The 140,580-nt window shown below is 50.7% G+C and overlaps 3 protein-coding genes across 9 annotated transcripts; 2 read left to right on the forward strand and 1 right to left on the reverse strand.

The window, feature by feature from the left end:
• The first annotated feature begins 5,664 nt into the window (after window positions 1–5,664).
• ZXDC (ZXD family zinc finger C) lies at window positions 5,665–43,358 on the forward strand. Of its 2 annotated transcripts, XM_033210926.1 has the most exons (11): window positions 5,665–6,684; window positions 9,256–9,408; window positions 9,511–9,589; window positions 10,837–10,967; window positions 15,495–15,665; window positions 19,279–19,964; window positions 21,052–21,114; window positions 21,758–21,842; window positions 39,042–39,223; window positions 41,233–41,328; window positions 42,500–43,358. In XM_033210926.1, exons 1-11 carry the CDS (start codon window positions 5,778–5,780, stop codon window positions 42,584–42,586), a joined length of 2,640 nt encoding a protein of 879 aa, XP_033066817.1. In that variant the 5' UTR covers window positions 5,665–5,777; the 3' UTR covers window positions 42,587–43,358. The 2 variants fall into 2 exon arrangements, with proteins under 2 accessions (XP_033066817.1, XP_033066818.1); XM_033210927.1 differs by lacking the exon at window positions 21,052–21,114.
• A 1,043-nt stretch (window positions 43,359–44,401) lies between these two features.
• On the reverse strand, window positions 44,402–88,108 carry CFAP100 (cilia and flagella associated protein 100). 4 transcript variants are annotated; one of them, XM_033210930.1, is made up of 18 exons: window positions 88,028–88,084; window positions 87,568–87,583; window positions 86,949–87,056; window positions 75,001–75,081; window positions 67,826–67,920; window positions 64,439–64,631; window positions 62,449–62,516; window positions 62,200–62,363; window positions 61,807–61,887; window positions 61,144–61,325; window positions 60,941–60,982; window positions 60,736–60,862; window positions 57,575–57,626; window positions 57,307–57,458; window positions 47,717–47,852; window positions 46,534–46,739; window positions 45,267–45,360; window positions 44,402–44,658 (listed from the first exon to the last, which is right to left on the reverse strand). In XM_033210930.1, the coding sequence occupies exons 3-18, from the start codon at window positions 86,995–86,997 to the stop codon at window positions 44,545–44,547; spliced, it is 1,836 nt and encodes a 611-aa protein (XP_033066821.1). In that variant the 5' UTR covers window positions 86,998–87,056; window positions 87,568–87,583; window positions 88,028–88,084; the 3' UTR covers window positions 44,402–44,544. The 4 variants fall into 4 exon arrangements, with proteins under 4 accessions (XP_033066821.1, XP_033066819.1, XP_033066820.1 ...); XM_033210928.1 differs by having other exon boundaries at window positions 87,568–87,672; window positions 88,028–88,068; XM_033210929.1 differs by lacking the exon at window positions 87,568–87,583 and having other exon boundaries at window positions 88,028–88,108.
• Window positions 88,109–124,162: 36,054 nt separating this feature from the next.
• Window positions 124,163–138,955, forward strand: KLF15 (Kruppel like factor 15). 3 transcript variants are annotated; one of them, XM_033210933.1, is made up of 3 exons: window positions 124,163–124,400; window positions 128,657–129,763; window positions 137,712–138,955. In XM_033210933.1, exons 2-3 carry the CDS (start codon window positions 128,682–128,684, stop codon window positions 137,878–137,880), a joined length of 1,251 nt encoding a protein of 416 aa, XP_033066824.1. In that variant the 5' UTR covers window positions 124,163–124,400; window positions 128,657–128,681; the 3' UTR covers window positions 137,881–138,955. The 3 variants fall into 3 exon arrangements, with proteins under 3 accessions (XP_033066824.1, XP_033066825.1, XP_033066826.1); XM_033210934.1 differs by having other exon boundaries at window positions 124,163–124,561; window positions 137,712–138,142; XM_033210935.1 differs by lacking the exon at window positions 124,163–124,400 and adding an exon at window positions 127,048–127,586 and having other exon boundaries at window positions 137,712–138,142.
• Window positions 138,956–140,580: the final 1,625 nt, after the last annotated feature.

Consider the following 140,580-nt stretch of genomic DNA (forward strand, 5'->3'; position numbering starts at 1 on the left):
AGAGAAAGAGAGAAAGACAGAGAGAGATAGAGAGAGAGATAAGACAGACTGTGTAGGGATGCATCATCTGTCCCCACATCTCCATGGAAGACCCTGCTGCATGGATCTGTGTGCACATCTTAAGAGCAGGCCGCAGGGCCCTGGCATCACCCTTTCCCCATCCAGCAGCTTCCCTCTTGAAGGACAGGCAGGGCTCTGGTGGCTTCCAGCCACACCCCAGGCCCCCTCTGGGCTCCATACCAAGCCATGCCAGGGAGCAAGCTACTTCCCTGGGCCCCTGCATGCCAACCTGCTGTCGGCTGCTGCAAAGAGAAGGGACAGCTGACTCCCACGGGGCTCACAGCGGAATTGGTGTAGCTGGCCACAGCTGCAGTCGCCATAGACGGAACAGTGTGGCTTCTGATGTGCCTAGTACCATCTTGTTTTTCAGAAGGCAAGGATGTATAGTCCAGTTAGAAATGTTTTCATCAAAATGATTAAAAGAGAAACCAACTGGCCATGATGAGTGTAGGGTTCAGTTGCCTTAACAGTTGGTGGTGAGAAAGGCTCAGTCCCTGTAGTGCAGCATTAGGGTCCTCTCCCTGGGCAGCCCCTGCTCCCTGCAAACCCAGGGTCCCTGGGAACTGTATGCTTTCCTTGCTGGCAAGCCCAGGTCAGGGAGGGAGGGCCCGGCTGAGTGGTGCACTCTCCCGTTCCAGTTTTCCCAGAGTAGACAACCACCCAGGGGCCTGTGGGCCGGACTTGATCTGCAGTTATGTTTTATTTTATTTTATTTTATTTTTTTGAGACGGAGTCTCGCTCTGTCGCCCAGGTTGGAGTGCAGTGGCCGGATCTCAGCTCACTGCAAGCTCCGCCTCCCGGGTTCACGCCATTCTCCTGCCTCAGCCTCCCGAGTAGCTGGGACTACAGGCGCCCGCCACCTCGCCTGGCTAGTTTTTTGTATTTTTTAGTAGAGACGGGGTTTCACCATGTTAGCCAGGATGGTCTCGATCTCCTGACCTCGTGATCCGCCCGTCTCGGCCTCCCAAAGTGCTGGGATATGTTTTATTTTTATATTTTTTAGAAACTGGGTCTTGTTCTGTCACCCAGGCTGGAGTGCAGTGATGCAATCATAGCCCATTGTAGCCTTGAACTCCTAGGCTGAAGCGATCCTCCTGCCTCAGCCTCCCACGTAGCTGGGACCACAGGAACACAGCACCACACTCAGACTGCAGTTGTGTTTTGTTTGGTCTGTCCTGTTTTAAAAAAACTTGATTTTGTCACCAATGTTTACAAATTGGGAGAAATCCAGAGCTTATTTTTTGAAAATCAAGATGTAAGGTGACACCATGCTCTCACTACCTCTGTGGCAGTGATCTGCTGGGGGCCCCTCTGGGCTGACCTAGCTCTCTACACTTGGCCACAGTCCCTTCCAATCCCTACAGACCCCACGGTGAGACGGAGTGTGCGTGCTGTTTGTCCCTTGGCATGAGCTTCTATGTTTCCTGTGCCCATCTGTCTCCCACATTTGTGTGACTTGTATGACCTCTGCTGGGATTTGAACTTGTGACCTTTGACAAAGAGATGCTCTTTTGCTCCCCATGAACCCCATCCCCACTCCCATCAAAATTTGGGAATCATGGACACTTCTGTTAGCAATCTCAAGATCCACGTGATGCCTCTTAGCCCAAAAGAGGTGCTGGACATCCAGCGATACCTGGGTTGGTGGGATTTCTCCCCAGACACAAATAAATCTGAGCGTGCATGCGTGTGTCATCTGTGTCCCTTCCCCTGGCTTCTCCAAAATCCTTTCCACACAGCCTGGAGAGTGCAGGTCTGAGTGGCCGAGACACAAGCTCTGTGGTCCTTGTAATTTGGGGGACTCCTTTGAGACTACCAAGTTCAAGTCTCTCTGCCTGAGTCCTACTGAATGACAACATTGAGCTGACTCGAGCCCACCTGGTGAAGTGGTGCGTCTGACCCTCGCCAGGAGTCCTGTTGCTCCTTTCAGGGTGTCTCAGGAGAGGGCATTAGAAACAACCGAGTATCAGATTTGAGCTTTGGTTGGGTGGGGGAGTCTTAGGAAGCGGGGATTTGCTCTGGATTGGCTCTTACCAGAAATCGCGTCAACACCATGACTAGGTTTCTGACTAAATCCTATATATAGAGAGGGGGGCACACAGACAGACAGGCTGTCAGGGTTACAAAAGCAGCAGTCGCTCACATTAGCTGAGAGAGGGGGTGCTGGGTGTCTTGTAAATGACACAGCAACTGTGACATTTACCTGGGTGGAGACACATCATGACGTGGCCTTGCTTTGTCTCATGTCATTGTGTCTCAGTGACCTTGGCCTAGGCTGGTTTTCTGCGTGATGGTTCAAGTCTTACAGAACAGAGTGGCCCAGCTTTAGCACCCGACCAGTTTCTGGATGGCAGGGGCTGCCCTTTTTCTTTCTCAGTCCTCTTCATTTTACAGATGAGGAAACTGAGGCACAGAGAAGTTGTGATAGTTTAAAGATGGCTGCAAATTATTTCCAGCACCTCCCATTGAGAGGTGGAGTACAAATTCCCCTTGCCTGGGTCTGCAGTGTCTTATGACTTACTTTGATCACGAGAATGTGGCATAATCAATGCTGTGCAACTTCTGGGTCTGGGTCCTAAGAGAGGGCTGCTGGAGTTCTAGCAACATACCCTCCGAGAGGCCAGCTGCCATGCTGGGGTGCCTGGCGAGCTGTGTGAAAGACCAGGACAGCAGCAGCCTCCAGACCCTGCCTTACAGCAGTGACGGACCTGGTGGCGGTCTGCACTGTCCAGTGTGGTAACTGCAGGCTGTACACAGTGTGTTCAGTATTTGACACAGTATTTGACACAGAGAGGAACTGAACTCTAAAATTTGGTTTTTTAATCCATGTAAATCAAATTTGATTATATTTAATATAAATGTACAGTAAGGAATCTCTTAATGAGCACTTAATGAATACTTTCTGAGAAATGCATTAATAGACAATTCCATCATCGTATGCATGTCATAGAGTATCCTTTCACAAACCTAGATGGCACAGCCTACTACATACCTAGGCTACGTGGGATAGCCTACTGCTCCTAGACTATACACCTGCACAGCATGGTACCATGCTAAATATGCCAGGTAACTGTAACACAACAGTAAGTGTTGTGTCTCTAAACATAGATAAATATAGAAAAGGTACAGTAAAAATAAGCTATTAACATAAAATATAAAGAAATGGTACACCCGTATAGGGCACTTACCATGAAAGGAGCTTGTAGGACTGGGAAGTGCACTGAGTGAGTCAGTGAGTGAGTGGTGAGTGAATGTGAAGGCCTCGGGCATGACTGCACTACTGTAGACTTTATAGACACCGGACACTTAGGCTACACTAAATTTATTTAAAAATATTTCTTTTTCTTCAGGTTGGGCATGATGGCATATGCCTGTAGTCCAGTTAATTGGGAGACTGACCTGGAAGGACTGCTTGAGGCCAATTGGAGGCTGAGTTATGACTGCACCTGTGAAGAGCCACCACACTTCAGCCTCAGCAACATAGGGATGGACTTGCTGGCTCATGTGGAGATGATGTTTAGCTTTCTGCAGAACTCCCAAACTGTTTTCCACACTGCACCATTATACATTCCCACCAGCAATATGTGAGGGTTCCAATTTTTCTATATCCTGTTTTTTAAAAAATTACCGCTATTTTGGTAGGTGTGAAGTTGTATCTCACTGTGTTTTGATTTGCATTTCCCTAATGATTCATGATGTTGAGTCTCTTTATTTGCTTATTGGCTGTTTGTATTATCTTCTTTGGAGAAATATGTCTATTCAAACCTTTGCCTTTTAAAAAAGTGGACTGTTTGTCTTCTTGTTAAGAGTTCTTTATATATTCCAGATAGTAGATCCTTATCAGATACACGATTTGCACACTCTTCTCCCATTCTGAGTTGTCTTTTCACTGTTTTATTGGTGTCCTTTTACCTGAGTAAGTTTTTAATTTTGATGAAGTCCAAGTTATCTATTTTTCTTTCTTTTGCTTTCAATATTATATTAAGAAACTATTCCCTAATACAGGGTCACATAGATTTACACCTATTTTTCTTCAAATAGTTTTATGCTTTACATGTAGGCTTTTGTTCTATTTTGAGTTAATTTTTGCCTCTGATGAGAGATACAGGTCCAAATTGGTTCTTTTGCATGTGGAGATCCAGTTGTCCCAGTGCCGCCATTGTTGAAATGACTATTCTTTCCTCCACTGAATGGTCTAGGAACAATATGCCTTCGGCATAAACTGATATATATAATGGATGTATCCTATTCTTTTTAATATTATAATTTGTGTTACTTCTAAAAAATACTCTTAATAATAAAGCATTCATGTATTTAATAAATATGCATCAAGAGTCTTTCTGGGCACACACCGTGAATAGGACACAGTTCCTGGGCTCCAGCAGACTACATTCCAGAGGGGGAGAGACAGTGAAGGAGCAGGGAAGGAACACACAAAACAACGGGTGATGAGAGCTCTAAGAGCAAACAGATCAGACAGAGGTGGGAATACGGGACTGGGTAAACATGTGCTTTGGATCAGAAGGGCCGCAGAGTCCTCCCGGAGGAATCAGAATCAGCTGCGCCAAGTCTCTGAGGCTGGAAGCAGCTTGGCCTGCTGGATGAACTGGGAAAAAGAGGTGGGGTGCGGGGGAAGGGTGGGGGGCAGCGGGAGAGTGGCGGGAAGGGAGGGAAACAGGTCGGGGAGGGTAGACTAGCAAGGCCATACGCGCCTTCGGGATGGGGGTGAACATAATTTGATGTGCAATTTTTAGATCATAAAACCGTGCCCCGTGGATTGGAGCGAGTGGAGCGGAGGGAGACCGATGACCAGCTAGTAGTTATTTTTCAAGTACCCAGGAATGAAGTGCGGGTTTGGATCTGAGTGGTGGTGAGGTTGAAGTGGAGGAGTCCAGATTGAATGTGGAGGTGCACGGTGAGGTGGGAGAGGGCGAGGAACGGAAACAGTAAGTAATTCAGCTGTTGCAGAGTGAGGTTTTGTCAAGTTTAGTAGGAAATACAGTTGGAAATACAGACAGGGGCCCTACCTATCAGGGAGGCCCCGTGTGCCCAGCAAGGACCTGGGCCAAAGCAAACGAGGTCTGTGCGCCAGCGGCGGCGGGCGGGCTTGCACTTAAGTGAGCTGGGGTAGGCATCCAGCCTGTTGGACAGGTTCGAATCCTGAATCTGCCGGCTGCCAACTGTGTGTGTGACTCAAGCTCTCCGTGCCTGTTTCCTCACCCCTGGGTGACCGCGCACGCTTATTCAGCTCAGACAGGCACAGCCCCTGGGACGCGGTCAGTGCTTACGAGAGGCTGCTTGTTAAGTGCCTGAAATATTAATATGACTCGAAGTCAGACAAGCCTCGACTTCTAAGCCAGCGGGAACGAGAGCGAAGCGCTTAGCTTTCGGAGCCTCATCCAGTCCCCGGCGGTCCCGCGCCCCGCCCTCCGCCCTCTTCAGTGCCGGCGCTCCGCCCCCCGACCCCGCGCCCCGCCCTAGTCGGTCCCGGCGCCCCGCCCCGCCTCTGGCGCCCCCGCAGCCCCGCCCCGCCCCACGTCACGTCGGCCCAGCAGGCCTCGCGCATCGCCCGGCAGCGTCCGCGCACGCGCGGTTCCGAGCCGGACTCTACGCCGGGTCTTGGCGCGGATCGCGTCCCGGGGCGGTGCACGCACACCTGGGCGGGGCGCGGCCCGCGCTGCGTCCGAAGCGGCTCCGACGCCGTCGCTGGGCCCAAGATGGACCTCCCGGCGCTGCTCCCCGCCCCGACCGCGCGCGGAGGGCAACATGGCGGTGGCCCCGGCCCGCTCCGCCGAGCCCCAGCGCCGCTCGGCCCGAGCCCCGCGCGCCGCCGTCTGCTATTGGTGCGGGGCCCCGAAGATGGCGGGCCCGGGGCGCGGCCCGGGGAGGCCTCCGGGCCGAGCCCTCCGCCCGTCGAGGACGACAGCGACGGCGACTCGTTCTTGGTGCTGCTGGAAGTGCCGCACGGCGCCGCCGCCGCCGAGGCTGCTGGATCACAGGAGGCCGAGCCTGGCTCCCGTGCCAACCCGGCTAGCCGCCCGGAGCAGGGCCCCAGCGGCCCGGCCGCCGCCCCCGGCCCTGGCGTAGCCCCGGCGGGCGCCGTCACCATCAGCAGCCAGGATCTGCTGGTGCGCCTCGACCGTGGCGTTCTCGCGCTGTCTGCGCCGCCCGGCCCCGCAAGCGCGGGCCCCGCCGCGCCCCGTCGCGCGCCCCAGGCCTCCGGCCCCAGCACGCCCAGCTACCGCTGCCCCGAGCCGCAGTGCGCGCTGGCCTTCGCCAAAAAGCACCAGCTCAAGGTGCACCTGCTCACGCACGGCGGCGGTCAGGGCCGGCGGCCCTTCAAGTGCCCGCTGGAGGGCTGCGGCTGGGCCTTCACAACGTCCTACAAGCTCAAGCGGCACCTGCAGTCGCACGACAAGCTGCGGCCCTTCGGCTGTCCGGTGGGCGGCTGTGGCAAGAAGTTCACTACGGTCTATAACCTCAAGGCGCACATGAAGGGCCACGAGCAGGAGAGCCTGTTCAAGTGCGAGGTGTGCGCCGAGCGCTTCCCCACGCACGCCAAGCTCAGCTCCCACCAGCGCAGCCACTTCGAGCCCGAGCGCCCTTACAAGTGTGACTTTCCCGGTAACCGCGCGCTCGGGGGCGGGCGGGCTGCGCGGTGTTGCAGGCAGGCCCGGGGTGCCACGTCCGCCCCACAGAGGGGCCTGCCAGACCTTAGCAAGCCGGGAACGCAGGCTCTTCGGGATTTGTGTTCTAGCTCCTTCCATGTCATTCGATTTGAGATCTTGGCCCTGCCTTGCCGCAGGGATTTCGATGGCAGGTAGCGCAGATCACCACAGCTGCGCTTCCCAAAGGTGGCGGCAACAGATATCCTTAACCTGCTTGCGCTTGATGAAAGCGGCAGCGCATCTTCACAGAGTGGCACGGAGCTGTGTGTCAGGTCTTTATTTTCCTCAGTCTCGTCATTTATTTACGGGGTGCACACTCCATGCTGGAGGAGCAGAGATGAATGTGGCCAGATTCAGGACCTTAACACGCTGGGAGGATAGCCACAGGTGTGCGCACATCCTGGCTTTTTTGCCTTTTATACTTTTATTTCCGTTGAACCTCACAGTTTTGTGAAGTTTTAAAAAGTAGCCGTCTGTGAAGGTTAAAAACTCAACTCATTTTACACATGAAGAAACAGAGGCCGAGCCTCGTGGATAAAGTCCACTGCTGGTGGCCGGCGCGGTGGCTCACGCCTGTAATCCCAGCACGTTGGGAGGCCGAGGAGGGCAGATCACAAGGTCAGGAGATCGAGACCATCCTGGCTAACACGGTGAAACCCCGTCTCTATTAAACGTACAAAAAATTAGCCAGGCGTGGTGGCAGCCGCCTGTAGTCCCAGCTACTCGGGAGGCTGAGGCAGGAGAATGGCATGAACCCCAGAGACGAAGCTTGCAGTGAGCCTAGATCGTGCCACTGCACTCCAGTCTGGGCGACAGAGCGAGACTCCGTCTCAAAAACAAAAACAAAAAAAGTCCACTGCTGGTTATTTCTCCGCTGTCTCCACTGTGTGGACCTGCAGTTGTAGGGAATGTAGGACTCCAACACAGTTAATTCTTCACCAGGATGGGCAGCTTTCCCTGCTTTCACAGAGACAGGGTTCCTCCAGAAGGGCAAGAGAGGATTCCTGCCTGGAAAGGCAGAAGAATGGGGTCGGCTGGATGGCAGAGCCCAGGTGGGGATTGTGGGCTGTGGTGAGGGCCCAGGAGGAAGGACCAGTCATTCAAACCGAAACTGGAATGTGTGCCTAGCGTGCCCTTAACCTGTATATGCACACGGCTCTCCTTATAATGTTTTCAAACAAGAATTTTGAAAGGATGAGATGATAATTATGAACGGGTTTTATTATTTTTTCTCTCGCATATGCCCGTGGACTGTCTTGCGCATTCCTCTTCAGAGAGAATGTGGCTTGAGGCCACTAGCCCAAAGCCTTTTTTAGTCATACATTCTTGGGAATCTGATGGTGGCTGTAGACCCTCTCCCTGCTAAAAGTTTCATTCTGTGTATGATGCTAGGAAGGTTAGGGATCCTGCCTGCTTCCAGGCATGAGGTCCCTTCAGGGTTTCGTGTTGGCTGATCCATGAGGCTTCTTGTGTTGAGATGAGATTAGATGCTTAAAAGCAGGAGCAGTACCAGTGAAGCATCATCAAAGGGCCCAGACCTGAATTTCCTGAGGGCCTGAGCCAGGGAGTGGGAATGATGAGGGTCTCTAGCAGGTGAGATTGCAAAGGGAGAACCAAATGGTGTAATTATCTATGGGGTTGTGGGGGGTTCTTCGGGGCATTTGGGGACCAGATTGAGGCCAAAGATCAGCATTTCCTGGTTAGATGTTGCTGCGGAAAGTAGGGTTCCTTGGGTTGATACTTTTGGACAGTGCTATGCCATGTACATCTGTGTGGCAGTTCACAGGCATGATGGTATCTTGTTAAAGTCTCCAAGAAGAGCTGCGGCAAAGACCCCTGTTAAACATCCTGCAGCCTCATATTTTCCACCCTGTTGGAGCCCTGAATGTTTCTGTTGGAGGAGAAGCATTGCTGTGGAATTGTTAAGGCTTGGCTGCTTTGGCCGAGGGTTAGGATGGAGGTGAAGATTACAAAGCAGAGAACCTAAGGAAATGGCAAAAGGAAAAAGAAGCCAAATAGCAAGGGACAGGGCTGGCAATTAGAGGGTGTCAGGGAGGAAATTTGGATGTGTAGAGGATGCAGCATCACCCTCAAGGGGTGAAAAATCCTGGCCAGTAGAATGATTTGTAACCTTTCAAAGATCAACCCTGCCAGACAAAATCTTGTTCCTTAGTATTTGATTTCTCTCATGGGGTTCTTAGGTCTCAGCCTATGTTCAGGATCAGTGCTCTGGGACTGGCCAGTAGATGGCTTTGAACGGAGGACTTTCTCTTTATCAGCTGTTCCATCTCCAAGTCGTGTTGCAGCAGGTGGCCAGCGTGTGCCTATTGGCTGCCATTAGCTGCCTTCTTGTGGTGATCACAAAGCCAACAAGCATTAATGGTCATCCCTTTTTAGAGAGTGCTTCTGAGTCATGTTTTTCCTTGTCTGCTTCGGGGTGAACAGTGTCCAGTGGGTGTGACTAGCATTAGCTATGTTGTATAATTTTTGCCACGCTTTGAGCAGGGTTTTTGTTTTCCTTGTTCAGGCTGTGAGAAGACATTTATCACAGTGAGTGCCCTGTTTTCCCATAACCGAGCCCACTTCAGGGAACAAGAGCTCTTTTCCTGCTCCTTTCCTGGGTGCAGCAAGCAGTATGATAAAGCCTGTCGGCTGAAAATTCACCTGCGGAGCCATACAGGTAATGAGCTAGGGAACGCAAAGCATTTGGACCCAAGATTTGTCTTCATTGTAGCTGTTGGAGTTGTAAATTTTATGCTGTGTAATTTTTTTCTTTCATAAGGTGAAAGACCATTTATTTGTGACTCTGACAGTTGTGGCTGGACCTTCACCAGCATGTCCAAACTTCTAAGGCACAGAAGGTAATCCTTACATTTTGGTTTGTGTTATCAGCTTTGAAAATGAGTGATTTGTCAGCAGCAGAAACTAACAAATGAAATATCTGTAGACATTTTTTAAGTTGTAAAAATAGCTCAGTGTTGATAATTTGGAAAATTCAGAAAATGTAAAAAGAAAATTGCTGAGAATCTCATCACCTGAAAACACTTTTTTCTGTGTATAATTTTTTTTTTTTTTTTTTTTGAGATGGAGTCTCGCTCTATCGCCCAGGCTGGAGTGCAGTGGCACGATCTCGGCTCACTGCAAGCTCCGCCTCCCGGGTTCACGCCATTCTCCTGCCTCAGCCTCCTGAGTAGCTGGGACTACAGGCGCCCGCCACCACGCCTGGCCAATTTTTTTTTGTATTTTTAGTAGAGACGGAGTTTCACAGTGTTAGCCAGGTTGGTCTCGATCTCCTGACCTCGTGATCCGCCCACCTTGGCCTCCCAAACTGCTGGGATTACAGGTGTGAGCCACTGCACCCGGCCCTGTGTATACTTTAAAAAAAAAAAAAAAAACTCAATTGGCATACTCTGTTCTTTAAAAAAGAAAAATTCCAGTTTTGTTTAACTTAACATCGTAGAATAAGCTTTCTTCATGTAATTACAAGTTTTCATGGTGGTAATGACAACCCTGGAGACTGTCCAGGTGATGCTCAGCACTTTAACTGTGTGTTTTCTATCTTCCCAACAACCTCAAAGCTAATGTTCTTATTCTCCCTGTTTTACAGTGAGACTCGGAGAGATTCGATGGTTTTTCTGTGCTTGCACAACTGGGCTCTGAGGATTTAATATAAAAATATCACTTAGGAAAAGACAGTCTTTACAAGTTGGCTTAAGAGAGTCTTTTAGCATTGCAGCTGATGCTCTGTGCACATTTCTCATGGCCCTCTGTCGCTCGGAAAGCTTGTTGATCATGAGGGTTTCTAAACAATAGAAACACCTTCATCCATACATTTGAGACTCCAGTGTTCTTAAATTGAAATAGCATTAATTGTTCAATGTGTGTCTCTGGGGTCTGCTTAGTCATTAAGGTAGAATTTTTAACTATGGGGTAGCTAAATTGCAAATCTTCTCATATGGATTAAAGACAGAGTAAAGATTTTCTGAAATGTACTGATGATTTTTGTAAATGTAAAGTTTGTATTTTGGTATATTTTGTAGAATTTTAAACAAAGAATCACGGTGAGTTGTGTGAGGAATCCCAGCTCCTTTATTTTTCTGTCTGGCAGGAAACATGATGATGACCGGAGGTTTACCTGCCCTGTCGAAGGCTGTGGGAAATCATTCACGAGAGCAGAGCATCTGAAAGGCCACAGCATAACCCACCTAGGCACAAAGCCATTCGAGTGTCCTGTGGAAGGTAGATTTTAAAACATTGCTTTGAGCAGTAAACTAAGTACCAGGCCAACATTTATCTTGTTAAGTTTCCATTGTTTGAAGGTAAATGTTAGCTGCTTAAAGGCTGACTCAATATAAGTTGCGGCATTATGTTTAGTTACCTCATTGAGTTAATTGTACTATTTTGGGAGTAGTGACTTGAGAATCAGACACGGTTTGACTCACGGCCCTGATCCTCACTAGATCTGTGGCTCTAGTTAAGTTACCTGTTTAATTTGGTGGTCGTGAGGATTAGGTGAAACGTGGAAAATGCCTGTTTATCCATCTGGCATGGAGCTCGGACTCAGTAAATGGTAGGTACTTTTGAGATCACGTTTGAATGGTCACTCCAATCATTTTGTAATTGTATAGCAATAAAGCTAGACTGATTTTTTTTGTTTGTTTTGATTTTTGAGACAGAGTCTTGCTTTGTTGCCCAGGCTGTAGTGCAATGGCGCAATCTTGGCTCATTGCAACCTCTGCTTCCCAGGTTTAAGTGATTCTCATGCCTCAGCCTCCTGAGTAGCTAGGACTACAGGCGTGCGCCACCACGCTTGGCTGATTTTTATGTTTTTAGTAGAGACAGGGTTTCACCATGTTGGCCAGGCTGGTCTCAAACTCCTGACCTCAAGTGATCCACCCACTTTGGCCTCCCAAAGTGCTGGGATTACAGGTGTGAGCCACCGCACCCAACCTGACTTTTTAAAAGGGATGGTAGAGAGGTTTCTTCCTTTAAAACACTGAAGGCTTAGTTCATTTGCCAGAAATTGGCTGCGTGACCTGTACGTGCTGGCCCTACTCTAGTTCTGCTGGTGCACTGGGAGGCAGTGAGCCAGGGCATGTTGGGTGGTCATGGATTCAAAGTCGAGCTCTACCGCTCCCTAAAGTGGTGACCTCAGGCAAGCTGCTTCTCTGGGCCTTGGTTTCCTTATCTGGAAGAGAGAATATTAAAGACCCGTTTAAAGCTGAGACTAGCTCTTAGAACATAGTGAACAAATATACAAGTGAACGTATGTACAGTTCCTCCTTCCGTCAGGGTTTCAGCTGGAGGTGCAGACAGGGGAACAGGTAACACGTAGGGTGCTGCAGGGACACAGAGGGTTTCCCCAGACTGCTCTTCGGGGTGAGAATGGCCTCACAGTCAGCTGAAGAAGGGGAAAGAGCACCAGACACGTGCGTGTGGGTGTTGGGGGTGAAATGGCCTGGGAGAGCCTCTCAGGGCCAGGAGTGGCAGGCTTGAGTGCTTGGGTGAGCGTATGATGTGATCATGTTTGAGTTGTGGCTCAGTCTGACTTCAGGAAGGAAAGCAGCCAAGGGTATGGGGAGGTGGGATGGCCTGGATGGGGGTGTTAATGGTGGGAAAAGAGAAAGGGGCATCGATGGCAGAGGTGGGAGTTAGAAGTCACAATATACGGTGATAGATTTGGATTTTAGTTGAGGTCAGTGTCTCAGCTGAGTGGATTTGGAGGAAACAGAGTTTGGTTTGGACATGTTGTGTTTTTGGTACCTTTGTGCATCTAATGCGCAAAGGGCAGGGGATGTGCCGCTGGCGCTGGGGAGAGTAGACCAGGCAGGGAGCGAAACAGACAGCACCCAAGTCGTCATTTAAGCCACAAAAGTGGATGAAATTCTCAAGGAAGAGTATAAATGGAGGAGAGGCAGGGTAGTGTAGTTGATCAAAAACTTGAATTCTGGAGTCACACTGCCTGGATTCGAGTCCCAAGTCTGCCATGTAAGTAGCTCTGGGACCTTGGACAAACACTTGAAGCTCTTTGTGCCTCTTCCTCATCTGTAGTGAATAAAACCTCCCAGCGTTGTTGGCGAAGGCTGGATTGGTTAGTAAGTTTAGAGCATATGGAAAACATCAGTATATATGTCAGTTTAGTGTTGTTATGATAGCTGTTAGATTTTCTTAAAAAGGACCTAGGACAGAGCCCTGGGGCTGCCCCTGATTCCAGTAGAGTGGCTGGGACAGGTACTGGCAGGACCAGCAAGAGCACAGAGGGGGTGGTGCTGAGGTGAGAGGGGATGTGTGGAAGTAGGGGTCACCTTGAGTGCTAGGGTGAGCCAGGACCAGGGAAGACATGCCTCAGTGCCACATGCTGGTTCGTCTTGGTGTGTTGATGGATGAGGTTCCGTGGGGTCACTCAGGCAGAGTCCTGCTCTGATGCCCTGAGAGGTGGCCTGAGTGGGAGACGGAGATGGTTTGTGCTGACACTTCCACCAGAGGTGACTGGGGAAAGGGGAAAGGTGGGTGTTGGCTGTGGAGGATGGGGCATTTATTTCTGTAGAACTCTGTTTCTTCCAGCAAGTCTAGGTATTCTGCTGGGAGAGAAAGGGGGCATTCCCCATGTGGTGTGTGGGCAGCATGTGGAGATGGAGTTGGAGCTAGTGGGAGGAGTCCAGAACCTCTCCTCAGCTGGACTGAGAGTTGATCATTCTTGGGGTTGGGCAATAGTTGGGACTGATGACACCATTTTTTCCACTTTGGTAGATGTTTGAACTGTTGTATAATAAAAAGTAAAAGGCAAAACTACCTTTTTTTGGTAACAGGAGGAGGAGGAAAGGACAGGGCCACAGATCAGAAGTCTGTCTGAGGACAGGCACTGGGTGGCATCATGGCAGCCTCGGGGCTGTGTTTGCTGGGGCCTGTGTCTCGTGTGTTGCTGAGCCTCGTGCTTGCCTGGCTATCTACATGAGTGCCTCACTGTCCTCTGAATGCAGTTTGCAGACAGGTCTATCAGTAATGGCTGCTTCTGCCTCTCTCTGGTTGCAGCTTGGATTTGTAAAGAATGGACACAGATCTCAATATATGGGCAGAATTTGGAAAAGCCAGCAGTTAGTACACATGGAGAAATGATTACATTCCTGGTTGTCACAGGAAATACAAACCAAAATGAAATATATTTTTGCCTATGGAATTAGCAAATACTTTAAAAAATGGAAACCCAGTGCTGGCAAGAGCATGCAAGGGTCCTGTTGTAGCGTGGCCCTGCCATTGGGAAGGCATTTGACAGAAGATGTGCTTAGAGCCTCTGCTCTGTGACCTGTCTCTAGAAATCTGTGCTCAGGACCCCCAGCTGGGAAAGGGGGTTCCAGTGTACCCTGTGTACCATGGTGAGCAGGGCAAGCCTGGGCTGTCGGACCATCTCCTGTGTTTCCCAGATGGTCTTTGATGAGCCTGACCTGGAAATGAGTTTGCAGCTGTATTAGAAAATGAAAAATGTAGTTGAAAACTACATTCACAGGCAGCCAAGGCCCTTACTCATCTGGGCGTATCCTATCTTCATAGCCTCTTTCCTTAAAATATCCCTCCTCCAGGTGCTGGGCTCCAGCAGTACCGCCCCACCGTCCTGAAAAGGTGCCGCGAGTGCGTCGTGGCTCGCTCCACTTGCTTAGGTCCGTGCAGAGGCTCTGTAGGCAGGTATGGCTTTATTGGGCCCTCAGCACCCCTGAGAAGCAGGTGTCATTCCCGTTTCACAGAACAGAAAAAGGAGATCCGCAAAGGATAAATAATTTGTCTAAGGCCACACTACTGGTAAGAGGTTGAACTGGAACCCAGGCTGGGGTGCCTGCACTGCTGCCCTTCATGCCCCCATACCTTGGCTGGGCAGCTTCTGCGGCAGGAGCGCCATCTGCTTTGCTGCACAGTGGCGCAGTCACCTCAAATGCTGCATACTCCTGAGACTGCTTTTCTGCCTTCTCGGGAGTGGTGCGGTTTCCTCTGCTGCTCGCATGCTTCAGTGTTGGCACTGACTTACTGCCCTTTATTGAAGCAGCTGGCTATTCTACTTGCCCCTGCCGGGTCACAGGCCTCTGGCCGCCAAGAGCTCCACATCTTCTCTCTGCACCTGTATGGGGCAGAGCGCCAGCGTAGTGGAAAGCCAGGGCACGGAGGGGAGGTGACTATAACTTTGAATGTGTCTTGTTTTTCCTCTGATGCCTGTGTGCAGATCAGAGTCATAAGTGGATTGGGAGTGTAAGCAAGGAGATGCCAGCTCTGGGCTCCAGGACACCCGCTCAGTCTCCCTGGGCATCCAGTGTCTCAGTGGGAAAGGGAAAGGACTGACTTTGGTGATCTGTCGAGATAGTTTCCAGCTCTAAATGTCATCCTAGGATTACATTTTTTATGGTAATAGCTTAATCGAGATGACTAGAATAAATTGTTTGCAACTGAATTTAATTTAAGCAGTTAATACTTAATTCGACTTAATCTTCCCAACATCTCCATGTAGTGGGTGAAGAAACAGGCACAGAGGTTGCTTAGACATAGCTGAGGTAGGACTTCAAATCTCCCTACGTGTTTCACTGTATCTCTTGCTTTTTAAAAAGTTTGCTTTTGACTTGAATTGCTTGTGATGGTACTCCTAGAGATACTTGGTTTCTGTCCTTGCCAGTAGCCAGGGTGCAAAATACAGGTCTGGTGGTTCTGATCTGATGAGGAAGTGTCACTTGTTCCTGGTTCCTTGGTGATCCTCAGGTTTCACACTCATTACTCTTTTTGTTCCAGGATGTTGCGCAAGGTTCTCCGCTCGTAGCAGTCTGTACATTCACTCTAAGAAACACATGCAGGATGTGGGTGCTCCGAAAAGCCGTTGCCCGGTCTCTACCTGCAACAGACTCTTCACCTCCAAGCACAGCATGAAGGCGCACATGGTCAGACAGCACAGCCGGCGCCAAGGTCTGCACTTTCCATGGCCCCCGTGGGGAGCTGCTTCCTTGCAAGAAACGGGAATAGTGCCAGTGCCCTCTGTTCCTTCTTCACCTCTTGGAAGGCATCGGGCAGTGGGGTTGTGGCCATGGCTGCCAAGCCAAGTGGCCTCTTTTGCACTCTCTCTGCCACTTTCTTGCTTTTGACCCTCTAATCCCTCCCTTGTCTTTTGTTTTTTGAGACATGGTCCCTCTGTCACCCAGGCTGGAGTGCAGTGGTGTGATCATGGCTCACTGGAACCTCAGGGTCCTGCTCAAGTGATCCTCCCACCTCAGTCTCCAGAGTAGCTGAGCCCACAGGCATGCACCACCATGCCCAGCTAATTTTTGCATTTTTTGTAGAGACGGGGTTTTACTGTGTTGCTCAGGCTGGTTTTGAACTGTTGGGCTCAAGCAGTCTGTCCACCTCAGCCTCCCAAAGTGCTGGAATTACAGGCATGAGCCACCATGCCTGGCCCCTCCGGTGTCTTTGAAATGCTTTCCTGGAAGAATCTTTCACTTTGTTGACTTTCCCTAGTGTATGTCCCCTAAGCCTGTGTCTCTCACTGGGACTTTTGTCCTGAATTCTGAACCTGCCCCTCCTGCGTTTCCGTCTGCCTCAGCTCTTCTCTCTCCAAGTAACAAACGCCAGGGCAGAGTTGTGTTTCAGGAGTGAACTGGGAGCAGTGAGGGCTGGAGAGGGCAGGGTTAGAGAGGAAAGTGACGGTGGCCCGGTGACCTGTGAGGGGAATGCTGAGTATGTGAGTGCCTGGTCATTGGGCAGCTTTGCAGCATGGGACTAGGAAGCCTATCCCACTAGGCCTTCTCCACAGTCCAGGATGCAGAAGTGCCTGGCAGCTGTGGGGGCGGCCCCTCTGAGGAGCATGCGCATGTGCCCTGCTCTCTGGGGCCTGGTGCGGTTATCGCTCCTCACTGGGCCTGGCTGATGGCATGCTAGCTAGCCCTAGAGTTACTTCTGCTGCTCAGTCCGTGGAAGCTGTGTGTGTCACCAACTGGGTCCTCCTGTGGACTGTGTGACCAGCAGCACCACAGCAGAGCACTGGCCTTGGGGCGCCGCTGTGTCACAGCTGCCGCATTGGCAGGGGACAGGCCTCCATGCCTCGCACAGAGTTTGATGAGGGGTTGGGCTCAGGACAGGTCTGTGGCCTTTGCTTTCTTGTGATCCTATTTGGAAGTGGTCATGAAGCCCCTCCTTGGGATCTTGGACACTGATCTTTCACAGTTATAGCAGTTGCCATTCAGCTTTATATTTAAATAAATTACCCTTCTTGCTTCAGTAGTGTCTTGAGGACAGGGAGTGTGTGTGCCACCTGATTCCTGTTGGAGGGTGTCATCTTTGCTCACAGAGGCCCACATGACCAGGGCCCCTTTCTCTGATGGCTCTGTGAGACTACATCACTCAGGCCTCTCCCCTGTTCGGCCGTTCCCTCCCATGGCACACTTCCCCTTTCCTGACCTGGCCAATTCAGAAGTCAGCAGAAGCCCAGTGTTATACCAGATGCACTTTCCTTAAACTCTAGTGGGATGTGAGACCCTCTTCTGTAGCAGCTTGTGTATCCCAGGCTTGAATTTCTTGTGCGACAATGACTTATTTGTGTGTCATCCCCCTGCCAGCTGTCAGGGGTAGAAGACCAGGTGTCACCATTTCTCCTAGTGAAAAACAGGCACTAGAACACCCGGTTACTGTGGGATTATGTCATGCCCTCAGTGGGTTGTTTCAGTCCCCCTAACGGTGGTCCTGGGAGTGGGGTCCTCACTGGTGAAACCAAGATAGAAAGGACTTGCCAGGGTCACACCCGCAAGAAGGGCTGGGGCTGGGCTTTGAACTGTGGTGATCATGACTGTTTTGCCACTTGCTCTGCTAACTAATGTTTATTTAGTGATTGTGTTAATATCTGGCCCTTGTACATGTCTGGTCTCTCTAGTAGTAAATGTTTATAGAATTAGTAAAGTGCTAAATAAGGAAATTTATTAATAAATGGGTATCATTTGCACTGAGATTATTCATAGTCTCTTCACAGGGAGCTGAATCCTCAAGAGAGTCAAGGGAGTTTTTAGAAAGTTTTGAAAAACTGACATAGTTTTCCATTTTTAATTTCTCCAAAGGATCACTACCATTTTCTTTCAAAATGCTTCATTGGTACTAAGGGATATTTATTGAAGAAGTGATGCTATATTGATGCTTTTTTTTAAGCTTTGAAGTAACATGACAACTAAAGACGATACATTCTGATTTTGATTTTCTTTTTGTCTAGAATAGATTTTTGTAGATTTGCATTATTAAAAATAAAAAATATAATAGACACTCTGGCCAGGTGTTCACAGCCTGCAGGTATGAGTTTGGGGTCAGTAACAGCTGCCGTGGGAGAAATAGAATCAGAGAACTGAGAGCAGGTTTTCCTCTGGGCCAGGCGCTGGCACAGTCAGGAAGCTGCTGGGGACAGTCCTCAGGAAAGGGTGACATCAAGTCCTTATTTGGCTCTTTTGCCCAAATTAATTATGCTCCCATTTTACCGTTTGCTTGATGCTTGAAGCATCCTGTGATTTGGTATAACTGACATGTACTTGTATACAAACCCAAAACTTGCCTGTGCATTGAGATTTTTTGGAAGTCATTCTTCTCCCAAAGGTATGCTGATTATTTAAATTTCATAGTTGAATAACAAATAATCAAATATTTAAAGAGTATTATGACCAAAAATTAAGACTCCAGATGAAGAAGGGCCTGTTGGAATCATTACATGCTGCATCAGGGCTGGGCACTGTGCTGGGAGCTGAGGGGACAGTGGTGGTCAGACGGCTCTCCGCCCTCAGAAGGCTTACAGTCCTGGTGGGGAAATGTGAGGCTGGAAATGCAGTGGTAGGGAGGCTCTGGGAGGGAAAGCCCATCAGGAACAGCTCTGTCTAGGGGCCCCCAGATGCCTGGAGGTCCTGTGCATCTGCCTAGAGCTGAAGCTTCAGGTCTGGCCTGGCTTTGCCAGGCAGCCAGTTTCATTTTGTTTACCCCATATGGCTCCAGTCGGTTTTGGGGTGGCAGCTAGTTGTGGAGTGGAGCACAGAGTTTGGCAAGCATGAGCTGACAAGCTGATTTCAAAAATATCCTCAGAGCACAGGCCAGCTAGCAACTGGCAGCTGAGGATGATGTGCCGTGAAAAGGTTCAGTCCTCTTGGGCAGCTCCCGTGGCACCGGGAGGGGAGAGAGCGCAGGCTTTGAAGCCAGAAAGACATGGATGCAAGTCTTACTTTGCTTCTTGCTGTTACCAGTTGGCCTGACCTTAGGAAATGTTATTTAATCTCTCTCCAATTGTTCGCACTGGAGAAAGCCCTGTCAGCCTGAGGATCCAAGATGCATATGTAAAGTGTCTGATGTCAGCCAGCATCCGTTCCTGTCCCTTCCTGGGGTGTGTGTCAGGTGCCCCGAGAGACTGGCCGTGGGACTCTGTCATGATAACCAAGCTTCAGGGTCTGGGAAGAGGACAGTCAGTGCTTCCTTGGGGCATCACTTGGTAACATCATGGGCATAAACAAAAGTACTCAGTCTTCAAGGCCATAAAGTAACCGGAGTGTATTCCTTTTTTTTTCAGATCTCTTACCTCAACTAGAAGCTCCGAGTTCTCTTACTCCCAGCAGTGAACTCAGCAGCCCAGGCCAAAGCGAGCTCACTAACATGGATCTTGCTGCGCTCTTCTCTGACACACCTGCCAATGCTAGTGGTTCTGCAGGTGGGTCAGACGAGGCTCTGAACTCCGGAATCCTGACTATTGACGTCACTTCTGTGAGCTCGTCTCTGGGAGGGAACCTCCCTGCTAGTAATAGCTCCCTAGGGCCAATGGAACCCCTGGTCCTGGTGGCCCACAGTGATATTTCCCCGAGCCTGGACAGCCCTCTGGTTCTCGGGACAGCAGCCACGGTTCTGCAGCAGGGCAGCTTCAGTGTGGATGACGTGCAGACTGTGAGTGCAGGAGCATTAGGCTGTCTGGTGGCTCTGCCCATGAAGAACTTGAGTGACGACCCACTGGCTTTGACCTCCAGTAGTAACTTAGCAGCACACATCACCACACCGACCTCTTCAAGTACCCCCCAAGAAAATGCCAGTGTCCCGGAACTGCTGGCTCCAATCAAGGTGGAGCCGGACTCGCCTTCTCGCCCAGGAGCAGCTGGGCAGCAGGAAGGAAGCCATGGGCTGCCCCAGTCCACGTTGTCCAGCCCAGCAGAGCGGCACGGTGCCCAGGACACAGAGCTCAGTGCAGGCACCGGCAACTTCTATTTGGTATGAAGCAATCTATTCAGTCATCACCATATAGGTCACTTCTCTCATACTCAGTCTTGAGGATATTCTGGATTAATCCTTTCTATGCAGACATTTCTGGTTTACAAAAGGACGCAGCCCTGGACTACAAGTCTGGAACTGACAAGTTCTTATGACCTTGACAAATCACCTTAACCCATCTGAGCCTTAAATTCTCATTTATTTCCTACATAAGATTTGGCTAAATGCTTTCTGAGGTCCTTTGGAGTCCTGTGGCTCCGTGGTAATGTGCTCCTTTCTTTGAAAATTGGGGGTTTTGTAATGTTGAGATACTTTGCCTGTATGCTTCTCAGCTCATGACCAGCCCTAGAAGAGGAGTCAAGACATAAGCCACCTTCAGAGGTTCAATGGAAACTTTAAAACCATACCAAACTCTTTTTAGAACTAGAATTAACGAGAAAAGAAAAGAAAAAAAGGGAGGGATTTATGAGCCTTGGTTCTTGGAGGATTATAAGAGTACTCCAATTTTGAGGCTGGACAGTTAATATACTTTATATCAATTATACATTTAATATAATTTAATTTAAAATAATTTAAAGATTATTGGGAGATAGTCTGACTTTCCTGACTCAGATGGGAATGATCAGATAGGGTTTTTTTTTTTGTGGCACAGGCTAAATTTGATGGTGACATTTATATTGTTCAGAGTGTTACATCTTATTTTACCACAACTTTTAAAAAATGTTAAATCTTTTGAAGTAGGATCAGTTGTGAAGCACATAGTAACTGAGGCTCCATGGAGCCAGCTTTCATTTCTTTCAGTGGGAGAGGACGGTCTCTGTCTCTGCATTTCTGGTGTCTTGCTTGTCGGTGGCAGAGCCATGCTTGCCAGCCTTTTCTTAGCCATAGCAGTTGCTAAGTGTACAGGTGACTGGGCAGGGATGGGAGGTGGCCACAGTTAGAGACAAGTGTGCAGTCAGTCCCTGGTGCAAGGACTGTGTGCCTCAGTGCCTTGGGAAATGGAAGCTCCCTGGTGCAGCTGTAGTGTGGGTGGAGGTGGAGAAGCCAGCAAGACCTCGGTCCTAACCCATGTTCGTTTTCTTGCTAGCTGTGTGGCGTTGGGCTACCTCGCTTCTCTGAGTACAAATGGTGTGTGGTGAATGGGTCCCAGGTATGCTATGAGCTTTGAGGGCTGCTCTTTTTTCTCTTCGTAGTGATAAGTGTAAACTGTCTTTCTTTGGAAACGTTCACAGACTTCCAACAGCTGAAGTCCTCTGAGTACTGTCTGGCACCCTCAGGAAAGTTCCTGAATTCAGTACCATCATTATTGTTTTTGCGTAAGAATTTGAGTGTAGCCCCTGCCACCAGAGCGGCCTCTGCAGTGGGTCTGTAAGGTGGGACCTGCCCCGGGCCTGCCGTACACGTGTGTGGCACAGTGTGAAAAGTGTCGCGGAGTGCTGTGGTAAGGTGACCCTGGGTCACCCAGGCAAGGCTCAGTGTTTGTTTCAGAAAGCAGAGAAGTGTGTAATTGATTTAAAAAGTTTCTGTGTAAAATATTTTACTATGTTTTAGACTTTGGAGGAATAAACTTTGCTTCTCTGGATAAGAAAGTCACATACATTGTTCCAGCTCCAAGTTTGTTCGGCCCTCGCCACAAGTGGACGTAGCATTTGGCCCTTTGTGGCCTTGTTGGCGACTCTGGTTATGGGAGCTCGGATATGTCCCAGAAGCAGGCTTATGGCACTTCTCTAGCTCCCTTGCTACCCTTCCTTTGTGTCTAGATAAGTGACTGACACGCTTTTCTTTGGTCTCAGGAGAGTGGGGGCTCAGCAAGAACTGATTACCGAGCCATTCAACTAGCCAAGGAAAAAAAGCAGAGAGGAGCGGGGAGCAATGCAGGTGAGGCCATGTGTGCTGCAGCCCTGATGAGCGAGGGCCTGAGAGTTCTCTGTCACTATTACTGGCAGAAGAAACACAGCAGGTGTTTCTGTGCTCTTGGTTTTACTTTTCTGTTCAGAATACCCTTTTTATCAACTCCTTAGTTTTATTTGAACTTAAGGGAAAAACTTAGTAACAAAATTCCCAGCATCAGTATGAACCTATTTTATTTGCCTAAACAAGCTTTGTGAAAGTTAAGGGTTCAAACACCAGTGTCAGTTACCTGGAAGGCTACTAAGGTAAATAAGCAAAGCAGGCCAGGTGTCAGGAAAGCAGAGATGGTGCCTGGTGCTGAATGGCCTTGGGGCCTGATCTTGGCATGGCAGAGACCTGGGCACTGCCACTGTCCCCAGGTACATGTACATGGAGCCAAACTGTGTGTCCTGTGGCATTGTCAGAGTTTTGTTGAAATCTTATTTGAAAATGTTAGCAACTTATTTGTATTTTTAAAGACCAAACAAGAGCTGGTAACCTATGTGGCCTCAAGCATCTGTCCTTCCTGAAAATGGAATAGTAGGATGTAGTGCTTAATGGAAACTGCTAAATCTTTTTCTAAAAAGTAACAGTGGATTTTTAAAATGTATTTTTTTTGTGTATTTCATTTGTCTTTTGTATTTATCTAAAAGGGTTGATACGATTTTATATCTTGCTCTCTATTCCTAATAGTATGATGACTTCTTATTTAAAATAAATAACAATTGCCGATTTTCTGTTAATCAGTTTTCTTCAAGCCAGTGTTTCCCTATAATGTTGTATGCATCGGTGTGGATTGTGACTTAGGAAGAGACACCTCCACGGTTCACAAAGTACCAGAATGGAACTTGCAGAGATAATAGAAGGAAGTGTGGTGGTGAAATTTGTAGAAAGAGTTGACCATAGACCAAGTAAAGTTCATGAAGGAAAGCGGATGCCTTTATTGAACCTGATAGATAATCTTGAAGGAAAAAGAGACAAACATTCAAGTATATATAACACGTGTCCTATTTATTACATTGCTTTGGAGTACTATCTATAAAGGAGATTTGATGTTTTCATTACTGTTTTTGTAAATATTTCAGCATTATCTTTAAAAAGTTAAGGACATTGGCCAGGTGCGGTGGCTCATACCTGTAATCCCAGCACTTTGGGAGGCTGAGGCGGGTGGATCACCTGAGGTCAGGAGTTCGAGACCAGTCTGGCCAACATGGTGAAACACTGTCTCTACTAAAAACACAAAAAAATTAGCCGGGAGTGGTGGCACATGTCTGTAATCCTAGCTACTTGGGAGGCTGAGGCAGAAGAATCGCTCAAACCTGGGAGGTGGAGGTGGCAGTGAGCCGAGATTGTGCCACTGCACTCCAGCCTGGGTGACAGAAAACGAGACTCCATTTCCAAAAAAAAAAAAAAAAGTAAGGACATTCAAAAAACTTTTAGCCACCTACTGTTGCCAATTCTTTAAAAATTAACAGTATTTTCTTAATGTCAGTATCTAACAAATATTCAGATTTTCAGTTGTCCCAGATGCCTCAAATGTTTTGTGTAACTGTTTGTTGGAATCAGAATCCAGTGGGGTTCATATGTCACTACTGGTTGATACATCATCTCTTGACTCTGTTTGACAGCTGTAGGGTTCTCTGCTATCTGTTGCCTGGTTTTTGTTGAAGGAACTGATTGTTCTTTCGAGTGTGCCAGTCTGGACCTTAATGATCACATCATTGTTTTAACATGTTCCTTCCTTTTTTTTCTTTTCCTGTAAATTAGTAGTTATGTCTAGTGGTTAGATCTGGTTGGTTGATAAAACTCTGCTGCAGGTGGGGGTGGGTTCTCGCTGGAGGCCCCCAGCCTCTGGTGGGTTGTCTGTCTGTACTGCTGGCGACCATTGTGACCAGATACTGGATCCACTCCTTCCTTAGGGGTTACTCTAAACGGTGGCACTCTAAATCTATCATTTCTTTCTTTCTTATAGCTGGGACATGTCTATAAAGAGCAGCTTCTCATTTTTTTACCGTGCGGTGCAGTTAATGATGTTAGAATCTGTTTGAGTTTCTTAGCATCCTACAGTGATGGTCAGAGTATTTTAATGCACTCATTGGTTTAAATACTTCATAGACTTCTAAGGGAAATTGAAACCTGGTACCTGCTAGGTCTCCTTGTGTGAGTGCAGCAGGAGAATGTCATCGTGAGGGTGAGGCTGCTGCCACTGCCACCCGCATCCTTGAAAAGCCCCTCCAGGTGCCTCAGCCAGTGGAGGAAGGCCACTGTCTCTTTTCCAAAACCTGCAGGGCACCGTTGTCTTCCTGCGCCCATGTGTCTGCTGTGGTTTTAGACCCCTGTCCCCCCTCAGCGGGGATGCCTTTGCCCGCTTCCCCTCAAAACAGCATCCTGCATACTCATGCTGCATTTATCACAGCTGAGAGCCCCCTGTGGCCGCAGTCCTGGAAGCTGAACGGCAGACTTGATGTGGATATGACCAGGCTCCCCCAGTGCCTTTCCCTGTTGCAGGCCGCATGTGCATTTAATTGTCACCCCTCCCCATCTCCTCTGGTCTGGGTGAGGGCCTTGGCCCTCCCTTGTCATGGTGTTTTCAAAGAGGGTGGGCCTATCACTTTGGACTGTCCTCCCTGTGGGCCTGACTGATATCTTCTGGAGATGAGACCTGGGCTGGGGTTGCTAGAGACGGGGGCGAGGTGCCCTCCCCACACATCCTCCCTGGGCTATGCTGTCTACGTGGCAGGTATGTAAACCTGGATCCCTGGTTAGGGTGGTAGCTGCTAGGTTTCTTCACCATCAACTTCCTGTTTTTCCTTTTGTAAGTAACTATCTTGCAGTGGATGCTTTGAGACTGTGTGTGGAGCTTGGGGGTCCCTCGGATCATCTTCACTTCTGATACCAACTGCAAGCTTGGGGGTCCTCAAGACCACCCTTAGGTAATTCTCTAGAAGGACTCACGGAGCCAACTGATGGCTGTTGTACTGACAGCTAACGCTTATTGCAGCAAAAAGACACAAATTAAAGCCAGCTGAGGGAAAAGGGGCCTAGGCAGGGCTCATGAGAGTTCCTAGTGTGACACTTCAAGTGTCCTCCCATGGAAGTGTGAACAGTGCCAACTTCTCCCAGCACGTGACAGCACACACAGGTGCCATTGCCCCCCAAAGAAGCCCACCTGAGACTCGCTGTCTGGAGTTTTGTTGGGTCTCAGTTGTGTGGACTTGCTGGCCTTAGTCTCCAGCCCTCCAGAGGCTGAGCGGGCGCTATGTGCCCAAGGCCTCCACCATGGGTTAGCACAGACTGTGGAAGTGGTCCAGGGCGCCCAGTTAGACAGACATTCCTACCAGACAGGGCATTCCAAGGGCCTAGAGATCTCCCAGGAGCCAGGGCCAGAGGCCAGGCCTCTCTGGGCAGGGTTAACCCTTTGCCTTGCAGTGCAAGTGCCCTGTTTCTCTTTAAGCTTTCCTCTCACGTAACACTCAGCGGGGGCTTTTGCCTGTGGGGTTCTAATGGTGATTTTCCATTTCCCTTATTTTTGTATACTTATTAGTTGGAATTTTGTAAGGAAGAGCTGTCTCTTCTCCCTCATTTACTTATTCGGTATGGATTCAATGATACTGATTTGCGATCTCCGCTCACTGCAAGCTCTGCCTCCCGGGTTTACACCATTCTGCCTCAGACTCCCGAGTAGCTGGGACTACAGGCGCACGCTGCTACGCCTGGCTAATTTTTTTTGTATTTTTAGTAGAGACGGAGTTTCATCGTATTAGCCAGGACGGTCTCGATCTCCTGACCTTGTGATCTGCCCGCCTTGGCCTCCCAAAGTGCTGGGATTACAGGCATGAGCCACTGTGCCCGGCCTCAACGGTATTGATTCTTTAGGCTGTAGTCAATATTGGATTATGATTAATATTATCACCATTTATTTTGTTGCTCCAGTTGTTCCAGCTGTGGACAATCCTTCAGTTGGAGTCTTGTGCCCCATCAGCATTCTCCATTCTAGCTTTTTGTTTTGAGCACTTCCTTCCTTCCTAGCACCAGCAGGCTCTTGTATTATTCCTGTCCCTGCCCTGGAATCAACTCCTCCTCCAGAGAGCCCTGGTTTCTTTTGTTAGAGGGTGGTATTTAGAATGCAGACACCAGATGTACTTACTGTTACTGGGGTGTTGTTACACTATGGTTTCAGTGATCAGTGCTAGTGTTTATGTATGTTAACCCACGCTGTGCTTTGGATTCAGGCTATTTCAAATTTTAGATAATATGGTACATATATTATGTATTAATACCACTAGTTACTACATTGGTACTTTTCAGCAAAATATATCTAAGTGGGGTCAAATAAGACTGTAAATAGCTTTACATCAGTTCAGGTCAGTTATGTTGCTAAATTACTTTTGGCATTAAGTTCAGGGGAAAAAAATGGGGTTTGGGACTTTTGGGGTTTCAAGATTTGTGATTGAGAGACTGTGGACCTGTAATAAGTCCAAGAACGAGCAGTTTCTGTGTAATAGGACTGTTAATGGAATCAGGTCATTTAGAAACAGTCAAGACTCCGCTGTTGTGAATGTGGTTAGGAGCCAGTGCACACGTCAGTTCTTAGGAAACGTGCAGTCTGAGCAATAGCATCTGAAATTCAAGACTGTTCCTATTGTGTTGCTGTTGAGTGTAGAAAATAAAATGTGCCAATTTCTTTATCTCGAGTATTGAGATTCTCCCCTTAGAATAAAACAAGAATTTTTCTCTCAGTGTAAAACTGTCAAGTTTTATTCTTGAAATGAATAGCAAAGTTAAGCTTTAAAAAAAGCATAAACAGCTTCAGAACTATAAATGAGTATGTATACCTCTCTGCTGTCTAAGGGGCAGAGAAGGGAAAGAAGGTGTGGTGCTTGTCAGAGGAGACAGCAGCAAGACACATGGTGACAGAAAACCAAGGGTATCCTGTGTCACAGTGAAATGTAATGAGGGCAACTCTCCTGCCAAGAGACAAAGATTGAATACATCGGAAGCACACTCTCTGCTGTGTGTTGTCTAGGAGAGGTGCACCCTGTATGGAAATATTTGGGAAGGTTAAGATTAAGACAGGGTAAAGTAAAACAAAGGCAAATCACAAAGCAAGGGCTAATGTTAATATGAAAAGTGTAGAATTCAAGGAAAAAGCATGGGAACAAAGAAGGTTTTCCTCTTTTTGGTTGCTGTTCATGTGTAGCCTACAACAGAACTATAAGACCCACAGACGTTTATATGAATATTTATTGGAAAACATATACTATCAATATAATGTAAAAGCCGATAGAAATCTAGGATAATTGAATGTATAAAAACTAGCAGTTTGAAAGTGATTAGTTCATTATTTGCTGATCAAGCAGAAAAAAATAAGCATATGAAAGATGTTTATAATGGGATTAATAAAGTTGATTTAATGGATCCTACTCCATGTCTGTGGAATATTTGTAGAAATTAAACGGAACAAATTAGGGCATCAGGAAAACTATACAAATCTTTACCAAAAAATGTATATATAGTACTGCCTATATATACACATAATACATAGTACTGCCTATATATGTATATGTATATATGTGTGTATATGTATGTATGTATATGTACACATATATACATATACACATGCACATATACATGCACATACACATACGTATACAGATGCATACACGCATATGTATATGTATACACACGTATATGTATATCTATACATGCATGTACATATATGCACACGCATACACGCGCATGTACATATGTGTACATATGTGTATGTATGAGTATGTGCATGCATACATGTTTGTATATGTATATATGTGTATATGCATATGTGTATGTATGCATATATGTATATATGTGCGTGTGTGTATATGTGTACAGATGTGTATATGTGTAGAAATGTATATATGTATGTGTACATATAGGTATATGTGTACGTATGTACATGTGTAGGCAGTACTATGTTTTCTGATCATAATATGTTAAATTAGTAAAAATTACTTGGAAAACAAAAGAAAACCTCTAGACAATTGGGTGAAAGAAGAAATAAAAGCGAGGCTGGGCGTGGTGGCTCATGCCTGTAATCCCAGCTCAGCTACTCAGGAGGCTGAGGCAGGAGAATCACTTGAACCCGGGAGGCAGAGGTTGCAGTCAGCCAAGATCGCACCATTACACTCCAGCCTGGGCAACAAGAGCGAAACTCCGTTGCCAAATAAATAAATAAATAAAAGCTAATTACAAATACAGGAAAATGGATAGGCCATGTGTTTATAAGTTTGAACTCTTGAGCCAGCGACTTCTCTGCACATTCAGCTTTCTCCTTTGTGAAATGGTAATAGAAGCATGCTGCACTTGGGATTCTTGTGGATTACACGTGAGGGTCTTAGAAACACTTGACGTTGAAGCCAACTGTTATGTATTACTGTATATGGGACACAAGGGATGTGGCCAAAACTAGATGCAAGTTTGTGCCTCATATGTCTTCCTGTCAGAACAGAGTCAAATCCAGATTTTGATGCTTAAATGTGACAGCTTATTCAGATTTAGAAAAACTTTTGGTATGGGCCAAAGAAAACATATCCTTAAGGGGATACAGCCCCTAGGCCATCATTTTCCATTTCTGTCTGAGCAATTAAAAAAAAAAAGCGTTAAGTAAATTCCACAAATTCTTTGGAATACGTAGAGATAAATAGATATGTTAACTGTATGATAATAAGTTAGAATACTTGCAACAAAATGCAGAGTTTTCTAGAAAAACAAGTAATCATTCAGAAATAAGAATATGAATAGTTCATTAACAGTTCTCCCCCTTTGTGGAATTTGTACAGTAAATGCTGCTCCAAAGCTCTGTGGAAAACAGAAGCTTCCCATGAAAAATCTGACAAGGATATCTCTCAGAAAGAGAGCTGTAATCCCAGCACTGTGGGAGGCTGAGGTGGGAGTATTGCTTGAGGCCAGGAGTTCAAGACCAGCCTGGGCAATGTAGTAAGACCCCTATCTCTAAAAAAAAATAATAATAATAATTAGCCAAGTGTGGTGGCGCACACCTGTGGTCCCAATTACTGGGGAGACTGAGGTGGGAGAATCACTTGAGCCCAGGAGATGGAGGTTGTAGTAAGCTAGGATCTACCACTGCACTCCAGCCTGGGTGACAGTAAGACCTTGTCTCAAAAAAAAAAAAAAAAAAAGCTGTAGATTGGTGACTCCTACGAAGATAGATGGAAATGGTCTAAATAAAACACACTTAGGATCTGGCAATACATGTATTAATGTACTATTCTGACCAAATAGAGCTTAATCAGATAGCTTGAGAATGATTTAATGTTAGGAAGTCTGTTAATTGCATTATCTCAATAATCGGTGAAGAACTTTGTTATTTTCTCAACAAATCCTGTATTTGATTTACAAAATTGATATTCATTACTGTACTGGTGGGACTAGGAATGTAATAAAAGATTATGTGCCCAAACCAACAGCCAACATCATGCTTAATGTTGGGTTATCAGAGGCGTTCTGTCCACACACCTAGGAGTTAGACAGGAATTGCGTGTATTACCCTTGTTACCCTTGGTATTGGATGTTGTTTGAAGGTTCTTGCCATTGAAATAAACCAAGAAAAAGTAATAAGATAGAACTGCAGGAAGGAGACAAATAACAACTTACGGATGATTTGACTACTTATTGGAAAACTCAACTATCAGAAAAATTAGTAAAACAGAAGATATTTAAGTGCCAGTTAGAAAATAAATGTCTGCTATCCAGAGCTTCTTGCATAGCCAAGTAGCCAGCTAGGAAATGCAGTGGAAGAAGAGATCTTATTCACACAGCAACAGAAATCATAACATAGCCAGGAGGAGGCGTCACCAGTGGACAGGAGGTGAAGGGAGGGATGACAAGATCAACTGCTCTCAGCTGGGGTGATCCCTTGCCTTGGATGAGTCAGGCACACGGTGGTGAACAGCACAGATACCCTGCTAAAAGTCTGGTGGCAGGACTGGGTGAAAAAGCACCTCATATTCAGGAAACCAAATGATAAATGTCATGCAGAAAGACAACCAGGAGGAGTCTGTGGAACTTTGTAGTTTTAAACAGTGGGGATAGGGAGGGTCTCCAAGGAGGCAACACCCAGCAGGGGCGAAAAAGGAGCCATGGAATATGTCTGGGGAAACACTTTTCTGGGCCAAGGGAGCCAACAGTCCTGACCATGACCTGTCAGAGGCAAAGCCAGGAGGCCGTTATGGAGGCGGACCTCGCCGAGGGAGCATTTTAGAAGGGCCAGAGCTTGCTGAAGGCGCCTGGGTCCTTGTCAGACTCCAGCTTTCCCTCAGTCAGATGGGGAACCAGAGGATGTGATTAGGAAAATGGCGTGATAGTTTGAAGAGGGCCGTTTCTGCTGCCATTTTGAAAATAAACTTACTTCGGGGAATGGGAGGTTTCAGGGAGAGCAGTTGGAAGCCTGTGTGCTCACCTGGCAGGAAAAAGAATGGCGATGGCAGTGGGGAGGGGTGCTCGGCTCCTGCACCTGTCTTGATGGCAGAGCCCACAGGCTTAGCTGACAGACGTGGGATGAAGGAAAGAGAAGCCTCTTCTGCTCTTCCCACAGCATTGTAGTGCGATTTCATGCAGAAGTCCAAGCAGGTTTCAGGACAGTTGTGTAAGAAGCTATGGACAAGAATGTCTAAGAAAATGGAAAATGGCATAAAGGATTTGCACTGTAGCTAAGACTTCATGCAAGGCCGTGGCAGCTGAAAGCATGTTCTGGTGCTGGGGCTGCATGGCAGAGCCAGGAGCCCAGGATCCAGTGCACTGGGCACTGACCTGGGACCTGATCATCTTTGCGTGTAGAAAGGTGACATTTCCAGTTATTGACGGGTGAATGCTGGCCTTTTAGGGAAAAAAATATATTAGAATTCCATACAGAACAGAGAATGAAGATGAGAGGTTAAAGGTTTTTCTAAGGCATGAAGAGCCGTGGGGGCAGCCTGCACTTGTTCTGTTTGTCCTTCACATGCAGTAACTCCGTTCACGCCTCACAAAAACCCTATGAGGTGGAGACCTGCCATCAACCCTTCCTGCACGGCACCACCAAGGCGCTGAGGTTAAATCATTCCCCAGAGTGTGTCAGCAGAGGCACAGCTGCAGAGACATGTCCGCACAGAGAGCTTTCCACATCACCAGCAACAGCGTGAGATCATTGTGCAGAAGGTCATGAGGAGGACGGCAACGAGCAAGACGCAGCCGGTCGGTGCTCACAAGGACACTGGTAGATCTGTCTGACTGAGGGCCAGGTCGGCTGGGCCTTCCTGGGTGACAGGAGCCCAGTGCCGGCCTTGGTGCACACAGCGCGTCCTTGTGCTTTCTCAGGAGAGCTTCACTGGGGACACACTGTGATGTTTCTGGAGGTCATTTGGTAGTGTGTTCAGGAGCCAAAAAATATGCATAATATTCAGTCTTACAATTACATTTTATGAATTTATCTCAAGGAAACCCCAGGGATCTGTGTGAAGCTGCACATGCTGCCGCTGCTCAGTGCGGGACTGTTTAAATATTTGTAACGCAAATGTCCAGAAGAACTGCACACTCTGTACATGTTTTTAGTATGTTCGTATTTGTGAGAAAAAGTGGGTGTGTTGAGAGACAAATTTGTGTGTACATTTACCTGGAAACAAGCAGTAGTACACATATGCGTGCATGAAGTGGTGTTTTCCTGAGTGTTAAGTTGTGAATGTTTTGTTATGATCATTTCTACTTTTTGTATTGGAAAATACTTTGTGTAATTAAAACTTGAAGATGGAGCTGCCATCAAAATGGTGAGCAGTAGAGCACTGTTCCTCCTGGGGTGGCCTGGTGGGCCTGAGGAACTCATGGGGTGATGAGGAGTGGCCTCCAGTCCTTTCTTTCCAGGGAACTGTGGGGACGAGAGCTAGAGGGAGGAGGCGGGTTAAGTATGTGCCCACCTCTCTGTGACTGGCGCACTGTTGTGGCCACCCGGGGACTCCCTGAACCTGGTGCCGTGCTGGCTTGCTGGTCCCAGCCTAGGGAGTGGGCCCCTGCGGGCGGAGGGTGAGGTGGCTGTGCTGGCACTGCAGCTCAGGCACGCACACGCTAGAGTATTCCAATGGGTGATCAGGTTGGTTGAAGCCTTGAATTAAGTCAGTGATCAAATTTTTATAATCTTTTTGTTTCGCTTTCAAACAAAAATCTTTACACACCTAGTCCAAGTTTTCTTCCCTTTCTTCCCGTTGCTGCCATGATGAAAGCAGAAGGGACCACCCTGCAGGGAGAGCAGCAGGAAGGGAGGTGCGGGCAGGGGTCCTGGGTCAGCAGGGGCAGTGAGCCCGGAGGTGCACCCCCATTTATTCCTCATTCTGGAAGAGATTTCTAGTCACATGCACGTGGCTCCTGTGCCACGTGTATCATGAGGTGCCCAGGTGGGTTTGGATTTGGATGAGGGCATCTTTGAGGATGCAGGGGCTTTGTCATACACTGTGGGCCCCGTGTACACCCCTGGGGCAGATGTGGCCTGTAACGGGAGGGTGCATGGGTCTCTCAGTTGGGGAGGAAAGCAGATTACAGACTTGTCAAAGTGGGGAGCTGTCTGCTCTTGTGTTTTCTTTAGGGGCAGGAGGATTTTGCCCAGCAGTCCATCATGGCTCCCTCCACACCACTGACCCTTACGTGTCCAAGGTCGGAGCCTTGGCAGGTCAAGGGTGAGCAAGGTGCAGTTGCCTGTGAGCAGCTGTAGAAGGGCCTTTCCTGTTTACACTTCCTGTGAGGGTCTCAGACCCCTTGCAGGCTCTGGACATCGCTTCCTAGAGGGGCCTGGTCTCCTTTTGTCCTGTGAGTAAAGCTTCGGTTTTGATGGCTGTCGCAGGGAGAGCTAGAAAGGTGCTTGGTGGCAGTGAACATCCTGCCGCAGAACTGGGTGTGTGTGACCCACTGCTGGAGAATGGGCTGCGAGCCGGGTTTCCCACACTTGCATGAGTGAGCGCCGTGGCCCCTCTCCACAGAGCGTCCTGCTGTCACTTTGGTTTCTGTTAACTTTTACGCCTTTCTTGTTTCTTACTCTACTTTCCTGCATGGAGCACACAGCCCCAGCTACCTTTCCATCTGCATGGCAGACACCTGGCCTCTGCAGGTCCAGCTCATTCCGTGTCCCCTTTCGGTCATCCCTATGTCGCTGTCAGCTGACTGAGGGTGAAGATTGGCCTTGGCAGCCCAGTGGGAAGTTCCTTGACTCCTGGCCCTCAGTGGCAGGTCTCCAGCCTTTGGGAAGAGGAAACTTCTATTTAACAAATAAATGGAATCGACTTTGCCACACACAGCCAGAACGATGATTTGTAGAGCCAGCCTGCTGAGAGTCAAAGCGTCAGTCGTAGGGTCAGGACCGCCAGGTGAGGTGTGGCTCCACCTGCAGCAGCCTGGGGCAGGTTGCCTGGACTCTGGCTTTAGCATCCCCTTCTGCGAAATGGGGAAAGTGATGGGACCTGGCTTTGTAGGGTGCTTATGAGGACCTACAGGGGTTCTTGCAAAATACTTAGCCCAGGGCTGACTAAAAGATTCAGAGATGCTGGGCATGGTGGCACACACCTGTACTCAAGATGCCAAGGTGGGAGGATCACTTGAGCCCAGGAATTCAGGTCCAGCCTGGACAACATAGTGAGACCGTATCTCTTAATAAAAAAAGTAAAAGCTTTGGTAATAGTTTTAAACATATATTTTGTTCATTACATCTCCTTCTGTACATTCAACATTTTGTCGGAACAAAGTAAAGCGGAGTGGCAGGGCTTTGTATGTATGTGGTTTCGGAGCTGCTGACCTCTAGGATGGGATCCCACTACATTTATTCTTGTGAGGCCTCTGGAGCTGACTTTGGCTGCCCTGTGCCACGCCCTGCGTTATGTGTAGTGCCTGTGGACCTGCCCTGCCTGCATGCTGCCCTGTCCCACCCCCCGCCTGGGCAGTTCCTGCTCCTCCTGCCATGTGGATGCTGGCCGTTGCTGTCTGACTCGCATCCTTGGAGACGCTGACCCAGGCTCCTCTCAGCACTTCCAGCTAGGTTTGGCAGTGGGAACATTAGGGGGATACTAGAGGGTGTGTGGCGGGAGGCAGGGCCTCACTTGCTCTGCTTCCGTGGGAGTTTCATGGCGATGGCTGTCTGTCCCCATGGCTGTGGCCCCAGTTCTTCCTGGGTGGCCCCTGCTGTAGTTCTGCTGCTATGTGCTGTCCCTATTCTGGACTCTGGTGACACCACCCCTTCCCTAGTCCCTCCGGCCCTAGGGGTGGCAGCCCCACGACGTGCTGGTCTCTGGTGCTTGCTTCTTAGTGCATGGCTATGCCATGCCCTGATGCCTGCCCTGGATGCCTGTGTGGAATGCCCAGAGTGTTCTCGGCAGGGTCCACGCTGTGATCAGCTCCTCAAGGGCGGTACCTGTGTCACAGACACTTTGGGGTCCTGTCAGTGACCTCTCGAGGCTCCCAGGGTACCCTGCACTTTCTCACCCCTCGTTGCTCATCCGTTGTGGGTTTGTCTGTGTGCTGCAAAATGCACAGCTGTATTGAGTGCACCAGCCAGCAGCTGTGAGCTCCATGTGCGGGGCCACCATTGTGGCTGAGCACCTGCCACGCAGTGGAGGGGCAGTACACACTTGTTGAATGGATGATGAAACTTGGGCAGACCTCAAGTAAAAGCTATTAAATTCAATGTATAAAGCTAACATACCCTGGTTCTAAAACTTGACAAAGGTGTGATAGCTAATGAAGGCATACGGTATGCCCTGCACGGTTCTAAGCCCAGCACGTCTACATCTGTTACCCTGTTAGTCCTTGCAACAATCCTGTGAGGTGTAGGTCCTTGTGTCCCCACTTTTCTGACTGAGGAAGCTGAGGCAGGGAGAGTTTAGCCAGGGCTGCATAGCTGGTGGGGGCAGGGGTAGGGGCAGGATGGAACCCAAGGCTGGCTGCCCTGAGCGCCGTTGCTCAGCCTGTTGGCCACATGGTATGCAGGAACACTGTGTGTCACCTCCAGCAGATGGAGCAGGCGTGGGAATCCCAAGTGAGATGCCAGCACATGGACAGTGGGCGAGGGTGATGTGGGGTGAGGCAGCCCGTCAGCATGATTTGCCACAGCAAATGCTACAGGAGATGCGCAGGGTCCACAGAGGCCGAACAGGGCAGTTGATGACATTCATCACCTGCTGCTGATTTGAAAACATCACAAATATGAATCAACTAGGAACCCAGAAGATTTCCCTAATACTAGAGAGCAGCCAGCTGTCAGTGTCATTTTCAGTGGAGAGATGCTGGCTGCATTCCCCACAAAGCTAGAGGAGTAGTAAACCAAACCAGCTGCGCAATCTGTGTGACACTTTTATGGAAGTCTTTAGTTTTAAAGAAATAGATAATCAAATAGAAAGGAGAGAATGATGATTACTTAATGACAAAGTCATTGTCAGGCTTAGAAAACCCAGGGGAATCAACTCAAGCAGTTAGAAATAGGAAGGATCAATAGATAGCTAATTGCACAGTACATATTTATATATATAAAATTAATAGCTTTTCAAATAAGAATAATTGTGAAAAACTGACCTCATTCGTAATGACAGTAAAAGTAATAAAATATGCCAGGCTCACTCATGACAAGTGTGCTCCAAGTGGGTAAGGTCCTATGTAGGGTCTGCCAGCTGGAGATACCCAATTCTTGTTCACTTACATACTTTATTCATTTCCTTTAAAATCCCAGAGTAACTTAAACACCTGTCCACTTTAAGTTCATCTGGGAAGGTAGCTTGGCAAGAATACCCATGAAGGCTGTGAGAGAGGAGGAGGCAGTCAGCGACTCAGGGCCTGCCAGGTGCCCTGGAGGAGAGAGTGCCCCTGCGGAACAAAGGACCTGTTGTGTGAGCAGCACATCCCTAAGCACAGGGTGAGCGCTTAGCACAAGCAGGGCTGGTCATGTGGGTTTACTCTGGAAAAGATCAGTGTGGGTTCCTTACGTTTTCTCGCCTGTAGCTTCACTACCCAAGAAAAACTACTTACAGTGTTTCAGTGTTAAACATTTCTCTACACAAATGACTTGTTTTTGAAAAATGATAAACATTTTTATCTGCTTTTTGTTCTTAATATGAATATTTTTCCTTGTGGATAAGTATATTAACATATTATCTCTTTCTAAGAGCTATGCTGAACTAACCCTGTCAGGGACTGAGTGACTTAAGCCCCAGTGCCCTCTGATCTCCTACCCTTGAGAGAATTGGGAAAATAGTCACTTACCTCCTGTTCTAGTGAGGATCTCAGTAGAGGAAGCTTACATGACCCCCGTGTGGTTATCAGAGAAAGGACCTGAGCCTCATCTGTGCAGATCCTTTCTCGGGACACTTGGCTGGCTCTGAACTCTGTCCTGTGGCGGCCACTGCGGTGCTACTGGTGTGGGGATGGCATGCTGTTTGAGCCAGGCCCAGTGCTGTTGACCTCACCTAATTCTCGTCATGGCACGGCGAAGTGAAAGCAGTGTGGCAGTCTCCATTCACCGCAGATCCATGGAAGCTGAGTCACATGGCTGGATCGTCCAGCTCGCAAGCCCGGGCCCTTGACTGCTTTGTGTTTACCTTCATACCCAGATAGGACTCTTCCCTAAAGTCTCCTTCCTTGCTTCCTAGGAGGTTGCTTGGTGTTGGGTTTATACTGCTCCTCTCCCCACTCCTGCAAGTTCTCCAGCACAAAAAAGCATTTTGGATAATGATTGAAAATTTTGAAGCAAAATTTAGTTCAGTGTTGTTACCTTGTTCTATAAGGGTTTGTGGTTGTCCATAGTTCTATAAGGGTTTGTGGTTGTCCATAGTGAGAAAGGAATTTGATTTTTCTTGTAACTGTTTATTAATTAAATTGGTCATGCTGCATTTGATGCCATGGTGCCCTTCACTAGTGAGGACGCAAGGCTGCATGGTCATTCTGAGGACATGGTGTGGACCCCATTCGTTTGCTCTGGCATGTCTTTAAGCATCCCTAGATAAACATACTTGCTTAGTTAACCCAGGAAGTTTATGATTAACTTTCAGCCATCTTAAATGTTCACGACATAATACCAGGCTTCGGGGTGTACTGCTGGGGGTTCTAGGACAGAACACCCTTCCCAGGCCTGGGGGACAGCTCAGCGACTGGGGCTTGGCCCCTCCTCCCCTGGCTGCCCTGTTCTCTTGCAGCCGTTGGCCTGGACCCCTGCATCCTTTCCAGGCTCATCTTCCAGGTGCAGTCCTTGCTAGAACGGACTCTCTGAGAAGGGGTGTCCAAGCTCATCTGCAGCAGGTTCTCCCCCTCACCCACAGCTGCCCTTCTGCTTGCCAAAAAACAGGGAGGCTGTAACTCTCCACTAGACTTCTACCACAGTGTGTTGCCTTGGAGTGCACACAAAACAGGATATCTTTCCAGAGCACCAAACCCAGGGGCAGGTCCAAATACTGGTTTCAGGGAAGCATCCTGTACAGTAATACTGACATCAGAACTTTCATGAGCTGGGCTCGCCAGCTTACCCTTCCTGTGCAGAGATGTGTCTAGGGGTGGATGCTGAGCTGTTCTGCTTGTGGTACATCAGAGAGGGGCCATGGGGCATGGATGGACATCTCTCGTAGAAAGTCCTCACCTTTGCCAGCCCTCTGCTGTTGTCAAAGAATGCATTACTTTTAAGGAAAGAGCCCTATGTATGTATAAGCATGAGCAGTTCTTTTCAGCTGTTGACTTTTTATCCCTAGACGAGTTGTTAGCTGGGAAGAAAAACACCTTCTGATGCTAAAACAGTACGAATTAGTGGTGGTGTTTCTTCTCAGTGTAACTGGTGTCTGCAGGACTACCTGAGACACTAAATTAAACGTGTGGATTGAAAAGAGAAATTCCTGTGATTTTTTTTCATGTTGTATGCTAATACAGAAGTTAAAACCAATTTAGCTTGTCATGAGATATTCTAGTTATAGCCTGTCTTTTTCCCTGTTGTAAAAGTAATACAAGTAAATTATGTTAATAAAGATAGAATAATTTTAGTTACTAACTGGTTTAAATTAAAGGGAAAGTGTAACCATGTCTAGCGACATTAGTGGAATTATTTCTGATTTTGCACATAATTCTGAATTTTCCCATGATTCGAATGGCACATACATGCTTGCACACATTTTGCAAAGGAATATTAGGATTCGGTCATATCTCTTGCTTTATAGGTAACTTAGAGAGTGGCCTACATATCTGGCATTGAATCATGATAAATGGCTCAGTTTTATCTTGTTTGTGTTATAAACCTTGATAAATATTTGATATATATCATTTAAATCTTGCCTGCTTTTAAAAGTAATCTGGAGAGATACACTATTCACTGCCTTCCTTAATTTATTCTACAGTGGTTTTCATAATATCTCTCTTTTCTTTTTTTTGAGATGGAATCTCGCTCTGTCGCCTAGGCTGGAGTGCAGTGGCGCGATCTCGGCTCACTGCAAGCTCCGCCTCCCAGGTTCACGCCATTCTCCTGCCTCAGCCTCCCAAGTAGCTGGGACTACAGGCGCCCGCCACCACGCCTGGCTAATTTTTTGTATTTTTAGTAGAGACGGGGTTTCACCATGTTAGCCAGGATGGTCTCGATCTCCTGACTTCGTAATCCACTTGCCTCGGCCTCCCAAAGTGCTGGGATTACAGGCGTGAGCCACCATACCTGGCCTAGACTAACAACTCTTAACATGCTTAGACATGATACTGACCACACCAACTATGCTAGCAATACTTAACATTGATACTGCCTTTACTAACTATGCTAAAATATTAAGAAACCATACTAACCGTGTTAACTACACTGAAAGGTTAAGCAACCATACTGACCATGCTAACTATGTTAAAATACTAAGCAATGATACTGACTGTACATTTATGCTAAGATGCTAAACAACACTACTGTTGCTTGTGTCTGATTACTGTACCATCTGGCAAAAAAAGTATGATGTTTTTATATTTTTAAAATCAAAATCCTGGTGTTTTTTTTGTTTGTATGGTTGTTTCTTTCAACCTCTTAACTCTTGATTTTTCCTGTTGAGTGATTTTACATCTCTTGGCTATGCAGAATGACAATTAATGGAAAGGCTGTCTTCCCCACAGACCTCGGTGAGGGCGGACCTGACTTGTAGATTGTAGATCGGGTGTGCTCGTTTTTATATTTCATTTTAGGAGCCTCACAGTCTACTCAGAGAAAAATAAAAGAAGGCAAAATGAGTCCTCCCCATTTCCACGCAAGCCAGAGCAGTTGGTTGTGTGGGAGCCTTGTGGTGCCCAGCGGAGGACGGCCAGGACCAGCTCCAGCTGCTGGGGTGCAGTGCGGGGCGCAGGGCATCCAGGTCCAGCTGGTGCAGGTGAGAGCTGGCGAGTCACACAGGCCAGCTGTAGGTGGGGTGGGAGGGTCACACGGGTCTGAGAAGTGTACAGCATGCCGCAACCCCTGCCCACCGCAGCACCCCCTGCCTGTCGCTCGCCCATCCTCCCCTGTAGACTGCCCCAAGTCCTGTCTTCTCACAGCCCAGCTCCTCCCTTTTTCCCAGCCTTTCCTGCTGCATCTGCTTAAACTCTGGGTGTTGCTGGGACCATGCATCCACTTCCTGACCCTGTCTGTGCACGGCCCTGCGTCTAGCCCCAGAACAGCCTGCCTCCCTGCCTGAGGCCCCCAGCGCTGTTTTGCAGCAGGGTGAGATCTGTTTGAGGCCACCCTGCCCTTCTTCTGCAGGGCTGGGGCAAAGGGGCTCTGCAGGCTGCCTCAGCCACCCCATTTCTAGGGCGGCCTGCTTGTGGTGGACTAGCAGCCTTTCTATGCTGAAGGCGGTGGGGGTCTTTTCAGTGTTGTTCTATTTTCTTTCCTATGAAACGGAGCCCCTCCAGGGCAGGCCCAGGCCCCTCCCAGCCTGTCTGGGCCACAGATACCTGCAGCTGTGGCCAGTTTCCAGGATGTTTTTGAGGACACCCGCTCCAGCAGCCCTGAGCACACCTGCATCTTCAGTCTCAGTTTGAGGGGCTGGAATGGGGAGGGAAGATGATTTGGAAGGATTTGGGGAAAGAAGAGATACACAAGCCGGGGCTGTCTGGGTTTGGCCCAGGTGTGCCCCCTTCACCACTCCACGCTGTAGATTCCCTGTGGCAGAGGATGCGATTGCAGGCCCCGTGGAAGTGCGGAGGGTGGAGCTGACGCTGGCTCTGAGTTGGGAAACAGGCACACTTGTGGGTTCATAGTCCTGGGAGGGGCTTAGCAAGGAAACAGGTCCAGGCCTGGGGCTCAGAGGGGCAGAGGTGGGCTGGGAAGGGGGCAGGGAGGAGGCTGCAGGCAGCTGGCGGTGGCCCTGTGCTGGTTGGAAGCTAGCGATGAGCATCAGGTGGGGGCTGAAGCTTGTCTTAGGGATGGGCAAGAAGAGCACACTGGTTCTTTCCAGCTTCTGAAGAGGTAAGAACTCCCTAGGAGCAGGAGCAGTGGAGGGGAGGACCATCCAAGGAAACAGTGCCTCAACTGGCAGGGCAGAGGTACAGAGGCAGGACCAGCGGCTTGGCAACAGGGAGACGGTAGGGAAGCTGGCGCCACTGGCAGAAGAGGAGCAAGTAGGGGTATACTTTTAAGAGACGCCTGATTAAACTTGGGTTTGAGTTCTTTCTCTGTCCCTTACTAGCTAGTGTAGTTTTGGTTACTTAAGCACTCCAGGCCTCAAGTTTTGTCATCTATGAAATGGGAACAGTAGTGCAGTCCTTGACACACAGGAGCTTCTCAAGCAGAAGGAATGAGAGGTACAGGGCAGCAGCACCAGGAGCTCTGCTTCGGGGTGTGAATGGCCATGGGTGGACGTGCAGGTGCAGGACAGGTGAAGTGTGGGACAGATGAAGTTTCTAGCCTGGACTGTGAGGGGCCTGGCAGCCTCCCCTCTCAGGAGCCCGTCCACCTGCCCTGGTCCTTCCAGCTGGCCTGTAGGCAAGTTGGGGCATGCAGGGAAGGCCCTTTGTGGGGCCCGAGGATTTGCTGGAGAGCACTGTGGGTACTCGAGGATGGTGGGGGTGCAGGGGTTGCCAGGGCACCCACAAGGAGTTGAGGAGCGTGCCTTAGAAGGGAAATTGGTATTTGGGCTAACTGAGGGGAGGAGCTGGACAGCAGAAGGTTCCAGGCCCAGCAAAAGCTGCTGGGATCAAGGTGAGAGAATAAGAACTAGGTGGGAACAGGTATCACCCAGCCCCCATAAACAATTCCTGCTGGGTCCTCAGGCCTCCCTTGGAATACAGAGGGTGGGCTGGTTCTGCCACGCATTGCAGTTGGAGGAGACTTCTCAGGTGAGGCGAGGACTGTTGCTGCACTCACAGACACGTGACAGGCCTTTCTGTGTTGCCTCCCCAGGATGACCCCTCCGGCGAAGGTGTCCTGCCCTCAACCCGCGGCCCAGCCGCCTTTCTCCCCTTCCTCACTGTGGACCTGCCCGTCTACGTCCTCCAGGTCTGGATGGCTTACTGCCCTTTGTTTTTCTTATTGAGACTCACAGAGCCTTCGACTTCTGGAAGGCTGGCTTCACAGCTACAGGCTGGTCACTGAGGCCACATGGCTTGGGAGGCTCAGTGGGTTGGTTGCCAGGATGTCTTGCTACCTTCTGGAGAAGGTGGGTGAGTGGAGCTCAGATCTGCAGGACACTGCAGCTCCTGCTGGTAAACAAAGCAGGAGAAGTTAATATGCTCTTGAAAGTGCTGTGCCTAGGAATTCCAGTTACTGCTCTGGGAAGAGGGCTGGCCAGGGCCCAGCCTGTGGGAGAATAGACTCGGATGAATTCAGTAGTTTGCTTACATGGTTAAGCTAAGGATGGGTGGCAGTGAATGATTCAGAGTTTGATATGAAATACCAAAAGTGTATAGCTTACCACATTTCTAACAATTTGCCTTATATGTTTATATATTTACAATAAGCCATGCAAATTGTGTTTTAGTTTTTTTGCAAATTGGGCTACTCAGCATTTTCCTCGCAATGAGAACCAAACTTGGACAGAAGCAGAGTGGTGGGAGCAGAGTGTCGGGCACCTGGGCTGAAGAGGGGTGAACTGGAGGGCGGTTTGGCAGCATGGATCAGAGAACTTCAGAAGTGTCTGCTCCATGTGCCTGGCAGCCCCCTCCCGGGACTGCTCCTGAAAAAATAAGGTAGTGGAATAATCACCGTAGCCCGGAGTCGAATGGTGCAACAGCAGAAACACTTCTTCGAACACGAGGAGACAGGCTAGATGGGGCCTCCATAGCCCTGGGCCACATGCCGGTCAGCTGTGAGGGCGCAGGCAGACACCTAATACCTGGGAGAGCGCCTTAGGAGGGACCGCATGAGAAGTGGGGAGAAAGGGTTGCAGAAGTAAAGATGATTTTGTTTCTGTAAAAAGGCACGCAGGTGTGTGAACATGTGAGGTATACATCAGTGTGCAGACAGAACAATCTTGAAAAATTTACAATACAGTATTGAGTTCACTTTTCCATCAAAGAACATGTGTTTAGAATAAGGGGAGCCTGTAGTTTTGATTAAGAGAAGTCCGGTATCTCACCACAAGCCCAGTCAGTTGCCTGCTGTGTGGAGCCATAGGATCCCTCTGCTTCCCCTCCCTCCTCCCTCCTCATGACAATGCTTGGTTTTGCAGGAGGTGCTCCCCTCATCTGGAGGCCCTTCTGGACCGGAGGCCACCCAGTTCCCAGGAAGCACTATCAACCTGCAGGACCTGCAGTGATGGCAGCCTCGGCCTGGGCAGGCCCAAGGCCGTGGTCTAGGACTCACCTTCCCTGAGAGTCAGATGACATGAGCCTGGGGAGACCTCATTTGGTTTCCATTCAGAAGACCAGCATAGCTCTTTTGAGACTTTTGGGTACATTTATCAAAAAGGTTTTCCTTTTGTTTTACCAGGAACGAGTTCGGGCTGTACTCTTTGAAACTGCCTTTGTGAGCAAAGTGCTTTGGCAAGACAAGGGTCTCCCTCAGCAGGGCTGGGTGCACAACAGCCCCTTTCCCCGTGTCCCATTGATCTGAGCTGTGTAGCACTTGTTGCATTACAAAGAAAAAGACTTCTGCAGGAAATAGGATAAAGAACAGGCTCTCTAGTCAGATGCAACTTGATCTGTGGCAAAACCAAGTGGGGTCTTTCAGCTTCAGTGTGTTAGCATCCCAGCACCTGGGATGGGGTTTGTGGGAAAGTTGGTTTTGCCACACTGTAGGACCCAGGAGGTCCCATTGCCACAGTGAAGCCAAATTCTAGCCCAAGTCTGGCAGAGCAGTTGGGCAGCTAGTTTTTTGGGGAGAATGGTGTGGTGGGACAGAGGACCTCAGTGGCCTATTACAGAGCCCTCTTCCCAGACTAAATTCATAGCTGAGAGCTTGGGGGTATAGTAGAGTGAAAATTTTAAGTAATTTTCTAAATTCTGTATTTGGGTATTAATGTCTAAATGGTAATTTGATAATAGTTTATAAAGTGATGTTTTGAATACCATAAATTACGTGTAGGACTGATGGTACGTTTATGTTTTATTATTGAGGTTGATGTGCACATAATACATCAATGTATATTTTTATAGAGTAAGGTCTGTCTTGCAAAAGGAGACAACATGATCACCTTGCTCTTGTTTATTTGTAAGTCTGTTAGCAATGACACAGGGTCACTCCTAAACGATTTTTTTTTTTTTTTTTTTTTTTGCCTCGTGCCTTTTGAAGTGTGTGTGCATTCAGGGGCTGTTTTGTTTCCCAGACTGAGTCATTCCAACTGCCCTGTGTTTGTTTCTTGAATTTGGGGGTGACACCAAGTTTGAGTGAGTCCTCCCTCTATCTTGTCCCACTCTGAGGTGCTGTCCCCAGGTGCTGTTCCACATGGAAGAATCCACACCCCATCGGCAAATGGGTCTTCTCCACAGACCACCACTCTGTCACCAGCTAAAGCCAAGGAGAGAACTTGCCCACCTGGGAGACTCTTCAGCCACAAGGGGGCCCAGGGTCCTCCTCCCTCCATGGGAGGCTTTTGGCCACTATGGGGGGTGGAGCCACACCCACCCCATCTCTACTGGGGAGCAGGGTCTGCCCCCAGGAATGCCCTCTTGGCCTCTACTTTTCTTCCATGTGCCTCCCTGGGAACGCCCATGAAGTGGCTGGGGCTGGCACCCAGCATTCTGGACACTGAGGTTCCGTGCTGGTGACGGGCCCAACTCCTAGTGCAAATGAGTGAAAGTTTGCCTATAGTCATGCACCGAAGGTTTTTCACCTTGGCTTAATTCGAGTAGCTGCAAATATGGCGTTCAGCCCGTTGTTTCTCCTTTAGTTGGTAGCGATGGCCCTGCCATATACCCAGCTGCCTGCTTGCATTTCTTTGGTCTTTGCACAGAGGCTGATCTCACACTACACTCAGCGTGGAATTAGCTTTTGTCTCATAGAGCAGCTGTTTTAGATGAGAACCAAGGTGTCATGCTCTTGCCCTTAAGCATCTGCTTAGGGTTAAATGATGAACCGGGGGGGTGCTGAGATTTGGCAATGGTGGCTGCGTCCTTAAACAGGCCTTCAAGACTCCAAAAAGACATGAATTTATTCAGGTGAGGAAGGGAGCACACAGGAGACAGAGAAGACTCAGTTGGGCCACTCAAGACCCAGCCCAGACTCTGCCAACATCTTTGCTAAGCCTTCAGCCAGAACAGCTATGGTCTGCGAAGATTAAGTAAAGAAAAATAGCAGCTCCTCCTTCTCCTTGTCCATCAGTGTGTGCTCAGACTGTCGTTTGATCCTGTGGACTGGGGGTTGTGAGCGGCATACCAGTGTCCTGCCTCTCTGCAGGGGAAACAAGCCCAGTGAGCCGTATGCCCATGTACCCCTGCCCCTGGTGCAGGGAGAGGCCCAGCAGCTCCAGTCAGCTCCAGCCCGCTCTGGTCAGCCCTGCAGGCTGAGGGCTGGAGTTAACTCTGAAATAACTGGCGATGTGAGTCTGCCTGGCATTTATCAAGTCTGGTCCCTGGATCACCACCTCTTAAATGTGGGAGCAGAGGGACCTGCTTCCTGTTTCAGGGTCAGAAGGCAGGAAGGGCGGAGGCCTTGGGACACAGCAGTAGGGGGACCCCAGTGACAGGTAGTGAGCAGGGCTTGGGGTCTGGCCGGAGTGTGGGTAGGGTAGTGGGACCCTGCTCCTGAGCAGAGTGTACCTGGCTGGGGTGGGTGGGCATGGCTGAACCAGTCTCAGCCTGGCATGGGCCATGAGCTGGCAGCCTGGGGAAGAGCTCCCTGCAGGAAGCAGGTCCTTGCTCTGAAGGCAGGCTGTCTCCCTCAGAGCCTCAGTGAATGCCTTCAGAGTGGGGGCATCGGGGACTTGGGCTGCGGGACCTCAGCTGCCATGCTGTCATGGGACCCCCTCCAGCAGAGACCCCCGGGGCGACCCTGCCTACCTTCTTCTTGATCTCAGCCTGGGCGCGCGCCCGGGCCCGCTGCAGACGCTCCTCCTGTAGGATCTTTTCCATCTGGAGCTTCTCTTCTCGAAGTCTGGGCAGCAAGAAATGACATTGAAAACTGGGGGGACCTGGGAGTTGTTTAATCTCCACACAGAGTCCCCAGGCCAGGCCGTGTCCTCCCTCAAGAAAAGTCCCAGCTCCTCTTCACCTCTTTTGCCAGGTCAAGGCCTCAATACCTATCCACAGCCAAAGCACCACTGCTTCTGGCCAAGGTGGCCTAGGCCCACAGGAGGACAGCCAGGGCCCTGCTGTTCCAAGGCCCTGGCTCTGGCCTCCTGCAAGGGCTGATCTAAGGTTCATCCAGCAGACCTCTCCCAGAGGCACATTTCCCTGAATCTACACCCATGGCCTGATCTGTGCACCTGTGGTCTCCCTTGCCACCGTGAAGGTCCAGCATCCCCCCGAAGCAAGAGTCCTGTCTCTGTCTTGTGTATACTCTCAGTCATCAAAGCCTGGTCTGATACCCACTCCAAGCAGGGCACCAGGGACCCAGAGGAGAAGCCCCTGTGCTTGTGGGGGACGGATGGATGTTTGCAGATTGTGCTGTCTCAGGGCCCTGCACGGGGTGGATGAACTGGGCTGCCCACAGGCCAGGGAAGCATGACCCCCATCTACCTTGGGTCTAGGCTGGTGTACCGACAGATGACAAGGTGCCGCCCATCTGCCCCCCTGCACTCCCCTCCGAGCTGAAACTCCCAAGGCTCTCTGAGCCTCTGCACTTCGTCTTCCGCTCCAGCAACATTGCTGTAGCCGTGCCTTCCCTCTCGGGTGCTGGCAGCTGCCCTTGCCCTCAGCCTCCAGCCCCTCCAGTCCAACCCCAGAGGGAAGAATCTAACCACGCCCTACCTGGCCATGTTTGCCCCACTGCTTAAAGTCCTCCACTGCTATTCCATGTCTTTGAGGCTGGCCATGATAGCCACACTCTAACTGAGCTCCACCTCTTTCTATCTTCTAGATCTTGTCCCTCCCTGAGCCTCCTGGCCACATCGAGTCACTGTCCTTTGCTCTAGGGAACTTTCCCTAACCACCCCCCAGTTGAGTGTGATACCCCTCTAGATCCCCCCAAGACCGGGGCTTTTGTCTCATAGCATGGAGCATGAGGGGCCTGTCTCCTGGGAGTGCTTTGAGGGCAGGGCCTATATGTGCCCTCTGCCCTCAGGACCAGTCCGGACACAGCAGCTGGCAGGGAGGGCCTAGAGTTCACCTGATGCGCCGCTGCTTTTCCTTTGCCCTCTCGGCCTGCTCAATCTTGACCTGGGGCACGCGCTCCAGGTTCTCTAGCAGCTCATCCAGCTGGTGCTCAATGATGGTCAGCATCTGCACGGTGCCCAGGTTGGCCTCTTGCTGGGTGCCGATGCAGTTCCGGTACACGTCCAGCACCTTCCAGTTCAGGCTCTCTAGCAGCTTATCCTGTGGAGGCAGCGGCTTCCAGCAGAGTGCTGGCAGGCTGAAACCCACCCCCATGCTAGTGCCTTCAGCAGTGGCCTGCTGACCTCCCAGGGTGGGGGTCACTGCTTGGCACACACTGGGAGCTCTGAGAACATAGGCTGAAACAGAACTTGGGAATCTGGCTTGTCTTGGCCAGAGCAGCCTATCCCCTGGGCCCCCTGGAGTCGGCCAGATCCCTGGTTCCAGCCCCTCCCCTAGTTGCCTTTGGTACACCAACAGGGCCCAGTCCCCTCCTCCAGGGAGCCCTGTACCCTGAGCACCCCACAGGGCCATGTCTTCTCTGAGACTGTTCTGACACTTAGAAAACAGAAAACAGTGCCTCCACGTGGGCTGTATGAGGAGAGAAGAGCAGCAGGCAGGCAGCTCAGCCCAGCCTGGGCACAGCTAGTGCCCATGGACTCTGGCTGTATCAGGGGAGTGCTGTCTTGCTCATGGCTGCATCCCACACCCTTGGCCCAGTGCCTGGCACACAGCAGGCACTTGACAGTAGGAAGCCACCCCATGCCCAGGGTGGCCCCAGGTGTGCTGTCCGGTTGGGAGCGGGCTGAGCCCTTGGCTGGGTCCTGGCTTCTGCTGCTCAGAACACCACTGGCTTTCTCTTCTCTCCGAATTCTCTCACCCTCTCAGACTGGCTTGGGGACACGCCTCTTCCCCGCCTTCAGGATCACCTTGCCAGACACAATTTATGTGTTTAAGAAGCAGACACATTTGTTGAATAAAAGAATGAAGCAATGAATGAGGCATGGGGGCAACCAAGCTGGCTGGCACAGGCATTGATACATGTGGTGGCTCCTGGAGGCAGGCAGGGCAAGGGCAGCTGCAGGGCACTTACCCAGGCCTTGCCCTCCATCTTCCCAGGGCCTGTCAGGGCTCCTCCAGTGGATGCCCAAGGGTCCCTCCTTCCCCTGGGCCTCTGGCCACCTTGATCCCCAGCCTACCTGCTGATCACCCTTGTACTCGCCGAAGTGGAAGACTCGGGCTTTGAGCTCCAGCTCAGCTGCTGTGTCCTCCTCCTTGGTGATGGACATCATCATCGTGGTGACCCACTGCTTCAGCTGGTTGACCTCCCTGTCCCTGGAGGAGGGAGAAACCAGCAGGGCATCCGTCACTCAGCGCAGCCCTGGGCACGTCGCTTCTCTGAGCCTGACCGTCTGTACAGTGCTTTGCCCCTACCAGCTGTCCTGAGGGCTGATGGATCATGGGTGCCAAGTCTCTGCAGGCCCAGGGGGTCAGAAATGCTGGTAGAATGTAGGGGAAAATTTAAAATATTTAACAATCAACATTAAAGAAAATAAACAGCTTCATTGAGGCATAATTCACAGACAATAAAATTAGCATAACCATCATAAAGTATACAAGTCAGTAGTTTTGTTGTATATTCAAGGAGTTTACACAACCATCACCATAATCTAATTTTAGAACATTTTCATCACCCCATGCCCATTAACAGTCACTCCTCATTGTCTCCTCTATCCTTTGGTCTTAAGCCACCATGAATCTACTTTGTGTCTACCCTGAACACTTCATAAAAATGGAGTCACACAACATGTTTTCTTTTGTGACTGGCTGCTTTCACCCAGTATATTTTCAAGGTCCATCCGTGTTGCAGCACGTGTCAGCACTTCATTTCTTTTTGTGACTGAGTCATCTTCCATCGCATACGTAGGCCACTCTTTGTCGATCCATTCATCCATTGATGGGCATTTGGGTTGTTTCCACCTTTTGGCTCTTGGAAATATTGCTGCTATGAACATTCACGTACAGGTTTTTGTGAGGAGATGTTCTCAGTTCTCTCAAATATGTATCTAGGAGTAGAATTTCAACATTCACCTTTCAAGTGAAATAAGAAACAGATGCACAAGGGACATGCTGCTCAGAGTTGGTCCTCAGACCAACCTGGGCATCACCTGAAAGTGTGTCAGAAATGCAGAGTCTTAGACCTTGACCCACACCTATTGAATCAGAAACTTCATTTTAAGATCCCTGGGGGATTCAAGTGCACTTAAAGTCTGAGAAGCACTTCACTATAGGGAAAGTGATCTGCTTTCTTCAACAAATGGATGGCAAGGGGGAAAACAGAAAGGAAACCTATAGATTGATTTTATAGATGGAAGAATTTAACGATACAACCAGAGGAATAGCATTAGCAAGATGGTGGAGTAGGGGGTCCTCGGCTCTTGTCCCCCCACAGAAACACTAATTTGACAGCCATCCATGGATGAAAATGTCTTTGTCAGAGCTCCAGAATTCAAGGGAGAGGTTATAGCACCCAGTTTATGCATCCAGTGGTGCATAAAAACAGAGAAAAGCCATAGAGAGTGAGAGAATAATTTCACTCTGCCTATGTCACCTCTCTCCCAGGCCGTGGCAGTGCTGAAAGAGGTCTCATTGGCCTGCAGTTTCTCATGTTGGGGGAAGGAGAAAGCAAGGTGGAACCCCAGGTTTCCATGCATTTTGGGGTACTTCCCAAGAGGCCCATTGCTGTCTCATCTCTGCCAGAGCCCTGGTGTGACTGTCATGGATGGATCACCTAGGGGGGCAGCTAGGAACAAATAAAAGGCACAGGGCCTGATAGCACCCAATGTGCAGACCTCACCTGTCTGTAGGCCCTGTGCAGACCTCATCTGTCTGTAGACCCACCACAGCATGCCCCACCCATCCCTTGGACCCTGGCAGTAGGCCCTGCCCACAGACCCCACCAGCCAGCACATGGAGAATCTCTGGCTGAGCTGTCTGGCTTTCTCCTTTGGCTTTCCCTGCTGAAGCCAGTCCCTAATGACTGAAAGAAGCAACTCCTTCTTCAAATGTGCAGATAGTGATGCAAGGCCACAAGAATCATGAAAAATCAGGGAAACATGACACCACAAAAGTAGAACCTAAGAGATCTACTTTGGGGACATATTATAATTAAATTATTAAGTTTCCAGTTATTGACCCTAAAGAAATAAAGATATACAATCTGCCTGAAAAAGAAGTTAAAACAATTGTCTTATAGACTCCCAGTGAGCTGTAAGACAACATAGATAGGCAACTAAACAAAATCAGGAAAACAATGTAAGTTCAACAAAGAAATAGAAACCATAAAAAAAAACCCAGAAATTATTGAGCTGAGAATGCAATGACTGAACTAAAAATTTCAATAGAGAGCTGTAACAGCAGACTAGATGAAGTGGAAGAAAGAATCAGGGAACTCAGAGATAAGTCATATGAAATTAGCCAGTTAGAGGAGCAAAAGGGCAAAAAAATGAAAAAGAGATAAAAGCTTATGGGACTTACAGACATCATCAGCTGAAACAGTATATGCGTTATAAGAGTTCAAGGAAAAGGAGAGAGGGCAAAGTATTTTTTACTTTTATTGATACATAATAGATGTACATATTTTTGGAGTACCTGTGTTAATACATTCATATAATTTGTAAAGATCAAATCTGTGTGATTGAGATGTCCATCACTTTAAATATTTGTCTTTATACTAAAAACATTTGAATTATTCTAGCTATTTTGAAGTATACAATAGATTACTTTAGACTACAGTCATGCTACTAATGTATCAAACACTAAATCTTATTTCTTCTATCCAACTTTATATTTGTACCCAATAAGCAAGAGAACTTAAAGAAATAATGGCTGAAATTTTCCCGTGTCTGGAGAGGGAAATGGATATCCAGATTCATGAAGCCTAAAGATTCCCAAATAAGTAGAACCTAAGAGATCTACTTTGGGGACATATTATAATTAAATTATTAAGATTCAAAGATAAAAATATTTTGATAGCAAGAGAAAAGTGACTTGTCATGTACAACAGAACTGCTATAAGACTATCAGTATATTTTGCAGCAGAAGTCTTGCAGGTCAGGAGAAAACAGGTTGATGTATTTAAAGTACTGAAAGAAAAAAATGGCTAAAAGGTATACTATATGCAGCAAAACTATCCTTTAAAAATAAAGAAGAGATAAAGACTTTCCCAAACAAAACCTGAATGAGGTGGTCACCCACAATACTTGCCTTAGAGAAGTGCTAAAGAGAGTTCTACAAGTTGAAACAAAAAGTACTAAATAGCAGCACAAAAGCATGCAGAAGTATAAATCTCACTGGTAAAGGTAACATCACAAAAAATGGTTACATTCAGAGGTTTTCATATGCAATTGAAGTAAATTTGTTATCAGCTTGAAATAGACTATAAGATGCTCAGTGTAAGTCTCATTATAACTACAAAAAAAAACCTGTAGTAGATACATAAGAAGATAAAAAGAATCAAAGCAGATCACTGAAAAAAAAAAAAAAAACATCAAACCCAAAAGAAAGACAGCAGAAGAGGAGGAACAAGAAAGCTATGAAACAGACGAAAAAATGAACAAAATGGCAACAGTAATATCAGACAAAATAGACTTTAAGTCAAAAACTGTCACAAGAGGCAGAGAAAAGATTCACATAAAATCAGAAATTAAAGAAGAGACATTACAGTTGATGCACAGAAAGAAAAAGGAACATAAGGAACTATTAGACAATCCAGAAAAAAAAAAAAAAAAAAAAAGCCAGATAAATTCCTAGAAACGTACAACCTACCAAGACTGAATCAAGAAGAAATAGTCTTAACCATCAATAACAAATAGGGAGATTGATGTAGTAATCAAAACACTCCTAACAAATAAAAGCACAGGACCTCATGGTGTCATGGGTGACTTCTGCCAAACATTTAAGGAATTAACAGTAATCCTTTCCTTTTTTTTTTTTTTTTTTTTTTTTGAGGCAGTCTCACTCTGTTGCCCAGGCTGGAGCGCAGTGATGCCATCTCGGCTCACTGCAAGCTCCGCCTCCCGGGTTCACGCCATTCTCCTGCCTCAGCCTCCCGTGTAGCTGGGACTACAGGTGCCCGCCACCACACTTGGCTAAGTTTTTGTATTTTTAGTAGAGACGGGGTTTCACCGTGTTAGCCAGGATGGTCTCAATCTCCTGACCTTGTGATCCGCCCGCCTTGTCCTCCCAAAGTGTTGGGATTACAGGCATGAGCCACCATGCCCGGCCTTTGTTTTTGTTTTTTTTTTTTTTTGATGGAGACTCACTCTGTCACCCAGGCTGGAGTGCAGTGGCACAATCTTGGCTTACTGCAGCCTCCACCTCCCGGATTCAAGCAGTTCTCCTGCTTCAGCCTGCCAAGTAGCTGGGACTACAGGCACGCACAACCACGCCTGGCTCATTTTTTGCGTGTTTAGTAAAGACAGGGTTTCAGCATGTTGGCCAGGCTGGTCTCAAACTCCTGACCTCAGATGATCCACCCACCTCGACCTCCCAAAGTGCTGGGATTACTGGTGTGAGCCACCACACCCAGCCAGCAGTCCTTTCTAAACTCTTCCCAGAAATGCAAGAGGAGGGAACATTTCCAAGCTCATTCTATGAAGCCAGCATCACCTTGATAACAAAGCCAGACAAAGACACCACCAGAAAAGAAAACTTAGGCAAATATCCCCTATGAACATAGATACAAAAATCCTCCCAAAACTATCAAACAGAATTCAACAGTGCATTAAAAGGATCAAACACACGTCACCCTCACACATGCATAGCCTCTCCCACTATCAACATCCCCCTCCAGAGTGGCACATTTGATAAAATCAATGAACCTACCTGGACACATTATTATCACCCACAGTCCAGACTTTACATGCAGGTTCCCTCTTCGTACTGTATATTCTATGGGTTTGGACAAATGTATTATATAATGATACATATCCACCATTATAGCATCATACACAGTATTTTCATTGCCCTGCAAATGCCTTGTGCTTTCCCTCTCTTCATCCCTCTCTCCCCCTAAGACCCTGGTAACCACTGATTCTTTTAGTTTCCCCACACTTATGCCTTCTCCAGAATGTCATAAAGTTGGAATCATACAGTATATATACCCTTTCCAGGCTGAGTTCTTTCACTTAGTAATACACATTTAAGGTTCTTCCATGTCTTGTCATGACCTGATAGCTCATTTCCTTTTAGCACTGAAAAATATTCCATTTTCTGGATGTACCACAGTTTAATGATTAATATTGTCTGGATCTGTGTCCCTGCCCAAATCTCATGTTCAATTGTAATCCCCAGTGTTGGAGGTGGGGCCTGATGGGAGGTGATTGGATTATGGGGCAGTTTCTCGTGAATGGTTTAGCACCATCCCTTTGGTACTGTTCTCCTGATAGGAGTGACTTCTCATGAGATCTGGCTGTTTAAAAGTGTGTGGCACCTCCCCACTCTCACTCTCTTGCTGCTGCTCCAGCCATGTAATATGTGCCTTCACCTTCTGCTATGACTGTTAAGTTCCCTGAGGCCTCTCCAGAAGCTGAGCAGCTGCCAGCATCATGCTTCCTGTACATCATCATATACCCGGGAGTCACAAATTAAAACAAAATACCACTGCACATCTATTGGAATGGCCAGATCCAAAACACTAACAACACCTAATGCTGGCAAGGATTTGAAGCAAGAGGAAGTCTCATTCATTGCTAGTGGGAATGCAAAGTGGTACAGACACCTTGGAAGACAGTTTGTCAATTTCTTACAAAACTAAACATACTTGTACTATATGATCCAGAAATTGTGCTTCCTGGTATTTACCCAAATGAGTTGAAAACCTACATCCACACACACACAAACATCTGCACATGGATGAGCCATACAGACATGGCACTGAGGGAAAGAGACCAGACACCAATGAAAACCTACTATACTATTATTATCTTGAAGTTCTAGAACCAGCTACTTTGGTTATCCATTGCTCCACAACAGGTTACACATAACATGCATTTATTACCTCAGAGTGTACAGTACTTATGTGGGTTAATTGCTAGGCTCTCTATTCTATTCCAATGATCTACTTCACTATTCTTTCACCAGTACACACACCATTTTCATTACTGTAGTTTTAGTAAGTCTTGAGGTTGGATAGTGTCAGTCACCCAGTTTTCTTGTTCATCTTCAGTGCTGTGTTGGCTATTCTGGGTATTTTGACTCTTCATATAAACTCCAGAATCAGTTTGTCAGTAACTACAAAGTAACTTCTTGGATTTTCACTGGGATTGCATTGAAGCTATAGATCAAGGGGGAAGAATGACATCTTGACAGTATTGAGCCTTCCTATCCCTGAACATGGAATATGTCTCTATTTATTCTCCTTTGATTTCATCAGAGTTTTACGGCTTTCCTCATATAGATCTTGCATGTTTTGTTAGATTTATATTTAAGTACTTCATTTCAGAGGGTGCTAATGTAAATGGTATTGTGTGTTTAATTTCAAAGTCCACTTGCGCATTACCGGTATATGAGAAAGCCACTGACTTTTGTATGTTAATCTTGTATCCTGCAACCTTGCTTCTTGCTGTAACAACTTATTAGTTCCAAGAGCTTTTTGTTTTTATTATTTATTTATTTATTGAGATGGAGTCTTCCTGTGTTGCCAGGCTGCAGTGCAGTGGTGCGATCTCAGCTCACTGCAACCTCCGCCTTCCGGGTTCAAGTGATTCCCCTGCCTCAGCCTCCCAAGTAGCTGGGATTACAGGCACATGCCACCACTCCCAGTTAATTTTTTGTATTTTAGTAGAGACGGGTTTTCACCGTGTTGGCCAAGATGGTGTCGATATCCTGACCTCGTGGTCTGCCTACCTCGGCCTCCCAAAGTGCTGGGATTACAGGCATGAGCCATCACACACAGCCTTTTTTTTTTTTTTTTTTTTTAAGACAGGGTCTCAGTGTGTCACCCAGGCTGGAGTACAGTGGCATGATCATGGCTCACTGCACTCCTGGGCTCAAGTGATCCTTGCACCTCAGCCTCCCAAATAGCTAGGACTTCAGGTGTGTGCCACCATGCCTGGCTAAGTTTTTAATTTTTTCTAGCAATATAGTCTTACTATGTTGCCCAGTCTGGTCTCGATCTCCTGGCCTCAAATGATCCTCCTGCCTTGGCCTGCCAAAGTGCTGAAATTACAGGCATGAGCCACTGCGCTTGGCCGTCAGGAGCTTTTTGATGATTGCTTTGAATTTTCTACATAGACATTCATGTCACTTGTGAACAAGGACAGTTTTATTTCTTCCTCCCAATCTATATACGTTTTATTTTTCTTGTCTTATTACATTAACTAAGACTTCCAGTACAATGTTGAAAAGCAGTAGTGAGAGAAGACATTTTTGCCTTATTTCTCATCTCATGAGAAACTTCTAGTTTTTGTTTTTGTTTTTGTTTTCATTAGGTAACATATTAGCTGTAGGATTTTTGTATTCTTTATCAAATTGAGGAAATTCCCTTCTATTCCACATTTTCTGAAAGCTTTTATTATGAATGGATATTGGATTGTGTTCAGTGCTATTTCTTATGATCATATCATGTGACTTTTCTTATTTAACATGTGGATATGACAGATTACGTTAATTTTTGAATGTTGAACCAGCCCTGCATACCTAGGATAAATCCCATTTGGTTGTGGTGTATACTTCTTTTCATATACTGTTGGATTCAATTTGCTAATATTTTGTTGAGGATTTTTGCATCTATGTTGAGGATATTGGTGGCTACTTTTCCTTTCTTGGAATGCCTTTGTCTAGTTTTGGTATTAGGGTGATACTGGCTTCATAGAATGGGTGAGGAAGTACTTCCTCTGCTCTTATCTTCTGAAAAGTGATTGTAGAGAATTGGTGTAATTTATTTCTTAGATGAAATTCTTCCTTTGTAGAATTCACTAACGAACCCATCTGGGCCTGGGGCTTTCCCTTTTGGAAAGCTATTAATTATTGATTTAATTTCTTTAATGGATATAGGCCTATTATGATTGTCTATTTGTTTTATATATTTTTAAGATTGTATTTTGATTTTTTTCTGAGAAAAGATTGTTGAGTTCATGGAAGTTAAATACACATGGGCTGCGACTCCCCTGGAAACAAAGTATGGATGCTCTCAGGGATGGCTTGGCTGGCTGAAGACCAGCTTTGGGATGTCACATCCAGCATTCTGCTATGAGGTTTACGTTTGCATGCGTGTGTTGGAGGAGGAACCTGTCTTCTTGCCCAATTAAGCTGGGAGCCTGCCCACCTCTCTCCAGCTCATCTTCCTCTGTGTCTATCACCTCCCAGCATTCCAGGATACATAGTCTTGCCTGAGGCTGGGGGTTTCACATCATTCTGGGGACTCTTTGCCACACCTCACCACGGGACATGGGTGCTCAGGAGCATGGTTCCCCCATGGGACACTTAAGCCTCAATGGGCTCCCACCTCAGTGCCTTTGCACCCGCTGTTCCTGCTGCCTGGGACCCTCTTTGCCCAGCCTCTGTGTGGATAGCTTTCCTCCCACTCCTCAGGAAGTTTTCTGACAACTCCTGGAAGACTTCCCTGCTCCTCCCATCTGCTGTCACCCTCCATTTTAGCCCTCTGTCTCAAGTTGCTTTATTTTCCTCCTAGAACACATCAGTATCCACAAGTCACCGTGGACCTGTTTGTTGTATCTGCTGCCATTAAGGTCAGCTGCATGAGGGCAGGGCCTTGCTTTATCCTTGCAGAGCTTAGACCCAGGCCTGACCCAGAATGGATGCACAGGCAGTATGTGGGGAGTGAGCAGAGGATTCCCTGCTCTGGACATGCCTCACCAGTGCCTCAGGCTGACCCAGCTCTGCTCAGGTCTCCTGAAGGCAGGTGTCCTGCAGTAGACTGAGTGGCCACACCCAGCAGGAGGGACCATCATAACCTCAGGTGGGCTTCAGGTGAGAGCTGGGCAGCCACCTGACTGCTGCTGCTGCCTCTCTGGTTGGAACTGGGAGGCCAGGATTTTCCCAAGGCCCTAGCCACTTTGCCATGCTGGACAAGCTGTGTTTTAGGCCTGTCCCCAGAGGCCCAGTCCTGGGTGACCAGATGGCCCTCACTCATCCCTGCCCCTCTCAGCCCCACCTGGCCCCAGCCTGCAGGATGGCATGACTCACCACTCCCATGTCCTCCTGCTCAGGGCTGCACCCACTCCCGTCCCCGTGACGCTACTGAACAACAGTGGGGGACACACTTCACAGCAGCCCACAGGTGGCTTGGCCTTCCCCAGTTCTGTGCTGTGAACACCCACTCTAGTCTATGAAATATGAAGCAGCAGCAGCTTCCAGGCCCTTCTGAGCAAATGACTGCTTTGGGTGCCTGTGTGAAGCATGTTAGTGCTGCCAGGAACTGGGGGGTCAGGGTCGCTGTGGACCTCCAGCCACTCCAAGGGCCCCCCAGGAGCTTGGCGGCAGTAGAAGGAGCCCAGGGTGGAAGCTCCTTGGAAAGGCCTGGCTCTAGCCATGGGCTGCTTCAGGGTGGGCACAGGTGCCTGGGCCCTGCCCACCCCCAGCTCCAGCACCCTCTCTCCAGGATCCGGCCCACAAACGGAGCTTCACACGGAGCTTTTCAGACAACCTGGACCAGGCCAGGGCCATGGACGGGGTGGGGGCTGTTCCCCCAACTTGGCTTCCAGTGCAGAGGGATCCCAGGATGAGAGTGGCAGGGAGCCCCCGCCGGCCACCGCGCGGCACCTACATGCGGATCTGGGTGTGTTTCAGGGTGCGGCTCAGCTCCTCCAGGGTCTCCTCCATCTCCTGCCTGTTCTGAATCAGCGACAGGTTCTGCTCCTCCAGCTCTCGGAAGACATCCAGGAGCTGCTGGGGCTCCGTGAAGTACAGCTGTGGTTCCTGCAACCCACAGGTTTTGGCAGGGACTGGCCAGGGACAGAGCCAGAGGGGCAGGGATAGGGGCATGGCAAGGGAGGGGCGACTTATGAATTCCAGTACAGCACTGGGCCATTCACCTCCCCATCGCTGTCGGTGTCCTCCTGCGTGGGGGGGATGGGAGTGTTCGACCTGCAAAGAGATGGCAGGGTCGGGACTCTGGGACCAGCCTGAGAAGACAGGAGCCAGGGAAGGGGGCACAGAGGTCTTGAAGGCGTTGGCAGCATCCCCATCCCTCCTCTCCCAGCTGCCCACAGTTGCCCAGAGGGCAGCACCAGCTTCCTCACAGTCCCCAGCTGCCACACTGCAGCCAGGGGATAGTTTCAATCCACTCATTTTCCCAAGGCCCTAGCCACTTTGACATGCGGGACAAGCCATGTTCCAGACCTGTCCCCAGAGGCCCCAGTCCTTGGTGGCCAAATGGCTCTCACCCATCCCAGCCCCACTGCACTTAGAATAAAACCCTCTCTCCTCCTGGGGACTGCCAGGCGGCCCTCCCAGCACTCACCTTGCCTCCCCTGCCCCAGCCCCTCTGCCCTGCCCGGTCAGGTCCCGTCTCTCCAGGTGCTGCCCTACCCCAGGCCTCTGCACCTGCCACTCCGCTGGCTGCTGGGGCTGTCCCTACTCCCTCACCGTTGTTTACTGATCACCACCTTTGAGGCCTTTCCTGCCCTGCCTCCCCCATCTAGGGTCAGTTTTGGCCCCTGTCCTTGGGGTCCCACTCACAGCAGTAGAGGGACTCTCAGGGCTGCCTTCAGGTGATCCTGAGTGCCCAGGGGCAAGGTCTTTCCTGGACCAGTGGAGAGGGGTTGGGCACAAGCTGTGTGAGCTTTAAACGCTCAGTTTGGGCCCCAGAAGGCCCCACTGGATGGGGACCTCACCTCCACGGACTTCCAAACCTGCCCTCCCAGCCTGCTCCAGCCTGGGCCTCACCTAGGATCTGCAAGGCCTGCTGGCTGAGGTGGGGGGGGAGCTGCGTTGGCTTACCCCAGGCACCTCAGGGACCTGAGCTTGGGCTTGGAGATGCCACCCCCTAGCCCCCAGAAACAGAGAGGCATCAGGGCAAGGTCCTGTGGGACTCTGACGGTAGATCCAGGAGGGCTTCCCAGGAGAGGCCGTGATATCAACTACAGCACTCGCCAGACCCACGCCTCACACTGCACACCGATGCCCATTTTACCGATGAGGGAGCTGGCTGCCTGCAGGGCACTGCTGGCCCATACGATGCCTTTCTGAGACTCTACCCTCCAGATGGATGTAGCCTGGGTAAGGGAGCCTGACCTGGCAGTTGGTGGGGGTGGGCTGGACTTCAGCCCCCACGTGCCCTCTTGGCTGAGTGAGTGCCTTGTATAGTTCACAACCTGCCCAGCTGTACTCAGTGACTCTGGTCACCTGGCTAATAGACAGAGGGGCCAGGAGATTGAAACCCAGGATAGTGTGGTCCCTGACTCTGTTCTCAAGTCTCCCAAGTCAGGGCCTGTCTGGTAGGGGTCAGTCCATGGCTGAGGGGGCCCTAGGCGGAACAGGCTGCACTGCATACATTAGAACCTCTGCTCCTCAACACAGAACTGGAAATGCAGGGCGTCATGGCAGGCAGCGTTAACACCAGCCTGTGCATGGCCCAGCAGCACGCCTCAGTGGTGGCTGGTCTTCCCCACAAGGCATGGCTGCGCTGGGCAGAGAGGAAAGCCAGCTTGGGTCCTCTTCCAGCTGGAGAAGCATCAGTTTGGGCCATGGGAGGCTGATGTTGGGGCCACCCATCTGGGTGTGGAGTTCAGGAAGAGGCAGTCGTGGAGAGGGGAAGGCAGAGGGTGGAGGGCAGAAGGGCTGAGCAGCAGGTAAAGACCCTGTGGAGGAGAGTGGGTCGCCACAGACACAGGGCCAGGGCAGGGGTGTAGGGAGCAGCCCCGAGCCCTGCAGTCCCCACTTTTCTCCATCCCCGCTTCTGCCACCCTTCTCCAAGCCAATAAAAACCATCAGCTTCCAGAAGAAAACAGGAGAATATTTTAGTGACTATGATGTTGGCAAATATTTCTTAAGCAGGGCCCCAAATTCACCAATCATAAAATTACAGATTGGTAAATTTGACTTCACTAAAATTAAGAATTCCTGTTCTTCAAAACACAGTATTAAACAGAAATAAGGTGACTGGGTGCAGTGGCTCACACCTGTAATCCCAGCACTTTGGGAGGTTGAGGTGGGAGAATCACCTGAGGTCAGGAGTTTGAGACCAGCCTTCCCAACAGGGCGAAACCCCGTCTCTACTAAAAATACAAAAAATTAGCCGGGCGTGGTGACACATGCCTGTAATCCCAGCTACTCAGGAGGCTGAGGCTGGAGAATCGCTTGAACCCGGGGAGTGGAGGTTGTGGTGAGCCAAGATCGCACCACTGCACTCCAGCCTCAGCAACAATAGCGAAACTCCGTCTCCAAATAAATAAATAAATAAGAAATAAGGCAAGACACAAACTGGAAGAAGATATGTGTACCACACTTACCACACCAGGCTGGTCCCCAGAATACATACAGAACCAATAGGTAACCGTAAGAACCAGGCCAATAATCCAACAAAAATGTACAGAAATCGGATACTTCACAAAAAAAATGACATCTGAACAGCCAGTAAGTATGAAATGTATTCAGATTTGTCATCAGGAAAATGTCCTGAAAACCATATGAGACCACTTCACCCATATAGTGACCATGACTTTGATGTTCTGTGTTTTGCTACTTTTGACAACCCACCTTGCCAAGCCTGGAGGGACCACCTCTCTCAGGGCTGACCAGTCCATGGAGACAGGAAATGACTCACCCTGGCCTGTGCGCTTGCCCTCAGCTCACCTTTCAAATGCAAACCACCCAATCCACTGTCCACACCCCAGCCAGATCCTCTATCAGACTTTCACACTCAGGACCTATCCCCCCAGGGCCAGGACCAGACAGCTAGGGGCAGGCCTTTGTCCAAGAGCCCCGAAATTATTCAAAAACAAATCAGCCCTACACCTGCTCACCGCCTCAACCTTAATTCCCATGGGAACCACAATGGAAACTCCTGCCCTAGGGCCCTACTCCCTCTGCCTCCTGGCCGACCTGGGACTTCCCTGTGTGGCCTTTCGTGGAGTAGGGACTGTGAGTAACATACTTTCTTTTCTGTGGCACTCAGACCTGACTACACGTGGGTGCCACAAGGGAGGGCTCCCTGCTAGGCCCCAGCCCCTCCCACCCCCCGGAGCCCACTCACCCTCTGGAGTTGCCACCGCTAGACTCGCTGGGCTGGCTGCCTTGCTGGGGGCTGCTCAGGTAAGACAGGCTCCGCCCCAGCCGCATCGTCTGCAGAAACCTCCAGGGCTTCTTTGTGCCCTGACCCTCTGGAGAAAGCAGAGGAATGGTTTCTGAACCCTGTGCAGGGCGGAGCTGGGCTCCTCAGGCTGGGGGTGGCAGCTCACCTTTGGCCCACACGGAGCTCGCCTTGCCCTTGATCCCTGGTCCTGCAGGAAGCAAAGGGGGGGCCCTGATGGCCTCAGCTGCAGCCAAGCTTCAGTGATGCCGCGTGGCCCAGATGCCTGCAGGTAACCTGCCAGCTGGGCTCAGGGTCTCAGTGGGCCACTGGCAGAGCCCACATGGGAACCCACATTCTCTTTTCTGCTACCTTTGTCCCCTGGTGTGGAGTTAACACTGCCGTCTTTGGAAGCCTCGGAGACCTCCTTGGCCTTTTTGAGAAACAAGTGTTTCTTTTCCTGTTCTTCAAGCCACTCCTTGGGCGACAGCTTGTATAAGAAATCCTTGTAGACCTTGTAATGCTGCAGAGTGTCTTCAAATCTGGAGATCTCACTACATCAGGGTGGGGTGGGGGGTGGGAAAGAGGAGGTCAGCCTCTGCCACAGTGAGGTCCCCATGCCGGGGCCACACCTCCATCCTGGCCAAGTCTGTGTGGGCTCCTTGTTTTCCTTGAGAAAAGGTGCAGGAATGTCACATGCTGGAAGATGGGCACCTACCCTGCAACAAGCAGAGTCACAGCCTTTTGTGACTTGCAAGTTCCTCTCCACCCTGGAGACCGCACCTCTCTCAGGCTGTAGCTGGGCGAGCCTTTGAGCCAAACTGCCTGCCTCCAAGTGGAAGCCTTAGGAGTCACTGAATCTCTCTTGGTCTCACTCCCCTCGTCTATAAATGGGCAACAGCCTCATGGAAGCACTGAGTCCCTGGGAGGTAAAGCCATGAGGTTCACATGGCGCTAGGCTGCCTTTGGCCAGGCAAAATGACTGAGGGACCAGGAGGTGGGCCAGTCAATGGCCAGCATGCCCTCTGACCTCACCTTTTGATATTAACAATCTGGGTGGTGAGGTCCCGGATTTCAAGGATCTTCTCTATCTTGGCTTTGGTCTCCTTCTCAGCCCTAGGAGTTGGGCGTGGGGGAGGAGGGATGGGGGCAGGGGGCCAGTGGCAGCCTATTAAAGAGGGGTGAGCACACCACCCACAGGCCCCAGGGTTGTGCCCGGCTCCGGACAGGGCTGGAGAGCCACACAGTTAATCCTTTTGCCTGTAGTATCCCCTGCCCTTGGCTCTCCACCAGCCCTGGTGCTTCCAGAAGTGTTGTAGGGGCTAGGGGCAGAGGCTGGGTGAGGGGGTGGATGAGTGGGTGTGCACAGGCTCAGGGACAATGGGGGTTCACCATTGCCCAGCCAGCCCCTCGGGCCTGCAGGCTCACGCTCTCATGGCCTGCACGGAGCTGCAGTCATTCTCCCTGAGGAACTCGTCGAACAAGGCGGCATCCTTCTCCAGGGACTTCTCAGCCTGCTCCAGCCTGGCCTCCTCTTTGGTGGCCAGTGTCTCCAGCCGCTGGATCTCTCTCCGTTTGCAATCCAGGGCATACTGGGGGCCAGTAGAGTGGGGTCATGGTGCTTGGCCCAGGCCAGCCCCTGCTGTCATCCCTCGAGCTGGGGGCTGCGGGACCTACCTGGAGGAGGAACATTTGCCGCTTCTGCTTAATGTAGCCACTCATGTTCTCAGGCTCCACATTCTTTTCTGCTGGAAGAAGAGGGAGGTGAGCAGGAGCGGGAAGCACAGGCTGAGGAGGGGCCTGGCAGGTCTGCAGAGGAGCCTTCCGCCGGCTGCTGGGCACTGCTTTGCGTCCACGCCCAGGTGATCACCGGGACCATGGAAGGCAGTGTTCTTGTCCTCTGTCTCCACAAAGAGAGAAGGCTCTGCCTGAAATGTTACATTCTCCATGGCCAGTCTGGCCAGGTGGGAAGTCCTTACTGTGTCTGACTTGCGCCTCTCTTGCTGTAGCACTCTCCTCACTTGCAATGGGGCTCTGCACACCCCACCCTGGAAATTTCACCCAGCTGGACTTAATAGCCACAGGCCATCTAGCCAGGACCTGAATGGGGATGAGGACAGACAAATGGGGAGCCATAATTGCTACTTGGGGCACCTAAGCCCCCCGAGCAAACTGGGCAGAGGCTGAGTCTACACTGCCAGGGTTTAAACCAGACAGGAGGAAGTCGAGGTGGACGTCTGGACAACCTTCAGGAGAGCATGCAGAAGGACAACGAGGCTGGGACCAAGGGCGACAGGGGCCCCTTTCCCTGGCCTTCCTGGAGTGGAAGTTCTAGGCTCTCTCTGACTTGGGAGTTGTGGAAAGGACCTGGAAACCATGGGGCTCTCTGGCCCTGTCCCTCACACCCTTTCCTCTCCAGGAGCAGAGCCCTGCTTTGGCTGATGCAAGAGCTCTGTCCCCAGAGTCCAGATCCTGGCAGAGGCCCTGGCTGGGGCTCCCTGGGTAGCCACGGAGATGTCTCTATCCCTGCAGGAGACCCAGTTCCTCACTGGGAGTCATAGTCCTGCCTCCTCAGTCACTTGCCTCTCCTCCAGGTCTTGGGAATAAGGGTGGAGGCAGGAAAATGCACAGGCCATGCTGTCTCCCCATCTACCCCCATTCCCGCCAACCAGCGCCTCCAACTGTGGGGCCAAAACGCCCCCACAAGCTCAGGATGAGGCTACCCAGGTGGAGGCTGGAGGCCCTTGTGTGTTTCAGAGTCACATGGTACACCTCTAATCCCCTGTGTGCCAGGACTCTGATCTGACTGCTTCTAACTTAGTAATATACTTCATCATCTGGGTTGGTAGAATATTAATACATATTCAGTACTTAAGATTTCCACCACTCACACACATACATGGTTCTTTCTTACTACAGCCAATGTATTAGGACATTTAATCCCCACAATGCATGAGGCTGGTATACTGTTATCAGCCAGGAAAGGAAACTGAGCTACAAAGGGCTCGGGTGACCTGAGTGTGACCACAAAGCTGTGAAATGCTGCAGCTGCCACCGAAGCCAGGAAACCTAGGTCCAGCTCCATGCTCTTTTTCTAGGAAGTTAAACCTCCCACTTCTACCCTATGAAGTCTGTGCCCACTGTGCACTGTCCACATTCTGAATCACGCAATACAGCAGCCTCCCTTATCCAGGAACCTGTGTTCCAAGACCCCCAGGGGATGCCTGAACCCTATCCTAGAGACACTAAGTTTTTCCCACACATAGCTACCTGTGATGAAGTTATATTAGATCTATGAATTAGGCACAGTAAGAGATAATAACGACTAATAAAAATAGAACAATTATAACAATATGCTGTAATAAAAGTTAGGCAAATGGTCTCTTTCGCAAAATATCTTACTGTATTGTACTCACCTACTTTCAGCTCCGGCAACTGAAGCCAAGGAAAGAGAAACCAAGGATAAGGTGGGGAACTATCCTATTAGGATTGAAAAGCTTTTAGGCTTGCAGTCCTGGAATAGAGCTTTGGGACCCCCCTGGAGGGGCCAAACACAGAAAAGGCGGGCCTTCCAAAGCACTTCCCATCTGTGCAAGACGAGTGGCCCCATGCGCTGCGGATGTGGGGCGCCACTGGCCCAGGTTCCCCCGCGCCGGAGGGGACGCACCTTTGGTCAAGGTGAGCTTCCAGCTCGTATAGTCGCGGAAGGCGCGCAGATGGTCTGCCTCGGTGCGCGCCTCCAGGTCCTCCTGCTTGTCCTCCAGCTGCAGCTGCCGCCGCAAGCTGGTGTGCTTAGCCGACACTTTGGAGGAGTAGGTCATCTTCTCGTGCACTCGCATCGTCTGCTGCCGCTGCCGCTCCTGGGGGCGTCGGGTCAAGTCGGGCGGGGCCCAGGCTCCCCATCCGCGTCCACTCCTAGGGGCGCGCGGGCCTGAGGCCGGGGATGTGGGTTTGCGCGCGAGCGTGGGAGGATGCCCGTGGAGCTACACGCGGGGACGCGGGGGCCTGAACACAGCCGCTCCGGGCTGAGAGCCAAGCAGGCAGGGCAACTGCTGGGGAGGCCAGTTGCCCCTGAGAAGGGCGCCAGTCAGTGTCCCCTGGTCAAACACAGGCTGCCTGGTCAAATGAGTACTCCAGACCCACAGAGGGGACACCCTCACCCGAAAAGATGATGTCTCATTTTATCCGAAATCCACATTTAAGTGAGAGTCGTATATTTTAATGACCAGCCCAGGGGCAGGGAACCTAGAGGCTCTGGGGTTCCCGAAGACTACGGCTGTGTAGTGGGTGTAGCCTAGCTGGAAGGTCACCGCTGGTGGCCATCTCCACCTGCTCTCCACCCCACTCCAGCTCCTGTGCGGCCTGGGGATGGCTTCGAGCCAGCCCTCCCTTGGGAAAAAACGCTCGGAGGAGGGGGAAGGCTGGACTCACCTCCCCACATCCCCACCCCGCCCCATGTCCCTTTTGCTGTCCAGTTCTCACGGTAGGGACATCCCCTGCCAGCTCCACACCCTCTCCCACTTTTCTGCACCAGCCTGGGAGTCTCTTCATATGGACTTTCTAGGGTCACTTCTGTTTCCTGCTGGGACCTACCAGGTACACAAACGGCATCTAAGAACCAAGGCAAATGGGTCCAGCCTGAGGCCCCTGGAGTGCACGTCCCCATCACTGCCGTCAGGAAAATGTCACCTACTAGATCCTCAGGGTACAAGGTGGCCTTTAGAAGACATTGGGCAGCTGACTGAGGGCAGGGCCAGACTGAGGGGGACCCTGTCAGGAGTGGGAGGTGGTGGTGGTGAGTATCGGACCCTGCTGGGTGGGGAAGGGTGTAAGTGGGAGAACCTGCCGGGTAGGGAAGGTTGTGAGTGTCGGACCCTGCTGGGTGGGGAAGGGTATAAGTGGGAGAACCTGCCGGGTAGGGGAGGTTGTGAGTGGGGGACCCTGCTGGGTGGGGGAGGGTGTAAGTGGGAGGACCTGCCGGGTAGGGGAGGTGTGAGTGGGGGACGCTGCTGGGTGGGGGAGGGTGTAAGTGGGAGAACCTGCCGGGTAGGGGAGGTTGTGAGTGGGGGACGCTGCTGGGTGGGGGAGGGTGTAAGTGGGAGAACCTGCCGGGTAGGGGAGGTTGTGAGTGGGGGACCTGCTGGGTGGGGGAGGGTTAAGTGGGAGGACCTGCCGGGTAGGGGAGGTTGTGAGTGGGGGACCCTGCTGGGTGGGGGAGGGTGTAAGTGGGAGAACCTGCGGGTAGGGGAGGTTGTGAGTGGGGGACCCTGCTGGGTGGGGGAGGGTGTAAGTGGGAGAACCTGCCGGGTAGGGAAGGTTGTGAGTGGGGGACCTGCTGGGTGGGGGAGGGTGTAAGTGGGAGGACCTGCCGGTAGGGGAGGTTGTGAGTGTCGGACCCTGCTGGGTGGGGGAGGGTGTAAGTGGGAGAACCTGCCGGGTAGGGGAGGTTGTGAGTGGGGGACGCTGCTGGGTGGGGGAGGGTGTAAGTGGGAGGACCTGCCGGGTAGGGGAGGTTGTGAGTGGGGGACCCTGCTGGGTGGGGGAGGGTGTAAGTGGGAGAACCTGCCGGGTAGGGGAGGTTGTGAGTGGGGGACGCTGCTGGGTGGGGGAGGGTGTAAGTGGGAGAACTGCCGGGTAGGGGAGGTTGTGAGTGGGGGACCCTGCTGGGTGGGGGAGGGTATAAGTGGGAGGACCTGCCGGGTAGGGGAGGTTGTGAGTGGGGGACGCTGCTGGGTGGGGGGGGTATGGTTTGGGGACCCTGCTGGGTGGGGGGGGTATGGTTTGGGGACGCTGCTGGGTGGGGGAGGGTGTGGTTTGGGGACGCTGCTGGGTGGGGGAGGGTATGGTTTGGGGACGCTGCTGGGTGGGGGAGGGTATGGTTTGGGGACGCTGCTGGGTGGGGGAGGGTATGGTTTGGGGACGCTGCTGGGTGGGGGAGGGTATGGTTTGGGGACCCTGTTGGGTGGGTGAGGTTGCGGTTCGTTGACCCTATTGCGTGGGTGAATATGGCGTTTGGTGACCCTGTTTGGTGTGGTGGAGAGAATGTTTTGGATGAGACTCTTAGTAGAAGGCGGGGGAGGTCCTGAGCTAGGGCTGGACTTGAGTGTAGAGGAAAACCGAGTGCCTCATTGGAGAAGATACAGTAGGGTAGCCAAGGCATGGGCCAGAGAGTCTCTGGGTCTCAGTCAGTCTAGGAATCACAGCCCACAGGCTCAGCCCTGGTTTCTGATGTGGAGGCCTGGGCAGGGCTGAAGCCTGTGCATCTCCACCCATGCCCTGCAGATGCCAGTGTAGCTGTTGCTGCCTAGGGAACCACGGCTGTGAGGAATCCCTGAGACGCTGAGCCCTGAGTCAGGGGGAGGTGGATGGAGGCTGTGGGGCAGCCCAGGTGCGACCCTGGGAAGGCTGCCATGCTTGGCACATGGGGCAGGGCTAGGTGCCCAAGGCAGCAAGAGTGGGCTCTCCCCACTCAGGGCTTATAGCTCTCAGGGCTGGGAAAGCAACAGGACAGGCTGGGGTGAAGATGGGGCAAGAGTGGGGTCAGTGCTAGCCCAGGGACCCTAGGCACCTGGGGGAGCATGTGTATGCATGCCATGGGTGACTGTGTGCTGATCTGACCTTCAGGAGTCCAGCCAGAGGAAGGGCACAAGGCCTGAGCAGTAGGGGGTGCCTGTGGGATGGGAGAGGGCCTATGAGGGCTGAGCTGGGCCTTGGAGGACCCAGAGAGTGTCAGGAGGGGATGGCGTTTCATGCAGGTGGCATTGGAAGTGGCGGTGAGGTGGCTGAGGCTGTTGCCACGGCAGCCCAAGAAGTCTATCTGACCAAGACCCAAGAAGAATGGTGACAGACAGGGGAATACGGGTGGGACACTGTGAGTCCTGAGAGCCAAGGAGGGTTTCCAGCTGGTTTTGTAGGAAGTGGTGAGCCATTGACTATTCTGGAATGAGAAGGACCTGAGGAAAGTGCTCCTCCGAGAAGGGCAATGTGGCCACTCCAGGAAGCAGTGGGAGCAGGGAAGCTCCTGGAGGTGCTGGCGTCTGTCCTGGATACTCACAGAGAGAGCCTTATTCCGCTCCTGATCTCTGAGCAAGAAGAAATCCACATCCCCAGACAAGTGGAAGGGATTCGCTGAAGGGTCAGGACCATGCTCTGGAAAGGGAGACACCTCGCTGGAGAGGCGAGCCAGCTCTTCCAGGTAGTGGTCTGTGTCTCTGGGGCCCCACTGCCCACCCAGCCCAGCATGGAAAAGCATGAGTGAGTGGGAAGGTTCTCCTGGATCCAGCTGTGCTTAAAGTCCAACCATGGACCTTCCAGCTCCATAAAGGCACCTCTGTAGTTTAACCCGGTTTAAGTTGGGCTTCTGTCCCTGGCGTCTGAAAGAGAGCTGGTGAGCACAGCCTTGTCTCACACATCTGCCCTCAGTCAGCCCTCACTGCAGGCCTCTGGAGTCTCCCTTATGGAGGAGGGAGGCTGAGCCTGCTGTTTGTCAGTTATGGGCCTGGTGACCAGGGTCTGCTGACACTGAACTCACGGCCCTTGTTGTGGGCCTCCAGGTGAACTTGCATCTGTCTTTTCGGGCCTCTCAGTCCTCCCAGGGAAGGCCAAGAACAAAGTACTTCAGACCTGGGGAGGGACTAGAGGCCCAGAGAGGGGCTTGTGAAGGTTTGCTTTGCAGGGTAGACTCTTGTCCCGCTCATAATTCTACACACTGAGTGCAATTCGGAGATGGAGCTGATGCCAGCGGCCTCCCTGTGAGCCTCAGGCAGCCAAGAAGTCAGGTGGAGAGGGTAAACTGAGCACATGGGCTGCCTTCCCCACCAGCCCAACACCAACCCCCCAGAAATGTTAGAAAATAAATGTAAAACTCTAGTACAGCTCTGGAAGACAGGGAGGGTGGCTGGTGTCACAGAAGTTGTTAGGAAGCTCTGGGAGAGGGCAGGCAGGTGGGATGGGGTGAGGAGGTGCAGCCTGGCACAGCTACCGGGACAAGGGCATGGAGGGCATTGTGAGGCTTCAAGGCTCTGGGTGGCAGACACTGGGACACAGGCAGCTGGTGGAGGAACTGCCAGGCACTTGCTTCACCTTCCCAATCTGCACTTGCTCTTCCTCCCTGCTCCTGTCCAGCAACTCAATCAGGGCAGAGGTGTTTGCCCTCGATTAGGAATCATGGGGCCTGGTGCTTGATCAGAGGGGCAGAGAAGTAAAATTCTTTATGCTCCCAAACTGGCGATGAGCACATATGGGTGGCCCATCCCATGTCCCCATCACAAAAGCAAATGGATAGCTAGGAAGCATCCAGCACTTGCCATGGGCCAGACTGGGGACTTTCCGTGATTTAATGTTCCTGACCGCCCAAGGAGGTGGGAATTATGGTTACTCCCATTTTACCTGTGAGGAACTGAGGCTCGGAGCAATCAGATACTCTGCCAAGGTCCCATAACTGTAAGTAGCTATAGGGAGACTGGCTTAAGAAGTCAGGCACTGCACCTGCAGTCTGGTGCCTTGAGAGTGGTCAGAATTCATGTGAAGATGATTGACGTGTTTAGGTGAAGATGAGCCCACCCCAAAAATGGTAGTCATTTGAGGCGAATCATTCCAAAAATGCAGAGTTGGTTGAATGTTTTTAAGCCAATCAATGTAATACCTTCCATTAACAGAATAAAACAGGAAATGATACAATCATTTCAAGAGATGCAGTAAAATTATTTGATAAAATTCAAAGCTTATTTTTGAATAAAACTCTTAGCAACTAGGAATAGAAGGGAACCCCCAAATCTGATAAAGGGTATTATGCTTTGGCTGAGTAACAGCCGCCAAAGATGCCCATGTCCTAATCCCCAAATCTGTGATAGTGTCACCTTCTGTGGCAAAAGGGCCTTTGCAGATGTGATTGAGCTAAGGATCCTGAGGTGTCCCGGTGTGTCCGGGTGGGCCCAGTGTAACCATGGGGGTCCTTGTAATTGGGAGGCAGGAGGGTTGGGGCAGAACGAGGAGTGCAGGAAGAGAAGCCAAGGTGGAGTAATGTGATAGAAACACACGAAAATAAATAATCTGCTCTTGAATGACATCTGAGTTAACAAGGAAATCAAAATGGAAATTTAAAAATTCTTTGAATTGAATGATAATAATGAGATAAGTTATCAAAACCTCCAGGACACAGAAAAACCGTCCCAAGAGGAAAGTTCATAGTGTTAAATGCCTGCGTCAGAAAGTCTGAGAGAGCACAAATTGACAACCTCATGTCACACCTCAAGGAACTAGAGAAACAAGAACAAACTAAATCCAAACCCAGCAGAAAAGAAATAGCAAATATCAGACCAGAACTAAATGAAATGGAAACAAAGGAAATACAAAGGATAAATGAAACAAAAACCTGGTTCTTTGAAAAAAATGAAATCGGTTTAGACCACTCGCAAGATTAACCAAGAGAAGAAGAGAGAAGATCCAAATAAACTCAATTAGAAATGAAACTGGAGATATTCATCCACCACCACAGAAATACAAAAGATCATTCGAGACTACTATGAACATGTATGTACACAAACAGAAAACCTAGAGGAAACTGGTAAATTCCTGGAAACATACAACTCTCCTAGATTAAATCAGGAAGAAATAGAAACCCTGAACAGACCAATAACAAGTAGTGAGATTGAATCCATAATTTAAAAATTGCCAACAAAAAAAAGCCCAAAAGCAGATGGATTCACAGCTGAATTCTACCAGACACTCAAAGAAGGATTGGTACCAATCCTGCTAAAACTATTCCAAAATATTGAGAAAGAAGAGATGCTCATAGAATCAAACCAGTATCACCCTGATACCAAAACCAGGAAAGGACACGACAAAAAAAAAAAACTACAGATCAATTTCTCTGACGAACATAGATGCAAAAATCCTCAACAAAACATTAGCTAACTGATTCCAACAGCACATCAGAAAGATAATTCATCATGATCAGGTGGGTTCCATCCCAGGGATGTGGGCATGGTTCAGCATACACAAGTCAATATATGTGATACATCACATAAACAATTAAAAACAAAAACTACATGATCATATCAAAAGATGCAGAAAAAGCATTCGACAATATTCAGCACCCCTTTATGATAGAAACTCTCAACAAACTGTGCTGCTACCTTCGAAGACAGAGTGAGAGGCTTGAGCCAAGCGATGCGGGCGGCCACCTCTAGAGGTTGGAAAAGGCAGGAAGATGGATTTTTCTCCCAGCCTCCAGGAGGAAGGCAGCCGTGCCAATGCTTTGGTTTAGTCCTACAGGACTTCTGACTTCCAGAACTGTAAGATGAGCTATTTGTGCTGTTCTAAGCCTTTGAGTTTGTGGTGATTTGTCACAGCAGCAATAGGAAATAAATACAGATATCTACAAGATACCTTCAGATGAGATACTGAATGTCCCTCCACCCATGTAGGATCAGACCAGGAGCAAGGCAAGGATGCCTGGTCTTGACATTGCTATTCTGCATTAAAATGAGGGTCCTCACTGAGGGAGTGATTCAAGAAAAAGGAATAAAAAGGTTGGACATGGTGGCTCATGCCTGTAATGCCAGCACTTTGGGAGGCTTAGTGGGAGGATCACTTGAACCCAGGAGGTCGAGGCTGCAGTGAGCCGAGATGGCACCACTGCACTCCAGCCTGGGTGGCAGAGACCCTGTTTCAAAAAGAAAAAAAGAAAGGCAGAAAAGGTATAAGGATCACAAAGGAAGAGAAAATAATGCCATTCAAGGTGGCGTGATTGTTTAGTAGAAAACCCAAAGGAATCTACAAATGAAATGGTTACAATTAGGTCAATTAAGATGTGGTTTGTAGGTCTTATTGTGAAAGTAAAACAAAAAGTTGTAGAACACACAATCAGAGGATATCATGACCTTGGGGGTCACCAAAGAGTTTTAAAATAAGACACTAAAAGCCATAACGAAGAAACGATTGAGCTACATGAAACTGAACTACACTATATTGGGAACTTTTTTTTTTTGAGATGGCAACTTGTTCTTTTGCCCAGGCTGGAGTGCAGTAGCACGATCTTGGCCCACTGCAACCTCCGCCTCCTGAGTTCAAGCAATTCTCCTATCAGCCTCCTGAGTAGCTGGGACTACAGGTGCCCACCACCACGCTCAGCTAATTTTTTTTTTTTTTTTTTTGAGACGGAGTCTTGCTCTCTCGCCCAGGCTGGAGTGCAGTGGCCGGATCTCAGCTCACTGCAAGCTCCGCCCCACCCGGGTTAACGCCATTCTCCTGCCTCAGCCTCCCGAGTAGCTGGGACTACAGGCGCCCGCCACCTCGCCTGGCTAGTTTTTTGTATTTTTTAGTAGAGACGGGGTTTCACCGTGTTAGCCAGGATGGTCTCGATCTCCTGACCTCGTGATCCGCCCGTCTCGGCCTCCCAAAGTGCTGGGATTACAGGCTTGAGCTACCGCGCCGAGTAGAGATGAGGTTTCATCGTATTGTTCAGGCTGATCTCAAACTCCTGACTTTAGGTAATCCACCTGCCTCAACCTCCCAAAGTTCTGGGATTACAGGGGTGAGCCACTGTGCCCAGCCAGGAACTTTTTATTGGTGCCTTTTAGCACCGCTCAGAGAGTAAAAGGCAGTTCCAGGAGTGGGAGAATATATCTGTCATCCTTAGAACTAGCAAGTGACTTCTACCCAGTAAAGAGCTCCGATAAGTCATTCAAATAAACAGGCAGTGCAACAGCCAAGTGGGCAGAAGATGGAAACAGGTACGTCCCGACACAGAATCACCAAATGACCCAGAACCATGTGAAAAGGGAGTGGCCCTCCTGGGTTACCAGGAAATATGAGATACTAACATATACCCAGAGGACAAAGTCATATTAAAAGGATCGACTGTGTCCCAAGTTGGAGAGGACACAGAGCAACTGGAAGTTGCATGCCTGTTGGTGGGACTGGGAATTGGTACAGTCCCTCTGGAAAACTTCATTTATCCACTAAAGTTAAACACACAACCAGCAATTCCACTCTTGGGTGTGTACCCAAGAGACACAAGTGCTTATGTCCCCAAAGTGACATGTACAAGACTTCATAGCAGTATTATTTGTAAAAACTGGAAACAACCCAAATGTTCACCAGCAATAGAAAGAATAAATGCTTGGCTTATGCACAGAAGGGACTCCGGCTAGGTGCAGCAATGTGGATGCCTCTCACAGACTGGATATTGAGCGAAAGCTGAAACTGAAAGGATAGAGAGTGTGCAATTCCATTTACAGGAGGCTGGAGAGGAGAGCCAGTGGTTTGGTGGGGATAGCTGAAGAGTGGCTGTCTCTCAGGGAAGGATAATTTCTGGGGAGATGGAAATGGTCTAGATCTTCATAGGGTGGAGGAAACACATTGTACACATTTGTCAAAACTCACAAACTGGGCCAGGTGCAGTAGCTCATGCCTGTAATCCTAGCACTTTGGGAGGCCGAGGCCAAAGCACTGATTGAGCCCAGGAGTTTGAGACCAGCCAAAGCAATATGGTGAAACCCTGTCTACAAAAAATACAAAAATGAGCCAGGTGTGGTGGTGCGCACCTGTTGTCCCAGCTACCCGGCAGGCTGAAGCAGGAGGATCGCTTGAACCCAGGAGGTTGAGGCTGCAGTGAGCTGTGATCGAACCACTGCACCCTAGCCTGGGTGACAGTGAGACCCTGTCTCAAAAAAACAAAGGGATAGATGGGTGACTGGGTGAATGGCTGCCGTGATAGTTTGTGTGGAGGGTCAGGTGTTCACCCCCAGGACTCTCTCCCTCCCATGCCTCTGCATCCACAGCAGATGCAGGTGCTGCCTCTGCCCATAAGAAGAGCCTCGTGACCAAGGGGAGCCAGGATCTAGTCAAGCACCTGGGGCTGATGTCCAAGGGCAGGAAGGATGGGCACAGAGAAGCAGTCCCAGTGCCAGCATCAGGAAGCAGACACACAAATGCAGAATGGGGACACTGGGCCCTGCTGCAGGAGAGGCGACACCACTGCTCAACAAGTCAAAGGCCAGAGAGTGATGGGATGGGCCAGGGAGGGGGCTGCTAGATTCACAGAGACTGAAGGAGCTCAGGTCTCCTTTGAATCCTGATTAGAACGAATCTTCTACAGAAGATGTTTCTGAGATAACTGGGCCAGTCTGACCGTGGGTTGGGCTGGCTCACTTTGTCAGGTGTGGTGATGGTGTTTGGTTTGTGCAGAAACACCCCTATTGTTGAGAAGTGCACACCAAGGTGGATGAAATGACATGTCTGGATTTTACTTTAACATGTCCTGGCAAAGAAAAAGAGGGAAAGGACAAAGGAAGCAAATGGGCACATTTGAGTCAGTGGCAGAACCTGGTGGTGGGCCTGTGAGGCTCGCTGGCTCCAATCTCTACGTCTGGACATGTTTGAATTTTCATTTTATAATTTCATAATAAGAAAAGAGAGGAAATGTGGTGGGGAGAGAGGTGGGAGCCTGGGCCATGGAGCACAGGCTGGAAGAAACGCTCACATCTGCAGACCTCAGCGGAAGGACCAGACTGGTCTGCTAGCCCAGGGGCAGAGTGGGAGACAGCAGGGAGTCCAGGCAAGGGAGGTCGGAGCCACAGTGCAGGAGGTGGCGAAGCCCTGTGCAGGGCTACCAGGGTGAGGCACATGCAGCTAGCTAGCTGCCTGCCCTCCTTCCTCCTAACAGTGGCAGCAGTGTGCCCTCCTTGTAGATCCTGATGGCCATATGGCAAATTTAGCTGCTGGAATGTGGGAAGATATTGCTGCTTGGGACTTTGGGGAAGAATCCTTTCCCCTAGAAGGCTAAGTTGGCTGGAGGGTAGTTTTGCCCTTCCCTTTGTTCCTTTCTCTGCCTGGAATCAGATGTACTGAGGCTGGAGCTGCAGCAGCCATTTTGTGAGTATGAGACAATCTTGTGGTTGAAAGCCCTAATTCCTTTCTGGTGGAGCAGAGAGACTTGGGGACCTGGTCATCTGAAAGATATTATGGAACCGCTGTTCATGGAGCCTCAGGAAAGCCTGCACTCCCTCCCACATTTCTCATTAATAGAGGGAGCAATAAGTCTTACGTTGTTTACATGCCGGTTATTTCAGTTATTTCAAGTCTCTGTAACACAATTCCTAATGGAAAGAGAAGCATTTCCTTCTGCCCTTAGCTCTTGAGACCTGGTCTGAGGGGATCTGGGGGCAGAGGGAGAGGAGTTGCCTCCTGCCAACTTAGACTTTAGCCTCCCAGCTTGAAGGTTACCTTTGGGTTTTTTTGCCTGTTTCTTTGGGTTCTCTTCAGCGCTTGAGGAAGAGCTGATGTTCACAGATTCCAGGCTGTTCTCTGAGGAGACACAAAAGTGAGGGCTGCAGCAGTGACTCCCCTGGCCCATGAGAACTGTGAACACAGCCTGAGGTGGGGAATGTCTCAGACACACAAGGGCTCAGCGTCAGCTCCCTCCCCTGTGAGACTGAGGGCTCTAGGTCCCGGACGATCACACTGACTTTCCTGGGAAGTTGTGAGAATTGTGCAAGAAAATAGCCTGGGAATTCCCTAGCACCTGTGCCTGGTGCACAGATGTTTTTTGCCTCCCCTTTCCCATCCTTCAGTGTGTGCCTTAAGAGTAGCAGTGCAAGGCTGTTTTACAGATGGACATACCGGGACCCAGGGAGGACAGGGACCCCAAGCCTCTGACCCTGGCCTGGCCAGTGCCTTGCCTCCCAGGGGCTTCCTGCAGTACTTGGATGGAGGACCCTAAGACCCCACCTCCTCAGGGAGCTCCCACCCCTATCCCACCGTGAGGAGTGGCCCTTCTGACCAAGCTGGGAAATTGGAGTTGTGCTGCCTGGAAGCTACAGCCGATTTTCTCCCCAAGGCCAGCAAGTCTCCTCCCCGTCCGGGGTGGGCTCCCCAGCACCCTGCTTCTTCAGGTGACTACTCAGGTGTTACTGCTGGGTCCCCAATGCCTTGCAGTTCTCTTCAGCCAATACCCACAGGGAAGGAGGCATGTAGCCCGACACTTCCTCCATTCCCACCCAGGAATCCTTCGTAGCTTGGAGATCCTGGTCAGTGCCTGAGGGATAGGGACTGCCAGAACATGGTCTCTGGTGGGCTGCTCAGGGTGCCAGTCCTCCTGGGGTGGGATGGGGGAGGGGCTGTGTGGTCCCCGAGTGAAACAGTGAGCAGGAAGTCAGGGCTTCTCTTGAGGTGGGGCTCTGATACCAAGGCCAGGGCCCTGAGCAGATGGTCATGGGGTGAGGGAAGAGTGAGGAAGATGGCGGGAGTCTTGTGGGACGGGTGGGAAGGCCAGGCCTAGGCTGAAACTCAGAGGGCTTCAGGGCCACACAGAATCCATAATGTATAGTCGGGGAGGTAGAGGTGGTTGGGAGGGGTGAGGCTGGGGAGAACTCAGGGGCTCGGCTGCTGAACCATGATTGTCCTCTAACTCTCTTAGTAGGCATGTGGTTAGATTTCCAGGTAGAATTTAATTAACCATATCATATACATCAGAAGATACCACTATTATTTAAATAGACCAAAACCCAAACCACACAAACCAAAACCCTATTAGAAATGAAAAAGCAACGGATCTGGATGTGGTCCCAGTTACTAGGGAGGCTGAGGGGGAGGATCCCTTGAGCCCAGGAGGTTGAGGCTGCAGTGAACCATGATCATGCCACTGCACTCCAGCCTAGGTGACAGGGTAAGACCCTGTCTCTAAAACAAGAAAGAATGAAAGAGCAATGCACATACATAGCACATATTTCAAACAACACAGGTTTGATGTATTGATATGATGAAATAGCCTCACCTGAAGCTTTTGATACCTATATACATTTTATTTATTTATTTATTTATTATTTGAGATGGCAGCTTGCTCTGTTGTCCAGACTGGAGTGCAGTAGCACGATCTCAGCTCACTGCAACCTCTGCCTCCCAGGTTCAAGCGATTCTTCTGCCTCAGCCTCCCAAGTAGCTGGGACTACAGGTGTGCACCACCACGCCCAGCTTATTTTTGTATTTTTTGTAGATATGGGGTTTCACTATGTTGGCCAGGTTGGTCTCGAACTCCTGACCTCAGGTGATCCACCTGCCTTGGCCTCCCAAAGTTCTGGGATTATAGGTGTGAGCCACTGTGCCCGGCCAAGATTTTTGCAGATCTGACTAGAAGTATTTTATGCACTGTTTTTTTGCCTGTTTCTTTGGCAAAAGAACATACACTTATATGCCCTTGCTTTTTCACTAAAAAACTCATCTGCTTACCCACAAAAACAGAAATGAAACTTAAGGACATTACACTTAGTGAAACAAGCCCCAAAGGACAAATGCTGTATGCCGCCACTCACAGGAGGTCCCTAGAAGAGACTAAGTAGAACAGTGGTCACCAGGGCTAGGGGAGGGGGAATGGGGAGCTAGTGTTCAGTGGGGATGGAGGTTCAGTCTGGCGATGAGAAGAGTTCTGAGATAGATGGTGGTGATGGTCGCACAGCAATGTGAATGTGCTCAATGCTACTGAACCATACATTTAAATATAGTTAAGATGGTCAATGTTATGTGTATTTTATCACAATTTTAAGACTTGAAAGAAAGTTCATCTGTGGCTGGGTGCAGTGGCTCATGCCTGTAATCCCAGCAGGAAGGCTGAGGTGGGTGGATCATAAGGTCAGGAGATTGAGACCATCCTGGCCAATATAGTGAAACCATGTCTCTACTAAAAATACAAAAATTAGCCGGGTGTGATGGTGTGCGCCTGTAGTCCCAGCTACTTGGGCTGAGGCAGGAGAATTGCTTGAACCCAAGAGGTGGAGGTTGCAGTGAGCCAAGATCGTGCCACTGCACTCCAGCCTGGGTGACACAGCAAGACTCCGTTTCAAAAAAAAAAGCTGGGCACGGTGGCTCACACCTGTAATCCCAGCACTTTGGGAGGCCAAGGCGGGTGGATCACAACGTCAGGAGTTTGAGACCAGCCTGACCAACATGGTGAAACCCCGTCTCTACTAAAAATACAAAAATAAACCAGGCATGGTGGTGCATGCCTATAATCCCAGCTACTTGGGAAGCTGAGGCAGGAGAATCACTTGAACCCAGGAGGTGGAGGTTGCAGTGAGTCGAGATTGCGCCACTGCACTCTAGCCTGGGTGACAGAGAGAGACTCTGTCTCAACAAAAAAAAAAAAAAAAAAGAAAAAAAAGAAAGTTCATCTGTTCACACACAAGTCTCATCCATACTTAGCCAAGTCCCTCAGAGGACCCTGGGGTTTTTTTTCAATCATCTTTTGCAATTTCCGAAGTTTTGTAATGGTTACTCTTATAAAATAAAATTTTAGAATGCTCTAAATTTATTAGGCCAAGGAGGAAGTTAAGCCCTGGCACCTGACGTACATAACCTGTTTGCAGTTCTGCTTCTTAGGGAGTAACCCTCCTCCGGAGGTTGCAGTGAGTCGAGATTGCACCACTGCACTCCAGCCTGGGCAACAGAGCGAGACCATCTCAGAAACAAAACCTCATTGTTCCTGCTCTGTGAATGACCAGGAGAGACCGGACACCAGAACTCCCGCTTCCAATCACTAGACTTTGTTACAGATTAACTGCCTCTTTATTGTCCCATACCTAATTCAGAGCAGATGGCACCCAGGACCCCAACACAGTTGCATCTGCAGTGTGGAATGATAAATATACCTGTCCAGAGAGAAAAGGCTCCCTTAGCAAGTCAGAACCTTGCAGTGTGCATGCAGCCTTCCATAGAAGGATGCTGAAATTCTGCTAAACTTCCCAAAGCTTTGTCTAGATAAACAATCTCAAACTTCTACACTTTGGAACATGGACTTTCATTCTCTGGATCTCTGATTACTGGGTGACCTGTCCTCAACTTTGTGCTTGGAGAAACTCTAAACCTGATTCTGACTCTTTTGGTTATTTTAGCTTGATACTCTCCCATTACCAACTTTAGTGGGACTGCTTTCCCTACACCGGAAACTCTTGTCACTCTAACAGGTCACAAAGGACATCTCAGCTTTCATTTGCATTTCTTAATTCGGAAGAAACTGTGTGTCTTTTCGGATGTTAATTATCCATCTTCTTGCCTCATTCTGTTAGTATCCTTTGCCCATTTCTCTACTGAAATGTTCTAGTTTCTAGCTGATTCTTGAGAACCTTCATCTATTATATTGATGGACACTGGCTCATTTGTCAGATATGCTGAAAATAATTCTCCTTCAGGCAATTTGACTTTATCATTCATTTTCCTTGTATGAAAATTTAACTTTCACTTAAAGAAATGCTTTGGGGTTTAGTGTCTTGTTTAGAAAGGCATTCTGCCGCTGAAGTTTAAATATTTTTTAGAAAAAATATTGTGTTTTCTTCTAGTATTTTAACATGATTTAATTTTTTAACTTAAAAAGTCTCTATTAAGGTGTAAGTCTACTTTTATAATAATTCAGGAGAAATAGGAAAAGAATGAACTGGTTGTGAAACTTTCTCATAAAAAAGGGTAAAATAGGCCAGGTGCGGTGGTTCACGCCTGTAATCCCAGCACTTTGGGAGGCCGAGGCGGGCAGATTACTTGAGGCCAGGAGTCCAACAACAGCCTGGCCAATATGGCAAAACCCTATCTGTACTAAAAATACAATAATTAGCCAGGCATGATGGTGCACCTGTAATCCTAGCTACTCTGGAGGCTGAGGCGGGAAGATCACTTGAACCCGTGAGGTGGAGATTGCAGTGAGCCGAGATTGCACCACTGCACTCCTGCCTGGGTGACAGAGTGAGACCCTGTCTCAGAAAAAAAAAAAAAAAAGATGAAATACACCCGACTGGGCACTCCATTCATGTGACATGAGTTCCGAACATCGGAAGGTCCCTGTATCGTCTATCCATCAGTCTTCTGGGCTGTGTCCTGGGCCATTCTCTCTCCTTTCCTCCTAGACGCCTCACCAGTGCCCATGGCTTCAGTTCCAGCCCCAGCGGATTTGTTGATGCCCTCATGCTTCCACCCACTCTCCTGACCTCTGGGCCTCCATCCACAGCAGCCTCTTCAGAGTCTCGGCTGGGAGTTTCCCACCGGACACTGACACCCACACATCACCATCTGAGCTCCTGACTTGCCCCTCCTGCGGAACCTGCTCCACCCCTGGCCTTGGCTATGTCAGCAAACAGCACTGTGATGCACAGGTGTCACTGAGGAGACAAGGCATCCCCAACACCCTCTTCTCCCTCATTCCATACCTGATCTCAGTCAGTCGCCAGATCTCACAGACTCTCTCCTGAGGAGTTCTGGACCCAGCCACCCCTGCCACCTGCACCCTATTTGCTGGTTCTCTGTGATTGCCCCTACCTGGACTCCCACAGCAAGTCTGGACTGCACCCCCCACCCCCGACCACCCAGGCAGTAAACTCCTGGAGGGCAGGCATATTAACCATGCCTTTTACCTTCTCAGTTAGATGCTTTGACCTCTGGGGCCTTCCTGAGCCTAGAGGACCTTCCCTTCCCTCCCCTCCCCCTAGGATTAGCCAATCCCTGGAGATAGAAAATGACTTGCCCAGAGCACACCTTTCAAATGCAAACCACCCAATCCAGAGCCCACATCCCAGCCAAAGTCTCTATCAGTCTCTCACTCTCAAGACCACTGATCCCTGCCCTCTGCCCCCAGAGCCAGCACCAGACAACCAGGGGCAGCCCTGTGCCCTAGAACCCCAAAACTTTTTTTTTTTTTTTTGAGACGGAGTCTCGCTCTGTCACCCAAACTGGAGTGCAGTGGCCGGATCTCAGCTCACTGCAAACTCTGCCTTTCGGGTTCATGCCATTCTCCTGCCTCAGCCTCCCGAGTAGCTGGAACTATAGGCGCCCACCACCTCGCCTGGCTAGTTTTTTGTATTTTTTAGTAGAGACGAGGTTTCACCGGGTTAGCCAGGATGGTCTCGATCTCCTGACCTTGTGATCCGCCCGTCTCAGCCTTCCAAAGTGCTGGGATTACAGGCTTGAGCCACCGCGCCCGGCGAACCCCAAAACTATTCTTGCAAATCAGTCCTATACCTGCTCCCTCACCTGCTTCCTTCCTGTGATTCCATAGTGGAGGCTCCTGACCACATCCCCCTCTCCCTCAGCTTCCCGGCTGACCCCGCAGCTTCCCCCACACAGCCCTGCGTGGTGCACCCGCTCTGTACTAGGGATCTGTGAGTAAGCAGCCATTTATCCAGTGGCAGTCATCTCCTGCTCTGTTGGCCTCACCACACTGAGCAATAATAAAACCTGTGTTTTAAACCAGCAGGAGCCATGTCTGTCCCATCTCTCACCACTCCCAGGACCGGGTTAGTGATGGTGCCAGACGGTGGCCAGGTCTCCTAGGAGTGCCCACCAGGGGCTGCAGAGCAGCGCCTGGGCACAGTGATGGAAGGACGCTGGCTGTCTCTGGGCTGGGGCACAGGGTGATGCGTGCTCACTCAGCATCCACCCAGCCACAGCTGTGGGCACTTTCTCAGGGTCAGGTGTGGCTGGGGATGCCGCCCTGAAGGAGGTGCCATGCCTGCCTTCCTGGAGTCCACCTTCTGAACAGGCAACAAGCAAACAAAATAAAGAGAAGTGAGAGATATTGCAGTGGCTGGGGCAACCAGGGAGCCCACGGAGGATGCACCATCAGAGCAGAGCCCCAAGGGGAGTGTGGTGACATCGTGGGGTCATGGAGGCAAAGGCTGCAGGCAGAGCTGAAGAGGAGCCACTGGGGCCAGCATGGCTGGTAGGGTGTGACACTGGGGAGCACAGGGATGAGGCCATTGGGAGCCACAGAAGGACCAGGGTTTGGCAGGGATGTTCTCCACAGAATTGGGCCACATCTCATCCCCATTCACAGGTCAGTGTCCTCCCCTGCAGCTGGGCACAGCCACACCTCCCTCCATCCCCTCCTCCTCCCACCTGCTGCTCCCTCTCTCAGGACACTCTCTCCATCATTCCCCATCTCTGCTCAAATGTCACCTCCTCCAGGAAGCCTTCCTGATCCCCCTGTCTAAATGCTCTCCACCACAATCACTGAATCAGCCTCCTATTTCAGCACTTCTGGGAACCATCCTGTCTATTTAGTTGTTTACTTCACTTATTTAATACATTTTAAGAACATATTTTTTGATTGCAGTAACATACATACTATATATATACACACACATATATAGATATGATTTGCCATTTTATGCCATTAAAACCTTTTTAGTATGGTAAAATATATATAACATAAAATTTGCTATTTTAATTGGTTTTAGGTGTACAACTCAATAGCATTAATTACATTCACAATGTTGTACAACCACAACCAATACCTATTTCAAAACTTTTCATCACCCCAAACTGAAACTCTGTGTGCATTAAACAACTCCCCATCCTCCCCTCCCCAGCCCTGGTGGCCTCCGTTCCACCTTCTGTCTCTATGACTCTAACTGCTCCACTAACTTATATGAGCGGAATCATACAGTATTTGTCTTTTCGTGTCTGGCTAATTTTACCCAGTATAAGGTTTCCCAGGCTCATTTGTGTTGTAGCATGTATCAGAATTCCCTTCCTTTTTGAGGCTAAATAGCACTCCTTTGCACGGATGGACCACATTTTCTGTATCTGTTCCTCCACTGATGGCTACTCAGGCAGCTTCCACCACTTGGCTCTTGTGAATAATGCTGCTGTGAACATGCATGTGCTAATAGCTGAATTCCTGATTTCTGTTCTTTTAGGTACATATCTAGAAGTAGAATTGCTGGATCACATGTTAGTAATGTTTAAATTTTTGAGGAACTGCCTATTTTTCTCAGTGGCTGAATCATTTTACACTTTCACCAACATGTAAAAGGGTTTCATTTTCTCCACATCCTTGCCAACACCTGTTATTTTTGTTTTTATTTTTTGATAGTAGCCATCCTAGTGGGTGTGAGGTAGTATCTCATTTTGGTTTTGATTCGCATTCCCTTAATGACTGATGATGTTGAGTATCTTTTTTCCTGCTTGTAGGTCATTTGCGTATCATCTTTTGAGAATTATCATTCAAGTCCTTTGCCCAGCTTTGAATTGGGTTGTTTGCTTTTTGTTGTTGTTGTTGAGTGTTAAGATTTCTTTCTATATTCTTGATATTAATCATTTGTCAAAGATTTCTAAATGTGAGCTAATCTCAGATAAAAGTCTAGCTCTCTCAAGGGTGGAGGGGGTGGGGAAGGACAGCCCTTGACCAACAGGGCCAGGAGGTTGCTTTAGCCTGTGGAGTTGGAACAATGGTCAGCCACTGAGTGGGCCCCTCAGAAGCAAGCCATGGTCAGCAATCAAGCACACAGCCTGATTTTTGGAGGACAAGATCCTTATTTCCCACCCTGGCACCAGCAAGCTGTACCAAGAATGCAGGCCACCTTCTCCCTGCTGCCTGCTGCAGGCTGGAGGCTGGTACAGCCGCTCCAGAAAATGCTAAAAATTCACTAAAATGTCCCAGCCTCCTCATCAAGATCTTCCCTGCAAGCTGCAAGCATTTCACTAAACTCCAGAGTTTCAGAATAGTTGCTTCTGATAATTCACACCAGCACAATTGTTTCAGGGGAGGGATTCCTGGAGCTTCCTACGCTGCCATGATGTCACCCCTGTTGTCAATGAGTTGCTTGCTCCATTTCTTTTATGGGCTGTTCATTGCTGGTGAACAGAGACAAACTGGTTTTTCTGTGTTGGTCTTGTAACCTGCAACTTTGCTGAGTTCATTCATTTAATCTAGCAACTTTCTTGTAGATTCTTTGAGATTTTCTATATACAGGATTGTGTCATCTGTGAATAGTTTTACTACCTCCTTTTCAATCTGGACCTTTTACTTCTTTTTTTCTTTTTCTTGCCTAATGACCCTGGCTAGATCTTCTAGAGCAATGTTGAACAGTAGTGGTGAATGTGGGCTTCACTGTTTTGCTACTGATCTTAGAGGGAGAGCTTATAGGCTAACAGGTTTTGACTGAGGCCTGTGATGTGCCAGGCTCTGGGGGGACAAATGCCCCTGCTGGATGGGAGTGAGACAGTAAGCAACATAAGTGAGGAAGGGTCAAGAGGCCAGAGGGTAGAACGTGCCACTGAGAAAATGAAATGGGGACAGCAATGAGGGACGTAGGACAGGCGGGGCATCGCGTTTTACCTTGTTTAGGGGAGGCCCCCCTGTGGAGCTGACATCTAAGTGAGCTCTTGTGGGGCATGAGGGAGGGAGTCCCAGGAAAATCAGGAAGAGCATTCCCTGTAGAGGACACAGCAGTGCCAAGATACTGAGTGGGAGTGAAGCAGGCCTGGCCTGCTTCACTGGATGGAGCCAGTGAAGGTGAGAGCTGTTTGCTGCACTCTCCTAAATGCTCAGAGAGCAGGCACCTCCATCTCATGGTCCTCTGTGCCCTAGCCCAGCACAGTGCCTGACACACAGTAGGTGCTCCATAAATATTAGTGAAATGACTGTGGGTCCCTGCGTGGCCTGATGCGGGCTGCATGTGTGGACGGCCCACTCTGCCCACGAGGCCACCAGGCCAGGCTTCGGATGTCCCAAGATGAAGGTTAGATTACTGAAGACCATGTTTCTCCACACTGGCAAATTAAACTCCTGCCTCCAGCCCTTCGCATACCTCATGGCCAGAACTGGCAGGGGGACGGCCTGGCCATCTGGGTTTAACAACCTCTCTAGATCCCATGCCCTTCCTGAATGCTCCCATTGTTGGGGACGTGGACTTGAGAAGCAGCAGCAAGAGCCTGCAGGGCATCCTGATCTGATGCGTGTGAGCACGGCTCCTTCAGCAGGGGCAAGCCTCTCCCATCCCGCTCCTCTTGGAGTCTTGTACCTGGAGCCTGGTGTCTTGGGAAATATATTTGGCTGCTCAAGGAACAAACTCCCCACAGTGAGGCACGGGCAGGGTTCTGGCCCAGAGGGACCAGCTACAGGCCCCTCTCCTGGAACTCACCCCTCACTGGGCTGGGTGCTGAGGGTACAGGGCCAGAGCTCTGGGCACTCCTGCAGCCCCCACCCCTGCCTGCCCTGATGGGGAGGCCTATGGTCCACTCTGGCTTTCCCTGACTCTTCAGCCTGGCCAGGGTTTCCATCAGGTGCCCTCCATCCTCTGCTTCAGGGGCGAGGCCTTGCTCAAGGTCTCAAGGGAGGCTGTGGCCAAACCAGCCCCTCTGCTGGCTTTTATCACGAAAGTCGTAAAGCTAGACACTGAGCAGTCTCCCTCTTAAATCCTTCCCGTCATCTGGGCAGAGGCCAATAGTCCTCCTGGGCCACAGGCCCTACCCAGTTGGCCCATGTTGGCTTCCTGTCTCTCCCTTGAACACGCCACGCCCTCTCCCACCTCAGGGCCTTTGGGCCTGGCTGGCCACCTATAATGCCCTTTCCCCACTTGCCCTCCAGGCCCCTGCCCTGGGCGTGGTGGCCAAGGTTGGGATCCTATCTGTACTTGGCTCAGCATCCCCAAACCTCTCACTCCAGGTGGCTCAGTGTCATTCTCCCCACCTTTGTCCCAGCTCCTGCAGCTGACCCCAGGACACAGAGCTCAGCAGTCTTCCAGACTGGACCCCCTGGCCAGGTCCCCTGCACACCTTGCCCATGCCAAACTCCCTGACCCACCCAAATCTGAGACCCCCGGCCCTGGGTGCCAATCCTGGCTCTGCCTGTCTGGCATGGTTTTCTCACAAATGCACAGGCCCTCAATCAATCTCGAGGGACTACCAATGCCACAGGGTCACAGGGTACCCCAGGTAGGCAGTCCCCCTCATACCAATAAACAAATCAATATAGTTTACATGTCCTTCAACTGTCTTGTGGTAGCATAATTATCTGCATTGTTTTATGGGCGTACTGAGAGTTAATTTGTTATCTATAAACATCTTAAAGCCATGTTTTTTTTTGAAAATAAAAACCCTATTCTAGCCTTTTTTCATTTTAAAATTTACTCTGGAGCAAAAAAAGACAACGAGAGAGCATGTGCATGCGTAAGTGTAATGGTGGAAATCACTGTTTACAGCAGCACACTTTCTGAAACAAGCTAATTGGTTAATAAATTATGATAGAGCCATACTGAAAGATTACTATTCTGCTCAAAAGCACAAAAAGTATAAGGGAATTCTTGATGTATTGATAAGGAACAGTCTCCACAATGTATGGGTTAATTTTAAAAATTTAGGTGCAGACAGGGTTTTCATTGTGCAGTCTCTGTGTAAGAAAAGAACAAATCCCATCTACACACATTTGCCTGTAAGTGCACTGAGCTGGTAGCCTAGAAGAGACAGGTGACACTGGCTACCTCTAAGGAGAGGGCACTGGGTGCCTTTGACAGGGTGGGAGGGGCTTTTGACAATGAGGGACTTTTACACACTTTTGAATTTTGAGCCATGAAATACTATGCCTGGTCAAAACCAAATTCAATTCCAATAGAAGAGCTGAAGGTGGGCCTGGGCAGCCTCCCTCAGCGCCACCCTGTGTGAGAGCCTGGCAAATGCATGCAATTCCCCAGGGCAGGCAAGTTTCATCCAGGGAATAGTGCCAGCTCACCACCTCCTTGGAGCCCAACCTGGCATTTGTGGTCAGAGGGGTGCTGAGAGAAGCTCACCTTCACGGTGACATCTTCCTCATGGTCTGTTGTAGGTTGAATTGTGTCATCCCAATTCATATGTGGAAGTCCCAACCCCCACTGTCTCAGAATGTGACCTTGTTTGGAAATAAGGACTTTGCAGCTGTAATTCACTAAGCTGAGGCCATTCTGGAGCGGGGTGGGCCTCCAATCCAATGTGATGGGGTCCCTGTAAAATGGGGAAATTTGGACACAGACACGCACAGGCAGAATATCACCTGGGCAGGAAGGCTGAGATGGGAGTGATGCTTCTACAAGCCAAAGAGCACCAAGGATTGCCTGCAAAGCACCGGAAGCTGGGAGAGAGGCCTGGAATGGGTTCTTGCTCAGAGCCCTTGCAGGGACCTGGCCTTGTGGACAACTTGATCTCAGACATCCAGCCCCTAGAGCTTGAGAAAACAAATGTCTGTGGCTTCAACTCCCCAGTTTGTGATGGAGCTTTGTAACAGCAGCTGCAGGGAACCCACATGCATTGTCTCAAGGGAAATGGGCAGATCTATGACTCCTGCCTAGTGCTTTGTTTAGAGCCACCTTAACCCGTGAGGGAGCTGGAAAGGTTCCGAGGCTGCCCCTGACCTCTGAGAGTGCCCACCCTGGCCCAGTACTTACTGTCATTGGTCATGTTTTTGGAGACTATATTGGACAGTGTCTCAGACATCTTGGCTGAGGCCCAAGAGGTTGATGCAAGGCTTCTCCTCTTCTAACGGAGATCCTCACCTGGGGAGTGACACAGTACTTAAGTCTGGTGGTCCCTAAGCCCAGAGCTCCCTTCCCCTGGGTGGCTGACAGCCACCGGCATTTGTTGAGGGCTCACCGTATGGGGACACCTACCTGCTCCCTGCCTCTCCCACCCGAGGGTCCACTCTTCTCTCCTGGACCTGGCTCTAGCTGCCTACTTTTTCTGTGCTTAGAACACATCAGTCTTGGCCTCAAGGGTTTGCATTTTCGGCCTCCTCAGCCAAAAAAATATTCTCCCATACCCAGATGGGGGTGGTGGGCTCCCCTCTCTTCAATTCCAAGCTCAAATGTCACCTCTTTAGAGAGACCTCTCACCATCCCATCCAAAGTGGTTTCTTCCTCCCCACCCCCGTGTGGCCTTTATTTTCTTCTCTGCAATTCCCACTATCTGATTATCACTTGAAATATCTGTTCATTGTCTATTTCCCCCTAAAATGTGAGCTCCATGAGAACAGGGGTTTTTTTCTGCTCATCCAAGCTCCTGACATACTCTTGGCACTCCTTAACTTCATCCGTTGAATGAATTTTCATTTTTGCAGGGGAGGAAGCAGAGATTCAGCAAGGTATCCACAGTCACAGTCAGGAGGGGCTGCCTCTGGAAGGGGCCCAGGGCTCTAGGCTTGTGCCATTCCCGCCGCATTCCTGCTACATCCCCCTATTGGGTGAGCCTGGGGTTCGCAGGGTCTCCTCCTAACACCTGCGCTCTGCCAGGCCCCGGGCCACACAGCAAGGTGCACAGGGATGGTAGGACAGATGGGATGGATGGTAGATGGTTGTGTCATGCGAGCAGAGGGCGGGGAGCCTTGCAAGGCGCCTTGCGAGGGGCGCGTGAGAGGTCCGCTCCCGGCCACGCGCGCCCCTCGGGCCCTGGTTTCGCACCTCTGCCGCCGCCCCCACGCGCCCTCACGGACCCCGCGCGCTCTCTCTACCCGGGCCCCGCGCGCACCCACCGGCCCCAACTGCCTGGGCTCACTCTGAAGCCTCCGCGCTGCAGTTCTCAGCTCCAGGAGCAGAGCTCTTGGGTTTACGTCTCCAAGGCAACCATTCTTCAGGCTGGTTGTGACGCCACAAAGGCCGCGGAAGCTGGGCGCGTGTGGGCTGGGCCAGCCGGCGGCTGGACAGGCAGGGCGCGGGGCACAGCTGCCGGGTCCGAGCTCCCGGCACGATGTCCTCCCTGACGCCGCCAGGACAGCGCCTGGCCCAAGCCCGGGGCCTGGTGAACGCGGGTTTCTTCCTCTGAGGTTCATTCATCACTCCGCACTTGGGCCGGCTCCTTTCTTTCATCCTGATTGATTTATTCACCACGTGCCAAGCACTGAAGAGGGCGCGCAGGATGGATGCTTTTGGAACAAAAATAGCCCTGGTTCTTTCCTGGGGAGGGATCGCACTTTCTCGAGGGGCATCAAAAAACTCGTTAGAAAAGCAAGTTTTCAGTCCTCACCCCAGAATCAGAAACTCGGGGTGGAGCCCAGCAATCTGTGTCCTGACAAGTCCACGGGAGACCCCAGTGCTGGCTAGGGTTGGAAAGCCACTGCTCTACCGAGAGAGCCAGACCCATCATAGTGGGACAAGCGAGAGGATGAGGCCATGGAGACCAAGGCAAGTTTTGAGCGTCCAGATCCACCAACTGCTTGCAGCCAGGTGCACCTGGGTGTCCGGTCCCCTTGCTCAGGGATCCTGCCTCCCCACAAAAAGCAGCAGCAGGAGACCCCTCTTTGAGTTCTGAACATATTCCTAGATTTTCCCAGTGTCTATGGGGATTGAGAGATTGACAAAGGCTACTTAGAGCTGAGAGCACAGTCAGGGACTCATCTTTTTGGGGACACTTAGGGGTTTCTGGAGGGACTCTGGAGCAGTCTGCAGCCCAGCAATGTAGTCCCAGTGAGGATCCCAGCTGTGCCAGGCTCTGCCTAAGGCCGGTGTAGTGGGTGGGAAGACCACATCCACAACAGGAACTCCACTGGAGCTAGGAGTGGGAGTGAGGAGGAGCTAGCAAGATGGAAGGAGCAGGGATCCCTGAATCTTCGCTGGTAGAATAGTGTCTCAACTTGCAATATCGACGGTGGGCTTTGCACAAGGGAGGAAGAATGTGGTATTGTGTTAAGCCACATATGTGATTTGTGCATGTGCACATATGTGCACGTGTAGTGTGTGTGTGCATGTATGCACGTGTGTGTTTGTTACAGCTGCTAGTGTCAAATATGCTGAAAGACAAGTGGTCCCTTTACCCTTAGGAGAGAGGCTCCTTACACTGACATTCAAAGACCTCAATGACCCGGCCCCAGCCTACCTCTGCAGCCTTATCTCCCTACAAACCATCAAAGCAGAACAAAAAGCTGTGCCTCCGATTTAGGTTTCAGCAGACCACAAGAAGCACTTCATGAACTGGTGACTCAAGTAGAAAAGCAAGTGTTTTTGAAATGGTTTATCTAAACACAAGGTGTTCTAATGAGACTTTTAGGAAGCTAGAACATAAAGTGACCCAAAGAGAACAAAGGTACCCAGGCTCCTGCCCATTCATTGTTATCAACAGATCAGTTTATGAACTGTAGTGAATCTCCCCATGAACCCTACAGAGTGTTTTCTATGTGCCAGTTGCTGTTCCACGTGCTTGACACCAATCCCCACCCATTTCATCCATATGATCACCCTGCCTTTGCATGAGTTGCCGTGTGGACAGAGCAGGGACACAGTGAGGCAGTGGATTGCAGCTCTGCTCTTACCTAGAACATGCTGCCTCTCGCCAGCAATCGTCCTACCATTTTATGCAGTTATCCCAGACAGTGATGCACAAGCTTTGGGGAAAAAATACCCCACAAGTCCAAAGGTGTACTTCATAATAAAGGCAAGTTCTCTAGTCAGTTTGTGTGTTCTGGCCTTTGTTTTTGCTCTTGGTAGCTTACAAGGTTAGAAAGAAAACACCTAGAAAATGTGACCTGATTTGGAACTTTTAGTCTTAGCCTAACAGATCCAACTAGAAATATCATTTGCTCATTGAAAGCTAATTTTTAAAATCGGATGGGTGATTGGTGGAGCAATGGTGGCTGGCTGGCTGTGTGGTGAATTGTAGTGGCCTGTGAGCTGTCCAGCCCAGGCAGCGGGCATGTGGGTGTCTGCTTCAAAAGCCTTCCAACATTTCTGTATGTTTGAAGCTTGAAAATGTTCATAATCAAACACTTTGGGAAAGCTAACAGTCTTCTTAAAGGAGAAATTTGTATATCTGATTTCGTATTTTCCTCCTCAAACAAGGTATATCAGTCTGGGCCCTTGGGAATAAACAACAGAAAGCAACTATAGCCAGTTAAAGGAGAAAAGGACATGGGGGTGCCCCCAGACCCCGTAGGACGACAGGGAATCAGGCTGGGAGATGTTGTAGCCTGGAGCGGAGCCCAAAGCCATGGCAGGTGCGTTCTGGCAGAGACTATGCTGTGATCTGAAGTCGGCTTTGTACTCCTGACTGGCAGGCAGCACCTGGATCGCCTGCTTGCACCTTGGGCCTTCCACACAAGATTTCCGGCTTCTGCCGTGGGAGGAGGAACTCAGAAACCAAGGGGATCAAGGGTTGTCCTATACCCAGACAGGGTATTCAGAGGTCTACCAGAATGACAAAGCCTGAGAGAGCAGCTGGTGTTTCTTTCCTCCAGCACCTGGTTGTCACTGTTGTTCTGCAGCACAGCAGGCCAGGGAGAATTAGAGGGTCACCTTCAAGGTAAAATGCCTTAGATGCCCAGATCTCTCACGTGTGGGTTTTCCTTTTGCTGAGAGGTGGTAGGATATGGAGAATGACAGCCATGTCTACCGTGCCTCATGGTGAGTCAAGGGCTCTCCACGGGGAGGACAGTGATACGAGCTCTTTGTGCTACTTACACTGCCCTAGGATCCCCTGCGTGGGTTGTGACTGGCAGGACTTTGTCTACCATGTTTCAGGGGAAAGCTGCAAAGTCCTTAAAGAGTGTCTGAAGCCCCATCCACCCTCCCTCTCTGGGCATGTGTCCCCACCCAGTGCCAGGTGCTCTAGCTTGGCATGCTTTTTATATGTTGTGAGCAATCACATTAATCAGATAGCTTTCCTGCCAGCTCAGATGGACAGATAATTTGATTGGAGTCTGGAAAAAAACAGGGATGACTTTTGGCATCCACATCCCAGGCATATCACATTTGATCACAGTCTCAGAGAAACAGTGCCAGTGAAATTTAAAAAAAAAAAGGTCTTGGAGCCCAGAGTAAGACTAGGCTCACATGTGGTCACAAGAGACCACATATCCTATGGAGGCACCTAGATGGAATTGGGGAAACAGGCAAATGGGCAGTGGTGGCTAATGGAGATGGGATTTTGCTCTTTAGGGTGATGAAAATGTTCTAAAATTAGACTATGGTGAACATTAGATTTACTCTGAATATAGTAAATGCACTTTAAGTGGGTGAAGTTTAGACATGTAAATTATATCTCAATAAATATGTTCAAAAGGAGAAGAAGAAAGGGGTCCACACTGCCAAGTGCTCTTGAGTGGCCAAGCGAGAGGGACTGAAGAGTGTTCATTGGATTTGCCAACAAATCGGTTGACCTTGGTGTGAGCAGTTTCGGGATCTTCTGGGGGACTGAGATGGATGGGTGATGAGGAAGAGGAGAAAGTGCCCTGGACAGCACTTTCGAGGGTCCTGGCAGTGGCTCCATCTTGCTCTCTTGTGGGTGTGCAGACCCACAGTGGGACTGGGGAAATGACCCTGGTCTTCCCTGCAGCTCTGGTGGAGGCTAGGTCATGAAAGCCAGACCCCCAGTTCAGAGGGCAGGATGCTGGGGCATGCAGCATAGGGGGTGAGAAAGGTGCATGGCACTGGCCTGGGTCCCAGATGTGCTCCTGGGCATGGTCTCCACAGGCGGTGGGGGAGGGGGGTGCAGGTCCCAGGTGGTTAGGGGACTGTGGTCAACCGGGAAGAGGGGCTGAGACTAGACCAGATTGTGGGCATAGAGGAAATGAAAGAGACACACACAGAGAGGGAGAGGGTGTGTGGAGGCAGAAGGCAAGCTGGAGGGACCATGGTGCTGAGGAGGCTGGGATGGGATCCAGACACAGGAGGAAGGGCAGGAGATGTGAGTGTTAGGTGTGCTCCCCAGGAGGGCATGATTTAGCCCAGGAGCCCAGGGAAGGTCATCTTTACACTAGTTTCAGACATCATTTAGGTTGTATTTTGCTTCAAGAGACAGAAAGCTTCACCAGAAATGACTTACAAGGAAATTTCTCATGAGAAGCTCCTCAGTACACCTCTCCTCATATCTTAGCCAAAAAACTGCATGTCTAAACCAATCGCTGTCAGGGGTGGAAGCTGGGGACTCTGTGGGAGGCCCCATCCTGGGGCCATAGGGTGGGTGCCTGGACGGCATCCGTTGTGTTAGGAAGGGGATGGGGTGATCTGAATGGATTCTGGCTTGGTCAGAGCACCCACTCCATGACATCCCCACCCAGGTGTCTGCAAGCCCTGAGGCAGGCAGCTCGTTCTGGGTTCTCCCCTCATCTAGCCCAGGAGCGCCGCTCTTCCGTGGATGCCTGGGGAAACCCCATATGTGCACATACGCCGAAAACTATACCTGCGAGGAGGGATTATGGCTGATTATTTTTTTCCTATTGCTCGCTCTCATTTTTCTTTACGATGAAGTTGTAGACATGTATTTCTTCTATAATAATAAAACAGTGAAAAGCAGAAGAAATTGCTGGGGGCACCGTGACTCCCGGGTGATGCCCGCGCTCTGTCGCGCTGCTGACGAGGACTTTCGGGTCTGGCCTCTCTTCCCGGGGCTCCTTGGTGCCCTCCGCCTGGAGCCCACTTATTTTCCAGGCCTTTCCCTCTGCCAAGCCCCTGCCAAGGACCTGGACCCTGTCCTCCTCCCATCTCTTCCCCAGTTAGTCTTTCCGTCTCAGCCCCAACCCCACCACCCCTGCGCCCAAGTGTGGGCTGATATGTCCCCTTTGTGCCCCCAGAGCCATGGTCACTTCACGAGGACCTCTGCTGGTGTCTCCTCTGCTGTCTTGGAGGTCCCAGAGGGCGGGATCTGTGTCCTGTGACACTCTGACCGCAACTCGGAGCACCCGGAAGGTGTTCATTAGATAATTTGTCAAATGAGTCAATGGACAGTGGATGGGGAATGGAGTGGACGGTGGACGGGAGGATAAGTTGTTTCCATGAAAGGATGAAATTCCTGTGGAGGGAGTGGACAGTGCATGTCTGTCTGAGCCACGCGCAGATGAGTGGGTGGGTGGACCAGGCGCGGACTGCGGGGAGCCTGTGGGTGGGCGGGGCGCGGACGGCAGGACGCTGTGGGTGGGTGGACCATGTAAAGGAGACTGGTGGCCGAGGCTATGCGCAGATGACGCGCGCGGCGGGAAGAGCAGGGCGCTAGGGGGCAGACTGGCGAACCGGCTGCGCGCTGTCCGCATCCGCCACGGCGTGGCGCCCTGCACCGGCCAGTGCGCCGGGCGGCGAATGCCCTTTCTGCCCAGAAGGGACTTAAAAAAGAGGAACCTTTTGTCCCAGGCGGCGGTGAAAGGTTCCCGGTGACGCAGGCTTGTAAACAAGTTGAAAACTGGCCCTGGTCAGGCGTCAAGACGACCGCGCAGACAGCGCTGCCGCGACCTGGGCTCGCTCGCCCGCTGCGAGTCCCCCCAGTTCCTAGCTCGCAGGTGGGGCGCCGAAGGGGCCAAAGACCCCTCCCCAGCCCCAGTGTCCCTTCCTTGAGTTGCTACAGGAATCCACAGAGATATTTTGGGCAGGACCTCCAAGCCTACAGAGCGCCTCTGCCAAAATGCTAACAATCTTTTTTTTTTTTTTTTTTTTTTTTGGCAGTCTCGCTCTGTCCCCAGGCTGGAGTGCAACCTGCGCCTCCCAGGTTCAAGCGATTCTCCAGCCTCAGCCTCCTGAGTAGCTGGGACTACAGGCGCCCGCCACCGCGTCCAGCTAATTTTTGTATTTTTAGTAGAGACTGGGTTTAACCATAATGGCCAGGCTGGTCTTGAACTCCTGATCTCAGGTGATCCGCCTGCCTTGGCCTCCCAAAGTGCTGGGATTACAGGCTTGAGCCACCACTCCTGGACCACCCTCACACTTCTAACCCTGCCTGATTTCAAACCTTCAGCCTGATTTTATGCATAATTGAGTTTTGTTTTGTTTTGTTTTGTTTGAGACAGGCTCAGGCTGGAGTGCAGTAGTGTGATCTCGGCTCACTGAAGCTTTAACCTCCATGACTCAAGCGATTGTCCTACCTTAGCCTCCTAAGTAGCCACAACAGGCATGCCACCACACCCGGCTAATTTTTGTATTTTTTTCTGTAGAGACAGTGTCTTGCTGTGTTGTCCAGGCTGGTCTTGAATTCCTGAGCTCAAGCGATCCTCTCACCTTGGCAAGTCCCAAAGGGCTGGGATTACAAGGGTGCCCCCCCCACCCCACAACCACATCCGACTTCAAACCCAGCCCCACTTCAAATCCAGCCTTGGCTTCATCAGATCCAAATTTATTTCAAATCCTGACTCAGGCTCACATTTTGAACCCAATCTTCCCCAAACCCTAACCCAAGATGCCCACCCCAACTCTAATAAGGTCTTTACTGTAAAACCCGTTACTAACTGCATGCTAATTAGAGCACCTGGTAAACTTACAACAACATACTTTCCTTTTTTTTTTTTCTTTTGGAGACGAGTCTCTCTCTGTTGCCCAGGCTGGTGTGCAGTGGCCTGATCTCGGCTCACTGCAAGCTCCGCCTCCCGGGTTCACGCCATTCTCCTACCTCAGCCTCCCAAGTAGCTGGGACTACAGGTGCCCGTCACTTTGCCCGGCTAATTTTATTTTGTATTTTTTTGGTAGAGATGGGGTTTCACCATGTTAGCCAGGATGGTCTTGATCTCCTGACCTCGTGATCTGCCCGCCTCAGCCTCCTAAAGTGCTGGGATTACAGGCATGAGCCACTGCGCCCAGCCTATAGCAACAAGCTTTCACCCAACCCCAATGTGAACCAACTGCAAACCCAAACATAGATTCACAGACTCTCCAAAATGCTGTTTGCAAAAATAGACAAGAAATGCACAAATACGTCGTGGGTGTAAAAAATCCCAATGATACAACAATGAAGTTGGTAAAAGCTGGACGTTCTCCTTTATGAGCCACCACGTCTCCCTCCATGTGTATATTCTTTAACAGCAACTTGCTTGGCTTTTCTTACTGTCGAACCTTCGTGGAATGGAATCATTTGCCCTTACTCTCCAGGATCTGGCTGCTTCTGCTCAGGGTTGTGAAATCCATCCACGCTGATGCCTGTGTCTGGGGCTGATCCTTCATTATTGCTGCATAGTAGGATTGCATTGTACCAATACAGTAAAATTTATTTGTTCCTTTTATTGTTGATGACATTGGCTTGTGTCCAGTTTTTTCCTTTTTAAAAACAATGCTTCTAAAACCAATTGTGTACATGTCTCCTGATGCACAGAAAGAAGGATTTTTCTTGGGCACACACTCTTGAGTGGACCTGCTGGGTCATCAGAGGTACATGTGTTCAGTGTTACTAGATAACGCCATCCTGTCTTCCAAACTGGTTGTACCTATTATACTCCACCAGCGGGTACTTGTATCTGCTTCCTTGCCAACACTCTGTATTGCCAAGCCTTTTAATTTTTGTCAGTCTTTTGGGAGAGTCCTATCTCATTGTGGCTTTAATTTGCATGTCCCTGTTGACAATAAGACCAAACATCTTCCCACCTGCTTATTGGCTTTCAGCTTTCCTCTTTTTTGAAATGTCTCTTGAAGTCTTGTGCACTTCCCATTAGGTTATTTGTCTTTGCCCTACTAATTTGCAAGAGTGCCTTATGTCCTGCGGATATGTGTCCTTCGTCAGATACATATCTTCGTTTTCCAAAAATCTGATCGATTTCCCCTTGATAGTTTGGTCTTTAATTCACTTGAAAATTACTTTTGTGCACAGTGTGAGGCAGAAGCTTAATTTCACTTTTTCTCCATTAGGATAAGCAATTGCCTATCATATATAAAAACGTTTATCCTGGGGCCAGGTGCTGTAGTTCACACCTGTAATCCCAGCACTTTGGGAGGCTGAGGTGGGTGGATCACTTGAATCCAGGAGTTTGTGACCAGCCTGGCCAACATGGCAAAACCCCATCTCTACAAAAAATACAGAAATTAGTCAGGTGTGGCAGCACATGCCTGTAATCCCAGCTACTTAGGAAACTGAGGCACGAGGATTGCTTGAATCCAAAAGGTGGAGGTTGCAGTAAGCCAAGATTGCACCACTGCACTCCAGCCTGGGCAACAGAGTGAGATTCTATCTCAAAAAAAAGGTGTATTCTTTGCCCTCTGGTATGCACTTTTATTGGTGCCATATATTAAGCATCTATGGATACATAGGTCTGTGTCTGGGTCCTATTTTATTTGATTGTCATCATTGTCATCTGTTCCATTCTGTATATTATTGTCACTAATCCTCACAACCCCTGTGAATATCATTTTCTTTTTCTTTTTCTTTTTTGATGAGGGGCACAGAGTTTTGCTCTTGTTGCCCAGGCTGAAGTGCAATGGCGCAATCTTGGCTCACTGCAACCTCCGCTTCTCAGGTTCAAGGGGTTCTCCTGCCTCAGCTTCCAGAGCAGCTGGGATTACAGGTGCCTGCCACCACATCTGGCTGATTCTTGTATTTTTAGTAGAGATAAGGTTTCACTATGTTGGCCAGACTGATCTTGAACTCCTGACCTCAGGTGATCCACCTGCCTCGGCCTCTCAAAGTGCTGGGATTACAGGTTTGAGCCACAGCACCCGGCCAGATGTCATTTTCTAGCAAACAAACACACAGAGAATTCCATCAGTGCCATAAATGTGTATGTTTTCCTGCAGATCTCCCTCCTGCACCTGCCCTCCCTCCTTGTATTAGATTCATGCAAGGAAGTATCTTTTGCTTCCTTGACTTTTATATTTTAGTGGATCATTCTTTGGTAACTTTCTGAAAGAGAATTGCAGGAGGTAAACTTTAGAGAAGTGTCATGTCTAGAAGTTCTCCTGCTTGACAGATTAGCTGGGTACAGTATTCTAGTTTGGAATAAGTTTGTCCCTGGAATATTGAAGGTATTTTGTAGCTGTTTGTGACAGATAGTGTTTTCCACAAATAGCCAAAGCAGTATGTCCAGTCCTGCATGCTCTTTCAGAAACTTTTTACTCTCCATTAGGACACAGACTGTTTCCCATGCCCTTGATCCTGGGTGGGTCTTTGGAACCGCCTCGACACACAGAAGGTGGCAGAAGGGAGGCTGCATGACTTTTTATTTTCTTTTTTCTTTTTTATTATACTTTAAGTTCTAGGGTACATGTGCACAACGTGCAGGTTTGATACATAGGTATGCATGTGCCATGTTGGTTTGCTGCGCCCATCAACTCATCATTTACATTAGGTATTTCTCCTAATGCTATCCCTCCCTCAGTCCCCCAGCCCCTGACAGGCCCCAGTGTGTGATGTTCCCCGCCCTGTGTCCAAGTGATCTCATTGTTCAATTCCCACCTATGAGTGAGAACATGCGGTATTTGGTTTTCTGTCCTTGTGATAGTTTGCTGAGAATGATGGTTTCCAGCTTCATCCGTGTCCCTGCAAAGGGCATGAACTCATCATTTTTTTTTATGGCTGCATAGTATTCCATGGTGTATATGTGCCATGTTTTCTTAATCCAGTCTATCATTGTGGACATTTGGGTTGGTTCCAAGTCTTTGCTATTGTAAATAGTGCCACAATAAACCTACATGTGCATGTGTCCTTACAGTAGCATGATTTATAATCCTTTGGGTATATACCCAGTAATGGGATCACTGGGTCAAAAGGTAACTACCTTGAGGAATTGCCACACTATCTTCCACAATGGTTGAACTATTTTACACTCCCACCAACAGTGTAAAAGCGTTCCTATTTCTCCACATCCTCTCTGGAATCTGTTGTTTCCTGACTTTTTAATGATTGCCAGTCTTACTGGTGTGAGATGATATCTCATTGTGGTTTTCATTTGCATTTCTCTGATGACCAGTGATGATGAGCATTTTTTCATGTGTCTGTTGGCTGCATAGATGTCTTCTTTAGAGAATTGTCTGTTCATATCCTTTGCCCACTTTTTGATGGGGTTGTTTGTTTTTTTCTTGTAAATTTGTTTAAGTTCTTTGTAGATTCTGGATATTAGCCCTTTGTCATATTTACATATTCCAATGTACATATTTGTCATATGTACATTGCAAAACTTTTCTCCCATTCTGTAGGTTACCTGTTCACTGTGATGGTAGTTTCTTTTGCTGTGTGGAAGCTCTGTAGTTTAATTAGATCCTATTTGTCTATTTTGGCTTTTGTTGCCATTGCTTTTGGTGTTTTAGTCATGAAGTCTTTGCCCATGCCTATGTGCTGAATGGTATTGCCCAGGTTTTCTTCTAGGGTTTTTATGGTTTTAGGTCTAACATTTAAGCCTTTAATCCATCATGAATTAATTTTTGTATAAGGTGTAAGGAAGGGATCCAGTTTCAGCTTTCTACATATGGCTAGCCAGCTTTCCAGCACCATTTATTAAATAGTGCTTTACCCATTTCTTGTTTTTGTCAGGTTTGTCAAAGATCAGATGGTTGTAGATGTGTGGTGTTATTTCTGAGGCTTCTGTTCTGTTCCATTGGTCTATGTATCTGTTTTGGTACCAGTACCATGCTGTTTTGGTTACTGTAGCCTTGTAGTATAGTTTGAAGTCAGGTAGCGTGATGCCTCCTGCTTTGTTCTTTTTGCTTAGGATTGTCTTGGCTATATGGGCTCATTTTTGGTTCCACATGAACTTTAAAGTAGTTATTTCCAATTCTGTGAAGAAAGTCATTGGTAGCTTGATGGGGATGGCATTGAATCTGTAAATTACTTGGGGCAATATGGCCATTTTCATGATATTGATTCTTCCTATCCATGAGCATGGAATATTCTTCCATTAGTTTGTGTCCTCTTTTATTTTGTTGAGCAGTGGTTTGTAGTTCTCCTTAAAGAGGTCCTTCACATCCCTTGTAAGTTGGATTCCTAGGTATTTCATTCTCTTTGTAGCAATTGTGAATGGGAGTTCACTCATGATATGGCTCTCTGTTTGTCTGTTAATGGTATATAGGAATGCTTGTGATTGCTTATCAGCTTAAGGAGATTTTGGGCTGAGATGATGGAGTTTTCTAAATATACAATCATGTCATCTGCAAACAGGGACAATTTGACTTCCTCATTTCCTAATTGAATACCCTTTATTTCTTTCTCCTGCCTGATTGCCCTGACCAGAACTTCCAACACTATGTTGAATAGGAGTGGTGAGAGAGGGCATCCTTGTCTTGTGCCAGTTTTCAAAGGGAATGCTTCCAGTTTTTGCCCATTCATGTGCCCATGATATTGGCTGGGGGTTTGTCATAAATAGCTCTTATTATTTGAGATATGTTCCATCAATCCCTAGTTTATTGAGTTTTTAGCATGAAGGCTGTTGAATTTTGTCAAAGGCCTTTTCTGCATCTATTGAGATAATCGTGTGGTTTTTGTTGTTGGTTCTGTTTATGTGATGGATTATGTTGATTGATTTGTGTATATTGAACCAGCCTTGCATCCCAGGGATGAAGTCAACTTGATTGTGGTGGATAAACTTTTTGATGTGCTGCTGGATTCGGTTTGCCAGTATTTTATTGAGGATTTTCCCATCGATGTTCATCAGGAATATTGACCTAAAATTCTCTTTTTTTGTTGTGTCTCTGCCAGGCTTTAGTATCAGGATGATGCTGGCCTCATAAAATGAGTTAGGGAGGATTCCCTCTTTTTCTATTGATTGGAATAATTTCAGAAGTAATGGTACCAGCTCGTCTTTGTATCTCTGGTAGAATTTGGCTGTGAATCCATCTGGTCCTGGACTTTTTTGGGTTGGTAGGCTATCAATTATTGCCTCAATTTCAGAGAGGCTGCATGACTTTCAAGGCTAGACCATAAAAGGTGATATAACTTCCTCCTGGTGTTGTCTTGGGAATCTTGACCTTGGACACCAGCCTCCGTGGAGTGAGGAAGCCCTGGCCACATGGAGGGGCCATGTGTGGTGTCCTGGCTAAAAACCCCAGCTAAGGTCTCAGCCCACAATCAGCATTGATTCCCAGACATGTGAGTGAGCAATCTCTTAGGCAATGTCAGCCCCCAGACTTCGCATCACCTCAGCTGATGCTGGGCAAAGCAGAAATCTACTATCCCCTCTCAGCCCCATGCAATTGGAAGTTTTTTGAGCAAAATAAATGTTGTCATTGTTTTTGCTACTAAGTTCTGGCATCTCTATTATGCAGCCAGCGTGACTGGGACTCCCCTCTCTATGCCAGCTACTGGATAACTAGACTGTGGGGAAATGGGGTGGTGAGTAGGCCATTCCCTGCATCTAAGGAGATCAGAATGGATTCACTACAACTTAAGTACACTTGTGACGGCCAGGTGCAGTGGCTCACGCCTGTAGTCCCAGCACATCGGAGGATTGCTTGAGGCCAGGAGTTTGAGGCTGCAGTGAGCTATCATCACACCACTTTACTCCAGCCTGAGCAACAGAGTGAGACCCTGTCTCAAACAACAAATAAATAAATACACTTTCAGGACAAAGTAACAAATGTCAGAAGCCATGGTTGTTTATTTTTGTTTTAATTTTAAATTCTGCAAAATTTTACAAGGCCCCTGCCTCTTTGAAGACAAAGCAAGATAGAGCATACGGTCCCCTATGTCTCTTGCCTGTGTCACTATATTCTTTAAAAGAAAATGACCCTAGTCCTTGCCTTTTTTCTCATATAACATCTGATGAGCTTAGTGATTATGCCTCTGTCATCTATAACCAGATATACTCTTGCACCCAAACTCTGATGTGACTGCACGTAGTGCACCCCCACCACCTGGATATAAGCCGTGCACAGAATCACTGTGCAGAAACGGCCTGACAGAGCCTTTCAAAAGGGCTGCTCCCAGCTACAGGCCTCAGTCTATAGTCCTCAGTAAGGCTTCTATATAAAACTGACTTTAATTCTCTAAAAGCTTGACTTTTTTTTTTTAGTAGATACACTTAAAAATAATATAAAAGAGTGAGTGACTCCACATTCCCCAGTGCCTTAATGTTTGTTCCAGTTTCCATCCGGACACTTTGGATAGCCCTGAGCTCGCTGGTGGGCTCTCCCGAAAGGTAGAGGGAGGGATGGTGATGGTTTCAACCAGGCTCACCCGGCCCACGAGGAGGAATTGGTTAGTGATGTGGGGTGACAAGAACTTGGAGAACACTGCCCAGCAACGCTTTTGCCTGTGCTGACCCTCGGAGCTGTGCTGTGGGGCATGTCCTGTGCGCGCTTCTCCCCTGCTGGCGCCGAGCCCAGCCACCCAAGAGGCTGTGAGCACAGATGGTTTTTTCCTCCTCAGCCCAGAAGAGAGTGAGAACTTGGGAACGCTTGTGGAGCTGAGCTAGAGAGCATGTTCCTAAGACTTGAGGTGGCAGAGTTCAGATCTGATAAGAAATTGCCGGACCCTGGATACATCCAGCTTAGTGAACCCAGAAATGCAGTTGCCCTGTGCAGTCCTTGCCACCCCCGGGGAAGCCAGAAAGGTCCGTCCCTTGGAGAGGAGTGTGGCTGCTGTGAAGGGGACTCTGGCCAGCCCAGGACCAGCGTGCAAAGGCCCTCGGGTCCAGAATGAGTTGCCGCTCACCTGCTGGGTGCTTCTCTACCCTGACCCTGAGGCAGAGCGAGGTGGGCAGGTGCTTGAGCCACAAGAGGAGGCTTTGGGAGAACCACAGGGGACAAGGGAGAAAACTCAGGGGCAGGATCTCACTCATAGTGTTTTTGTTTTGTTTTGTTATTTTTGTTTTCTCGGGGAGAGGGTCTGTCTCTGTGACCCAGGCTGGTTTTGCAGTGATGTGATCACAACTCACTGCAGCCTCAAACTCCTGTACTCAAGTGATCCTCCTATCTCAGCCTCCAGAGTACCTGGGACTAGAGGCACATGCCACCATACAACTGGTTAATTAAGAAATTAAGAAATTTTTTTTAGTGATGGGGTCTTGCTATGTTACCCAGGCTGGTCTCAAACTCCTAGCCTCAAGTAATCCTCCTGCCTCAGCCTCCTAAAGTGCTGGAATTCCAGCCGCGAGCCACTGTGCCTGACCTCACTCATAGTTTTGAAGGGTCACTGTGGCTGCTGGATTGAGAAGAGACAGGAAAGCAGGGTAAACACAGGGAGCATCATGTGCCTGGTGGAAGGCAACTGTAATGGTCTAGGAGAAGGGTGACAGTGACCTGAAGCAGAGAGGGGGGCTAGAGAGGTGAGGGAAAGTGACCAAAGCCTAGCTATGTTGTGAATGATTTGCTAGATGCAGTTTCTAAGACAGAAGAGCCAACAAGGACCCAGTAATGATTTTGGCCCTAGCACCTGGAAGGACAGAGCTACCTAGGAGGGACCAGAGCCCTGGGCTCTGGATAGTTCTTGTTTCCTGGCCTGTGACCCTATTTGTTACTCAGTAGGGCTTCATCTGACCCATGCATCCCACCCTGAACTAACATACCCTGCATGTTGCAAGGGCTAGGTGTTGGTGAAAAAGATGACTCAGATGAAGATCTTCAGTTCAGTCAGTTCCTCACTCAGCAAACATTCATGGAGCTCCTGCTATGGAGCACGGTAGTAGGGGCTGGGATATGACAGTGAGCAGAGACATGGCCTCTGCCCCCAGGGAACTTACAGCCCAGCAGGGCAGCGAGATGGTAATCAGGCAGATAAGTGAAGAGGTGAGTGAGAAAAGGGCTTCTCTACATAGGAGACCCTGCATGCTGGGCTGCTGGCTGCACATTCTCCCCTCAGAGAGGGAGCACGAGGAAACAAAATGGGACTTACCTAAAGGAAGCTCAGAGACAGCCTTCTAAAGAGCAGCTGTTGAAGGTGAAGTCTAGAAGCCAATTAAAGAGCTGGCCTGGCAAGATCTGGGTACAGCAAACTCTAGAAGGGAAGGTGCAAGAGTGACAGCCCAGTAGTAGGGAAGGCCTTGGCAAACCTGAAGAACAACAGGAAGGAGTCAGTCAAGATTTGCTCTGTAAGAAAACACTTGAAAATATAGCGCTTAAAACAACCACCATTGATTTTGCTCATGATTCTGTGGATCGGCAATTTGGGCTAACCTCTGCTGAGCCGTTGTCCTGCCGAGCTGGGCCTGGCCCACGTGCCTGAGGTCAGTCACCAGTCGGCAGAGCTGAGTGGCCTTGGAGAGCCTTAGTTGGCATGGCCTGTCTCTAATTTGCATGGTATTTCCTCCCCCATGGGTTTATCACACACAGCTGGGCAGGGTTCTTAGGTGTGAGGGTGGAAGTGGCAAAGCCTCGAGACCCAGGTTCAGAGGGGTTCAACATAGCTTCTGCCACAAGCTGTGGACCAAAGCAAGTCACAGGTCAGCCCACATCCAGGGGGATGGAAGATTCCATGTCTGCATAGGAGGAGCTACACAGAATTAAGGACAGACCGCATCTTCCCTGGCCCATGGGGCTGGAGCAGAGTGAGAGGAAGGATGTGGTGACAGCAGGGGTCCCTACCGCTGGGCTGTCACTCTTGTTCCTTCCCTTCTAGAGCCTTGGTCACCCTGATCCTGCCAGGCCAGCTTTTTTTTTTTTTTTTTTTTTTTTTTTTTTTTGTAACAGTCTTGCTCTGTCACCTAGGCTGGATTGCAGTGGTGCAATCTCAGCTCACTGCAACCTCTGCCACGTGGGTTCAAGCGATCCTCCTGACTCAGCCTTCTGAGTAGCTGGGATTGCAGGTGTATACCACTTCACCCGGCTAATTTTTGTATTTTTAATAGAGATGGGGTTTTGCCACATTGGCCAGGCTGGTCTTGAACTCCTGATCTCAGGTGATCCACCCATCTCACCCTCCCAAAGTCTTGGGATTACAGGCATGAGCCACTGCACACAGCCTACAAGGCCAACTTTTTATTGGCTTTTAGACTTCACCTTCAGTGGCTGCTCTTTAGAAGGCCTTCTCGCCATTGAGGTCATGGGGAGGAGTCTGTATGTTTCCACATGCAGTGGAAAACCACTGAATGGGGAAAGATGACTTAATTAACATTACAAAAATCCAAGCAAATTGGAGAGGACAACAGTAGATATGGAAGCCACTGCTCTGTGGTCCAACTAGTTGAGGAGGAGAGGACTGGGACGAAGATGGAGGCACTGAGGAGGAAAGAGGTAAAGGAGAATTTGCAGGAGAAGGCCATGCATCAGAAATGGGGTCAGGATGTGAGAGTGCTAGAGATGAAGTCCCGGGTTTCTGGACTCCACAGTCCCCTATGCAAACAACTGGGAGCCTGGCTTCAAGATCTGCACCAGCCTCTGCCACTCATCCCCAGTGTTGGAGTCTGCACCCACTTAGGCCCAGGAGAAGCCAAGGGGTGCTGTTTGCCTGAGTGTGGTGGGGATGTGGACACAGCATGGACTCAGCCTGGGTGTCCGCAAATGTGTGAGTGAGGCCTTAGTAGCCCTGAATGTGTCTTGCTGGAAGGGAAGGTCAGTAGATTCCATTTTACTCTTGGCCTGGGTTCCATAAATATTAGGGGTGAGGCTGCTGGGGTGGGAGAGTGCCTGAGAGATACCCATGTGGAGGTAGCAGACAGGTGGCTGGATCCGTGATTGGAATTCAGAGGGCAGATCCTGGCAGGAGTCAGAAATTTGGAAGTCGCTACCCAACAGATAGAATAAAAGCCACAAACACTGATGAAGTCATTTGGGAAAGGCATACCTCAGGGCATGATATAGTGCCTGGCACACAGGTGTTTATCCGAGAAACGAGTCAATGAGAGCAAAGAAAAAACACTTCTTTCTCTGCTAGGAACACATATGCTGCATGAGTCAGAAGCAAGTATCAGAAGATGATGGATCTCATTACTTAGCGAGAGAAAAGAAGGCCTCAAACCCATTGCACATGGGTAGGGAGGATGAAAAGAAACACCCACAGAGCTAAGCCACAGCACTGGGAAAACTGATGGATTTGTGTACGTGGGAGATGAACTTGACAAAGACTCCAGATGCACCAGGAGTGGAATATGAATGGGAAGGATGGCCCTCCAGACAGCTAGCAGAGGACTTCCCCTTTAGGGCAAAACACATGGTTGAAATTTACCAACTAAGATCCCATAGAGGAGTGAAGAGGCTGGCTGGGGCTTAGAGAGCACCCTCCTCTGAACTGAGGAAAATGAACATGAAAGCTCAGCAGCAGCCACAGCTGGGGCATTGTTACAGATCTCAGAGAAAAACGCCAACCCTCAGAAGCTTCCTGGCAGAAAATAAAAGTTACTTTCAAAGATGCAAGCTTCAGATTTACAGCCTCAGAGGGACCGGAACCCTCGGGGAAAAAGAACAAGACAGATGGATTTCGCGTTTCACAGCAGCAGAGGGGCAGGTTCCCAGCTGGCAGAGCACATCTAGTGTTTGCAGCAAAGGCCGTGTCCTGCTAGCCGTGCCCTGACCAGGAGGTTTTCTGGCAGTTTGCTCCTCTATTCTGCAGATGAGGAAACAGAGGCCCAGAGAGGTCCAGGCCCAGGAAGGCTGCACGCCGGCCAGCCTCTGAGCAGGCCTCCGTGGCTGGGGCTTCCACCCCTGCTTCCTCTGCTTCCTAGGAGGCCACTGTCCTCCTGGAGGCCCTTGATGCAGCTCCACTGCTATGGCCACTCCTGCCTGTCACAACTCCTCCCGGCCCTGGGGCCCAGGCCTCTCCAGCCCCTGTCAGGCCATGCCATCTCCAGCCCTGCCTCTTCGGCTCAGTCAGACCACCTCTGGCCCCTGCTGGGGGAATGGCGGGGCTAAGGCACCTTCTTGAGCACGTGGTGCCCAAGCCGTCCCTTGCCCCCCACCACACCTGCGAGGCAGCCCTATCATGGCCCCAACTCCCATAAGGTGAAATGGAGATGTGGGGAGGCCCAGGGACCTGTGGGAGCCCACACTGCCAGGAGAAGTGCAGTTGGGACTGCCCAAAGTTAGACTGGAGTGGACCTCTCGCCCCTCTGATGGCCCCTCCTGGATCCAGGGCCCAGTGTTCTCTTTTCTCTACAAACATCCTCCCACAGGGCAGGGTTTGTGCTTTTCTGTCTGAAAAGTGTGGCTTTTTTTTTTTTTCTGAGACAGAGTCTCCCTCTGTCACCCAGGCTGCAGTGCAGAGGCGCAATCTCGGCTCACTGCAAGCTCCGCCTACTGGGTTCATGCCATTCTCCTGCCTCAGCCTCCTGATTAGCAGGGATGACAGGTGCCCGCCACCACACCGGGCTAATTTTTTGTATTTTTAGTAGAAATGGGGTTTCCCCGTGTTAGCCAGGGCGTTCTTGATCTCCTGACCTCGTGATCCGCCTGCCTCGGCCTCCCAAAGTGCTGGGATTACAGGCATGAGCCACCACACCTGGCCAAAATGTGGCTCTTTAAGGGCCTGGGCTCTGACTTCAGACTACTTGGGTTTGAATCCTGGCTCTGTCGTCTTCTAGCTGTGTGGTCCAGGATGAGTTTCTCACCCTCTCTGTGCCTCCATATCCTTCTCTATAAAACAGGGCAATGAATGTGCCTGTTTTACAGGGCTGGGCAAGCATTAAATGAGTTATTACTGGGGAAGCACTTGGAACAGAGCTTGGCCTGGCTGAGCAGCCCATCCCAGGCAGGATCCTGTTAAATTCGCACCATGGCTGTCACTTGCCTCAGACACCCTTGCCCCAGTTACAGAAAGAGTCTCCAACTGGTCTCTGGCTTCTGCCTTATCCACCCCGACCCCACACCCAGATTCTGTTTTTGGTGGGCCAAGAGGGAGAGATCCTTGAAGACATGTTAGACCAGGTCATCTCTCTGCTCAAAACCCTCCTACGGCTCAAACTCACTCAGCATCACATCCCCTGCAGGCTCCCTGGCCTCACTCTCTCTTCATTCTCCCTGTGCCACTTCTGCCACACCAGCCTCCTCCTGACTCTCAGTTACACCAGGCGTGCTGCCTCAGGACCCTTGCATGGCCTGTTTCCTCTTCCCTTACTCTACCTGCAAGACTTCAGTCACCTTCTCAATGAGGCCTGCTCTCACTGGCCTGCACCACATTGTGGCCCATGGCTCTAGCCTGACACCCCCAGCACTGCCACCTCTCCATGATCACTTCTTGTCTGTCCCTCTGACACTCCCTGTCACTTACCGCCTGAATCTATTGCTTGCTTTCTGCCTTCCCCTCACAGAATACAAGCTTCCTGAGAGCAGAAGTCATCGTCCATAGTGTTCACGGACGTGACCCAAATGCCCAACGAGAGCTGGCACATGACCGTGACTCTGCATGAAGATTGACTGAACTAGGAATTTCAGAATTAGCTGAGTTTCTCCTGCAAATGCAGATTCCTGGGCCCCTGGCTCCACCTGTCTGGGAGTGAGACTCAAGACTGTCTTGTTAACCTTCCTGCCAATCTGCCAGTTGAATTTGATACAGTTACACATTCTCGAGTCATCACATGGAAAGAGTCCCATTCCCGAGTGCAGAGTGCAGAGACCACAGACCACATCCGACTTCTGAGGCTCTCTAGCCCATCAAGTCCCTGAATTATTTTGGCCTCTCCAACAGTGGCAAAATGCCCAATGCTGTATGAGAGGCATTTGCTTTTACAAGAAGTGGCCAGAGGCATGGAGCAAAAGTCCCAGCCAGGACCAGGACCAGATAAAGGCCCATTTCCAGGTGGCTGAAAAGGTCAAGGCCTTGAGGAACGAGGATGGCTTGGAGACTGGTGGGGGCTGATGACTCCCAGGCAGGATGATCCACAGGCCTGGGCAGGCCCAGAGAACAGCTGGTGACCCTGAGCAGAGGAGGGGGCCTGGCTCACAGGGGTGACCACCCCAGAGGAGAAGGCAGAGCTGGTGCAGGGCTGCTGGCACGTCCTGGCACTACAGGAGGAAAGGGGCTAGAGGTTCAGCATGGTTCTGCCCCTGTGGTGCTCACATCAGGACTCAGCACTGTAGGATTACACGTTGAGCCAGGGGAGGCAGAAGCCAGAGGGAGAGGGAGAGATTGCAGGTCGGGGGTGCTGAGTTGGGGGAGTGGGTGCAGGGCACTGGGTGCAGATGTCGAAGAGAAGCCAAGACCCCTGCCCACAAACACAGCAAATTCTCAAGGCACTAAAAGGTTGTAACCTGAATTCAGAAACTTATTCTCTGTCCCAAGCCTGACAAGAGAGTGGACACCACTTCCCTTGTACCTGCATTGAGCTCTGCTGTGCTCTTTCCTTTCCTTTTCTATTTTATTCTTGTCTTCGTTGATTTTCTTGACTGTGCTGACTACACTTTCCTAAATGTGCAGCTGGAAACAGCCCTGGCCTGGCCAGTGACGTGTAGGGACTGTGTGAGGTCCAGACCCGGCCCCTTCTCAGAGGCCTTTCCTTGAGTAAGCAGGGCAGGGAGAGAGGAGTGTCCAGGTCTTCCTCCTCCCTGCAGGATCTGGCTAGTGGCCTGACCCAATGGGCCACCCTGGGCTAGGCTCTGCCTCTAAGTTTTTCCTTTGTCTTTAGAATATTTGAGCACAACTTCCCCACTCTTTTGGTAACACACCCAGGAGGCCCTGGCATGGTTGGAACTGCTGGGAAAATATTCCAGCCTGGGCAAAGGGCACTGCCTGAACCCCCCAGATGCCCCTGACTCCCAGCGACTGAAGTCACTAGCCCTCCTCGGTGACCCTGGGCTTCTCATGGCCAGTAACAGAGGGGACACCTCTGCCCCATCCCTCTGTGGCACCTGTGCCCTCCCGCGGTTAGATACTGTGAACATCTCTCACCCTTGGGTCTGTGTTGGAACCCGCTGGGTCCAGGCCTGTCTGCCTGAAACCTGATCTCTCTCCACTCCACCCTGCCTCTCTCCAGCACAGTTTAGCACCTTCTGCTCTTCAGAGTTACCAAAGACAGGTGGAACAAAACCTGTTTCTCAGCCATGTCCAATGCGCCTAGTCCTGAGGTTCTGTCTCCAAAATATGTGCTCAAGGCCATTTGCATCTCCATGGCTACCACTGGTGTAAAGCCCCCACTCCCTCAACTCACATCTGTCTCCTGTACTGCTCAGCTCCCTGTGTTGCCCTGTCCTGGCCCCCACAGTGTCCTGAGGTTGACCTCTAGGACAGGACACACTGACTTCTGGTTTGGTTTCATCAGTAGGAGGCACCAGCACACTGGGGTAGGGGCAGCAGAGAGCTCAGGGCACCTGGCTGCCTCCTCCCCTGCCTGGGCGAGGTTCCAGGGGTGCCTGTCGGGTGGCTCCTGTGCGTCCACCTACTGGCCCTGTCCACAGCTCCTCCAGGCCTCTGGGAGGGGTGGGAGCCTCCACTCCTGGAAGCGGCACCATCTAACCTGCCTGCCTCTGTCACAAGCTCTGGCATGACATTTATTCTGTTCAGCCTGCTTGAGTGTGCTGGCTTCTCCTCGGGGGGCACCGACTGATACATTCTGACAGCCTTGTTTTATTTTAAATTGTGGCAAAATATACACAACATAAAATTACTGTCTTCATCATTTTTTGAGCGTATAGTCCAGTGCATTAAGTACATTCACATTGTTATGCAACCATTACCACCATCCATCCACAGAACTTTTTCGTCTTGTAAAACTAAAACTCTGTCCCATTAAACGCAGACTCCCCCAAAGCTTGGTGACCACCATTCCACTGTCTGTCTCTGTGACCCTGATTGCTCTAGGGACCTCGTATGAGAGGAATCATACAGGACTTGTCATTTCGTGCCTGGCTTATTTCCCTCAGCACCATGTCCTCAAGGTTCATCTGTGCCATGCATATAACAGATTTCCTTCCTCTCTAAGGCTGGTCACGTTCCATGATGTGGATAGAGCACATTTGGCTTCTTCATCCGTTGATGGACACTCGGGCTTCCACCATTTGGCTACTGTGAGCCACACCGTGATGTGCATGGGTGCGCCCAGCTGCACTTTTGCACATGGCAGCAAAGGAATCTTTCAGATCAAGTATTTCTCTTGCTTAAACACATTAGTGGATTCCCGTTGCTCTGAGAATACAGACAAAAATCTTTTTTATGGTCTACAGCCATGTTTTTGAGTTTCCAGTTGCAGCCCCTCTGTGGGTCAGGATGGTTAGCTGCATGGCTGCACCCTCGCTTCATGGAAGGAGGGCAGAGGTGCGTGGAAGGGAGCAAGCAGCTGTGCCCCCGGGGCTCACACTACCACAGGAGCCGGCGAGCATGACAGTGTGATGCTTGCATTGCTGGAAGACACGCGCAGGTTGAGCCAGGTGATTGCTCACTGTGGGCGTGTCCTGCTTGTTCTGACTCAGGCCCTCCTCACAGCTCCCACAGCTCCCACTCATCTCCCACATCTACTGCTCTCAGTTTCAGCATCCTGCAGAGCCTCCAGCGTGCTGGCAGTTCCCCACCCCCGGCCCTTGCCTCCGCATGGCTTGCCCTTCCCTGGATCTTCTCAAGACAGCTCCTTCTCAGCTCCAGCAGGACCTCTGCAGAGAGGCCCTCCCTGGGCAGCCCACCTGAAGCAGATTCCCTTGGCCTCCCTGCTTGTCTGGTTGGAATGTTCACAAAGACAAAGGCCGTGCTGTGCTCCCTGCTCTTGGGCCGGGCCCAGGCTGGGCTGGCATGCCGTGGGCCTCCACAAAGAGCTGTCCTAGCACTTAGCACCACTGGGACTTCTCCAGTCTCTGCATGGAGCCCCTGTATATCCCACACTGGAATACAAGCTCCCAGAAGGTAGGTCCCACCTCTGTGTGAACGCTGTGTCCCCAGAACAGTACCAGGCACACAGTAGGTACTCAATGAATGCCTGTTGGGTGAATAAGTGTATGAACTGCATCTGTAGCCAGGAACAGGGGGATGTCAGGGAAGAGCACTCCCAGGAAGGTGCGTGCTCTCGGCTCTGGGCTGGGGGCTGGAATCCAGGAGCAGGTATGGATGGGGACAGCTGAGGGTCCCTGGGTCTCAGGCTTGCAGGCTCCTTGCCAGCCCTCTGCTCTGGTGTGCCTGGCCCGGCTCCTCAGTCTCCCCAGGCAGCCCTGACAGCTTGCAGGGTCCACCAAGGCCTCACCTGACAACTGTGGCTCGGCTGCCCCCGAAGCAGAAAGTATAGACGCTGTGAGAGCCTGGCCCTGCCTCTACACCCTGTGGCTATGTCACTGAAGTCCCTCTGTGCTCTTGGCTTCTCTCAGCTTCTTCCCTAGAACTCAAGCAGCAAAGCCTCCTGTGAGGACTGAAGGAGACAGTGGCTTTGATATCACGGATAATGAATTGTCTCCAGGTATGGGGAGAGCAGGTACTGACCTGGCTCCTGGGGAGGCATACAGCCCCTCATCCCGTGGTGGCTCCTCCATTACTAGCAACAACAGTGGTGCCTGGAATCCCAGCCATAGGACCTCCGCACCTGGTATGTTCTCCTGGGTCCTCCTGTAAACAGCGAAGGTCTCCAAGCAGGTCTGTGCAGAGAGGCTCAGCCTTGGGCAGCGGATGGTCTTTCTCTTCTTGCAGGTGGGGACAGTGTAAAGGTCTCACATATTGTGGGGAAGGTACTGAGGGAGGACGGGCAACTGGGGCTGGCCTGATCATGGCTTTAGACACATCTGAGATCTGACCTCGGCACATGCCCATCAGAATAAATTAAAGCTGCATGAAAGAGGCTGATGATAGCATTAAACCGTGACAGTCCCAGAAGTCATGTGAACATGACTGTGTGACATAAGTGAAAATGTGACTAGATACACAATCTTGAAGCAGACAGGTGTTCTAAATAGAACATCAAAGGCAGAATCCGTAACTATATTTGGAAATACAACAAATTCTGCAACTCCAAAACGATGGCTGGCTACAGATCCAGGCAGAGTGTGAGGGTCCTTCCTATGCAAGCAGATTGTGCACCTCAGCAAGGAAATGGGCAAGACTCCTCTAGGAAGCACAGGCCTGAACAAGCCCTGTAAAAGGAAAGCCCGTCAGCCTGTCCAATATTTCAATAGTATGAACTAACCTTCAACTTCATCAGTTATCAAAGGGATGCAAATGAATACAATGACACATTTTTACCTGTCATACTGACAAAAATTGACAGAAAAATGTGTCAGTTTTTACAAAGCGAGGCCACCCAGTGGTGACAATGACCATGAGGACAGGGAACTACTGATGCAGGGGTCTGCATGAATGTAAGGTTTAAAGGGCAACAGGGTCACAAATATCACCCCTAGAACATGTGATGCTCAAATCCCACTTTCAAATTCTCTTCAAGAGATAGTAGGATCAATACACAAAGACATATGCCCTAGGCCAATTGTTGCAGTTTTGCATATGAGAGTAAAAAATTGGAAATAATATACATATTCTTCCAGCACAGATTGGCTAAATCAATTATGAAGCATCTACCTCTAAGGATCACTAGGCAACCTTTAAAAGTGATTGATATTAATGTATCATTATTGCCACAGAAAAAATATAGAAATGGCATAACAATATTTTGTTCTGTTTTTTTAAGGTCCTGGAAGCAACCCAAGTGTCCTTCAATGAGTGACTGGATAAACAAAATGTGGTCTGTCCATACAGAGGCATATGATTCAGCTTTAACAAGGAAAGAAATTCTGACACATGCTACAACATGAGTGAACCTTGTGAACATTACCCTAAGTGAAATTAACCAGATACACAAGGACAAATACTAAATGATTCCCCTTATATGAGGTATCTAGAGCAGTCAAATTCATAGAGACAGAAAGTACAATGGTAGTTGCCAGTGGCTGGGGGAGGGGGAATGGGGACTGGTTTAATGGGGACAGAGTTTCAGTTTTGCAAGATGAAAAGGTTCTGGAGATTGGTTGTGCAACAATGTGAATATAATTAGCCCTACTGTACACTTAGAAATGGTTAACATGGTAAATTTTTTTAATGTATCTTTAACCATAATCTTTTTTTTTTTTTTGAGATGGAGTCTCGCTCTGTCACCCAGGCTGGAGTGCAGTGGCGTGATCTCGGCTCACCACAAGCTCCGCCTCCCGGGTTCGCACCATTCTCCTGCCTCAGCCTCCCCAGTAGCTGGGACTACAGGCCCCCATCACCATGCCTGGCTAATTTTTTGTATTTTTTTTTAGTAGAGACGGGGTTTCACTGTGTTAGCCAGGATGGTCTCAATCTCCCGACCTTGTGATCCTCCGCCTCAGCCTCCCAAAGTGCTGGGATTACAGGTGTGAGCCACCACGCCAGGCCTTTAACTATAATTTTTAAAAAAGCCTCCAAAGCAGTATGTATGATGTGTTCCCATTTTTGTAATATAGCAAGAAAATATTAATAATAATATGGTTATCAATAATTGTTTCCTTCTTATACTTCTCTATATATTCTGATAGAGAAAAGTTATAGAAAAACTACTGCAAAATAATATACTAATTTGCACAATCAAAGCAAACCGTATTTTTTTCTGGTTATAAAAGTAATACATGTTCATTGTAAAAAATCTGAAAAAGTAAAATATGTAATGCTAAAAAGAGCACTTGTCATACCTCTATTCAACATAAATATTTGAAAAATCATTAACTTAAATATTTCTATATTGATTTCTTTCTAATTTTTTCTATGAATACATTTTCCTTGCATAATCATATTTAGAATAATTCCTATGCAGAGTTTTAACTTTAATCAAGTAGTCTTAAAAACCTGATTTAAATAGATAAATGATGTTCCACTGCGTGCATGGGAGATAGTTTATGACCAGTTTTCCTTTTTTGGTCACTAACCAGTTTCCATTTTTTCTCAATGGCAAGTCATGTTGGAAAGGACAAGTTTGTGCATAAATCTGACTGCAAATCTGAATTTCTTTGAATCAGTTTCTGAACATAGACTTATTGGCTCAGGGTTCTAGTGCAAGGTTGTTTTCTGGAAATGCACCTATTTCTTTCCAACAGTGTTATAACTCTAGAATATCCCTATCAATTGGATGAAAATAATATCTTGTTTGCATTTGTGTTTCTTTGATCAACAGTGAGGTTGAACATTTCCCAGTGCAAGGCCTGGCTGTTGGCATGCTCTGTCTTCACTCTACTCAGGCTGGTGTTGTCCTGACTATGTGGAAGTGCCTGGAATCGGGCTGGGTGGGTGGTGCCATCTTATTGCCCTCTGAGGCCCCTCCTTGTGTGTGAAGCTTCCCCTTTATGTGCTGAGCCATGACCCCTTGGTTCCTTTTGGGCAGCTTGGAGCAGAGTGACAGCCGGTGACCCCAGTCTGCTGGGCTTATGGGACAGGCACCTTGGGGAAAAGGGATGGGAACTTCAGGCCCAAGGTTGGCCTGAAAAACATGTGTTAAACTTTGAGGACTTTAACCAGGCAGGAGTGACTCATTAACTCCCTGTCACCCATCAATGCCTGCCAGCCAGATTCAGCTGGGGAGGGCAGGCTGGGGCTGGGGAGGGGATTTGGACCTGTCTTCCCTTCTGAATGGGAACTCAATTCCTTCCCAGTGGACACTGAGGCTTTGGCTGTGGAATATTCTCTTATGATTTCCATCTGTCGTTTTTATTGGGCTCCTTGGGTGTGTCCATTCTGCTCTTCAGTCTTTGGATTGAGTTTGCATGGATACCATCAAGCATTACATTTCCAGGAATCATCTCTCGTTTCTGAGTGCTCCTTTTTCATGGCGGCTGGTTCTTGTTTTACAGGTTCACTATGCCCCTGGCAATAGCAATAGGCCTACCTCACGGGAGATTATGTGTTAGGTGAGGTGGAATTTGTAGAGCACTCAGAACAGTGCCCGGCATTCAGCAGTTGCTCGAATGTTAGCTCTGAGCCACATGCCTGGGATACAGGAAGCAGTCAGTAAAGTTACCTATTGTATTATCTGGTGGTCCACAGATGTTTTTCCAAGAAAACTTGGAAGTTCCAGGGCTATGTCAATGGCCTGCCCCCTTCCTCATGCCACAGCCCAGGAAGCCCTTGCAGCCCAGACCATCTGTCCTTCCCCCAGGCATTGTCCCATCTGCCCCCAAATAGTTGTAAGTAATAGTCCTCCACTCAAGACCCCCAGGGGCTGTTTTGGCTGAACTCTTGGTGCAGAGGAGAAAGCAGAGACCAGTGGAGGGTGGTGACTTGCTCAGATCTCTGCAGCCAGTTAGAGAAGGGCTTCACCTGCCAGTCTCCAGGCTCCCAATCTGCTGGCAGAGAGATCACACCCTGGGCTGATGATGACTCCTTCTGCCAGATTCCCTTATAGAGCAGATCTGTGCCTTCCTGCCCTCCTTCCTCTCCCCAGGGGCTGGAACCTGTGTGTGTGTGTGTGGTGTGTGTGTGTGTGTGTGTGTGTGGTTGAGTCATCTTGGGCCACGCGAGTGAGGACTGTGACTGAGCAATGGCAGAGTCACAAGGTGGGAGAAGCCTGGGTCACCATCCCCATTCCTGACACTCAGCAGGTGGGAGGCCAGAGGCAGAGAGACAGTCTCCTGTTGAAGACACTGCTCTTTTGTGTGTCTGTGCCAGCGTGTGGACTGTGTCCTGGCTCCTGGCAGTGGCTGGTTTATACCCACCTAGCCACTGGTCACTGTTGGGACCTCCAGGACCCTGACCCTACATTCCTCACTCCCAAGCCAGGGGGCAGCAGGCTCCTACAGTCATGCAGGTACAAGGACAGTAAGGACCGTGTGGCAGCCAACGTGGGTACAGGTGAGTGCCAGGCAACACTGCCCTCCGTGTGCCTCAGCTGTGTCCTACCCCAGCTCTTCCTGCAGGCTCCCACTTCCCACTTTGTAAGGGGTCCCTCTCTACATCCTCCCCCTTCTTGGGGTCTCAAAGCCTTCTCTATAGAGGAGGTAGCAGATTCTCCCAAATTCCCACTACCTCATCGTTTTCCGGATTGGGAGTAGTTTTTGCTACAACAAACAACAGGGCCTGGCTGGTCAGCACTCACAGTGCCGGCGGAGCTTTAGGCCGCCCTGCAAAGCCCAGCACCTCATTCACACCAACCTGCGTGGGGGTGTCCTGGACCCTGCCATAGGCTCAGTCACAGCTCAGGGAAACTGGGACACGGCCTACACGGTTCTGAGGGGCAAGTGTTTGGCGAAGACTTTGCTGGTCTCTGAGCAGCATGTCCTCATCTACAGAGCAGGGAGCAGACCACAGCCTCTTATCGCATCCTGACGGCTCAGGAGGCCTCCGCAAAGGTCTTTGTTAGCTGTGAAGTGCACTGTGCATGCTGCCACTAACCAAAGAGCTGGAGGAGCCTCCAAGGAAGGTTGCCCCAGACAGGGTGATTTGCGGTGAGGATGGGACAATTAAAGGTAGAGGTAAAGAAGTGAGGCCAAGGCTTTGGGAAGCTCTGCCAGACCGAAGCCCCTCCCCAGGCCGAGGTTGTCAGTGGTGGAAGGAATTCCTAGGCCACTTACCACCATCTCCATCCTAAGCTGGCTCCACCAGAGTGGTCTGGACCCTGCCTCTTTCCCAAATCTCTGCCTCTTTTGGAAGACCAGCCTGAATCACAGCCCCAGACTTTGAGTCCCTTCCACAGGGACCCACTCCTCCACTGCCTGGGATCCTCCTCAGAGGCCCGTCCCTGAACCAGCGTGGTTGCAAGTGAGGAAACCTGGGTGTGAATTCTGCTCCGTTGAGGACCCAGCATTGCTTTGGGTGAGCTGCTTCGCCTTCTGCTTCCTCCTCTGTAGGCAGAGAGGTGGGGTGGGCTGCATGCTCACCAGTTTCCCCCTGCGCCCATCAGGTAACAATGACAACACTCTGGTTTTGTGCTGGGAACTTCCCTCCCTACTCTCTGTTCATGAGATTCGGCAAGGTCAACTCTTCTTCCTTTCCAGGGGTGGTCCAGGCCTGGCTGTCAGTGGCCCACCTGCCCCTGGCTACAGCAAATGGGTCAGAGATGAGCATGTGACACCAGCAGGACCAGCCAGCAGCTGGCCAGGGCCCCTGCTGGGCCCATCAGCATCAAGCAGTGCAGCCTGGAGCTGCTGAGACAGGCCCATGTGGAGGGAAGTGAGACCAAGAAGCCGAGGAGCAGGGTCCCCCTGGCAGCAGAGGCCCTGGCATCAGCTAGGCCTGGAGCCCACAGAGGCTCTACTTATTCCAGCCTACCAACTCCATTTCCCCTTGGACAAATGTGGGTTGGACTGGTTTCAGCTGAAGTGTGCTTAAGCTTGGGATGGTTGTCTCTGAGCCTTGGAATAGGAGCTGCAGCGAACATAATTCTTGAAGGAGCAGGAGGGAGACTCAGGCCGGAATGAGGGAGGCTGGCCAGCGGCTAGGAGGTGCCCAAGAGCGGCACGCCCAAACACACATCTGCTGTGCACTTGCTCTGGACTGGACACTCAGACAGCGTGTCTGTGCTGGGGGCCTGGCCTTGTGCTGGTGGCATGGGGTCTGCAGATGATGCAGGCCTGGTTCCCACTGCCGTGGTGCTCATGGTCTAGGGGAGGGAGAAGCATGTGCCCAGCACACTTCCTGGCTCACTCAGAGCTCAGTGGAGTCCTGGGAATGGAGGGCCCTGCAGCAGGGCGCTGCTTGGGAGGGCCACTAGAACTTATAGGTGGCCAAGGTGGGGAGCAACTGGGCCACAGGACTCTGACTAAGCTCCACTGGACCTGTGGACAACAGCGTTCAAGTGGATGAAGCACCAGTGAGGTGGCCTCAGAACACGGGGGACTGGGAAATGAGAATGGAAGAAAAAAGAACAACAACAAAAAAAGTAATAGAAAAAATTTTCAGAGCTAAATAAAAGCATGAAGTCTTCTTCACATGCTGAGCAAATAGAAGAAGAATGAATAAATGAAGGCAATGCCAGGTAAGTCACCATAAAATTTCAGATAATCAAGGATAAAGACAAGATCCCAAAAGCTTCTTAGAGAAAAAAACCAGGTAGCCTCTGTCTTAGTCCACTGAGGCTGCGATAACAAAAATACCGTAAACTGGATAGTTTATAAACAACAGACATGTATTTCTGTCAGTTCTGGAGTCCAGGAAGTCCAAGTTCAAGAAGCAGGCAGATTCAGCCGAGTGAGGGCCCACCCTTGAGCTCATAGATGATGCCTGCCATAGATGGATGTGTGACCCTCCCAAGCTCATGTGGAAATGGGGAGGTGGGGCCTGGTGGGATGTGTCTGGGTCAAGGAGGTGGATTCCTCATGAATAGATTAGTGCCCTCCTGGGAGAAAGGGGGTGAATCCTCACACTGTGAGCTCCCTAGAGACCTGGTTGCTAAAAAGAGCCTGGCACCTCCTGCCAACCTCGCTTTCTCGCTCACTGTGTGACCTCTGCACATAATGATTCCCCTTCACCTCCACCATAAGTGGAAGCTTTCTGAGCCCTCACCAGGAGCAAATGCTGGTGCCATGTTTCCTGTATAGTCTGTAGAACTGTGGGCCAAATACACCTCTTTTCTTTATCATTTACGGAGTTTCCCTCCGGTATTCCTTTATAGCAATGCAAATGGACTAAGACAGCGTCTTCTCGCTGTATCCTCACATGGTGGGAGGGAGGAGGGGTTCTCTGGGGCCTCCTTTATCAGGGCATGAATCTGCTCAGGAGGGCTCTACCATGTGACCTCATCACCTCCTAAAGGTCCTACCTTCTAATACCATCACCTTGGGAGTTAGGATTTCAACATGTGAGTTTTGGGGGGACAGAAATATTCAGACCATAGCACCTACAAAGGAATAAAATTCCAGTTGGTATCAAACATCTCATAGCAACACTGGATGCCAGATGACAGTGAAGCAATATCTTTAAGTTCTGAGCAGAAATCATTTTGAATCTAGAATTCCATAGCTATCAATAAAGTGTGACAGCAAATTAAAGATGTTTTTAGACATGGAAAGTCTCAGAAAGGTTATCTTCCAAGCACCTTTACTGAAAAAAATTACCTGATGATGTACCCCAAATAAACTAAGAAACAAACCCAATCATAATCATAATCAATTATAACCATAAACATAGTGGTATTGTGAAAAGAAATCTGAGGGTTGCTTTTCAAAGGGTTTAGAAAACACCAGTCCAAATTAGAAAAGAAATGTGATTTGCATCTTGAAGTATGACAAAGAGACTGAATAGCAACAATGCTAATGCATGCTGGTCCAGCCCCAGCAGGGCACATGGACACTGCCACAGGGTGATCAAGGGGCCTTGAATGCAGGAGAGATTTACAGACACATGGGCAGAGTGAGGGGCTAAGGGACTTAAGGGTTTGGGGAAGGGTTACCTAAACCTGAAGAGATCTCTAGGAAAGGCTGCCTGATAGAGCCATGGCCATGAGTAGAGGGACACAGCCAGTAATGGTGACACATGGGGAGCCAGCCAGGGGAACCTCACATCCTGCCCATACTCCAGTAGCTTGCCAGTGCCTCCCACGGGACAAACTCATTCAGACACCAAAGGCACCTGTTCACAGTCTATGCAGCCGTGCCTCTGGGGGCACAGACACTATTTGGCATGCAAGGTAGGGCCATACACTTCTTGTACAGATACAAAAGACACAGACTTATTGATTGATTGATTGATTGATTGAGACAGGGTCTTGCTCTGTTGCCTAGGCCAGAGTGCAGTGGTGCAATCTTGGCTCACTGCAGCCTCTACCTCCTGGACTCAAGAGATTTTTCCCACCTCAGCCTCCCAAGTAGCTGGGACTACAGGCACACACCACCATGCCTGGCTAATTTTTGTGTATTTGTAGAGACAGGCAAAACTGCTGTGTTGCCTAGGCTGGTCTGGAACTCCTGGACTCAAGCAATCCGCCTCCCAAAGTGCTGGGATTATAGGCGTGAGTCACTGCACCCGGCCCAGGAACATTATTTAGAACAACAACAACAACAAACAGAAATGGTAGGTGGCACTGGGGCTGGGTAGAATTTTACTTTTCATTTCATGCCTTTCTGTAGCGCTTGAACTTTAAAAACGTGTGCAGGAGTTATTTTTAAAAGAATTACTCAAATGAATGGCCTGAACACCAGTCTGGGAGACTTGAAATTGAACCACAGGGGACAGAGAATCCCATGGCTTTCATCCTATTGACAAGGTGGCCACTGTTTCCCTGGCTTCTAGCCTTTCCCGGGCTTGGTACACCCTTCCATGAGAGAACCTGGAGTGGCGGCCACTCCCACTCCCTAGAGCTAATCTGCTCTGCTCTGTGGTCTCTTCCCGCTCCTCGGTGCTGATCCTTGCTGCACCTAGTGCGTCCCCCCAGGGTGGGGTCCATAGCCCCCTTCACACTCATCCTTATCACCTATGCCACCGTCATCCTGCTGGGTCCCCTGCACTGCACTGGGGTCTCAGGAGGCCCTGGCAGTGTGAGCGGCATCTCAAGTCCACAGCAATGCTCAGCACTGGCAGGATGGCTATCCAGGAGCAGTGAATACATATCAGAAGGAATGGTAACAGCCTCTTCTGAATCTCTGTACTTTCCAATGCCTTTTCCCATCTCTTACTTTGGTTATCTTCAAACAACCTTTTGAGGTAAATAGGATAGGGGTCTGAGCACCCATTTTATAGATGAGGAAACTGAGGCTCTGAGAGACAAACTGATTTGCCCAAGGCCACTCAGCAGTGAGGGACTCTGCAGAAGAACCAGATTCCAGGCTGCCACGCACGTACAGCCCCACTAGGCTGGAGTTCAGGCTGCCTGCCTGCCTGGAAATCTGTCAGGTGTCAGAGAGACCACAGCCCATGGCAGAGACAGGGATGAAGGGAAGCTGTGGAGCCCTTTGACCCCAGCACCACACTGATGTGTCCATGGACCAGGGGAAGCTGGAGCTTTCACCCCATCTCAGCCTCTGCTGCTCCTGGATCCTCTGGGCAGGGGTATCCCTGGGACTTTGCCAATGCTCAGAGCTGGGGGCAGAGGCTCTCAGGACTCAGCCCTTCTCTGTGTCCTCTTGGACTGCCAGGTCCCCAGGTCCCTGGACTGATGTTCCTCAGAGCTAGGTGTGCTCAGGGCTAGGGGGCTAGGGGTGGGGACAACACTGGTCATGAGACAGGGGTGGTCCCTCATCAGAGTTGCCTGGTGTCAGGACAGACCTCACCTCTTGTCTACATAGCACCAGGGGTCTGCTTGGTAGGGAAAGGGTCCAGCCCAGCCTGAGGAACCTCCTGCAGCATGTTTTTCTTGGCCCCTGGGTACCAGCAGCCCTTCTGCCTGCCTATTCCCTAGTCTCCAGCTCGAAACCACTTCCTGAGCCCAGAATGGATAGGGTCTCTTCGGCACCCCAGCCCTTAGAGGAAGAGGTGGTGAGAAGGTAAGGGGCTCTGGCCAGAGACCCTTGAAACATGGCTGGGGACAGGGGAGCTGAGAGTAGGGGGAATTGTTGCTTCCCACCTGGGAAGGGTGAGGAGAAGTCAGTTACTGTGGGAGATCACAGGGCTTGATGGCCACAGTGGGCCCCTTGTGCACAGACCGTTGAGTCGCTGAATGGAGCCCTCAAAATGCTTCCTGGCAGAGGGCAGGCTGGGCCCAGACCCCCGGGCAGGCATGAGCTAGTGGGGAGGCTGGAGGTCTCAGGTATGTGTGTGGGACAGGGAATGAGGACAAGATTGACCCCATATCCATTGGCAGCTTTACTGGGGCAAGAAGAAAATCTCATTTCCTCAACATGTTTCGTAAGTGTCCTAGGTTCTGGAGATACAGGATTGAATAAAAAAATAAAAGTCCATGCTCTTAAGGAGCTTGTCAGCTGGTGGGAGAGACAGGCAAGAAGCAAATCAATAAATAATATAAAAATCAGGATCATGAAACAAAATAAACAGAGGCCAGGAAACTGAGGGCAGAAGATGAGCTGTTTTACATGGGATGGGTGAGGAAGGTGTCTGGGGTAAGGTGGCATCTGAGCAGAGACCTGAGTACACGATGGAGCAATCCATGCAGCTGTTTGGGGGAAACAAGATATAATAGAAGAACATTTCCCTGAACTGTAGATAGACTTGAGTTTCCAGATTAAAAGGATACACCAAGCATAGAGTAGTAATAATGAAAACAGAAGGAGGCCAGAGTCAGACATATCCTGGTAAAATGTGTGAAATTCAAGCATGGAGCAAAGATCACTCCAAAAAGGCACCAGGCCCAGATGGTTTTATAGGCAAGGTCATACAATATTTAACCAATATAATTTATATCCTTCCAAGGCCTTTTGTATACTTGATTATGTAGAAGTAGGGAAGGAATTGCTTCGGAGGAAAAGAAACTTAGAGGTTTTCACTGCTATAAAGAGAAATCTTTACTTTTTTTGTCATCTGTTTTGAAGAGCACCACCTGGTTTTGTTCTCTCCTTTCTGCCAAGGAATCTCAATGATAGATTCTCCCCACTATATCGAGGGAGCTTTTCTCCTTAGATATGGTTTGGGGTAAATGCTGTATCTAGCTGTAGGGCATTAAAAATTGCGGTGAAAACTTGGACTTTACTTACTCTGAGTGAGTTGGGAGCTGCTGGAAGCTTCTGAACCCAGAAGGTACCTGATCTGACTCAGGTTTTAACAGGACCATCCTGGCTGTTCTCCAGTTTCTAGCCAGTGGGGCCTCCTCCCTGTGTGCTGAAGCTGCTAAGGATGTGTCTTTGCTTCCAAGCTTTTTCTGACCTTTCACTGCAGCTTTCACCAAAGAGACAGGAGGCACTAGGCTGAAAGTATGTGAGGAGTGAAGACCGAGGGCGGGCAGGGCAGATGGAGAAGTGCTGTGGCCATGCCTGATCCCAACCTGCACTGAGACAAAATGAGGAATACAGGTCTCTATCTCTTCTCTTATGAAAATGGGCAAATTCCACTGTTCTGCCCAGGCTAGCCAGGGCTGCTGTAATGCCAGAGTGGTCATTCCAACTTGTGTGTACTAGAAAGCCTCTCACCATCCTCAACACAAACGTCCTTAAAGCCCTCGGGCCGCGCATTGGTTTGGCTCCTAGTGGCAGCAGCAGCTGAATCCCTGTCACTGACCTGGTGCACAGAGTGTCCCCAGATCCCTAGTCAAGCAAGCCCAGACCTATAGCATTTCAGAGAGCCTGGAAAGGGTCTGGTTAAAAATTCCTGTTCTAGCAATGTCTTCCAGACGAAGCAGGAGAAAATGCTCCCCACCTCCCAGTGCCAGGAGGGGAGAGGAAGGAAGCTCAGAAGGACAGCTCTGCACAGGTGGCCTGGGGGTGTCTGCAAGATGACCTGACTCTACCTCTCTACCTGCTCCTTCCCAGCTGTGTGGCTGGGGAGGGCTGGTGTCTTCTCTGAGTCGGTTTCTTCATCTGTAAAGTGCTTGGCTGAGGATCCAGCTGGAGTGTGGATTAAAGGGCACAGCAGGGTGTCTAGCACCGTCAGCCCACATGTTTCTCTTGGACAAGCCACTCCGAGCCTTACTCTTCCTATCTGTAAGCGGGAACCCAAATGCGAGCCAGGATTGCTGCGGACTAAAGCAGTCTATGAACGCTTTTGTAGACTAGGAAGCATTATTTGATCTTCAGAAAGGTGCCCCAGAGACAAGGTGTCATTGGCTTCAGGTGGGGGTCAGCAAACCTCAGTTAGTCCTGGAGGGCAGGGTGGCAGCGCAGAGAGCGCGCACTTTCCTGAGGGTAACTGATTGCCCTGCTAAAAGCCCAATACCGTATTTCTCCAAAAATACGTTCTTCTAGGCAAGTCTACTTCATCTGACACTCAGCGGGGGACAGAGCTGCTTGTACCGCGCTGCGGATGAAGGTGGGGGCGTGGGGCAGACCAGGTCAGACAGGCTCCCCAGTGCTTCCCCCTCAATCGCGCAGACTGCACTTTGGGGCGATCTCAGAGCTTTTCTTAAATCGTGGGGCCCGTCTCACGTTCTCACCTGGGGACCGAGCTTTAGAAATCGACTCTCGTGGACGCCGCGAGACAGCGGCGAGGGATGGGAAGCAAGGAGGTGGCTGCCGGCCGGGGACCAGGCAGCGTGTTTGGGGGCGTGCGCGTCTGGCAGCTCCGGGAGCCTGGAGCATCCGCCGCGCAAGTCCGGGCGCCGCGAGGGCGGGGAGGGGCGGGGCCATGGCGGGGCGGGGCGTGTGACGCACGGCGCGGGCCAATGGGGCGCGCGCCCGGGGCCGAGCCTCCTGCGAGCCTTCGCGGCGCCCGCTGCGTCACGTGAGCGGCTGGGAGTGAGCGCCCAGTGAGCTGCGGGCGGGCTAGTGCTCCGCCGCAGCAACCCGCGGGCCGGCGGGCGAGCGAGCCAGCGCAGGACCTGCGGCTCGGCCCCCGGCCGCGGTCGGACGGAGAGCCGAGCCGCCGCCCCCAGCCCAGCCCGCCCGGCCGCAGGACCGCCGGGGCCTGGCCGCCGGTCGGGCGTGCGCCAAGTTCAGGTGGGAGAGGCGCGGCGGGGCCGGCCGGCCGCGTGGACGCGGCCCCGGGTGATCTGAGGGCTGGCCTGCCTCGGGGCGCGTGGCCGTGCGCCCGCGCAGCTCTCGGAGGCACGGCGCGAGTGCCGGAGGAATGTCGGAGGAGCGGGTGGGCCCCCGCGGAGGTGGGCAGGGGTTGGACTAGCCTGAGGGAGGTGACCCCCCCCGCCCCACCGCCCCAGTCGCCCACCAGCACTTTGCTAAGGCCCGCGCCGCCGCCTCGGTGCCTGGCCGGGCGATTCCATGGCTCGCCTTGCGGGCCGGCCCTCCCATATGGTGGGCACCGGCGCGGCCTGGTGAGAGGAGGGGACGAGCGGACGCGCTGGCCAGCCCACGGTTGGGGGGCGTAGGGGCTGGAGACCGAGGGGTTACTGTCGGTCACCGCAGCAGTGTCGGGGGCAAGGGGGGGCGCGGGACGAAGGCATGGTGCCCAGCGGGCAGCGGTCCAGGATTCTAGAAGGGGTCTGAGCCGGCTCTCTTCATTTCCCACGCACGTTTTCCCGCACCCGCCGGCACCCACGGCGGCTCCACGCGCGAGCACTTCGCGGACAGCCTCCCGTACAGCCACAGCGGCTGCCGCGCACCACGCCCCGCACACGCAGTCACACGACAGGAACTCACACCCCTTCACGCACACCCGCACCGTTCACGCGTCTCACTCCACGCTGAGTGCCCGTCGCCTCAGACCGAACATTGCCAAAGCCATGGCCTGGCTGAGGGATGGCGGTGGCGGGGCAGAGAGGCCGTCCTCGTCCCATATGGTGGTCCGGTTCACTCTTCCCTCCCTGCCTTGGTGTTGCTCATGGAACCCCCTCTCACGGAGGGCACAGAGGGGCTGTTTTCTCCCACGGCCCTCGGAGGTGACAAAATCACCAAATGTCTGAGCGCCTCAAATCTCCTTCCCCCTCGCCCCCCAGGACCAGGTGGCCCCTGGGGAGACCCTGCCGCCCTACAGGTGCGAGGACGCCCGGACTCTGCGACTTTGGGGCCTGCGGGCGGCTCAGGGACCGGGACTCTTATTTTGAAGGACAGCCCCCTTCGCCACCCCCGTGATTTGCACGCTGACCCAATGGCAAGCCCTTGGCCGGCTCTGGGCTTGTTATCAATTACATGTTGTTCCTGCAGCCGCTGTGTCCCCGGGAGGATAAACAGCAGGCCTGGCCCGGCCAGGGGAGGGGGCGGAGTCCGGCGGCCAGCCGGGGACTGTGCCCGGAACAGCGTGTCCCCTCCCCCTGCACGCAGCCCGCGCCTCTGGCCGCCCCACGTGCTGCTGTGTTTTAGGGGCCGAGCCAGCTCCAGCCCTAGAGTGTCCTCTCTTTAATGCCGGTGCCCTGGGCCATCCCAGAGCCCTTTCTGGGTTCTCAGTGCCTGGGTACCTCCCCCTTGAGACGTTCAGCCCAGCATTAAGACTCTTGCCTGACCTGGGCCACCCACCCCTAGTCTCGGCCCCCACTTCCCCCGCACCTTCCATTCACTCATTCAGCAAATTTTGCTGGGTCCTGTTTTAGACTCTGGGATGCAGCATTGGAGTGAACAGTCAGGACAGCTGATATTCTGATGGGAAGGTAGACAGAGAGCAAAGTTCACAAACACATTACCAAGATAGTTTCCCACAGTGGAACCTGCAGGGAAGAGCATAATATAGGGTGATGTAACAGGGTGGGCCTGGAGGCCTCCACAGGGGTGACTTCTGAGCCGAGATCTAACTAAGCAGCTCCCACCTGCAGTGCTGGGGGAAGAGCCAGGGCAGTGGCCCCCGGCTGAGGCTGAAGTGAGATGAGCATACCTGGACTAGGAGAGAGGCAGTTGGTGGTGAGGTCTGCAGAGAGTCCCAAGGGCCCAGGTACTGGCTGCTGCGAGGAGATAGGGCCACCTGTCCTTGGGAAGCCATTGGAGGGTGTTTCCTTCCAGCCCCCCTACTGTACTTTTTAGATCACTTTATCTGTCAATATCTGTTTGTATCTTTAAAAGGTAAGGCCTCCTTTAACCACAATATGATCATCACGTTAAAAATATTAACAGTAATTACTTAATATCATGGGATGGCCAGGTAGTGATCACGTTTCAGGGGAGGCCTCTAAGGCCTGCTCTGGGTCCCAGGGGGGCCGCTGATTCCTTAACATCGCAGTAGAAGGGCAGAGGCCGCACATTTGCCATGCCTGCAGGCTGACACCAATGGCTGGCACTGGCTGAGTGCTGCCAGTGTGCCAGACTGTGAGGGGAGTTCTCACAACACCTGAGGAACCAGGCACTGTTGGAAGCACCTCCATCTCACAGACTGAGACAGACATAGAAAGCCTGTGCACCTGCCCGAGGTCACCCGGCAGACAAGTTGCAGACTCAGGAATGGAGCCCATGCTTGGAGGGTGGGAAAGGGTTGGGGGAGGCCCAGGGTGGAGTGTGGGCTCTGCTCAGCCTTGTGCCCTTCACAGTGTCTGGCACTTTCATTCCTTCCCAGCACCTGATTTAGTGAATAGGTGCATTTTAAAACACATTCCAGGTTTAAATCCTTAGCTGAGTGTTTAAACCAAAAAGCCAAATGTCTTCCTAGTAAAACTGGCCTGGGGTACAGACCTTGCCTTAGTTTCCTGGAGTTCCATGAAGCTTCCTGGATAAGTTGGGAACTGAGGTCAAAGATCCTGGGGTCCCTGAGCGGGAAGAGACTTAGAGATCTTTGAAGCATGGAACAGATGAGGAAACTGAGGTTTGGGAGGGGAAGCAAGGACTTGCTCAAGGTCGTAGCTGATGATGGTATTGGCCATTGGGCAGTGCGGAGTGCCAGGTCCTGAAGGGGTCCTGGAGACAGAGGGGCTGGGTGTAGAGGTGATGCTGGGCAGCAGAGAACCTCTGACTTTGGTGCAGAGCGTTCCCCTTCCCCAAGCTTGATAAACACCCAGCCCACCCTGGTCACTGAGCAGGGACAAAGGTTCACAGAGGTGGCCCTGTCACAGCTGGACACTGTTGACTCTCCTTGGACACCAGACCTAGCATATTCTTTGGCTTCAGAGGATGCAGCTTTCTCTTCTCTCTGTCAAGGTTCTCTGAGCCCCTCCTGGGCACCAGGGGCCAGTCCAGGCATTGGGGACACAGCAGAGACATGGAGTGCACTGTCTCAGGGGGAGACAGGCATTAGCTGAGCTTCCCAAGGTGGTGAGTGTCCCAGATGGAGAGAGCAGTGGCAGACAGTGCAGGGGACTCCACTTCCTTATTGGCCAGGATGGGCTGGGGGGCGGTGGTTATCTCCTTTCCCACTAGATGGGTGTGAAGCCCAAGGCAGTTATGCACATGCAGGTGCTCTGGGACCCCAGTGGTTGGCTTCCACGCCATGGATTATCACCATAGGGGCAGGGCCTTGGCCACCAGGATGCTAAAGTGTCAGGGTGCAGGTGAGAGGGTTGTGTTCAAGCCTGTGCCACTCACAGGGCAGTCAAGGCTCAGCGGGGTTTGAGGACTGGAGAGTTGGAGGAGGTTTTCCCCTTTAGATGGGGAAACAGCTGTGCGGGCAGGCACTTCTTGGTCTTTGACTGTTTTGCCTGTGTGCTACACTTGCCCAGTTAAAATGCAGGCGGCCTAGTTAAATTTGAATCTCAGGTGAAATAATTTTTAAATATAAGTGTGTCCTATCCAATACTGGGAACATACTTAAAAGTAGTTTATTTTTTAAATCTGAAATTCGAATTTAACTGTTGGCTTGTATTTTTATTTGCGTAATCTGGCAACCCTCTGGAAGCCTCAGCAACATGAGGGTCAGAGGGCAAATGGCTGTTCTACCCCCATTCTGTGACTCAACTGGCGTGACGCTGAGGTCAGGAGTCCTCAGATGTCCAGTGACTCCTATGATGTTGACGGTAGGCTGATTCGGGGTTTTGGCCCTCCTGGGGTCCAGAGAGCCTCCTTGCGCATGCCCTTCTGTCATACTCACCCATACTCAGTTGTTCACAGACACATGTGCTATTTTCCAGGATAATTCTGGAAAATCTGTTTGAAACCAGAAGTGCCCCTGGTTGTGCAATGGGCTTGGAGAGGTCTCTTTTGCAAACAGGTGGTGCAATTTCAGAAAACACTCTTGCAGGCACAGCTCTCCTGGGGGATGGAAGCAGGATCCAGGCATTTGGCAATGGGAGGCTGTGGGCAGGCAGCTGAGGGTGGGGTCAGAGGCCCGAGAGGTGGCAGGTGAGCACTGTCCTTCTGACCAGGCCTCCTGTGTTCCTTCCCTGCAGCTGCCACCGGCACGGCCAGCCCAGCATGGTGGACCACTTACTTCCAGTGGACGAGAACTTCTCGTCACCAAAATGCCCAGTTGGGTATCTGGGTGATAGGCTGGTTGGCCGGCGGGCATACCACATGCTGCCCTCACCCGTCTCTGAAGATGACAGCGATGCCTCCAGCCCCTGCTCCTGTTCCAGTCCCGACTCTCAAGCCCTCTGCTCCTGCTATGGTGGAGGCCCGGGCACCGAGAGCCAGGACAGCATCTTGGACTTCCTACTGTCCCAGGCCACGCTGGGCAGTGGCGGGGGCAGCAGCAGTAGCATTGGGGCCAGCAGTGGCTCCGTGGCCTGGGGGCCCTGGCGAAGGGGGGTGACCCCTGTGAAGGGGGAGCACTTCTGCTTCCCCGAGTTTCCTTTGGGTGACCCTGATGACGTCCCACGGCCCTTCCAGCCTACCCTGGAGGAGATTGAAGAGTTTCTGGAGGAGAACATGGAGCCGGGAGTCAAGGAGGTCCCCGAGGGCAACAGCAAGGACTTGGATGCCTGCAGCCAGCTCTCAGCTGGGCCACTCAAGAGCCACCTCCATCCTGGGTCCAGCGGGAGAGAGCGCTGTTCTCCTCCACCAGGTGGTGCCAGTGCAGGAGGTGTCCAGGGCCCAGGTGGGGGCCCCACGCCCGATGGCCCCATCCCAGTGCTGCTGCAGATCCAGCCCGTGCCTGTGAAGCAGGAATCGGGCACGGGGCCTGCCTCCCCTGGGCAAGCCCCGGAGAATGTCAAGGTTGCCCAGCTCCTGGTCAACATCCAGGGGCAGACCTTCGCGCTCGTGCCCCAGGTGGTGCCCTCCTCCAACTTGAACCTGCCCTCCAAGTTTGTGCGCATTGCCCCGGTGCCCATCGCCGCCAAGCCCGTTGGATCAGGACCCCTGGGGCCTGGCTCTGCTGGTCTCCTCATGGGCCAGAAGTTCCCCAAGAACCCAGCCGCAGAACTCATCAAAATGCACAAATGTACTTTCCCCGGCTGCAGCAAGATGTACACCAAAAGCAGCCACCTCAAGGCCCACCTGCGCCGGCACACGGGTGAGAAGCCCTTCGCCTGCACCTGGCCAGGCTGCGGCTGGAGGTCAGTATAGTGGGTGACAGGCCTGGGCGGTGAGCACAGCCACTCATGTCTGCTTACTTGGGTGTGCAGCAGGGCAATTTTCCACCATTAACAGAAGGCGGATGAGGAAGGGGAGGGAGGGGCAGGCGAGGGCAGGCCCAGAGCTGGCATAGTTGCCTGGAGGCTTCCTTGGTCCTTCTGGTTCCTGAAGCCAGAAGCCAACTGGTCTCCAGTTTCCTGATGGCCAGGTAAGGCTTTGCTGGCCTGTGCTGCCTGCTGGGTCTCCCCATCCAGTCTCACAAGGGTGGGGATTGAGGGGCTGGCGAGGAAGGATGAGTGTGGTCTAGGGGCCAGGCAGCGGCTCCCTTTGGGCCCACAGCCCCACAGGGTAAGTACCACCATCCCAACTTACATTATAGGACACCAGGGCTCCGACTGGCCAGGTGCTTGCCCAAGGTCACTCTGCTTTGTGAATGGAATTTGAACCCGGGGGTCGGATTTGAGAGGTCACATCCTAAAAATGCTGCTTCCTCAACCAGTGGGACTAGCTTCATTCACCGACGTCTCTAGACATGTGGGCTGGGCCTAGCCCGTGCTTCCTCTCTGGGGACATGGAAGCGTGTTTGGGAGGCTGCAAAGGCCAACCGAGAGGGAGGCTAGGCCAGCTGGCAGTGCTGTCACAGGTGGTAGAACCCAGGCTGTCTGATCTGCATGGCAGTGGGGAAATCAGGCCTCAAATGATAACTGGCAGTGTCCCAACCATGGTTACCCAGCACCCTTCCCTGAGCACTGGGTGCTGCTCAACCTCCTTGGGAGGGGTGTCCACCTTTTCCTGAAATGTAGGCTGCTTGCCAAGAGCTCATGTGCTCCGAGGTGCCAGAGCCAGCCCTCTGCATTTCCAGATGCCTATCCCAAAGGAATCTCTGTCCTGCCTTGGGGGCGCTGTATGCTGTTGGCACATTCCCCATCTTTGCTGCTGTGGCTGCTGCTGTGTGTGTGAGATGGGGCATGCTCATCTCTGTACGTGGGGATGTATACAGGCCTGGGCCTCGCCAGCGGGTGTGTGGCTGTGTGTCTGTATGTCCACATGTGTATGCATCTTGCTTTCTTTGTGTCTGTGCCGTGTGACCATATGTGTTTGCACACATACACGTCTTAGGTGTTTGTGCACCATGTGTGACTGCCTGTGTGTGTGTGTTATGTGTGGGTGCAGCACCCAGGGAACAGTTTGCAGCTTTTGTTTTCTTGACCATACTCTGGTTCTGAGAGCTCTTGAGAGTTATCTGGGGCAGAGATCCTGGCCAGTGAGGCTGAGGGAGCTGTGAGTGGAATGTATGTTGTGGCACTGGTGCCGCCTTTCCATTGAGTGCCAATCTGGCCAGAGAAGGGACTTTTCCTGAAGAGTGTCTAGGTTTATGGAGTCCCCTCCTGAGTGAGGACCTCACTCTGTCCTGTCTCCCACCCCATTCAGACAGACTGGAGAGGCTTCTGCGAGAGCCCACCCTGGGTCTCCATCCTGGAGTCCCCACCTCTCTGAGCTTTGTACCTAGGCCTGCCAAGTGGGTGCAGGGCTGACATGCTACTTGTGAGAGGACACAGCAGCAGTTACACTGTGTGGGAGGCCAGAGGAGCTGAGAGAAGGGCCAGGAGCACTCTTGATTGAAGATTGAAGCAGGAAACTTGTGCAGAGAAGGCGAGGGCATGGGAGTGTGGGGGCAGTGGTCTTGAGCCTACACCTGGGTCAGCACCAACTTGCCATGTGCGTTTGGGGTGGTCCCCCTCCGAACCTCAGTTTCCTGTCTGCAGAGTGGAGGGCTAGCCCTTTGCAGCCCATGGCAGGCATGCAGGGCTCCGCAGCGGCCTTCTTGCTGTCTGTACATCACAAGGATACAAACTCATACAAGGCAGTTTCTGAGGAGGAACCCTGAAGGTATTCTCTCCAGCCCCCAAGAGGGTGGTGCCTATTGTGGAGGTGCCCCCTACTCCCAGGGGCCCTGCATGCACTCTCCTCTTGGTGGGGGCAGGCAGGGGCTGCAGAGAGGCAGGGAAGCCTCCTGCCAAGCACCAGTCTGGACTCCCTAGTCGGGCTCAGACTATGGCCATCTCCTGGCCATAGTTGACCATTGGCAAGTGGCTCCTCTAGTGGTGGTGAGGCTGGGTAGGGTCGTGGGGAGGGCAGGTGTGGTCCTCATCTGAGACCAGCCTTCTTCCTGGATATCTTAGAGCCAGAGAGCTGATAGGCCCCTCAGCCCAGAGTGTATCTTGGTGAGGCAGATCTTAGTTCTCTATACAGTGGCCTCAGGAGGTAATGAGGTACATGAGAGAGTGGGGACTTGTGGAGGGGATTCAGCTCTGACACATCTGAGCCCTGGCACTGGTCGTGCTGCCCAGGACCCACTTGGCAGAAGAAGGCGTGATGGTTGCCTGGCCCAGTGAGATCACAGTGGCACTGCCCCCAGGAGCTGTCCCTGCTGCCAGCCATGCCCTGGGCTTCCTGAGGGTTCCTCCAGCTTCCCCCAGGGTGCCCTGGAGTGGGTCTGGCCCTCAGGGGGTAACTCGTGGCAGAGGCGCTGTTCAGCTGGGAGCTGAGGGCACTGGCCTCTAGGGACAGCTGCTTTTCTGAGGATGCGGGGAGTCCTCAGTTGGCTTTTAGGGATCTTGCCTTAGTTTCCTGGAGCTCCATGAAGCTTGGGATCTGCCCTGTCTGCTTGTGTCTCTTAATATGGTGATAGTCTTCAACTGAGAGGGAGCCCCTGCAGCTCCTTGCAGCAGTCAGGAGGAAGGATGGACCCCGCTTTGGGATAGCTGGGTCTGGACAGGACTGGAGGAGTAACGATGATGATGGTGAGATGGCATATTTACTGACCACTCAATGTATGCTGGGCACTAGTCTTAAATTTCTCAGAGCTGGAATCCCTTCTCTCCACTATTGTAACTTGCATACTGCCTGCCATGGGGAGCTCATTGCCTTCTGAGGCCTTTACGTGTACTTTGCTATGCTTCGGTTTCTCTTCAAGCTTTCATTCTGGCCCATAGACCCACACAATGTGCTCGCCTGTCTCTTCCCCTTACTGAGTAGGATCCAGCCACACTGGCCTCCCCACTGTTGCTCAGGCTCCTGCTCCCACGTGGGCATCAGCCCTCTCTGTGCCCTCTCGAATGACCCCTGCCCTTGAGGCTGTAGCGACAGCTTAAGGTTTTCGCATTATCTCATCAGGTCCTTGTAACTGCCTGGTAAAGTGTAGGCCCCAATCTTCATTTCACAGAGAGGGAAACTGAGGCACAGGCTGCTCACATCACATGCCTGCAGGGACATAGCTAGTGAGCGTGAATGTGGATTGCATGCCTAAGCCCAGGCAGAGCCCTGCTCTGGCCGCGCAGCAGTCCCAGCTGGTATCAGAGTCACCGTGTGTGCCTCCACTCTCGTATCAAGAGGTTGGCCCAAAAGGCATGATGCTTCTGGGCTATGGGAAAAGAGCTAACAACCACAATCGAGATAATAACCAGGGCCTCTAATGCATACCTGGCATTGCTCTGAGCAAAATTCACACATATTAATTTATGTAATTCTCAAAATTAGTAGGCATCAGCATATTGTCCCTGTTTCACAGAGGAGATAATTAAAGCACAGAAGAGTTAGGTAAATTCTCCAGTCAGACAGCCAGTAAGCCACAGAGCCAGGAGTTCAACTGAGGCTGTCTGCCCATACTCAGAGACCTCCCTCTGCACCCCTGTGTTGGGTGCTAACTCTGGTATTGGGGACCTCCACCTCCATCTGCAGCTTAGCCTGGTCTTTGGGGTGGCAGCTCTGCACATTCACCTACTCCCCGTGTGGGAGCTCTCCACTCCCAGGCCTCGTCTCTTCTTCCTAGTGGCCCTGATGAATGGGATGCTCTTCCTGCCCCAGGCTGGCTCTGGCCTAGTACTGTGTCCTGTGCTCGGAGAACAAGCGAGGGCCCCTCAGCCCCCTTGTCCCTCTGTGTAATGGACGGTGCCCTCCCTCCACTGCTGAGGTCGGCACCTGCCCAGGTACTCAGCCTCCACTTCCTTCTGCTTTTGGTTCTGAAAGTATTCCCTGTCCCTTCTCTGGTGACATGATTTTGGCACCCTCAACAGGGCTGAGAGCAGGCTTTCCCTGTTCTGATCCAGCCGTCTGGGAAGTACTGCTTGCCTGCCTTCCTAGAAATTTCCTTGCCTCACTCTCAGACATAGGCATCCTTTGTTCCTTGCAGCAGAACGTCCTGTTCCAGAATGGCCAAGCCATTCCATCCAGAAAGAATCCCTTCTGCTGCAGTGAATATGAATATGAATAACTGTCATCATCCTGCAGGGTGGGTACCTTTGTCATCCACAGTGGATGTGGGGTGGGGGGACAGAGAAGGGGAGTTGCAGGCTCCTCTTGAGCGTCAGAGCCAAGAGGTGGTAGGCACAGGATTCAAACCTGGGGTCTGGCTCCCAGCCTGCTCTCATGACCCCTGTGTGATGAGGCTTTTTCTGACCTCCTTCCCTCTGTAGGCAGAGGCCCCCAGCATGGTTGGGCAGGTTTTGAACTGCACATCTCTAGGGAGCACCATTCCCATTGCAATTTCTGAGACTGGACCATTTGTGGTGGTGTCTTTCTGGCAGATGAGGGTTAGTGTCTCAAGGAAGGGAAGCCTTCACATAGAAGTGCTGTATGCACCAGTCCTGACATTATAGCTGCTCTAGAGAGACACTGGACCCCTGCTTACCCTCTGCCCTACAGCTCAGTGCAAATCATGGTGCTGCCCTGTCTGCAACAGGACCTCACCAGAAGCCAGGCCCAACACTCAACTCCATGCAGGTGGTAAGAGCTCATGATTCTTGAATAATTGCCATGTGCTAAGCAGGTCTCTAAACTGTTACTGGTTGCCTTGTACAAACCTCACAGTCCTCAGGAATAGGTATTTTGTTCTCTCTGTGTCCGGGTAGAGAAACTGAGGCTCAGGGAGCTTGGTGACTTTCCTAGGTTGCCTGGTTGGTAAGTGGCAGAGCTTACTGCCTACAAGGGCTACATCTTACCCACCAGGTTCCCATGTCCCCCACTGTAGTCCCCAAGGCTCTCTGTTGGCTGCTGTTTGGGAGAATGTGGCATGCAGGGGTGAGGCAGGGGTCTTCTGAGGACTTGGTTCCCAGGGAAGGTCCTCTCAGGTGCCAGGACCCTGTGACAGCAGGGAGGGAGTTCAGGTGAGGACAGCATGTTGTCCACCTTGGTTCTCTCATCTGCCTGTCCTTCCCAGGGTGTCACCATGACCAGAGAGCTGCGTGGCCCCATGTCACCACCTGTGGTCTCTGAGATGAGTCTTGGAAGGTGGGCAGGAATGCCAAAGTCTTCACGGGATGAGTGAAGAAACTGAGGCCCAGAAAGGACCATTCAGGACCCGCAGTGGGGTGGGAACTGTCAAGGCAGGAACCTGAGACTCTGTCCCCTGGGCTGTGTGACTTGGCCTCTTTAAACCCTTGCCATTGTCTTGCCAGTCCAATGGGGCTGGCTCATCCTGGCTCCCTGGCCAGTGAGATGCTGGGTGACCCCAGGGCTGCAGTCTGGGAGGCGTGGCACTCTGTGTCTGCAGCCAGCTTTCTGCCTGCCCCTGCCCTGGGCCAGCTCCTCTGCTCAGAAGCTGTGTGCCCAGCTGCAGCTGGGGGCAGGTGTCCTGCCCAGGAGCACAGGTGTCGACTTTGACTGCCAGGGCACATTTATCCCATTTCCTCAGTGGCACAGGTCCTTGTGACACATACCACCCAGCCAGGCCTGTGGAGGAGGCTGGGAGGCTCTGCCGACTGGGAGTTCAGGTCATCTGCCATCGCCAGGGCAGGGGGCTGTGTCAAGACCTTTGCTCCAACCTCAAGGGCTCTGTCTTGTCAGTGACCCTGGATCAGGCCCTCAGCACCCTGAGCTTCAGTTTCCTCCTCTGACAGGCAGGGCAGTTGGGCTTCACCTAGTGTGGAGATGTGCTGAGAGCACTGCCCTGTGCCTGGTGCCACCACCACTCTGTGATGTGGGTGGGAGTGCCTGTCTCCTCCTGCAGGCCCTCCTGCCACCCCCTGTGCCTTGTCCAGAGCATGTTCTGCTGGGTCCTTCTACTCCTCCACCCACAGGGTCAGGGCACCAGGGTATCACCAGCCCTTACCAATCGCTGGTTGGGAACTGCTGTTCGGGGCATCGCCTCTCGCTGGGTGGCCCTGGTCCACAAAGGGGTGTTGGGCCTGGTGTCCCTGTGTGTGTGTGTGTGTGAGTACATGGGGGCATGAGTTTGTGCCTGTGTGTGTGTGTGTGCGTGTGTGTGGGCACATATTCATTCGTGTATGTTTGTGTGCCTGTATTTGTCCGTATGTGTGTGCACGCGTGCGCATGCTTTGGGACTGCTCCTTGACAGTGTCTGCCCCCCTGGGGCTGCTTGCTGTGCCCACTCTTGCATTGAAATGCACCTCCTTAGCACGTACCATATACCAGGCATTGGGCTGGTCACGGGAAGACCACAGGGAACCAGACAGACATATCCTTTGTCATGGAGCTGACGGTCTAGTGGGACAGACTGACAGTCATCAAAAAGTTGAAGATAATTTAAAATCAAAACAACAGCAAAAGTGAGGAGAGAGCGGTGTGTAATGCCATGGGAGCTTAGAATTGGATGCAGTCCTGGAGGGATTTCCTGAGGAAGTGACATTCGAACTGAGCTCTAAGGAATGGGTAGGAGAGAGCACAGAGGGGGAGGGAAGAACATTCTAGAAAGAGGGAATAGTATGTGCGAATGGCCTGTGGCAAGAAGGACCAAGGAAAGGTCAATGCAGGTGGAGCACAGAGCGGGATAGTGTGTCGTGGGAGGGGTAGGTGGGGTGGGAGGGTCCTGCTGCCAAGCCAGGGGTGGAGAGGGCCTCAAATCCCTGAGATCGGTGGCAAGCAGTCCAGGCCCTCGATGCAGCCTGGGCTCTTGACTGTCACATGAATGCCTGCTCCCAGGCCAGCGGGGCCAAGAAAGGGAAATGTCGAGAGCCACCTGAACTCCCAGATGCACTTTGCAGGGTCAATCTTTATTTGGACCTGCCTTAGAGGGCCCAGCTTCCAGCACAGCTGGTTCCAGGAGTGGGTGGGCTCAAGTCTGAGGACCCCTCTCCCTGTGCTGCACAGGAAGTCTGCTTCCTCCTCCCAGGCCTCAGTTTCCCCTCCAGATGGGCTGTCCTATACAGACCTTCACAGATGCCCCTGTGGAGTTCTGGTCCAGCGGGGTAGATGAGGCCAGGGTGGTGAGAGGCAGCCAGCATCAGGGCCTGAGCGACTGAGTACACCTGTGGTCTCAGAGACTCCTGCACACTGGGTTGGCTGTGGGAGGAAAGCCCTGGGCCCTGGGAGCATTGGGGTCCTTTCCTGTTGGGAGCTTTTACCAGCTGCTCTGGCAGTTCCCAACAGAGAATGCCCACTGGGCCAGCATGAGCCTTTACTGTAGTTCTTTCCATCTTGGAGGGGTAGCAGGGGCAGCTTGGGACAGTGGCTCATGCCTTTAATCCCAGCACTTTGGGAAGCTGAAGTAGCCTTATCGCATGAGCCCAGGAGTTTGAGACCAGCCTGGGCAACATAGGGAGGCCTGGTCTCTAAAAAAAATACAAAAATTATCTGGGTGTGGTGGGCACACCCATAATCCTAGCTACTCTGGAGGCTGAGGAGGATTGATTGAACCCGGGAAGCTGCAGTGAGCCGTGATCGCGCCACTGCACTCCAGCCTGGGTGACTGAGCAAGACCCTATCTCAAAAAAAGAAAAAAAATAATTGATATTTTGAGAACTGGTATAGCCTTACTGACGCAGATGGGGGACCCTCTTCTAATTCTGTAGAGGCTGCAGGTCTGTGCAGCCACCCTTTGGGTGAGTGCCAGGTGCGCGCCTCGCATCCCCGCATCTTTGTGGGGTCGGGGCAGGCAGGGCCAGGCCTCGCTGACCGCGCCATGTCCCGCAGGTTCTCGCGCTCTGACGAGCTGTCGCGGCACAGGCGCTCGCACTCGGGCGTGAAGCCGTACCAGTGTCCTGTGTGCGAGAAGAAGTTCGCGCGGAGCGACCACCTCTCCAAGCACATCAAGGTGCACCGCTTCCCGCGGAGCAGCCGCTCCGTGCGCTCCGTGAACTGAAAGCGCCCCGAACCTGTCCTTCACCCCAGATCCCCACCCCAGCCCCATTTTTTAAGCAATAATTTATTTGCCTCCTCCAGAGGGACATGACAATGTTACCAGCCCACCTTCTAAAGCCTGGGAGGTGTGAACCCAGGGCCCGCCAACCGCTGCCTTTCTCGGGAGTCCTTAGAGCCTCAAACCCGTGCCCCTGGGGGCTGGGCCCCCGGCGCCCGGGGCTGGAGGCAGGCCTTCGTGCCTTCGTGCCTTCGTGCCTTCCCGCGGTGGCCAGGCCTCTGCTGCAACTGCTGGTTGCAGGCAGAGTTTTGGGGACCTGGCCCTTCTCCCACTGGGCTCCCCCGACCTGGGCCAAGGCCAGAACTTTAGTGCTCGGTGAAGATGAAATGTGCAGTTTTGAAATGTTGGATTCCCAGAGAGAGTCATGCTGGGGGAGAAGGAAGTAGGCCAGAAGTCCAGGGCTGCACTGTGGTGTGAGGGTGGCTTGGCTTTGTCTAAGATGCCTGCTCAGCATGATCACCAGAGGGTGTGGGCAGGGCCCTGGGGGTGGGGTGGGTGTCAGGACCGGGCCGCTGGGGCCTCATGTGGGAGAGAGGTGAAAAGTGTCCCCCACTTGGGGGCTGGCAGTGCATGTGCTTGAGTTAAATGTGCAGGGCAGAAAGAGCCAGAAGCGCCTGTACCCAGGGGCTCATCCCCTCCTCTGGTTTCCCAGATAAATCCAGACACCAGCCTCTAGGGTGGCCTTGAGAGGAGAGGGCCAGGCTGTCCTGGGTGTGAGAGAACTAGATAGAGCCTCCCAACCCTGATTTAGAAATGCATTCCTTATTTTGTCTAGAAATTAATAAATGAACTAGCTTGTTTTGACAGGTTTATTTCACATCCTATGAATGTATGTAAATAAACTGTACATAGGTCCATCCACATAAAATATCTTTTAATAACATATCAACATTTGTGTAAATTTGAAATTTAAAAAAATCTATGAAGCTGGTGTACATATATTACAATTATGTATATTTTCTTTGGTCCTTCATAAAAATATATTTACTTTGCCAATAAAAAGAAAAAGAACTCACAACTTTTGGCATTCACGTGCTGTTTTCCTGTTTTGCCGGGATGTGGAGGTGATTCTGGGGCTGAGAATCACCTATGTCTCCACCTTCGAAGAGTTCAGGCGACGCTGTTTTGTATTTGGAGGGATAGAAAGGCCCCTTGGGGTCCAGCCCTGGTCCAGCGGTGTAGGGTTCCCACACATCTCAGCTCCAGGCCAGTTGCCGAGATTCTGCTCATCTCAGCTCCCTGACCTGGAGCTCCAGAAACCCAAATCCAGCCCACATTCCAGCAGCACCTGTGGGAAGCTGCCACAGGCCTGGCCAGTCCTGCAAGGCTCACCTACTCTGCTATTGGAGATTCTTTCTTGCACTTCCTACCCCCATCCAGTCCACCAAACCTATTACGTACCCCCTATATGCCTGCTGTGCCCTGGCGGAGTATTTACCCTCTTAGGAATGTGGCTGTGCCATTTCCTCCTGGCATGGGTAACTGTGAAAGTGTTAGGGATCCTGAGCAGGCAGAGGTGAGACTCAGAGAGGCTAGTATCTGCAGTTACGCCCCGTCCTTCATCCTCCCTAACTCCCCAACGTGCCTGGGGTCTTGGCTGTGTGGCTGCACAGTTGAGGTTGGACGCTTCCACATGTCCTATGATGGCCAGAGCGTGGGGGAAGTGGGGACCCAAGCACAAGGAGGGGCTATGAGCCCCACAGGGAAAGGCAAGAAAATGGAGGCTGACCAGGGCCTGCTTCAGTGGCTCAGCTGGTGTGAAGCACACAGTGAGAGGGCTGCCCTGGTTCACCCACCCACATGCAGTGGGAAGCAAGAACTTTCTAGAAGGATCCCTTGCTTTATAAGAGCTGGATGCAAGTCAGGTCAAGTGTTTCTCGGTGAAACCCTTGGAGAGCTGGAGGCTGGGGGTAGGGCACCCGTGGGCTCCCAGCAGAGAGATATCTGAATGTAGGGGTGTGTGTAAAGTCGTGCAGCTCAGAGGGCAGAGGCCGTTGTTCTTACCAGCAGCCTAGCACATAGCACAGCTGATAGGAGGATGGACATCCTATCCTGACTGGCCATGGGCCTGGTGACCTCTGTCCTTTGCCCCTGACCGGATGTACCCTCTGTGGGCAAACACACTCTAGGGAAGCAAGGCATTGATTTCCAGCCTTGTTAATGTGGGCTTTCTTCATCCATAAACAAGCAGTGCAGCCCTAGATAAGAGGGACGTCAGAGGGACAGGGAGGATTGTTGTCTGGTCAGGATGATGACATGGGAGGTGGAATAACCCCGGGAGCATATGCACCTTCTGTGCCAAGGACCGGCCGGACACACTGCTCACCTCCCCTGGGTGTGTGTTCCAACAGCCTGCTGTTGTCTTGCAGCAGGGAGTGTGTGTAAGGGGGGGTCTTAGTGGTCCTCTCAGTCTGGGCCTCCAGGCTTGCACCTGAATTGTGTGTGTGTGCACACTTATGGCGCACCTCCCCGTGGTGAGTGTGCCTCCTGGGGGTCTTGGCTGAGTTGTGGGGAGCACAGCACAATGCAGGAAGCAGGGCTGCTGGGACCACACTGCCTGTTGATCCTGGGCTCCAGCTCTTTACGTGTGTCCTAGACCTCTCTAGATGTCAGCTCCTTCACCCTGCAGAGTGGTGTGAAAGG

The sequence above is a fragment of the Trachypithecus francoisi genome, unplaced genomic scaffold, assembly GCF_009764315.1.
Source record: "Trachypithecus francoisi isolate TF-2019V2 unplaced genomic scaffold, Tfra_2.0 Lachesis_group0, whole genome shotgun sequence".
Lineage (NCBI taxonomy): Eukaryota > Metazoa > Chordata > Mammalia > Primates > Cercopithecidae > Trachypithecus > Trachypithecus francoisi.

Bases quoted from the DNA above. Each gene is read 5' to 3' on its own strand.
- CFAP100 (XM_033210929.1), bottom strand. From the start codon at position 86,997: ATGTCTGAGACACTGTCCAATATAGTCTCCAAAAACATGACCAATGAC. The intron at 57,459-57,574 runs GTGAATGGCCCA...TGTGGGTTGCAG, and splicing joins ACACCGACAGCGATGGGGAG to GAACCACAGCTGTACTTCAC. The intron at 45,361-46,533 runs GTGAACTCTAGG...CTTGCTGCCCAG, and splicing joins GAAAAGCAGCGGCGCATCAG to ACTTCGAGAAGAGAAGCTCC.
- ZXDC (XM_033210926.1), top strand. From the start codon at position 5,778: ATGGACCTCCCGGCGCTGCTCCCCGCCCCGACCGCGCGCGGAGGGCAA. The intron at 9,409-9,510 runs GTAATGAGCTAG...TTCTTTCATAAG, and splicing joins TCACCTGCGGAGCCATACAG to GTGAAAGACCATTTATTTGT. The intron at 9,590-10,836 runs GTAATCCTTACA...TCTGTCTGGCAG, and splicing joins AAACTTCTAAGGCACAGAAG to GAAACATGATGATGACCGGA.
- KLF15 (XM_033210933.1), top strand. From the start codon at position 128,682: ATGGTGGACCACTTACTTCCAGTGGACGAGAACTTCTCGTCACCAAAA. The intron at 129,764-137,711 runs GTCAGTATAGTG...CATGTCCCGCAG, and splicing joins TGGCCAGGCTGCGGCTGGAG to GTTCTCGCGCTCTGACGAGC.